Here is a 142,919-nt window from a genome sequence, read left to right as displayed (position 1 = left end):
CTCAGTGAGGGTGAAAGAACACTGGACCAGGCTGCCCAGGGGGGTTGTGGAGTCTCCTTCTCTGCAGACATTCCAACCCGCCTGGACACCTTCCTGTGTAACCTCATCTGGGTGTTCCTGCTCCATGGGGGGATTGCACTGGATGAGCTTTCCAGGTCCCTTCCAACGCCTGACATTCTGGGAGTCTGTGATCTTCACCAGCTCAGGTTGCTCAGAGCCCCGTCCAGCCTGGCCTGGGATAGTTCATCCACTACCTCTCTGGGCAACCTGGGCCAGGCTCTCACCACCCTCAGGGGCAAAAATAGCAGATAACTACTCATCTTCTGAAGGGTTTAGTTGGTTGAAGCAGCTCCATGTGCTGTAAAATGCTCCCTGTATCTCAGGTACCTCCAGCCCCCGGGAACGTGGATTCAGTGCACCTTGGAATCGAGAGAGCTGCTCGCTTTGTGTCTTAAAAAGATCAAAGCTTCGCTGAGCAAGGTAAGTAGCTAATTCTGTTGGTATTTCATAGCATGTCTACTGGTTTTGCATAAAATGAAATCCAGCTAATTCACACAGGGTTCAATCCTTCCAGAGCAGCCATTTGTACTTGTATGAAGCTTATCAGCTGATTTATATTAAACGTAATGACAATTTCATCTCAAATAATTATGCAAGGGTTTTGGAGGGTTCAGTAAGGACAGGCTCTAACAAAAGATTTCCAAGCATACTGAAGAGGCTATCGCAGTGCAGTTCTGTGAGTTAAGGCGTACTGCACTATTCTTATTGTAGTTGAGTGTAATTAACTGAAGAAGTCTAATGTGTTTTTAATGGCCTTTAATTGTACAGTTTCATTTTACACATTTTAAAAATAATTTATACAATACTTGTTCTTACTGATTTATGACGATATGAAATAGAGTTGCAGAGGTCTATATATAGATTAAATGGAAAGTCATGTGTTTCAGGTGAATAAAGTATCTCTTAGGTTCAGAATCTTACCAGAGGAAAAAATCTGAGATAGTGTTTTAAGCAAAAAATTGTCACTTCAATTATCAAGGTTTGAATTAGATTGCTTAACTGAGTTTCTTGCTACTGGGTTAATACTTAAATATCAAAATATCTTTGACTGCAGGAAATTTGCACTTTCTTAGCTTTAGAGATTAAATTGGCCTTTAAGTCCTGAGAAAACCATTATATTGTCCAAATTCATCTTTACATGGCATCCAGAGATGCTGCTGAATAGTTTATTCAGTTGTTCTGGTTTAACGGTCTGTAACAAACAATTGCCAATTATTTTAGGTAAATCAAACTCTGTGTTCTAACTAAGCATTATTAATTGAGTTTAGTATACTGCTAATATTTTTTTAATTCAGGTTATTCACTTCCTCAGTTGAGCAGCAATGAACTATACCTTAAGCTTATGTTTTCTGGCAGTTAGAGCTCTATGTTTTTAACACATTTATAACTAGTACAACCACTGGCAGTAGCTGAGTTCTTGTTGTTTCCCACTGGCAGGTCCGGCTGATCGATGCAGGTTTTATTTGGACCGAACCACATTCGAAGAGGCTGAAGCTCAAGCTGACTGTTCAGAAAGAGGTAACCGGAGTATAATATTCTGCACTTGGTTTTTAAAAAGCTTTAATGGAAACCAGTATGATTTTATTTATTTATTTATTGTTATTATTGCATGTTAGATAAGTGCTTCTCTTTGGTAGAATCCAGCATATGTCTGTGCTGTCTGTCACGTAGCGTTGTATGGAAGTTATTTCAGGATCCTGTGGTAAACAAGTTTCTGTCTTGATGGGACAGATGATGAAACCTTTTAAACTTCTGCTCTGCAGGTGCTAAATGGAGCCGTTCTTCAGCAGGTGTTTGTGGTGGAATACCTGGTTCAGTCTCAAATGTGTGAAGACTGTCATAGGATCGAAGCGAAGGATTTCTGGAAAGCTGTAGTGCAGGTCAGACAGAAGGTAGGAGACAAACTGAATTTCCATTTGTTCGTGGTGGAACAATCAGGAGGACAAATCTTTGGGTGATTTTTTGATTTTTCTCGGAAAAAGATGTGCTCGCACTGCCACAATAATACCTTTTGTGTTCATGGGTGGTTTTCTTGCTGATCTTAGTTTAGAAAACCTTTATTTTTGCTGTCCAGTATTATTAGCATATTCTTTTTAAATTATGGCTGGCAGGAGGATTTTGGGTGAATCACTAAATGTCCTTCTGTGTTTTAAGGCAGTGTTAGAAACAGTGGGACAGATTGTTTATAAATATTTAAATCTTCTTTAGAGCAAAAGGTGTCTTTATCAATCAATTACACAAAAATGAGAAACAGGAGGTTTAAATAATTTGGTATAAATAGAGCACATCTCCAAAATCTTTTTGGTTACTTGGAATAGACTTCGGACAGTCCCTTCTCTAGATGATCTCTCCATATCAATGTTTGTTGTTGAGCGATACTGCATTTGCACTAGACAGTTCTGAAATGACCTTTTATCTGTGTTTGGTTTTTAGACCCTGCACAAGAAGACTTTCTACTACTTGGAGCAGCTGATTTTAAAACACAGGCTCCATCAAAATACACTTCGCATCAAAGAAATCCACGGTACGTGAGGTGGCTTGTTAGTCCTGAGGCAGAATAGACTCACCTGTTTTACTTTGGAAGAGTGCTTGTGCTGGGAGCTGTGTGCACATAAACAGCAGATTACTGAGCATATATATTGTATTTGGAAAAAAAACCCCATAGTACTTGAAATAGAAACGCTCATCAAGCTTTCTTTTCTTTAAGACGGCCTGGATTTCTATTATTCTTCAAAGCAACAGGCCCAGAAGATGGTTGACTTTCTTCAGTGTACAGTTCCATCTAGGTACGGAATTTATTTATATTGCCTTGAATACCAAAAAGCTTTTAGGAAATATCTTTAATCCTTCACTTTTAAACAATTCTATAAATGTAATGAACCTGTATTGTAGTTAAAACAGGCAAAATCCCTTCTACAGAAGTCCCATGTTTTCCGCTTAGCCGTTGTAAAACTAACCCTTGTGCATTTTTCTATTTATTTTTGGATTTGTAGTATGTACCTATACACTTGCATTGCTGATTATCTCCTGTTGCCTGTAATGTCCTTCTTGCTGCCTGAAGGCTCTATTTTAATGTTTTATAGATCAAAATCATCCCAACGTTTGATCTCGCACGATATTCATAGTAATGTCTACAATTACAAAAGCACTTTCTCGGTGGAAATTGTTCCCATCTGCAAGGTAGCATCTCTGTTTCATCTTCAGAGTATTGTGGGAAGTGGGCAGAGTTGGGTTTTGGTGGCAGAGGCCTGATTTCTTGTGTATTTGGGGGATGGAGGGATCTGCTCTCCCACAAAGCATGGAAAGTGAGGAAGTTATTGGGTGGAGAACTGAAAATACCAAGTTCAAAAATCTATTTCAGATCTCTCTGAAGACTTGATTAAAAAATCAAGGAAATATGAGTGTAAACTCTTTTCTTTTTGTTTGCAGGACAACGTTGTGTGTCTGTCGCCAAAACTGGCGCAGAGTCTTGGGAACATGAGCCAGATCTGCGTGTGCATTCGAGTGACGAGCACCGTCCATCTCATTGACCCCAGGACTCTGCAGAGTAAGTTCGGCCTTCTCTTCTGCATCTGACTTTTTTCTGCTGGCACAATTCTTTGTTTTGTTTTATTTTCTTAAAATCTTGTATTTTTAGACCTTTGTGTTGTAAATGTATTTGTACAATCGCTGATGTAGAAATTTAGTAGTGAGCAGAGGTATGGTTTCCAAGCTTGATTTCCATGGTACCATCAGCAAAACGTGGGGGCTCACTGGGAAGTTCATGGATCTTCTAGGTCTCTGCTAAGCACTTAATTTGTCAGGTATATTCTTCAAAAATGAGATGGCATCTGTTTTTTCTCTGGATTGTCATTTTAGCCAGAAGCACTGTGCTTTGATTGGTATTTGCTGGTAAACACTACCAACAAAATACCTCTGATAAGGATCCATCCAGTCAAACGATTCTTGTGAATAACAAGGTCTGTCGCAGATCAGCTGCTCTTGTTGCACGGGTTTGCAATACGCATAATTCCTGAATATTTGTGTTACAATAAGAAATTTGAACAAAATGCATTTGGCAGTTGCCTTAATTTTGGCAAATGCTTCTTTTTCCTTTTAATTTTTTCACAAGAAATTCTCTCCCTTGTGATGGCCAACGCTGTTTTGTTGTTGCTTTTTATTTCCCAGTTGCTGAAATTGATGGCAGTACATACTGGCGCCACCCTTTCAATAGCTTGTTCCACCCAAAACAACTCGAGGAGTTTATCATTATGGATATCAATAGGGTTCAAGAAAAGAAAAAGGTTGCAGGTGCAGGGGCAAGATCCAACAAGGTGAGAGTTCCCCTTGATTGGATTCCGTGGTTTGGACCTTCTCCTCCCTCCCCTGCTCAGCTGAGCTTCTGTTTCCAATCATTCTGCCTTGCAAAGGCAGATTTCTGCTCTTCTGCATGTTGCCCCTGGCAAAGCTCTTCTCGGGAAGCTGTTGGTTTGGAAGTCAGACAGGCATGATCTGGATTCCACTTTCAGAAATGCTTTTCTGTTGAAGAGTTTAAACTACTTGTTACTATCACTATGAAAATTTCGCAGTAGCTGTGCAACTCTTCAGTTATTAAATTGTTTTTGCTGAAGTGTAGAAGCATTTCTTTTTAATCAGAATTCATGAATCAGTACCAGACATTTTCTTCACAGTCAAAAGCCGCATGTGGTTGAAAGTTACGAATTAAAAAAGCCCCACACGCACTTAAAAAGCTCTGTCTACAACAAGTTGTAGAAACAGCCTTGTTGGAATTCTCGTGAAAAGTGGTTGGCATGTCCATTTCCTTACTTTCATAACGACGAGAAGTGAGGAGTAGCCAGCAATATATTGGATGCCTGATGTAGAAATACAAGTTTAATTATGAATGTAATTTAAACCAGCACTGTAGCAGTGCAGGGTAACACAGCGCGGCAGGTTGAGCTGCGTTTGATTGCAAGAGTGTTTTGTTTTCCGTTCCTCCAGCACACGCTGGCTGAAGCCTGGGTGCGGAAAACCTCGGAGCTGGACACGGATCATCAGTATTTCTGCTGCACTCACTTGGGACACATCCTGAATCCTGGCGACCTTGTCTTGGGGTCTGTTCTGTTTCTTGGCTTTTATTCAATGAGCATTTAATGACAGAATTCAAGTCATCCTGTGCAAAGGGCTGTTAGTAACAAGAGAGCTGAAGTATTGGCTGGAATAACAGTTTAGACACAGATGGGAGGAATTTTTAAAATACCAGGCAAGATCCTTTTGTTTGATAGTATCATGTACAACAGTGAAAAATGTAATTTATATTTTTTTTTCAGATTAGGCAAGTTAGGTGATTCTCAAACAGGCTTAAATGTGAACATTAGTGGAGTTGTTGTGAGCCCAGCAGAACCTCGGTGGATGCTCAGCAGGATTTGGGGACAGCAAGTTATTCACAGTTATGACACCTGCATATTGATGTGGATTTTTTATTTGCTCTGTGCTTCATTTGGGAAGGTTTCTCTTTCTTAGGAGCTGTAACTTGTAATACAAACATACAATACCTTGAGTTCAGCTTTATAGATTTACATAAAAGGGTAGGATAATAACACCTGTTTTCATTTTAGATTCGACTTGGCAAACTGCAACTTAAATGACGAGTTTGCCAACAAGATGAATCCACACGAGATTCCTGATGTGGTAAGACCATGTTCTTTCTGTCTACAAAGTTCTCTGCCTTACCCAGGGCTATTAGGGAATATGATTTTATAATGAATACTCATTAGTTTCGTAGTGCCACAGGAAGAGGGGATATTAATGTTGAAATGTGAATAGCATCTAATTCTGAGAATTATTTTCCACAACTTAAATTTGTGTGTGGTCATGAAGGAATATATTTACTTTAACTTACTTATTCTACGTTGGTCTTGTTCAAATTACCATTCACTGAGTGATGAAAACTGCATGATGTGTGTTTGCATATTCAGGACATAACCCAAAGTGTCTGGAAACTGAATGGACAAACACTATACAAATTCTGTATAAAACTTCTGAGTGCCTGACTATTCAGCCCATTTTACAGTTGCCCCAGTCTGGATTTGGGTGTTGTTGTGGATTTTGAAAGAGTGTGATCAGTAGTATTGAATGTGTAAATCCGTGCTGCTTTTCACTGCAGGTATTAATAAAGAAGAGCTACGACCGCACCAAACGCCAGCGGCGCAGAAACTGGAAGCTGAGAGAGCTGGAAAGGGACAGAGAGGGCGCAGACACGGACGATGAAAGGTTCAGTATCTGCCATGAGGCTTTTCCGTCCTTCCTACCTAGGAGACTGTGCCGAGCCTAGAAATAGTCTTGCTTTCTGCTGCTAAACCCAGTGTGGTGCCTAAGCTGCTGTGCTGGCTGTTAAGGCGACACAAGCAAATGCTGCTGGTTCTATTTGAGCATTGTGAAATACAAAAGCTATTTTAATGTTTTTTTTTTCCAAGAAAAGCTTAAACCATGAGACAAGTGACGAATATTAGAAGCATCGTGTCTGTAGGTTACACTTGGTGTCTGTCTGGCTAAAGGGACACTTGTGTGAAAATGTGCTTGTCTCTGGTTTGTTTAGTGACAAAACCAGAAAGAAGTAGAACAAAAATGGGGCAATTAGAGTTAAATGAGGGCAGATACATTAAATATTATTTGGAAACTAATAGGTGATGATAGAAAAGAGTGAGTTGGAAATGTAGGAGTGCTATGAGAAGGATGGGGGGTTGCAGTCCTCCCTTGGGGCTTGGCTTCTTTGGTTTTGTTTTAGAAATTTACATAAAAAACATAGGAAAAGAAATTAAATCCATTAAGCATCTTTTCCAGACAATACCAAGACTTCCTTGAAGATCTGGAGGAAGACGAAGCCATAAGGAAGAACGTCAACATTTACAGAAGTAAGAGCTTTGTTTGTTGGTTGCTCTTGTGGTTTGTTGGTTGTTTTGGGGATTCGTTTTTTCCCCATCATTCCTTGGGGTGGTTCAGGAGGTTTGGGGTTTGTTTTCTTTGCTTAGATGATGATTTCTATTCCTTTTTTAGATGCAGATATTCCAGTGGAGAGCGACACGGATGATGACGGCGCTCCGCGTATCAGCCTGGCTGAGATGCTGGAGGATCTTCATATTTCTGAGGATGCCACTGGTGGGGAGGGAGCAAATATGATGACAGAATAAGAACAGCACGCTCGCCAATGCAATAAATATTCCTTTAGAGAGGAGAAAGTACCCAAAACATAAGTCAACATGACAAGCCATTCACGTGCACGTGAAAAGTAATGTGATGGCTACCACTATATCCCTAAATAATGGTCCTGAATTCATGTGTTATATAAAATCTTCTAGAGAATCGACTAAGTTAAATTTCTGGAGTAATCCTTCTCTTGCACTGAAGGATCTCCAGAAGGAGAGACTTAATTCTAATTTTCCAGATTTGTAGGTAAAGTACCTACCTACTGTTCTTGTTTTCATTTCTTCACGTGGAAAGGATATTTCCTGCCTTTAATCGTTTTGGCACAATGGTTTGAAGCCTTTGATGCTGTTGCTAGATTATTCCATATAACAATATTTTGGGGAAGCTCAAGAATGTGTCTTGTTTTCCTTTGGTAAGGGAACTCTAACTATACATGGACACACAATTGCCTGTAAATGATCAAAGGTGCAGCTCTTGATCAGAAACTTCGGTTAAGTGTAATGAATATTTACTGTACTATCTTCTGTGCCTGTATCAGTGTATTAAAAGCAATATGTATAATGTCTAATTAACACACTGGGTATGAACTATTAAAAAACTATACAGATAGTTTTTGGTCCGTCTTTTTTTAGTTAACTTTAAAGTCAAATTTCACTCTAGTGCAAGCCCAAGGAGGTCAGAGTGGTGTAGGGGGACGTCACCCATATTCATCTGGGTTTAATTCAATTTACTGCACAAAGGTGGTTCCGCAGAAATTTTACTAATAGTTTATGTGAATATACATTTGATTTCATATAAATACAGAAGCACAGTGAGAGTGGTTTTGCCACTGCATTTTTTTTAGCTTAAGGAGAAAAACGTTCCCAAAGAAATGGCGTATGTGGAGGATGGAAATGCTAACAATGTAAAGTTGGCAAAAAATGGAGGTGTGGGATTCATCTAACAGGGTATTAATGATTGATGTGTATAACTGAGATGAGAACGCACGGTGCAGTTTGTCACCGCTTGTATGTTTGTGACAGAAATACACAGGGCTGAAAATTCCCTGTTTCTCTGTAGCGTCAGCTGAGGAGGTGGCGGGAGTGCTTCACTTTTCAAGGCTTCCAAGGAAATAAACGATCAAGGAGTTCTCAGTGTTCAACCCCCGGCCAGGTGAGCAAACTTTTGGCCTTATTGAAGTGGCAGCTTTAGACTGAAGCGTTTACAAGCAGGTGTGGATCTGTTGGGTTTCCTGTGTGAGCCCGGGCACCACGGCACAGAAAGCGGCGGCATTTCTGGTTGTGGAGGCTGCAGCTCGGTTTACTTACCGGTAACTCATACTATTTTTTTTTACTCTGTATGACAATCTTTTAATCATCCATTTGAGGAAAAAAAATGGAAATTTGGGAAGGCAGTTTTGATGTAGCGAAGTTCTAAGCCACCCCTCAGTGCTGTTTATTGTGCGTTTGTCGCGCTGAGCTCTGCTGCTTCCTCTGAGGAGCTTTGTCGTATTTTTTACTATAGTTAGTAAAAAATATTACATTTTTCTTATGTAGGAGCAGATACTATTTATCTCATTGCGGTAACTGAGTTCAGCACAGGGAAGGCGTAAAACCGAGCTTAAAAAGTACTCGTGAGGAACTAAAGGATCGCGGCGCTGAACCCGGAAGGGGCCAAGATGGCGCCGGCGGAGCTGCCGCCGCTGCCCGAGCCGGTGCTGCTGCGGGTCCTGGAGCTGCTGCCGCCGCGGGACCGGCTGCGGGCGGCCAGGTGGGACCCCCGGGGCCCCCCCGCCCCGAGCGGCCCCGGCAGCGGCGCTGATCGCGGCCCCTTCCCCGCAGGGTCTGCCGGCGGTGGCGGCGGCTGGCGCTGGACCGGGCCGTGTGGAGACACGTGGACCTGAGCGCGCAGCGGGTACGGGGGAGACGGGGCGGGAATCACCCCCTGAGCGCGGGGGGATTAGGTGGGGGGCGTGAAATTCTGGGGGCTCACCGCACTGCGGGTGGGGGGATGAGACTGGGGGAATCGCCCCGCTGTAGGTGGGGGGATAAGATGTGGGGGATGAGATTGGGGGGTCACCACACTGCAGGCAGGATTTGAGGTGGGGCGGTCAACTCCACTGCGGGCAAAGGGGATGAGATTGGGGATGGGTCACCCCACTGTAGGTGGGGGGGTAAGATGAGGGGGTCAACCCCACTGCAGGCAAGGGGATGAAATTGGGAGGGTCAGCCCCACTGCAGCTGGGGGGATGAGATATGGGGGGCATCACCCACTGCAGGCTGGGGGTGAGATGGGTCACCCCACTGAGAGCAAGGGGATGAAATTGAGGGGGTCACCCCACTGCAGGCTGGGGATGAGATGAGGAAGGGGGTTCGCCCCTCTGCAGGCGGGGGGATGAGGTTGAGGGTCACCCTACTGTAGGCTGGGGATGAGATGAGGAAGGGGGTTCACCTCACTGCAGGTGGGGGGATGAGGTTGAGGGTCACCTACTGTAGGCTGGGGATGAGACTGGGGGGGGACCACCCCACTGCAGGCAGGGGCTGAAGGAAGGAGCACCACCCCACTGCCTGCAGAGATCTGGGGGTGCCCCCCCTGCTGCCCAACCCCTGGGAACAGTCCCTTTTCCCTTTGCCCGCAGCTCAGCTCCCGTGCCCTGAGGCAGCTGCTGCGGCAGCGGCTCCAGGACTCGCTGCGGTCGCTGGGGCTGCGGGGCGGGCTGGGCTCCGGCGCCCGGCGGCGGCTCCTGTCCCCGGCGCTGCTGGCCGCCCTGGGGACGCGCTGTCCCCAGCTGCACCGCCTGGCCCTGGCCGAGACCGACCTCCGCGCCATCCCCTACGAGAGCATCCCCGCTTCCCTTACGGCGCTGGAGCTGAACCGCTGCGAGATCCCCAGCGCCTGGTTCTGCGGCTCAGCCTCGGGGTCCCTGCCTCAGCTTCAGCGCCTCATTATCTGCAACGTCCCGGCCTTTTCTGATCGCCACCTGCTGAACGTGTCCTCCCAGAGCCGCCTGAAGACGCTGAGCCTTTCCGGCACCTACCGCCTGACGGACGCGGGGATCCAGCGAGCGGCTCCGCAGCTGGAGCAGCTGGAGCGCTTGGTGCTGCGCGGCTGCGGCGTCGGCGACGCCGCCGTGGGCTCCATTGGGTGCCACATGAAAGAGCTGCGGTTCCTGGAGATCAGTGACGCCGAGTTCCTGACGAACGCGGGTCTGGCTCGTTTAACGACTCTGCAGCACCTGGAGACGCTGAGCCTCGACCTCAGCGAGAAAATTTCTCTTGGTGCCATTATTGCTTTGTGCAAAGAGCTGCCCCAGCTGAGGAACCTCAGATTAGGCAGGACTCGCTTTGAAGATGAAGTGACAGATAAAATTCGGGCGAGTTTGCCCCTCTGTAGCATTACACACACTCCCTGACACAGGGCCCAAAGCTGTAAGGCCTTTGCTAATTGTTTGAGTTTTCTTTAGTATGAGGATGGTGAGAGCCTGGCCCAGGTTGGCCAGAGAGGTGGTGGCTGAACCATCCCTGGAGACATCCCAGGCCAGGCTGGACGGGGCTCTGAGCACCCTGAGCTGCTGAAGATGTCCCTGCTCATGGCAGGGGGGGCACTGGCGGAGCTGGGAACGTCCCTTCAACACAAACTATTCTGTGATTTTATTATACAGATTTTACAGAAGCCACACCTGCCAGTAGCGTTGGGGAGATGTAGATAAACTCAGTTCTAGTCACCATTGGGCCAAATCTGCGGAAATTTAAGAATTTTAATTTGTAACCTGTAGCCAATTAATCCATTCCATGCTTGGACGGGATGTGTTCTGGGTTGTGATCTTTCTGACAGAAAAACGATCAAGCTGTACACAGGCTGGTAAGAAGCTTCCCATTGTTGGCAGGTGAAGAGAGAGTCGTAATAAAAGCTCATTTTGAATTCTGCTGGTTTGATGAACCCTTTTCCTTCTTCTTGAGTGTTTTCAGTGATTTCAGCTGTACTGCTGCCCTGTCAGTCACCCTGTTTGTTACTGGCGATGTCCCCGCAGCTCTGTTGCCAGTCTGGATTAGATTTCAAGCATCTTTCAGCAAGAGTCTTGTCAGGAAAGATCTCATGCTACAGGGTCTGGGCAAACAAGTCATAAATCTAAGTATATTGCTTGGCTTTTTGTGCATTTGTTTGCTGGCTGGTAACACTTAGTAACAGCTCTCCAATGAGTGGGTGAGCTGTGTGCACTTGAAACCAAAGTTTGGTCTAATTTTAGCTTCTCGAGTTTAACATTTAAAGAGCTGGGAGCCAAAGGAGGCTCAGCTGGTGTGGCAGCAAATGAAATGTTTGCCAAGGTCTGCTCGGTGCCACCAGATCAGTGAGTTGACAAAAGGTACTTAATTCACAGCATTACCCTGCATCCCCTTCTCAAAATCTCTGCTCCTCTCCTTTCATACATCAGGAATTGCTTCGGGATTTTAAGCCATAGCTGCTTAATGATTAATTTGCACCCAGGTGTTGATGAATTTTGCATCGGAAGAGCTGAAGTGTAACGTCCCCCTAGTTTGCTTGGGGAGGAGGGGAGTTGCTTTTGAGATGCGAATAAATGCACAGTGTGTGCGCTGGATTTAGCATGGGGTATGTGCAATAGCGAGTACCAAGCAGCAGCACTATGTGTAGTAATTTATGAATAGTAACGAGATGTAAAAGGGTTGTCTGACATAGTTACGTGGTGGTTAAATTTAGTGCAGTGGCTCCTGTGAGCACTTGATGCATTAGTGTGACTGTAGATCATTTTATCGAAATTCAAAGTTCTATTTAAAAAAAAAAGTCATTTATAACGGGAGAAGCTGTTCAGAACTTTGTAATAGTGGACTGAAAGATTTTTGCTCAGGGAAAATGGTGAAGGAGGATGTGGTGTTGCTAAGTCAACATGCAAAGTCACAGCACAAAATCTGGATGATTGAGGGAAACAAATACACAGAGAGAGGTGACTGGGGGATGTAAGGACTACTTAGTATTCTTTTTAATAGCAAAAAAAAGGCCTTGTATATTGATGAAAAGCCTAAGGTTGATAATTTCACCTTTAACTGCTTCAAAAATCTGCTAGGAGATTCTCTTATGTAGCTACAGGGCTTCCCAAATACGGTTCAGGTAGAAATTGCTCAGGTGAAATATTTACTGGAAAATAGCATTAAAATGGCACCGGAGAGCTGACCTGCGCTGGACCCAAAGCACTGATTCTGTGCCAGTTTTGGAAATCACTCATTGAGGAACAGAATACGCGCTGGCTGGCGGTGAGATACTGGTCTGGTGGGGAGTTCTAATAGAATCAATATTCTTTAGGTCTCTTTTACTGCTAGAAGTAGCTCGATTTGCCTTAAAGAAGTGAGATTCAGACTGAGAACAGGTTGCTTCTGTAGTTTGTGTTGAGTTTTGCTCGGGACGTGTCCGCAGGGGCAGGAGAAGCTGCCACAGAATGGAGATGTGCCTGTGATTAACCCAATAGCCCACCTGGTGTCACTGTTCCTTCACCGTGGTGGCCCCAAAACCAACCTGTTCAGAAAAGATGACTGTAAACTGAAAAAATTCTTTATGCCGATGTAGTTCTTAATATTTTCATTTAAGTTTGAAATCATGTAACACCAGCCTAAGGAAAAATAAGACAAAAGCTGCTTGAATGTTGATGCTGAAGGGCTTACTCCTGGCAATCTGCTCCTCTGCCGGCAGATTCACTCCACTCACGCTTTGCCAAGGCCTCTTATTTTAGCTGCGTTCTCCCGGAATAGTTAAATATAGGGGTGAGACTCATGTGATGGGTTTCCAAGGGGTTTTGGCAATGTTTGCTACAGCTCGTTCCAGAACATAATAATGTTGAAAAGGAATATTATTGCCTTTGGAATTTACTGACCTTTTCTGTATTTAACCATCATCAGCTCAGGATGGGAACCTGGTTAAGAAAACAGGAAACAGGAGCTGAAGTTTAAAGCTTGTCAGGATCTTCCATGGCGAAAAACAAAGCATAACCCTCAAGAAAGTGATTTTGTGTAATGTGAATATCCAACTTTATGAAATTAAGCAGTCACGTGTGACACAAAGGCACAACTAAGGTACCTTTTCACAGCAACTAAGAAAATGCTTCAGGTGTGCGAAGCACTGAAAGGGCTTGAAAGGCTGTTTAAAAATAATCCACGCTCAGTGATAAGTTTTATAAGATAGGTATTTAAACAGTGAATTGTGTGGCAGGTTGTTTGTGTACCGCTTGGAATGATGAAGTCTTTGTGCTGCGAGGGCTGCAACGATGATGAACTCATAACCTTTGTTATGAGTGCAGGTCTCTGTGAATTTTTACCTTTTGTATGGCAGATCTGAGATATAAAGGGCTGCAATTCTCAACCCATATTTCTGCTGAAAGGAATTTATGCTAATGTATGAAAGCTTGACGTATTTAAGCTGATCAGAATGCAGCAGAAGAGAAGAGCACACTGAGGAAGGGATGGGGTGCCCGTTTCCATCCCGTGTGCTCAGCTCCCGGCTCCAGCAGGTGGCTGGTGTTGCCCCATCCAACGTGATGACGTGTACGCTCCAAGCAGCGTTTAGAAGGAATTCTCATTAGTCCAAATCGTGAGGATGTTGAGACAGCTGCTGTTTAACCTTGGCGGCCTCTGAACTGCAGATACAGATCAGTCGTTTACCGCAGCTTCCTCGTTCCCCGAATTCGCTCGTTCCCAAAGCCTGTGATCTTCAGCCAAGGATTCCTGTTGCTGCGGCTTTCCCGAGGTCAGCACAAGTTACAACGCTTTGGAAAAGTTTGGGTATTCGTAGCTACTCTAAGTTTGATTTGACTTTTTAACATCACTTCCTGTAATACAGACATAAAGCTTCTATAGGTGTCACTGACAGCGGACAGTAAGGAATTTACCGCGCTGTTTTACGTACCCAAATGATGGGTCAGTAAGCAGGTTACAATTAAGCTCTTGTACAAAGTAGTTTCAGCTGAGCAAGAAATTAGGCAGAAAGTTTCAGCCAAGCAGGACTCAGTAATTTAAGTTCGGCTTTGTAAAAGGAAAGAGACCTGCTGTAAACTCAACATTGTCCTAAACAAATACATGCAAGATTAAAAGGAATATGTTCTGCAGGATGCAGAAGCTGTTAAGTGCTGACAGGTTCATCTTAGAAACAGGATTTTCAAGTCAGATAATGAATAGCTAAGATAAGAACTCAAATTACACTCAGATGTAAATAGTAGCATAACAAAATATAGTAGCAAAACAATAAAAGTAACAACAAGGGGCATGAACTTATCTTCGGCCTCTCAGAGCTGTGCGAAGTAATCGGTAGCAGAGGGGGTAAAGTTCCGCATAGCAAAATCATCTTCATTGCCTTTAGGAAGTTTAAACTATTTGGATCGATAAAACTATGGATTATAATTTAATGAGAGATAAACTGTAAAAGTCCTACAATAATGAACCTTCATAATGAGGATGCTGTGAATCTACCATTATGTGTTCTAGCTGTAAAGATCAAACAGTTCCAGGTGAACAGCGTGAGCAGTTTTATTTTAGGAGATGTTTATTATTTTGTTCTTTAGTCTCAACTCTTGCTGAACCAGCGTTGGTAATTTGTGCCATTTAAATATGAAATTTAGTGGAGCAGTGATCTGAATGGTGCCCCACAACACCCTCACCTTCCTTTTTAATGTATAAGTACCACAGGGACATAAACATCCCCTGTATGAACACAGGGACCAGGAGGTCAGCTCTGTTCACAAAAGTGGGGAGTGGAAATGATGTTAGAGCACCAGATTGGCTGCATGTCAGAAATTTTGTCACATCAAGCCTGCATGTTTAAGTCCTCGTTTCCAAACCCTAAAATTAATTCCTTTATTGGCAAAAGTCACTAAGCAGCACATACTGCACGTACAAGTGTCTGCTGTGGTCAACAGGCCTAGGACAGAGCAACAAGCACCTCTTCATCGTGGATCTGATTGCTATTAATCATAAAACCCTGCAAACAGCAACTGCAACCAGCCATCTCTTCTCCCACACACACCCCTGAACTCCCAGCCCACACGGAGATTAATAAATCCACGTTCGCAACACTTATCGCCGGGTTTAAAACACAAACGTCGTGGCCAGACTGCTGAGGCAGGACGAATGGAAAAAGTCTTGAAAAACATGGCAGCAGAGCGGTCCCAGAGTCTCTGCTGCGCGGCAGAGAGCGGCTGCTCGCCCGCGGCTGCGGTGGATTTATCAAGCGCCTGGCGGGCTGACAAACACCCATTGCAGCAGCGCTGCCCCTGACCAGATGTTCGCTGCCAGATGAGCCTGCCCAGGCCTGTCTGAGCTAATCCCGAGCCACAGCCTTATCCTATCGATTCAACACCTCGGGCTGCTGGGCAGAGCAGCCCAGACAGGTTCGCGTTTCGAAACTGAAATTGCAAGCGGGAGTTTGCTTGCCATATTTTAAATGCTGTTCCGTAGATGAGAGCCTTGGGGACAGGCAGGGGAAAATTGTAACGAGTAAAATTAATCAACAAGTCGTTGTTTTGTGGGGTTTTTTTCCCAGCTGCCGCTTGGCCGTTTATTTATTTCTTTGCTTTTGGGTGCTTTCATTGCTCTGGCTGATTCCCGCAGCTGAGCTGAGGTCTCTGTGCTGGGGAACGGCACGAAGCGCTAAACCGGCGTCGCTGTCACCTGCAGACACGGAGGAGCCGCCGGTGCCGCAGGACCTGCCACCTGCGAGCAGGGCAGCTCAGCAGCCACCAGCCTGTTGCACAAGAGACACTTGAGGGTGACCACACCAAACACCAAGTGGGTTTGTGCCCGAGAGACGGGGAACGGGCACCGATAAACAACACGCCCAGGGTACCGGTTCCTGCTTCACCAGCCTGATGGCAGATCCCTTGATGTCAACAAATACTTGGGATGGATGTCTACAGCCTTCTGCTGTCGTTTAGTGTAAACATATTTACATTGGCTTGCTTATCCCTTAGGCTTTCTCCATGGGTGTAGGGCGATGCTGGATGTGTGTCTCTCCGGCACGTATAATGCAAAACACTGCAGTGACTTATCTACATCACAGACTAACAGTTTCAAAACAAAATTGTTGTCTTCATAAAGAGGTTAATAATTGACCTAACTAAAATCCTGTGTTTCCCTCTTCTGTTCCTAATGTTGGTATATGCAATATCCACACTAAGCATGAAAACTGCGAGGAGCAAATGCAAGATATTTACTCCATTAGCTGTCATATTACTTTAATTAAGCATACAACTGGATTCTCATCTGAAAGCATTAAATAGAATAATTTTTTTATGAATTTAGAGGTTACTTGGGTACTGTTGAGAGTTCTAAATTTAAGCTCAGCTGCCCTCATATTCCTGAATAAACTATTTTCATATCCTATTATATTTTCCCCTAATTATAAATAGAGAAAGGGAGTCAATCTCATGTTGAGAGGACGTCATAATTAGTGCCTTCACTTTGTTTTATCGCTGTCTGTGGCCAAATCGCATTTCATAAGTGATTTGATTGCCACTCACTAATCCTAATCTCTTGGAGGGACGTTCTAGGAGCATCTCTATGCTGGAGAGATGTGAGAAAACTCACTTCAGCGTGGGTGGGAGTGAAGTTGTGTTTATGTTATGTTGTGCGCACCCTCCTACTACTCTGTGCTTCTCCTGGGGTGATACAGAAGAAGGATTCTAGTTGCCAACGTTTATTGTTTGGTTATTTCATCCCTGAGCAGCTCCGGCCCACGCCCGCGGTTACAAGTTGGCAGCACAGGCGTCTTGTTTCTAAGGCTTAAGCTTAAAAAATACAGACTTTGAAACAAATTGCAGGGTGTCCAGTGCATTAGTCACAAAGTTCACGTTTCAGACTCAACATGTAGAGTATAAAAGGAGGTAAGAGATGGGGAGTAAGGAGTTTAGGACAAAAGGGGAGATGTATTTTAGGTAAGATTTTTGTTGGTTTTCAACTGAAATGTCCCTAACACAGCTGGATATGTAGTTTCATGTTCTGTCCATGATACGCAAGGTTTACCAGCCTTCTAAAAAAGTAAACCAAAAATGTTATTTTTTAAAAAAATTCCAAGAAAATTATAATTTCATTATCAATTTTCAGGGAAGCAAATCCCCACATTTTTAATCAATCAACTGTATTAGTTGCTTCATGATGGTGAACTAGTTAAGTAATACATTGGATTAAATCACTGAGGCAAACTAAATAAATAATCAAACCATCCTGTAAGTACACACATACCAAGCTTAGAGAAGCAGCCTATATTTGCAAAGTATTGTGCAAAACCTTTCACATACACGTCTCTCCTGTCAGCAAAGCTATGGCAGGCAAGAACAAACGCATGCCCTATAATTTCTCAAGATGAAAACTCTCCATATCCAAGCAGATCTCCCTGGAATAACAAAATATGCAGCATGGTTGATTCTGTACCAAACCCAGCTTGCTCACTCCAGCCAGTCTTTAAAATTGACAGCTCTTTAAGAAGACGGTCAAATGATCAAAAAACAAGGACTGATGGAAATTGTTTTGGCAAAATAAGTTGCTGTCAGAGATTCCCAGGATACAGAAGAGCATGAAGAGATAGTGCAGAATAAAACAGTGTTTGCACACACCCTGAACCTGTTTCTAAACAAAACCAGAGTGTTGAGAAAAACACTTATTGGATCCAAAAGTCAGCGTCAGGTTGGCCGTGTTACTTCACGATAGAAACAGTGTTTTCTTGCTGGTCTCCAAATAAGTGCAAGAAGAACTGAAAAGCCGTGCTAAGGTGGACAGGGACAAAGATGTAGGCGGTGTACAATACCATAACTAACATGGAAATGTTGAAAGTGTAGAAGAGCAGTTTTTCCCAGGGCTCCATGAGATAGCTGCAGGTGATGAGTTCGAACTGGCAGTACAGCCAATACAGATAGCTCTTCGTGCTCTTAAAATCCATCTTCCCAGTGCTGCTCCTGAAAGCCTCCCCTATTACAGGAAAGGATAGTTAGAAGAACTAGAAACCTTACCAAAAGAAAATTGTATATAAAAACATCGTATGGGCAGCAACTCCATGCTACTCGGTTTGCTCCTACTGACCATGATGTTTTAAAGACACAAGAGGTCTAAAATTCCAAGATCACAAGTACATTTCAAAGTATAAAACACAATCAGATAGTAGCAGACTAGCATGAGTCATTATTTTACTCCGTCTTGTAAAAGGCCTCGTTTGTATTCCTTTTGCTTTTCCTACCTCCAGTTCTGAACACAACAGCCCAGTTTAGACCACTCTGGACTGGGCATCATTATTTATCAAGGAGGCTCCACAATATCTCTTTTTTGTCCAGAAACTGGTTACCCAATAATTGTTGCAACCCTGTTCTCCAAGCCAAACTCTGCTTTCCTAACTTTGCCTTGCCTTGGATTATTTAAGGCTTTATTGAAGCGGATTAATTCAAAAAGCACTTTAAGCCCTCTCCCTTTCACCATTCGTGGATTTGGACATAGAACTTGGCCAGAGGTCTGATTGCTGCTGCTGCACTGAATTTTATGTCTTATGCATCAGCTGCTGCTGGAATGCAAACTGGGACTATCCAGGACACCACACACACAGAATTACAATAAAAGGAAACTATATACCAATTATTGGGCTTCTTCTGCAACAGAGATGAATTGAGCTGTTGCCAGAATGAAAATATATACATTTATTTTAAGGCTTTGTGTTGATTAATGCTAATAATTATTGAGTGTCAGGTTATACAGTTACCAGAACGTAGAACTGGAGAGGTAAAGAGAAAACAAGACTGTTTCAGTCACTGGTGCTTCCTGGCATTTGGTAAATAAGAGGAGACCAAATAAAAACTGTGATTGGAAAGTTAAGAACTTCTGGTGGTGTCAAGATCTCTGGACAAAAACTTTTTCCATGGAAATTAAATACAAATTCATAAACTTATATACAATGGGACTTTATAATAACAAAAGACTCTCCTTAAAGTTTTTAGAAAAGTTTTACCTCACCTTTTCTATTTTACTTCCATATCTTCCCTACTTGTTTTCTGCCTGATAGGTGAGATAAACTAGATAATGCTTCTGTAGTTAAGAATTAGTCTTAACTACTTTTGGCAATATTCTTACTGTATCTGTCACATTTCAGTACATTACATAAAGCTTTTACTAAATCTAGGTTATACTAAGCTTCTTACCATCAAATGCATTGCCAAGCTACTTTGAGAAAAGCCTTTTCTTGCAAAAAATGGATTTTGTAAGAAGCAGAACTTACCTGTTTGCTTCTCCCTGATGACCAGACGTGCAGGTGAGAGATGCTTCCTAACAGTTCTGCCTTTTGCAGCCGAGAAGCTCCCGCGCAGATTGAGGAGCAGAAACAATCACCTTTGCTCCTCAATTACAGAGCGTGTCCTCCACACCCCGCCCTCCTTCGCTGCTGCTAAAACCTCCCTGGCCAAAGCTCTTCATTATGCAAATACATCATCTGGCCGGGCACCGCGCTCCCATGACAGCGTTCGCTTGGTAATTCGTACAAAGAGTTGAAGAACAGCAGGTAGGGAGGAAGGTACAAGGCTGAAGCACAAAATCAACTCAAAATGTTTACAATTTGTGCCTTCTCCAACTTCCAATCTCAAAAAACATCTCTGCTTCTGTGGGACTTCATGATGTAGTCTGCCAAAGTTCCTACAAGGTGCAATTTAATGTCTATGGGCTTGGAGTTAAGTGGCCACAAAAATGTGGCTCAATTAATATGTCACAGGAAAGTCTCGGGTGAAACCACCACCTCCTGCAACCCTTGATTAATGGCATTTGAGACAGTTCCCAGTCTGCTCTGCGTCGGTATCTCCTCCTGCTCTGCACACACCTCAGTTACCCTCACCCAGAAAAAACAGAGTGCAGAGAATACACAGACAAGATTTCTGCAAGGAAAAAATGGTGCGTTTTTCTTAAAAATGTGACCAAAATAAAACCAAGCCACAAATCCTTGAAGCATTTTAATGATCTAATTGGACAAGTAAATTAGGGAGAAATCTGCATAATACATTATGTTCCAAACTATCTGCCTGCAGTCAAGGCATTTCAAAATATGAATCAGCTTCATTTTAGGAGGATATGCCACAAGCAATGTCTAGGGCGTCTGACCTCACCTTCTTTCTTCCCTTCCTTACCAAACACACCTGGAGCTGATCTATCAGTAAACACTGACCTACACCCTCAACCTTTTTTTTCCCCCCACAGTTTTCAACAAAGTAAAGTTTTCTGTTTAAAAATGGGCCACTTTTCATGGAAAACTGGAGAAATGGGAAAGCAGTGCCCTTGTCCGCAGTTCAGTCTGCCCCATGCCACAGGGGAGCGTCTCCCCAGCTGGACGAGCTGCTAAGATAGAACTTCGGTTGGGATCTAGAGAATGAACTCATCCAATGTGAAATATAATCACCCTGGAGTGGTGCTGTGGGATTGTTACCTCCAGAGCTTCTCCTTTCAACCAGACTTTTTCAGCTACGCATTTCAATGGAGTCGGGAAGGCAGGGATGAGATGGGGAGGTTTGTTTTGTTCTGTTCTTCTGAGAAAATGTGGGTGAAAAACAATTTATACACAGGAGAAACAACATTTGACTAGCACAGTGGCAGGCCAGCATCCTTGCTTCACATTACTCACCTTTCCTGCAAGGTGGATCAGACTTTTCCGAATCCTTTAGTAAGATCGTGGCATCATAAAATAGGAGATTTCACAGAAATAAAGGTTGGGGTAGCAGAATCCATTCCCAAGGTGACGCTGTCAGCAGATCTTGAGGTTTGCAAAGCCCTCAGGCATCTTCTCCTCTGCCTCTTCTGAGGAGCAGCCGCTCCTGCTGCTTGTCCCAGCTTCTACCCCGAGGAGAAATAAGAACTGATTAATACCTTTCACAATTAATAATCAGATGTGTATAGCTTCATCCCAATACAAAATTTGCCTAAAACGCCTACCTTTTAAGCCAGTTTTAGCCCCTGTGCTCTAAGATACGTTTCCCCACACAGAGAAGAAACATAAATAGTCTTCACGATTAAAAAAACAACTAGCAGACAAAACCATATTGCTACATTGGGTAAGATGCTCTACTGGATGACTGTAGATGCATGGAAAAGCCATTTTTTGCAAAGATCTTAGTGTGAAGAGCTGGAAAGAGACTCTCTGGGGCAGCACTCTGTCCCAGAGGGGCTGGGACCTTGTTTTCGGGTCTCCTGATCATGTTGCCCACACAATTATATTTCTAAACCTCTTTTTACTGCTTCTCACTGTGGTTTCCAACCAAACAAATTCAAACACAGCCATATAAAAGTCATACAGTGACACAGCAATAATTACTCTTAGCATGGGAAACATTAATTCAAAAAGCAAACCAGAAGCATTCAAATTACCACGGCACTAAAGGAAATCACCAGCCTCCCTTTTTTCAGTTCAGTGAGGTTCCCCATATGGAAAAGTGGCAACTTCTGGTCTATACAGAATTAGCTGATTAACTCCATAAGCAGACGTAGGGTTGTTGGGTTTTTTCCCTGTTATTTCTTGTCTTACAATACAATCCTCTGATATCTAATAAGGTGTAAACCCATACGAAGGCGTTTGCTCTGCATTGGGCTTCTCTACTGTCTAGTAAGAACCATGTAATAATGCTGCTTTTACCTTCTTGATCATCTCTTTCGACAAAAGCTGTATCTTTAATTTCAGTACTTCTTTTCCCAATTTAACTGAAACTGCTCATGGGTTAAAAAGTATAGTATGTGGGCGTGCCGAGAGATAGAGGTAATGAAAGAAAATAAACCTCATTTCCACAGAAGACCAAACTAAAAATGCCTGAAATACCTCTGCCTCACACCTATACACTGTGGCAAGTCATTTACCCCTCTACTTAAAATTAAGACGCTGCAAAATTATTGAAGCAGAAAGTCACGATCAGGAGAATGTTCTCTCTAACCTACCCCATCCATCCACACAAAGCAAGGTACAGACAAGTTTGTTTTGTCACGATAGTTCACTTGAGTTTGTTTGATCCCTTTTGGCACCAATTGGCAAGAGTGGAAAGAAGCAACAATGAATTATTGACAGGGAGGTGGTGGGAGGTTGGGCAGGCCGAGGCGGCCCAAGCTAAGATAAGCTCAACCTGCTACGTAAATAGTTGTGCCAGCCTCCTCCTCTGAGCATCTGCAGCCTTTGATAATCATCCTCTGACCTCAAGACACCCAAGCACCAGCTTCACAGCACAGGAAAAGAAACTCAGCAATAAGGAATGGCTCAAATAGAGAGTTTTTAGCTCGGTTTGCCAAGCTGCACCAAAGAACCGACAGAATATACACAGCCGTTCTTGGAAAGGAGAAAAATTGCTCTGTAGTGTAGAAAGGACCAGTTCTTAGAAAGGCTCTGTTCTGCACGGCGTAAAGGATCTGGCATGCGGCTCCACAATCCCGACAGCAGGCGACAGGTTTATCCGGAGCGGTATCACACCTGGAATCACTGTACAGCACCACGTCACATCTAGATGAGGAATGTATCTTGATGAGGAATGCCTCTTGGCTCCAGCTTACAGGGGCTTGACTTACTGCTGTTTGTAATGCAAATAACACGTTTTAATTATTACATTGTTGTCTGCAAGAGTCATACGATTTCCCAGCATGCTTCCCCGCAGCTGGCTAGACCAGTTCAGGAACTTTTAAAAATCTCAATCAAGACAGATAATTAAGTGAAAACAATGGAGGCTGGTGATGTCCAAAAGTTGGCCCAGAAGGATTAGCCACAGATTATTTCAACTTGAAGTTAAATACATCCCGAACTGAGCGTTTGATAAAAGCTGGAGAGTTAAGCATGTGAGTTGTGAAAAGCAGTGAACGTAGATCTTCCCACTTGTGACTGTTTCTTATCTTACTACACAGCTCACTCACATAATTTTTTTATTTAGCTACAGCAACCCAGTCTCAAGAGATGACAAAAAACTGCTGCAAACTTCAGCTGTGCTGCCAGCAAATGCAGTTGTCTCCCACACATGTGGAGCAGAGGGTTTCTATCCATGCGCTCAGGACACCAACAACTGCGGTCCCAATGTGCTCCAGTGGTGCTTCATCCCTTTTTCTGGAAGACACTCAGCTGCCTGACTCCGTCACAGGCATTGAGGGAATCCCAAAGCCTTCGTGACTTACCCCAGTAGCAAAAAGGACTCTTCAGCAGGCAACAATTAATTTTAAATCATTGCAGCATGAAACCATCCCCCATCTACTGGTGAAACCACAGGAAACAGCGCTGGGTTTGGAATATGCAAATGCTTACAGAGCATCAAAAGGATAATAACTGAGTGCTTGGTTCCCTCTCCCAGGTGTCAACACCTACTTAGCAAGGGCTAAGAATCCACCAGAACTGGTGCACGGTACAGAAGATTCCCCTGTAAGACAAATTAGCATCGGGTGAGGTTGAAGGAGGTGGTTTTCAGGATGAAAGACAAGGAACTCAAGGTGTGTTTGTTTAAGAAAGATGGAAGGATGGCCACAGTGATTTTCTGTTGTTATAACTACGGCAGGTAGTTACCAAAATGAATGTCACTTCCTGAGCAAGAATAATGAATTCTCATTCACACCCTCTTTATTTTCAGCCGTGGTACCTAAATCCTACTGGAAGCTTTTACCACCCCCCAAAAAAAGTTAAAAAAAAAGATCTCAAGGCTGAATTTGGTATTTAAGTATAGTACTGCTCCTAGAGTCATAGAACCATAGAATCAGTTCAGTTGGAGTAGACCCTCGGGATCACGGAGTCCAACCGTAACCTAACCTAACTCTAGCACTAAACCTTGTCCCTAAGAACCTCTTCTAAATGCCTTTTAAACCCCTCCAGGGATGGTGACTCCACCACTGCCCTGGGCAGCCTGTTCCAATGCCTGACAACCCTTTCCATGAAGAATTTTTTCCTAATATCCAATCTAAACCTCCCCTGGTGCAACTTGAGGCCATTTCCTCATGTCCTATCACTTGCTGCCTGGGAGAAGAGACCTCATCCAGCCATCGGCAGGAGACAGCCTTGCTCTGAGGAAAAAGCCCTTCCATCCAGGGAAAAAAATACCAACCCAAAAAACCACCTCAGACCTTGGTTGTTTGTTACAAACCAGGGGAGAAGGGCCACAGTGCAAAATCTCCTCAGCATCCACGGGGCTGCTCCCGCAGCTGAGGCCAAACAGCCCACGGAGGTGCCCCGGCCCCCACAGTGATACCATAAAATCGGCAAAGTAACGGACTCTTAAAACCACATTTTAAGGTTTTAAAAGTAGAATTTCCTATTTAGTTCCAGGGCCGGACCAGGGCTGTCCCTCCATAGGTCCACTGCCGACCAGTTAGTCACACATGGCTTACCTTGACAGAAATATTACATATTCATTACAATTCTTGACAACCGTTAACATATTGCACTCCTATTCCAACACAAGCTGTTTAAGCAATGCTAAGTAACATTCGCATGTTTCTCAGTTGCTCCTCGGTTACCCATTTTAAAAGAATATGTCATAAATCTATGTCAATTTTAAGAATAGGGCATGATTACCCAGTACAATGATTCTATGGTTACAAGGTTGATTAATCTTTAAAGGTTGCTACCTTAATATTTTCCTAAACTATGAGTTCTATCATTCCTTAAAATACACTCTAATAATGAGAAGTACAGGTATCAACATCTCCTCAGCCTTCCCGCCGTCCGGTTGTCCTGGGAGGCGCTGGGCGGGAAGGCTGAGGGAACAAGGGGCAGTGCAGGTTGTGCGCGTATCATGAGAGGAAAATTTCATCGTGAGCATAGCCTGAGAGGACAAACAGTGTCTGCGACAATGACGGAGTAAGAACAATCACACAGAGCTCAGAAATTCCCCTTAGTGTTGGTGGTTGTTGCTGCTCCAACCCTTTTCACAACTCTTCCAGCCCAGACCCTCTCAGCTTCCCCAGCAGCAGTGATGCTGCGTGAACGGCCTGAGGGGATTCTTATATTTCACTCCACATTTTCCAAACTAGAAATAGTTTTACTTATACGAGCCTCTTCCCTGAAGGACTGTTTGTGTCTCTTACCTCATGTGGAGCGAGCAGTTCCCTGTCAGGACCAGCGCCCGCCTGCAGAGCAAAGCGCTTCAGGTAACCCCTGTCCGCCATTTCACTGCTTTTCTTTTCAGCATAGCTGTGTATTTGTGAAGTAAGATCCAAATTAGCTATAGCAAGAGAAAAATACTCATTAAAATCTAATAATACATCTTCCACAGACATCAGAAAATTAATTAAGAGTGTTATGAGGAAAAAAGAAGCTTCTGCCTTGTGTGAGTGATCCTTTGAAATGGCAAACATGAGTGTATCCTCTGACTATGACAGAGGGGTCTCCAGAGGAATTACAGTACTAAGTATTAATGTCTTTTCTGTAACTGCTTTAGGAAGTACAGGCTGTTCCAACATGTCTGTTAAGAAACGCTCTCCTTCTGTCCAGGCACAGGTATTTTTGCTGGAGTAAAATGGTTATTAAATGCGTCACTCCCAATTATCTTGGACAGGTTTTAGTTATCTAAATAGCTTTGAGCTATAGGTACTGGAGTACGAGTGGCATGGTCATTTGGATGCTTACTCTCATTTAGTGAAAACCTAGTTGGTAAAATTATGCTTGGATTTGAATACATGGTGTAAAAAGTGAAAATGATACAAGGGGAAAAGAGTAGGAAATTGAATAATCCATCCAAATAATACATCTTTTTTTCTCCAAAAGGACACATCAGTCTGTCTATATGTGTTTTGTATAAAGCTCCTTTCAAAAAGTTCTTCATCCATGTCATCAAATTGAAAGTATTTCTAATTTTATTTAAACAAAATTTTCTTTTATTCCTACACTTTTAAACCCCTGTTTCAATCTCTGATGCTTTATAACTATGAGAACGAAGAATATTCCATGAACCTCTGAAAGGAAAAAGATTACGTATCATAATGGAAAGATTGCTAGAAGTTTATCTTCTGCTAAGAGATTATCCCAGACTGCCTCATGGGTGCTTTTCATGAGGCAGAAGGTGACTTGCAGTGATATTTAATCTACTGCAAGAGAAGCAGAGAAGACAATTAAAGACTCAGGAATTTTCTTAATTGCTGACTCCCAGGAACTAGAGAAGCGAACACCCTCAGAGTGCTGTGGGAGCGGGGATGAGCCAAGGAAAGACTGGAAGAAAACAGCAAACTCTGCAACTCGAGTATCCTGGAGTGTAATTAGAGAGAAAAAAGTGGCCCTTCAGCGACGTTCCACAAATAAGGAACAGGGATTTGCACTTTTCCAGGCTGACATAATTAGTCATTGCTTCCTACAAAAATACAGAAAGCAATAACTAGGCTATTTCAGCCTACCAGATCCTGCCTCTCTGTCAAACCCACACACACGAACATGCTGGAGCTTGGTTTACAGTGCACAGCAGAGACACGGAAGACATTGATGAATCTTGTTGCCCTGTAAGTGCAATGAATGCACCTCAGGACAGGCAGGCGGCTTGAGCAGAAATTTTAGAATTAATCCTGTGTTTTATGAGTGAAACCAGCAGATAAAATGGTTTCTGCTTTAAGACGTTCGTATTGGCTCATTTGAGTAATATGAGCCTTCACCTTCGCCCAGAACTCTTTATCAAATTTAGTTTGTACCGTGGCATGTGAAGAGGAAAAGGCTTGATTTCAGGGCTAAGTAGGATGGACATAAAGTGTTTATTCTTGAACTGAAGAATAATGTCCTATGTGAAAGGGATTTGCAGGTATGAGAGAGTCAGACAGTGGGAAGAGCACAGAATGCAGCAATTTATGTTCAAAATTAATTTCCCTGGCCAGAGGACTAGAAGTTTGTTATTTTAAAAGAAAATATTAACATCTATAAACATCTTAAATTCTCTACAGAGATGCCATATACATAAAAATTATGTCTCTTCTGATGAAAATCCACAGAAGTACATATTTTGCTTAACTATGTGACAGTTCCTTGCTCTCCAGGACACGTGCAAGACAGCTTTTCTGAGTTAGCTCTGGCCATCTATACTTTGCAGTAGCACCTATCGGAAAAGTGGATCCACCTTATATTTTATTCCTCTAATTTCTGAGTTACAAAATCGATTAATCGTGAGGGAGAATTCGAGGCAGATTTTTCTTATCTTTACGTATTTTCTATCAGAAAATAAGTGCATTTCTGCACTGCCAAGATAATCAGTGATGCTGCTTCTTTATTCATATTATTTTGACAGAGGTTCAGACCTTTTCCTCTGTATGAATTCTCTTTATTTAGATTCTTCTTTCACATGTGTCCTAGTTTCTCTAGGACTATAGCATAAGAAACAGGAATTTCTTTTCAGTATAATTCCCGAATAACCACTAACAAAAATAAAATCTGAAGGATAATTAAGAAAAAAATAAGGAAAATAAATGTGTTCATAGCTTATATTTTCAAGCAAGGCGAAAACAGTCTGTGTAACTTAATACACACCATATGCACATGTGGCAGAACAATACATATTGTGCTAGTGGAACAATAATATTAATTGTGTATGTCTTCTGTTATGAAATTTTTACTTGTCAGCTTTACCAGTATTCCTATAAAATACTGTTTTGTGTGGATTTCCTTAGGTTTTATTGCAGTCTTCTGAAAACTATTTCATACTGTTGCAAGAACTCATGTAAGGATCAGCAAAGAGGTTTCTGGTCTGTAGCTTTATTTGCAATATAATCAGGCACTGTCAGAGGGATACTATCTTGTATATACATACCTAAAAGGTGGATGATTCATTAAATATGATACAGTTATTTGCTAAACAAGAACTTAACAAGAACTGGGATCCTTGAGTTTTAATCTTTGATCTGCCTGAGCTCGCTTGGTGCCCCTTCATAGCTGGAAACTGTGAAAGCAGTGGATTTTTGAGCCGGAAGGTCTCATTTTTAACATTTCTCTTTATATCCTTCTCTTATTAATAGCCATTTGTCAATGTAGAATTTTCAGAATTTTAGTATAGATGTAAAAATATCTTCTTTTATACATATCCATCTTCATGATTAATAACAGAAAGGTAGTGAGTGGCCTAAAAAGACTGATTCCTTTCGGAATTATAAAAGGCTTTCATCTCACCTTCTGATGTGATCTTAAATGAGGACATTTGCAGTCCTGGAAGAATGAGGCGTTGCTACTCCATAGAAATCAAAATCTGAGCTCACAGCCTAATTTAATCACAAAAGGGAAGAACAGTTTTTACTGGAAAACGCAGACATAATCATCGTATCAACATAAGGTCAATGGTAAGTCACATCTTAGAAGAAAAATAAACCAGAGATTTGCAGATGTGAGATTGTATTTACTATTAGCCTTTACAGTGTAACTAAATAGAAACATTTCCCTGCAGGAATTAGTACCCAGAGTGTAGCTTTTGCATCTTCGTGGATTTATGAACCCCGTTCAATTACATTTTGAATTCTCTCCTCGTACACAACACTTTTATGACCTTTCCACCTATCAAAGCACCATAAAAATAGGACTCTGCCACTCCAGAGAGACCTATCGTTTCAAGACTTCGCAGGCTTCCTATTAAAGCCTATTTCATGTTTCATAAATTTTTATACCAAACATTCATCCCTGGCTTGCTTTCCTGTCTGAATGATGTACTGGATTTTATTTTAAAGATAAATTAAATCATTTCAGCCATATTTTCCGTATTCCAGACGTAACCTTAGAGAACCTCTGTAAAATATCATTTGAGAGAGGGAAAACAAAGCCCGTTTTGAAAACAAAGGGCAAAATTATCCAGAGTTTCTCTTTGCTATGTATATGTTGAAACCCTCCTCCATGTTGCTAATGTAAATGTAATAGTTGATGATCTCCTATCTCTCTTCACATGCTGAGTTTAACCACTAAATCTGCTTCCAGTGAAAGATATTTAGTAATACACTCTTAGCTTCAAAGGACTAGAGAAAGGGAGAGCTCTCCGTACACAAAACAGTCATTTTAGCTATAATTCTACCACTGATTCTAACAGAAAGCAATGTATAAAGCAAAGATTTAGGTGTGGATAAATGACACCAGCGTGTCTCTGTAAGTCATTAATAAACTTGCATCTCATGGAACAGATTGGATTCAGTTGTCATATCCACATGTGACATTTCACCTCTATAAAATTAATGCAAGACTCTCTGGTGTTCTTTCAAATTCTTTTCATTTAGAAGGTGGCCAGGGAAACAGGTTAGGAAAAAAAAAAAAAAAAGGTGTAGTTTTCAGATGTTTCAATTAAATTAAAACTGGAAAACAAATGTTAGTGATTCCTTAAACAGATGTTTATAGCAACTTTGATATTTTCAATCCCCTTTTAAAATATTTCTAAAGGTTCAATACACACAGTTAGATCATTACCCTCACCACCAGTCTCATGGATTCCAGTAGTACATACATTCCCAAGATAAATTCAGGAAAGCCATATATAGCAGAGCACAGGCAGAAGGTCAGTGAGACTGTTTATGTGCTGAGCTGCCTTTCCAGAGCAGGGTCACAGTTAAAAAGCCTTTAATTTTAGATTTTTCAGCAGAACTCGGCTATTTGGAGAAACTGAGTTTAAGACACAAGACTTCATTAAATGCCTCTTGGTATCATAGAGGAATAAAGACAAAGTGAACTTATTAACCTTAAGGTAGTAATAGAGCAGGTTTAGAAATGGCAGCTGCAGTTTCAAATACTTATTATTTCACCCCGACATAACTCAGCTGAAGATTAAAGTATATGTCTTCATTTAAAAGGAGGGTTTCTCACTTCTTCAGAGAGGTTCTGCCTGACTTGCTTTCTCACATTGCCATTCCTGTCTTGACGTCTGTCGGTGTGAGGCTTCTCAAAAACTTAAGAACCCATTTTATTGGGGTCAAAGGCCTTGATTATGTGCCACTCAATCTACTTGAACTCCTGTACGTCTTCTTTTGAACTAAAACTCACTGTAAGGGAACTTTGTGTGGTGTCTCAAAACTGTATTTTACAGAAGCCAACATCTACTGTCATTGTTTCTACTCCCTGTCTTGCATTTCTCAGACTGCTCCTTATACCCCAGCAGCGCAGATTTTGCTGTTACTGCTATGTTCAGGCAGAAAACTTATGAAGATAAAGAAAAATATCTTAAAAGGCTCACAAGTAATGTGTTTCATGTCATAATCATTACAGGAATTAAGTATATGTGAATTTTAGGGTTTTTTCACTTGCTGAAGGAGACTCTTTAAAAGGCACCAGGCTGAAAATTAGCTTGTTTCACTTCCCAAGAGTTTTGTGATTTGAGACTTTTATGAATTTTTAGATCTAGAAAGACCAGATAAAGCAAAGCAATAAGAGAAAGAGACATGAATATGCACAGAGCCCACAGATTCTGCAAATTATGCTATATTTTGCTTTTCTATCCTCTCATACATGAGTTCAGGAATTAATTCTTACAGTTCCTGGTTGGGAACATAACTAGTAAAACTCACAGTCTGGCTGGTAGCCCAGTTCCTCTCACATAAGTGCATCAGCCATCTCCTGTTCCATTACCAAATCCATAGCATCAGGTATTTTTTACACAGAAAGTACTGTTAATGCTTAGCCAAGATGTGAAATTATTTCTTGAATACTTTACTTTTTCCATTACAGCAGGCAGCAGAAAGGAGAAACTGTTTTATCTGCACATGGTTATCTGGTTTCACTTCTAAAACACAGGATTAATTCGAACATTGAGATGTTTCTACTCACTTGAGCTGCCCATCCTGAGGTACATTCATTATGCTTTAAAGTTAAAGGCGAAATGTTATGAGAGTCTGCAGAGGAGGGGATGCTTTTTCTTTGTGCTGTCACTTCTGGTGACAGAGCGGAGTGTGTTTGGTGCCCTTTCTGTACAAGTCAAGCCGCAGTGGCCCTGGCCTCCCTGAGCCACCCCAGAACCAACTCAGGGGCAACCAGGAGCGCAGGGGCACAAGGGGAAGCCAGGACCTGCAGCAGGAACATGGACTGGGCGTCATGAAAGGAGCAAACCCTTCCCCTCCTCCTGCAGCAAGAGCATGGGAAATATGTCATCCCTCCAGAGAACAGCATCACTTTCCATTTACTGCAAAGGTCTCCTTTGTAACTCCTATGGGCAACAACAAACAAGATTCATCAACGTCTTTCGTGTCTCCACTGTGCGCTTGCAGAGCACAGAGTCTCATTAGCATCGCGAGCCGAAAAGGTGACGGGACCCACTTGGAGTCCTGACGCATCCCGGTTTGAAAACGCTGACAGGCATTGCTGACCGTGAGGAGCCGACTGTGAACCGCACGTCTTCAGTCCCACGGCACGGGGCTTGACAGCAGCGGAAGGTGGATTTGGTGTCTCTTCGGGGCACAGATGACTCTGGCATTTTCTGTACTGCTGAACCTCGTTACGTTTTGCTGTTGGAAGCTACTCGGGGGAGCAGAAATGGCAATCAAAGAAAGGGCACAAGCCTCTCTGGGTGCAAACATCTCAGTTCTGTAAACCGAGTTCAAACATGTTAGCGTGTGTGGGTTTGACAGTCAGAGAGGCAGGATTTGGCCGGTGAAATAGCCTGATTCTTGCTTTCTGTATTTTTGTAGGAAGCAATGGCTAATTACGTCAGCCTGGAAAAGTGCAAATCCCTGTTCCTTATTTGTGGAGCATTATAAACACATTGGGCACTGCACAGGCCACAGAGCCAGCACCTCTGTATAAGGAGCTGACAGTATAAGCAGCTGATCGGATTACTGGCTAAGCGTCCTCAACTCCTGCATTAAATCAAGTTGTGGTTATTCTCTTTTAATGTACCAGATTTACTGGCTGTTTTGGAGAATACTACCTTATTCTCAATGATAATAAGGTAAAAAAGCTCGAGACACAGTAGTTACCAACGGATTCACAATACAGCAAGAAGCCTTTTTTTCCCTTGTATTTTAGTTTAAAATTATTTCATTTACTGAGCAGAGTAGGTCTCCTGACTTTCAATTTAAGCGTAAAGGTCAGCAGAGAACAATGTTTTGGAGAAGTCATTAGCTATAAATAAATCAGTTCATAACATCTGATAAACAGCCTCCCGCAGAGGGATCTGTGTAAATACATTCCATTCTTTCGACGTGCCCTCTCATCCTTTGTTCACTTCTTTATCATCAGCTGAAGGCAGCTGCCAGTCATTCTGCCCTCTCTAAACAGATACGGTGATTGTGGCTGATTTTGTGAGCTGTGGGGATGCTGAAAGCAGTGGAGCTCGCAGGGAAGAAAACTGAATTTAATATCGTCTTGCTATCACCAGCTTTTTTCCGTATGCACGTGCAGATATGAATCCTGGAGAGCTGGAAGCAGCAGTGGGGAAGCCCACAGCTGTTTGCAACCCGTTCCCACATCTGGTGTCAGCTTTGCAGTTTGTTGCCTCAGGAGACCAAGGACTGATGTGGGAACTGGAGAGGAATTAAAAAAAAAAGTAGATATAAAAGAAAATTAAAACAAAGACATAAAATTCTCTTGTAGTCAGACGATTTTCCCCATTAAAATACAGCTCCTATGCAGGAAAATGTGCATTGTGGTGAAGCAGATGGTGCTGCAGTGTGTGTGTGTTTCACAAAGTGGGAAGGAAAGGAAGGAAAGGAAGGAAAGGAAGGGAGGGAGGAAGGAAGGGAGGGAGGGAGGGAGGGAGGGAGGAAGGGAGGAAGGGAGGGAGGAAGGGAGGAAGGGAGGAAGGAAGGGAGGAAGGGAGGAAGGGAGGAAGGGAGGAAGGGAGGAAGGGAGGAAGGGAGGAAGGGAGGAAGGGAGGAAGGGAGGAAGGAAGGAAGGAAGGAAGGAAGGAAGGAAGGAAGGAAGGAAGGAAGGAAGGAAGGAAGGGAGAGATGGTTCTGACAGCTGAAGGTACCAACCTCTGCAGCTATTTCAGTACAAACTGTGCCATTTGGATCTCACCAGACATGTTGCCCATGAGAAGATGGGGAACAAACAAGAAAGAAATGTGTTTGTCGCTGCAGACACACAAGAAGAATAGATGTCACTAAAAGCATCCTTGTGTAGGAGTTGTGTATGGGAATTATCACTTTGCTTATTGCATCCAGCTCTTACGAACCAAACTTTCTCGGATGATTCAGTGGGGCGTAGACATCTAAATATCTCTAAGCAGCTTATCCTATTACCCAACACAGAATGTTTTTAGATTCTTCTTCTGCAAGTGTCCCTAACAGTTAATTTCTGGGGGTTTCAGTATGTGTTTGGTTGGTTTGTTTTGTCTTCAGTTGTTGTCAGTTTGGTTTTTGTTGTTGTTGTGTATGGGTTTTGGTGTTTGTTTGGTCGGTTTTTAATTGCTTTTGTATTTCTTTCTGCGCTTTTGTATTTCTCTTGAAGGAAGGTTATGGCTGTACCCAGTGGACATCAGCAATGCTCCTCCACTTTTCTGTGCCAGCTCTTTAGAGAAAGTCTAAGTCTCCCCCTTTTCCTGCTGCTTATAAAATACATGTCTCATTTCAGACCTAGAGGTACAAATCCTTCATCTTTATCTATCAACAGACCCATTTCAAGCAAATTTCAAGCACTGGACATGAATGCAAACACTGTAATTTTAAAAATGGGGAAAGCCTCACCAAATTCTCCATACCCCAATAAAAAATTCTTCCGCTGTCCTTGTTTGAATATTTCTCTATCTCCATCACCAAGGTTTGGGAAAATAAGTGAACCTTTAGAATTGATTTAAAGGAGCCTTGTCCCTGAGGCTGCATATGAAAATGAAGCAGCCTGTGAGAGTCAATCATATATTCCCAGAGACAAAAGGAACAAGGGCTGCCTGCTTCATGCCAGTCAGGCACCATAAAGCAGTCAGAGAACCAATTTACTTGGCTTGCTCAAGGAAATCTTAAGTAGTCCAGAGCTCAGTTATCTCTATCGTGTCTTTTAGAAGTATTTTCAGGGTATATAGAGTATGGTCAAGGGAATGCGTCAGGGTTGGATCACTCCTGCACCTTTGAAATTCACTGTGGTTGTAATTAACCTCTTGAAGAGTCGTGAAATGAGTGCAACTTGGGATCTGTTTTAAATTGTCCATAGTTCATTTTAGTTTTAGAGCAAGTCACAAGAAATAAAGGCACCTGTAACCTCAGTTCCCCTCTCAGTTTTGGTACAAGCCTAGCTCGGGTGACATAAGGATCTGGTCCAGAATGCAGCCCATAATATTTTGCATACAAATGTATCTGAAAAAAGTAGAAATGCACGGAATTACAATGTATAAATCAAGTTTGCAGTCTGTGGCTTAATGCAAACTAAGTAGTCTACAAAAAAAGGCACGAAACATCTGCTAAACCAAGTAAAAATTAATGAACGTGAAAATTAAGATTGCTTTGCTGTTGATTTTTATCAATTTGTGTTCAAATCTGAGAAAGATTTAATAAGAATGCTGCCAGCTTTTAGCTAATTCAAAGGGATTCTAAATTGCTTAACTTCTGTTTATATTTCCCTTGCATCTTTTGGAGTTCTTCATAAAAGTGCTAAGTTCGTGATGCTTTAATTCACCAGCAAACACTTTACAAACGTTTCCAAATATATCTTCACTCAGCCCTGATGCAAAGTTATGCTGCTATTTAAATGAAAGAATACTTTAGACAGCAGCTTTGGCAGTCGGGATCATCTTCAGCTTTATCTGCCGGGCTTTTTTGGCAATATTTCAGTCATGCTCCAATTCTCAGCGAGTTCATCTCTGAGAACTGACAGGGAAAAATGTGGTTTGAATAATTATGATACAGAGGAACTAACCAGGGAAACCTCAGAATAAATCAGTGAGAATTGCCAAGAGTATGTTCATGCCCTTGAGAGGTGGATTCAGAATCAAAATATCAATCTGATATTAAAAGTAAATAAAAACATGGATAAACAACATCCCTTAGGTTACTTGGGAAATTTTTGTTTTCTTGAAATAATGTTAGTTTGGGGTATAATTTACTCCAAATTATATACTTATAATCAGAAATGATATACCTTAACATTAGCAACCCAGGTCTGGGATTTCCATTCTGATGTTATCTGTCTGCAGATATTTAACCTTCCTAATTCACCCACGATGTTCCTCAGCTCCACAGCTTCACTGTTGGGCTTTGGTGCACACTTCTCCACAGCTGAATCTTACGTTTAAATCAAATTTGTTGCTAAATCATGACTCTCCATTTTCCAGAAACCTCCCTGCACCCTGCGACTCCCATTCTCACTGACATTAAGGTCACTTTATGTTGCCAGGAAATAAATGAAAATCAGACTTTACACGCGGAGATGTACTATAATGAGGAATGGGAATTGAGAATCGTGGAAAATAGAAAAGAGCAAGTTGTGTGGAAAATTGCTATTTTCATTTGACATCTGCAAATGTTCCTCTTCAATGGAGGTGCAAGTTGAGCAAAATTCCCGTAATAATGTTTCTCATGGGTTTACCAGGGAGAAGGCAGAATTTACCTTGAATTATTGGCATTTGCTGCAATATAAAATTCTAGAAACAATATTAGAAAGTGTTTATATCAACTGAGATGGAAAGAAAAAATAAAAACAATTGGCAGAAAAACCTAAAACTTACTTTACCTCTTATCAAAACTGTTGGAGAAAGCTGTTGAGGATATTCTGTCCTGTTATTGCTCTGGAGAGCTGTGTCTGTCATGGCCAAAGAACATCCTGAATAGTCTAAAACTATTTTTCTTTGGAACATCTAAAAAGAAAAGCACAAGAGATTTCACTGCATTGCGGTTTTACTCCTGACATGCAAAAATACACTTTTACAGTTAGCATTGGTACTAGTTTTTCTATTAGGATTTTCTATAGGGACAGAAGAAAAGGGAGATACCTCTGTAGGCTTCTAGGAATATTTTGATGGAGTTTTGGTGCTCTGACCTGCAATGGAAGGACAGACCTGCAGTAACCTGCATTAGTGTGCACTTCTGACTTATGCTAAAAACACTCTTTGAACCTGAAATTCCTGAGAAGACTTTTCAAAGAGTCAGCAGAATATAGTAAATAATAACAGAAGCATGCTCCGCATTTTAGCATCATAGAAAATATTGTCGAACATAAATTTTACAGATTTTGGTAGTATTTTTACAGGGAAATTTCCATCAAGCTAAATGCTTCATATTAGTAAAATTGTGCAGTAAAGCTGATGACCCATCCAGTATTGTATCGTCACTGTTCATGCCCAGGGTAAAATGATAGTAAATTCAGTTTGCATATAGAGTAAATGAAATAACTTTTTATTGTTATTACTATTTATCATTTTAAGTATCTTTACAAAATGAGACTTCTCACAATCAAAACACCATTGGCTTTCTATTATAAGCAAGCAATTATAATGTTAACAGTGTTGGTATTGTGCAGACTAGCAAAAAGCAAGTGCTTTTTCCAATATCTTATTCTGTATTTTAATTCTGGGTAGCATGAAAATTGCCCATGAATGTTGTATGCTGCTTTTTTTCTCCTAGACCTAAAATAATTTCCAGTTTTATCCCATATCAGGCAACATACACCCAATTCCTGAGCATTATAACACTAAACAGACGATCAACACATGTTTATTTTAGCGGATTATTTGCTTCTATAGCCAAGGTATGAGAACAAATTATTCCTTGAAAGCGTCATGTAAACAGTAGGCGGAGCTGTTGAGCAAGAAATGGTTTTCCCCACCAGTTCAGTTTATTACATACTGCGTTAATTATTAAGTTTATTGGTGGAGCTGACTCAGGGGTCGCTTTTCATTCCCTTCACAAATGAACAAAAGTCAGAGGTCTCCCTCCAAAAGAACCCAAAATGAAATCTTTCAATAACAACCGATATCCCAAATGTTTATGAACTTTTTATTATGTTTAAAAGAATGCGTTGGGACTTTGAAGTTCTGTTTCTCCACTGGGGAGACCGACCAGATGAAGCAGGACACGCTTCAGCCTGGGATTGCAGAATGAAACCCGTGAGTGGGGCTTTGGGCTCACTCTGGATCAGACCACTGCGCTGTCGCCACCTTGCTTTGACCTTTGCACTTAATGGTACCTTGCTCTAGAACTTGTACTTAATACCTCGATAATTAACATTTAATTAGTGGACAGTTCCATTGCAAGGGATGAATATTTACATGGATCGCTTTGAGGTGGCCCCCTCATTATGACAATTGCTGCCCCTTTGCATCTGTTTAGCAGAACAAGACTTTGCCTGTATCCTATAGTTTCATTTACCTCCCATTCGGAAAGGAAAACTTGAGACGCCCTGCAGCTCCAGAGTGGTTCAGATCATATTTTCACAGCCAAGATGCTTTCAGAACCAACTTGATTTCTCTTGCGGTATAAAATACGTATAATGCAATGGAAGATAGGCACCAAAAATCATTTTGCTAATGGGCTGCTCCAGGGCAGTAGGGACCATCTTCTGCTCCTGGGGGCATTTAGCACAGGGAGGATCCTGTACATCTTTGGAGAAAGTTGTTGGGCAGTGTACAGATACCAGTTCTTGGTGACTGAAATAACAACGAGGAGATGCACGCTGGGGGCTGGAAGACTGACTTGTGCTCTTTCTGGCTTTAAACAATTTTATTTCACTTTGAAATTCCATAGTCTGAATTCAGCTTGCCACCAGTGGAACACAACTTTCATACAAGTCGCTGTTCCCTGCCGGTACATACGTATTTGTATTTCATTAAAATGAGGATAAAATAACTCATGTTGGTGGTAGTGAGAAGTGTTCTCCATATTTTCACATTTATCTTTCATTAAACATAAAATTAAACAGAATTTAAAGAAGCCGTAATACAGTCATTATTATAAACAAACGCAATCATTCCAGAGCCAGTTTTGCTCAGTGGCTACATGCGGCTTCCAGGCGGTACAAGAAACAACTCAAAGGGGAGTTGCTGCAGCAGATGGAGCAAAAAGACAAATGGACTGTGCTGGGGGCTCTGTGTTGTAATGCAGGTGATAGAACTGAGGCTCTGTTTAAACAGATCAGTTTTGCTAGAAAAGCTCTATGCACAAAACGGGGACTCAGTCTGACCAAAAAGCTTCAGGCTTGATGTAGCTATGAAGTTTGCGGTAGCAAAAATATTATCGCGTAGGTGCAAATTATTGCAGCCTCTGTTTGCCATTATTAGTCTCACGTTTCCTGGAGGTAATAATTAAGTTTGCTGTTCAGGCAGCATCAAAAGATGCTGCAAAGTCTGTTTTGTTACTGTGTTACCAAATTACCGGCACATATTTTGGCCTTTTCAGGTGAAGATCCCGCAGCTCAACTCAAGTGGACGGTGATGATGTGAACACAAAAGTAAGAGTTTCTTCAGGCCTGACAGGTACAACTTTGTATAGTCCTTTGAAATACTAATGAAATGTTACATACCTCTGAGATTTAAAGCGGTATCATCGTTATATAGAACATCTGGCATTAACTTCCCTGCTTCTCGGATGTGAGAATCAGACACAAAAAGGCTTAAATCATTAACTTTGGGTTGACCAGGTTTAGGTTTATGTAGTTTACTCTAAGCTGATCTTTGAAAAATCTAGCAAAACAATAGTTTATGTACATTTACATGCGATTTCTATGTTACCAAAAGTCCTAAGGAGGTGCTGAAGGACTCGGAAGTCAGGTACCTGAACCGTGGTCGAAATGCGGCTTATTACATTTTTCACTCAAAATTTCAGACTGGTTTTGTGGTTTGCTAATTCGTTTTCAACACCACTCTTACGTGTTTGACTATTATATCAGCTGTCATACTTTCTGAGGCTGGCTGATGAATTTTGTCAGTTTTCAGGCCCCCAATCTGCCAGCTGGCTGAAAACCACTCCAGCTCACGTGCAACTCGGGCTGAATTGCTGATATTCCAGCAAACTTCTGCTCATGCTGTCACAGCTTGTAATTTTCATTGCTTATCAGCCAGCATAAAAACAACGGCTTACAGAAACGGGTCAGAGAAAGCAAATACACATTTTGAGCGGGTTTGGGGTTTTTTTCCCCCATTAAAACTGTCAAGGCAAAATCTACCGTCAGTTTAATAATTCAGAAATTCTGCTCCGCTTCACCTGTGAATGTAACTGGAGACTGCTTGATTACATATACTATATAGATGATCTTCTAGCAAAACCACAGCACTGTTTTATTTCTTAGTTTCCCGGGGTTTTTAGCAGAGGCGGAGAGGGGGGTGATAGGGTCACCCCGGCTTTTGCAACACGATGAGCTGCAGCCCAACGTTTCCACCCCGGAGTGTGTGCAGCAGCTCGGCCTGCGCTGCGGTTTCTGCCCCTTCACCGCTCCCCGGGCCCGCTCCGCGGCCCCCGCCGGACTACAACTCCCAGAAGCCTTCGCGCCGCCCCCGCCACCCCGCGCGGGCGCCCCCGCCCCGCGTAGCCCGCCGGGACTTGTAGTCGGGCGGCGGGGGCCGGGCGAGGAGGCGGTGGTGGCGGCGGCTCCGCCCCGGGGGAGGGCCGGCGCAAGGCGTGGGGGACACGGCAGACAGGTACCCGCGGGCGGCCCTGGCAGGCACCACCTCGCTGCGGCCCGCGAGGTGAGCGGCGAGAGCGGCGGAGCGCGGCGGCCTCCCGCGGGGCCCGCAGGCGGAGCAGCGGCCTAGGGACGCCCGCAGCGGGCTCGGGCTCTGAGGGGGGCCCGCGGCCGCGGGGGGTGCGGCAACGGCTGAGCCTTCCGAGCCGCGCCGGGCCCGCTCCGAGCGGCGCGGCTTCCCCCCCGCCCGAGGGACGGGGCGCTGCGGAGCCCGGACGCGCCGGTGGCCGCCGGGCGAGAGCGGGGAGCGGCCCCCCGAGGCCGGCGCCGGGAGGAGGGAGCGGCGGGGAGCGGGACTCGGCGCTGCCCGCCCGCCGCCTGCGCCCCAGCGGAGCATGAACTGACTCGCCGCCTCGGCTCGGAGCCTTCCCAGCCGCCGGGGTGCGCGGTGCATGGTGTGGGGCTGCACGGTCTCGATAATAAATGATAGAGGATACAATGACTTTGCTGTCTCTGCTGGGTCGGATCATGCGTTACTTCTTGCTTAGACCGGAGACCCTGTTCTTGCTGTGCATCAGCCTGGCCCTGTGGAGTTATTTCTTCCACACGGATGAGGTGAAAACCATTGTTAAGTCCAGCAGGGATGCGGTGAAGATGGTGAAGGGCAAGGTGGCCGAGATAATGCAGAATGACAGGCTCGGGGGGCTGGACGTGCTGGACGCCGAGTTCTCCAAGACCTGGGAGTTCAAGAGCCACAACGTGGCCGTCTACTCCATCCAAGGCCGGAGGGATCACATGGAGGACAGGTTCGAAGTGATCACCGACCTGGTGAACAAGACTCACCCTTCCATCTTCGGGATATTTGATGGGCACGGAGGAGAGGCAAGTGCTCAGCTGGAAAATAAAATAAAAGGGCGGTGGTGGGGGAGGCATGGCAAGGAATGGATGTATTCTCACCTACGAGGTTTGTGGGATAATTTTGAGACATTGTTTGGGGGTTTTGTCCTTGCTTTTTTGGGGGGAGCCGTCGGGGGGGGTGATGTGTCCCTAAATAGGAATTCCCTCTGTCTCTTATCACGCCTTTGACGATCAGCACGGTATAAATGTGTTTATACCCCCTCTGCCCTTTACCGTAGTAAAGGTTTAATTGAAGTAAAAGCCGTTGGATGTGGCTCCTAACGTGCGTAGAATAACGATGATGAGCACGAACTCCCTGGAGTCATCTTTTGTTACAGCCAAGCGTGGTGTGAGCTGATTTTGGCACAGGGCTGGTCTCCCCCTCTCTCCCAGCAGTGGGTACAGAGGTGCCCTCCTAAAGCTGGTCTGTGTAAAATGTGTCTTTGCAGTAATTCGCTCACAAGCGAGGAGCAGCAAGTTGCTGAAAATCAGTATTATGTTTGTGAATTGCATGTGTTTTTTCAGTCATTACAACTGTGCTGTCATACTTGTCCTTTTTCCAGGAAAACTGTCATTTTGAAATTTTCTCGTGTTTAACCTCTTAATTTCTTCAGGCAGGGTGATTTTCATTAGGTTGTGCTATGTAATTAGTATTACAGCTTGATGGGATACTTCATTTGTTACAGATGACAAACGTTGAAACCGCAGCTTCCCCTTCCTTCAGGATTGTGGTTCTGCCATGTAGCTTTTATATAGCACAAAGCACATGTTTCATAACCGTAGAAAAGGACACTGAATTTGTCCTTGTGTGACAAATTTGCTCTAGCAACTGTTATGTTTGGTATGAGATAACCTTACAGATTTTGCTGGGATGATGGAAGCTGGAGAGAAATGCTGAAGTTTTTCACGGAGCGCTCCTGCCGAGGAGGGTAAGGGAGCTGGGCTGTTCCTGCAGCTGCTTTCACAGATCAAGGAGTCAAAGTCCTTCCTAGAAAAGCTTTGGCGCTGACCAGATGCTAATGGAGCACAGGGGTGGCAGCTGCGCCCCTCTAAACCTGTAAATGCTGCCTGAAAATTCCAGGCCTTAGGCAGGTAATCAAAAAGCTGCTCCTATGTTGCCTGCAGGGTTGTAAAGGGACTCAGTTATCTGTGCTGCTGTCTCGCAGTGTCTGGTGTTTTGCCCCCTTTAAACTAACACAAACACTTTGGATATTGAAAACTGTTGGCTTCATAAAAAATTGCGGTGGCGACTGAACCCTGTTTTCCTCTTTGTGTCTGATTTCAATTGGGGCACAGTTGTGCCAGCTCTTACTGGCGTGGTTGTGCCAGGTCACTGTTCCTTGGCCTTCGAGGAATGCAGGTAGAAATCTGAATGTACTGCAAACTGGGACGTGTCTTCTGAAGGAATATTCACTCATCAGCGTGTTTGGTACATCTGGGTCTTTTGTTTTCTGAGGCTTTGGACAGAAGGTGCTTGTGCTCCATCTTCTGCCTCCTTCCTCTTTGTTTAAACTGAGTTTTCCTCGTCTGAACCAAATAGCAAAAACAAGTTTGTGGAGATACGCGTATCATGTTTTTAAACAGTATTCCGAGATTGTTACAGGTCGAAGTATGATACACACACACACACAGACGTCGGCATTGTGAAAGGGGGATCTTTCTTTAATTTTGTGTCATATATGTATCTTGCCTTACACTTGATTGCAAACTCAGTGTATGAAAAAAATCCCTAGCTAATACAGAAAACAGCTAAATTGCAGGAACATGCCATATATATATATATATATTTGGTTGGGTTTTTTGTGGATCTTGGAATGACATCCATAAGATACATTAATGATAATGCTGGATCTTTGGGAAGCTCTTTTGTGTCCTGATTTGTCAGAGAACTTGTTCTTATTGATTCAGCAGCAAAGTGTGAGGCTTTTACTTGCGGCCTCTTATTTGCAAAGGTTTAACACATCTCCCTCCAAACCTACCTAAAGTTAATATTTTAAAAGATGTCACTATCTAGTATCTCGTATTTACCTTTCAGTGAAATCCCAAGATGTTCTTAGTGGCCTTTGGTCCTACAGAAATAGGTGCCTAATCACAGGGGACAGAACTAGTTTCTAGGTTCAAATTTTCCGTAAAACTGATCAGAAGAACATGAACCGTGTGCTGTGCACGCAGCAAAAGATAAATTCTGAACAATAGCTTTTAATCTAAGCAGGTTTTCTACTTTTGAGTAGAAAAGAAGGGAGGGAAAAGAAACAGCAAAAATCAGTGCTCTTATTTAATCTGTAGTGGGTAATAGTGAGTTTCAGTTCTCCATTTGAATTGGTGTTCTGGGTGTCTCATTTTATTTTTATTTTTTTTTAAAAGAAGCGGCTGTGTGCGACACTTCAGCGATGTACACAGCTAAACCTTTGTGAAGCTTAATTTTCCATGTGGGCTCCCATTAAATTTCTTTATGCATATTTAAGGAACAAAGAACTGCTAATCTCTGACATCACATGCGAAACAAACTGTTCTATATGGAGAAAAATGGTTTTTCCAAACAGACAATACCACAAATGAGATGCGAGATTCATTCTTTCCAGCTATATACAAGGGAGTGTGTCTCCATTAATTACTTCCTGCCATATCATGTTGAAGTGGAAGGACAGGGAAGTGTGATTCAATATGACTTACTGTGTAATGATAATTTATGAAGATTTCTGAGTTTTGCTTCTATATTGCCAACATTTTGCATAAATTCTACTTTTCTGTTATGTCATTTCCTTTTCCTTCTTACAGTTTTAGCCTGACTAGGTTGGCAGGCGTTTACTTCAATTTTGTGGCTGGCTTGATGAGAAAGCAATAAGCAAAGATAATTATTGATACTCTGTGTTACAGCTAAGAACCTGGTAAGCTGCTGCAGTTACTTGTGAAAGGCAGTAATATTTCAGAGATAAAACTTGATACATGCAGTTTTCTTTTTATAAAAAGCTCATTTGTTTCTTGAAGGATGAGTAATAATAATAATAATGCAAAACAGGTGGAGGGCAAAGTAGAAGACTTGAAAAGTTTCTGCCTGTCGTCTCACCGAATGATCTTGGCCAAGGGATTCTTCAAGGTGATCTAACATAGAATCAAAAAAGAAGAGAAGAAAGTATTTGTCTGTTCTCTCATCAGCTTCTTTATAAGGCTTAAAGATGGTTTGAGTGCTTTTGGGGGAGATTGTTTTCCCTTTTCCTTTTATTTAGAAGTTTGGGACTGTCTAAACTGGAAGATTGAGAAGTGGCAAACAATGTGAATGATACAATAACAAACAATGAGCTTGAAAGCAGAGCAAAGGAAAGGATGGATGCTTAATCAGAATGATCTAATTATTTAACTAGCATTTACTAATAGGTTCTTTCCTCAAATATTTAAGGTTTAAGCACTCAGTTTAATGAGATCTCCGTATTAGACAAGAACAAAGTAGCTCAGCTGCCATCTGCACTTTTATGGTTATGGCCATGTTGCATATTGTTTTTGTCTTAACCCTATGAGGTGAAGACTTTACAAATAATTATAGTAATTTATAGTACCCTATATGCTGCCTGTGCTTGTTTGCTGTCATAAACTGATGTGGATAATGACAGTAGGAAATTAAAGCTCAGTAACTGTCTCATAAAAAATGTCTTTTTTATTTCTCTTGGCCTCCTTAAACAGGAACAGGGCAAGGCTTGTTCCTTATGACCTGTAGGTGTGGAGAAGAGCATTTCGCATTATATAATTGGGTTTTAGAGTTGCTGATCTAGTGTTGCAGTATGTGCAATACACTTTTTATTATTATTCATAGTGTAGGGAAAGATTGGGGAGCTTAAATGTCAAAGGAGGGAATTTGCTGTATAAATGGCTAAGGTTTGTAACCACATCCCCATGACCCATACCCATGTCATACTTCGTGTGCCGCAGGACCTTGAAATCAGTCGCAAGAACTATTGGCAGAAGTCTCTGGTTACTGATTAACTTGCAAAGACAAAAAGGAAAAGTCAGAAGATAATGGTGAAAGTTCTTCCCGGCTTTGTGTGGGACTATGGAAACGTGAATGCTGAGGTAGGGCCTGGAGCGGAGGGCGCTGTGCCAGCTGTGTTTAAACGAGCCTGCTGTGCATTGAAAATCCAGGGACTTGAAAGTGAGATGAATTCCTCCCTCGTTCATTGGGGTGAACTCGCTGTCGTCTCCAGGCCCGCAGCAATGAACAGGTTGCGGTGAGGTTAAGTTGGGAAGGAGCTTGTGAACCGCTGCACACCGCGGTGAGAACTTGTGTGTCTGTTCTCCTCCGTTAATGAATATGAAGTGACGTAGTCCTTGGTGAAGGCGAATGGCTAAACTGCTATAAATTTACCAGACATTTGAGGATGTGGGCAGAGCAGCTGTAAATCAGACTGTACACTTGTGTTCATACCACTTAACAGGATTTTTAATCCCTTCACAAACCGAGGACCTGAACTCACCTGGGTTAGGCTGGGTTATGATGACGAGCTTCTTTTCAGGCATCAATAGAGGGAAATTTATTCCATTTAATTGGAGGTGATAGTTGGCGGTCGGAAGATAACGTTTGCCTTCTATCAAATATGAACTAATGAGCTAATATTTTTATTTTGATTATCTTAGAATTTTTTTCTTTTTCCCTTAGTTTCTGATCCTATTAGCAGAAGGTGTTTATGCCCTGTTGAAATAAAAGCAAGCTAACACTTTTATTTTCTTAATTTAACTGGATCTGCTAATTCTAATTCAAAACCTGTTCATCTGATACTGAATTACTTAAGCAAACATAGTGACGAAAATTTATCTATCACACTTTTGCATAAAGGCCACTAAGGATCAATGGCTTGGGATCTTACAAAACAAAAGAATAAATCAAACACCACCTTTCAGGTTTTGGGATGTTACAGCCTCGGTGGAAGGTGAAGTCTTTGTGGCTTTGCAGTTTTTAAAAAGAAACTGCTGGGATGGTTTTCCTTTTATAGTCATTTCCTTCAGTTTCTAATCTAGAGTCCTCTGCAAAGTGCCTAAATGTTTGGGTAAATATTTACATAGGTGAGGTCATGTTGACATACAGCTCTCAAATCTGCTTATAAATTCCACACCGGTGGCCTAAAATACGAGCCAAAATGATATATAGGAACATTTCTGTCATTTTGTTTAGTTTATCCAAGTTTTGATTCTTGGGTATCAAGTTGCAGGGTTATGATTTTCACCCTACCAAACCACGCTTATTTGATTTTTAGGTCTACACTATATGCTCATTTGCTGTTCAAAACTGGCTTAAAATTGATTAAAACGGTGTAAAAATATGTAATTGGAAGTGGGAACTCTTATCGCTGCCATTCACCGCTGTATCATTGGGTGTAGAATTGAGTCTTTTTCAATTTCTATAAAAATCAAAAAGTCAATTAATTTTAAATGTAGTCTGCCGGCTTAGCTTGCATCGGTGCTTCCACGTTTGGGCGCACAGGCAGCCAACTGATTGCCACTGGTTTAATTAAATCCATTTTGAATTCTTAGATGGTTTCAGATTATGGAAGTCATTTAAGTTTCTCCATGAAGTTGAGTAGCTCAGATGACTCTGTAGGAAGTGTTTGCATACGTGCTCTTGCTCCCCAGTCGATGCTCAGCAGCTTTTCCATCGCCGTGGATGGAGAGGATATTTCGTGGCTCCCGAACCGCAATGTTCAGACTGCAGTTGTTTGAATGCCTGGCGCTTTTTAACTTGATACCCTGCGCTAGTGCTCCTGGGGCCATGTCCTGAGGTACCTCACAACCTCGAGAGATGGATCAAGGCTCGGGAATGAGCAACATCTGAAATGGCTTAAGAATGTGCTGATTTGTGCTTGTGATACTGTTTACTAAAAGCCTGGATGTATAATAAACAAATTTAAATATAGTTTTGGGGCAGTGGGATTTTGATCAATTCCGTTCTGCAAGCAAGGAACTTGGACGTTTTTGTGTTTAATAGTGTGAAAGAAAATTCGGATTCTTCTGTCATGTGAGGTTAGTGAAAGCAGCAGATTGCTCTGGCTTTGTCTTGAGTGTGGTACTTTCAGTAGGTCTGTTGGACCGGAGTAGTGTTTGTCCTTCCTCCCTGTTGTTAGGAATCCGGATGCTTGTGGTGTAACTTGTTCCTTAAAACTGAGTTTTGGCTTCTGACAGTTTCACTTCTTAAACAATCACCTGGCATGCAGACACTTTGTTTTGCCCCATCTGGTTTTTGTTGGTGGCTGCAATTCTCCGCAGCACTCTTGGCCCCATAGGAAGGCCTTTGAACATGCTGATCTCTTTGGAAATCGTCACATGCAAGATCGGTCAAGTTTTGTGACCCAGAAGGACGATCCAAAGGTAACAGGCACTAATGTTCCTTGGGTCTCAAGGTTCAGGACTTGCTCTTTGCTTTAAGCACGACATAGGTACTGATAATCTAAGAAAAGGAACAAAATACTTCCATACTCCTTCTGCAGTGCCCTTTGGTTTGAATCTATGCCCTTGAAAGGAAAGTTTCCAAAACTAATTTAAGGGCAGCAGCTGCTATAATTATGCACAGAAAGGCACACGCCTCTGGCTCCACTTCGTAACTGTCATGTTTGTTAAAAACTTAACGTTCGAGTGAACTCACCCACCTCTTGGGCCTTGCTGCCACCCTCCCTACTCTGTGTCCCTGCAAAGCAAACGTCCTCATGTCCATGTCCTCTGCTGTCCAGGCCATCGTGTGACCGTGCTTTGGTACCCGAGCATCCCGTGAACCTTGTACCTTCATCCGATCAGGGGACGCCTGACTTCAACAACCTGTGCTCCGTTTGCCCGGACTCTTTTTCTTTAAAACAGCTTTTAAAACTCTCAGTTCCCTTTGGTTGCTGACTTTCTCATCAGGTTCACTTATCGTCACCATTCACCACCAGTGACTCTGTTACTGGATACCAATCCAGCTGGACAGACCAGTTTCTCTGCTTCATGGTCAGCCCAAGAGATCTTCCACATAAAAGGTCATGAAGATTTAATGACTCTTTGTCTTTATTAGCTCTGTAGAGTTTCAGTTCACCCTGAAGGTAAGAAGACAACAAAACTGACAGGTAAGACAAGCCCAAAAGGAAGTTTCCCTCCTGACAAAGATGTACATACAGACAACTCGTGCTTTATGGGCTATTAAAAGTTGTATGCAGAATTAATAGTTGCAATAAGTTGGAGAATTTATTTCTTTGGGGCTGTGTGCTTTTATTCCTGTTGTTGAGCAAGTGTTAAACATTTCACCTAATGTTTTTACTAAGTCAGTTTAAAACTTTCTGCCAAGTGTAGAGGTTTCATTTGAAAGCAGCATAGCTTTTAAAAAATGTCAATGTCATTACAGTTTACAAGGAAGTGGTTGGCAGATGCCAGAATACTAAGAAATACTTGAGTTGGGGTAAGCAGGGGAGACTAGTGAGAGTGTGTCAGTTGTACAGGGTGTTTCAAAAAGATGAACCTGATTTGAAATCACTACATTTCTGCAACCACGGAACGCCCATGAATGAAACCCTTACCATTTGAAAGGGCAGGGCGTAGAGTTTCAAATGATTAATGCTCGATGACTCATTTAACTGTTTGTAAGTTTTTGTGTAATTGTAGCGTGTTGCCATTGTGAAATATACCACTTTGAAATCGGTCCATCTTTTTGAAACGCCCTGCAACTTAAATAATTAACCTTATATGCCGTAAGGCCTGATATTTAGATGGCAAAGCTGTTCCTCGTGAGTGAACTGTCTTGATTGCATTTAAGGCATAAAAAGAACAGAAAGTACTTGTTAAGACCAGGCTTACAGATCTAGAGTAATTTGCAGGCCATAGAATAATCTGAATGGAAAAATCTCTCTTTCTTTCTACTCTTGTAGAAAAGTTCCTGTGGGAAAGTGGCTTTTGGGTGGTTACTTGTGGCACGGGGCTGGGCTGGGGCTCAGGGTCCCAGCTGTCGTGTGATAAAAGCGGCCGAGGGGAGAGGAAGAATCACGGTTTCTTCAGGCGGGTGCCATAATGAACTTCTGGGAGCTGCGTGGCAGCACCGAGTACCAGTCCTGCTGCTGATACAAATTGATTATGATGCTGAAACATTGCCGGCTCTCATCATCTCCGACCTTGTCTGATTCACAGCTGTGCGAGCAGCTGACATCTCCAGCCAGACAATCAAAGTACGTGTTTTAACTGCTAAGCCACAATGCAATTATCCATAGCATGTCATGTCGGCAAACCTCAAAGCTCTCCCGAAGAAATGAACATTTATTTGCATTTACTTTCAGTGCTAAAATGTTATCCCTTGCAAATTTTCTCATTGTCATAAATGTTGAAAAGGCTTATTTAGTTTTTTCAAAATCCCCTTCAGGGGTAAACATTTGATTTTATTAAGTCCTGTTATAATAGCCAAAACTGTCATACAGTACTGCTTTCAATCAATACACTTTTTAATGTAATAAATCTCTTTACTTTTCCGTTCTCTACCAGATAGAAAACTGCTGGAGGGCATAAAACATTTCTTGTGATAAGTGAAAATGCGTGGCCCATGCTGTAGTTCTCTGGTCTACCACAGCTCGCTTGCACTTTCTTTAAACTTATATTTTACATGGGCACATGATTTATTTGCAGGTAGTCTATGGACGACCTGTCCCACACTTTCAGTACTTTCGCTGTGTTTCCTCCAAACACACACTGAAACAGCTATTGAAATATCTGGCTGCAATCGGCATTAAATAAAATGTGTCTCCGAGGCTGCGTGGAAACTTAGTGTTGGAGTAGGAGGAAGGGAAGGATGAGAACTGCTTGTCTCCTTAGTTTTTTTAATGTTCATACCCCTGAGCTTTCGTCTGCTTTCCTGCATTTGGGTGTGGATTTCTTTTCTAATTTTTATAGGTTTTTGTGTTTTTTTTTTTTTTAATTGCCCAGGTCTGTTTAGTGATGTGCAGGACACTAAGTAGGATGGTGACGGTGCTTTTAATGTTGTTGGGTTTTGTTGTTTGAGAGGGGATTGTGTGTGTGTGGTTTGGGTTTTGTTTTAATCTGACATCTATGTGGTGCGATTACAGCGGGTTTATTTCTGCTGAGAAGCAGGGAGGTTGGACAAGAGTCTGGATGATCCCATTGAACATGGTATATTCGTTAGATATTTACTCCTGATCATCCTAAGTTGGGCCATTTATTGGTGTGGAAGAAAAGGGAAATGACACAGGAAGGAGCAGGAAAATCACGACAGGATAGATAAAAACAGTGTCTACTTAATGAGGAGGAGAGAAGCAGCAACACTGGTAAGGAGACAACCTCATTAACTGGGAGACACCGAACTGACCGAAGTCATACACAGGATTACAGTGCATGTAATAACTCATGTTCTCCTCTAATTGAGATTAAGCAAGATTTTATTGTGAGAGGCCCATGATAATGATCACCTGGTCCTGGGCCCGTGATGCTCAGACACCTGCTCACAGCTGCTGCCGCGAGGACTCAGCCCCTTGTCTGTGGGCAGGATTCTGCTGGGATTCCTGAACCAGGACAAGGAAAGTACATTTTTATTAACCGCTTGAAGAAAAAAAAGCTGTCACTACCTTTTCTGGCCATGCAATTGGAAGCATCCAGTGTTCTTCCTGGAATAACAAGGCTCAGGGGCTCTGATGCAGGAGGGGGGTGAGGGAGACGAGAAGGAGAGCGTGGGACTTGAAGGCAAGAATGTGAGTAGAGGGGAAAAGGGAGAATTGTGTGTGGTTTTGCATTGTAGCTTGCCTTAATTTTAGATTGCTGGAAGACTGGTTGTGTTTAATAACAATCTGTCCTAGCAAAAATCATCATGCAGCTATAGGAAAACAACTCTGTTTCATTGTACCATTGTTTATATGAGATCCAAAATGCGAGAGATTTGTGCATGAGGGTTATTTCCATGGTTTAGGATGAATGCTGGTTTATCTCTGTGCGTGTTTGAAACAGAGAGCACGAGCGTGCGTTTTGGCAGCGTTTCTTCATAGCTCTGGAAAGAGCACTGACAGTTTTGTAACTCGGGGTGCTCTGAAAACTAAACTTTGCCCCCTTTGTTTCTGCTGCCGGTCCCTGCTTTGCTGGCACATCTCCATAGTCCTTATTGCTCGGCGCTTCGAGGACAAAACGCAGGAGCAGCTGCCTGTCCATAGCGCCAGTTGGCATCGACGTGCCAGAGATGAGCTCCAAGCAGCCCATGTTTCATGATAAATCGTAATGTGAGGTGCTGCATTAATTTACACAGGGGTTGGTATGACAGGCTTCTTCATTCTGCAAAATATTTGATGCTTTCATATAAAATACATCACATAAGTTTGACTTCTTGTTTAAAAGGGACTTTCCTTACAGCTACTATGACAGTAGCAGGTTTGGAAGGCAAAGTAGAGTGCTTGAATTCTCAGTGGATGAATGTTGCATAAAAGATTTGTAATCTTTGGCAATTAGAAGATTGTTGCTGAGGTTAATGGTGGTATTATTTTTAACTCTGAGGGCAGGAGCAATCTCTTGCCTCCGGGATGGAATTATTTCAATCACTGCTTTAAATAAACACTCGCTGTGATGGCTTAAATTAACAAACATTTAAGTCACCAATCTGAATTCTTTTTTTTTGCTTTAGTATTTATTTTAGCAATTATGAATCCTGATATGCCAATTCACAGTATATTTTGCATTGTTTCTGAAAATGAGAATGGTATTTACTATGATTTTTTTTCTTTGGTGGTTTTTTTTTTTGGTCATGTTTCAGTGTGGATATGGGAACTGTAACTAAAAGCAGAACAAAAAACTAAATAAGAGGCCTCCCCATGAAGAACAGAACGAGTCTGTCTGATGGGGTCGTAGAGCAGCTCAAGGCAGTCGCTGCACGCTGGTCCCTGTTGCAGGTCTGTGTATGATGATGAGAAAAACACTCTGAGTAAATCAGAATATCTCTTGGGATGTGTCGGGTTTTGTACTCCGCGCTTTTAAGTGATGCGGGTTGGAGTTGGTGTATTCTAAAGCGTTCATGTAAACTTTGGAGGCTGGCAATGAAGGGAGCTGCTTCTACGAACAACACAGTGATGCCGTGGCAGAAGAGCCAAAAGAAAGTGTATCCAGCTGCATATTGGAATTAGTTGTTTCAAATGTAGGTTCTAAAAGCTTTTTTGGCATGTGGGTTGTGCGTCTCGTTAAGGAAAAACCTGACTGTGAAGGAAGGTGAAAATCATGTTGATGAATAATATGAAAGGCTGTAACCTCAAACCTATTATAGTGAAGAGACATATTTTTACTGGAATGTTTTGTTACTGAATTTCCCAGCATCCCAGTTGATAGGAGGACTAACTATATACAATTTCAGTGACAAGCACCATTTAATTGAGATTTTTGTATATACAGATTGAGAACTTAGAATCTTGTCTGTCACAGTGGCTTTAAGCGGCCCTCACTGTGCTTCTGATTCAAAGTATTTCCAAAGCGTGTCACAAAAACATATTATACCTCTGCAAACAGGTGTTTTCAGATCATTTTACAGGCTTAAATTTCTGCTTATGTCCCTTGGCTGATCTGATACAAGTCAGTAACACAGCTGAAAATAGAACTTTATAGTCCCCTTCTCCTTCTCTCCCAGGTGCAACTGCTCCTTTATTCTCTCTGTCAGACACAGACACCGTTAACCATGTGCCTTCTCTTATTTAATGTGACACCATCACCTACCTGCTGGGTTTTGCAGCCTTCAGTTTCTTTTCTTAATGCGGTTATTAAGAAAGTAACGGCACCTCAGACCCAGCAGCACCAGTGCTTACTTCGCATCAGTACCGTGGATCTTGGTGCTTGCTGCTGTGTCCCTGTCTCTGTGAGAAACCCTGATCTGAACTTGGGGCAAGCGCTGTGCTGCTCTTTGTCATGTTGCGAATTAATTCTTTCAGCATTTTGTTCTGAAATGGAATTTTTGCTTTAAAAAGTGATGTAAGTAGCCAGGCATGAGTGCGAGAAGCTGGCCAGCTGTTAGACACCGACCGGCGCTACTGGGTGTGAGGAGCACAGCTGGTTTCTCGCTGAGCGAACTCCCGGTGCCGGTGGGTGATTTTATTGCTGAAACTCAACTGTGGACATTATGAACTCGTCACACGTGTGACCTGTGAGTCTGATGCTTCATCAGTCATCGCTGGAGGGGGCAGGGGTCCTACCTAACCACGTAACCAATTAAACCCCAGAGCTTCCAGCCCTTTCCCGTGGTGCTCAATAGGGGCAGAAGCTGAACATAATCTCTGTGCTCACCTGCTTCTCTGGAAGGGGAGCCTGGTGTTCCTGTTCTTTGCCAAAAGAGCCTTTCAGCGTAAGGAGCTAATGGCAAGACTTTAAAACTTGGCATAATTTGTCCTCTCTTGAGCAACGTAAAGGAGAGTCGCTGCGAACAATCCATTGCTTGCAATTTAACTGCTGCAGGTGTTGCGGCGCCGGTTCTGAGGCAGAACTCTGTCTTCTTTCTAATTTTCTGGTGTTGAGAGTTAAATAAATGACTTGGAAGATTAAAATCTTCTGGAAGCTTTTGATCCAGGAGACCAACTTCTTCTAAGAGGCTGGAGATGTGAACACAGCAGCCATGTGGAAGGCCACCAAATGAAGGTCAAAGTCCTTGACCTGTTCCTGTTGTGCAACCTTCTTATTACAAATATGATAACTTTCAATATTTGTGACCATTTGAACCACGTGGAATTAGTAAACATGTTAATGATCTCTCATTTGCATGAACTTGAGATATTTAAAATTACAACTAATTTCAATGGGACCAAAGTAAGGATGAGTTTACACCTCACCTACCTGTCAGATACCTGGTGATCCGTGGGCCGTGTTCCTGACCGGGAACGTGTAAGTGCAGGTTTTCTTACCCCTGTTTCCCCCTTTCCTCAGCAGAATTCGTAGCGTGGTGGGACACTTGACAGCATGAAAAGAGCTTGACTTCTTCATTTACGAAAGGATAGAAACTGAAGATCTTGTCGGTCCAAAGTGAGGTTTGAGGGGAAGTTTAAAAAGTACAAGTGCAGCAAGTATTTTCCCTTCCTTTATAGAGAAAACCAAAATCAATTCATTTGTCTGTCTGAGCCTGAAACAAAGGTTGAAACAAGGATCAAGACGGACCCGTATACTGAATTTGCTGCTGGAAGTCGGCTTTGTGTGCACTTGTGTGGAACCATCGCGGACACCGCTGCTCCCGCAGCTCGGTGCCTCTTTCTCCAGGACCCCCTAATGAAATCCACCACCCGCCAGCCAGCAGTAGTGACAACACAAAAAACATTTATGTGTGTGGAAGAAGCTGTGAAGATAAATTTCTGAGTTTTCTTAGGTATTCATCAGCCTCCTTTGTTTCCAGTTGTGTTGTTTCCAAAGCTCTTGATAGAAGAGCTCTATGTGGTTTGGGACAAAAGTGAAAAAGACTGCTATTGTGTGAGCGAGATGCACAGGCTTTTAATATATTTCTGTGTATTTCATAACCTTTGGTATTCCCATATTGACCTGAGAGGTGATATAAGAACAATTCCAAAGCCTTGGGTACCAGTATCTCTCTTCTAATTGCTGTACAGCTTAATAACGTACTTAAGATTTGCACAGAGCCAACTGCTGAGTTCTTTATCAGGAAAAAAAAGAGCATCTTGTACAGAAGCCTGAGGCTACAGTGGATTTAACACTTGTTCTAAGTGTTTCTTAAGAAGAGGAGAAACATTGCAATGGAATGCACAATCGGATCAGGGTGTGGGAGTTTGGACCAACGTCACCGCGGTGCCGGTGGCATGTGCGAGCTTGTCTGAACTAGCCCGAGTGCCAAGGCTCATGCAGCAGTTCCACCGCTCACTGAGACTGAATAAAGATGTGCAAAATTAGCCCGTGTGGGTCTCCATCACACAACAGCCGCATGCGAGCAGTAGGCAAAGAAGCTTTTAAAATTAGCACTTCAGAACACTGGTGTAGATTATCTTCAGTGTAAATATATCTTCTGCTGTCTCCACCAGACCTACTTAATTCCTCTTCATTTTTGCCAGCATCAACATTGAAATGTTTAACTGCGTAAATGAAATATTTGTTAGTTCTTGCGGGAGTTAATACTTGGTATTTGTGCATGAAACCGGATCATTGTTCATTAGGAAGGAATGGGATTTCTAGCAAGTAAGAGAGGAGAAAAGTGCTGTTTCACATTCTACTGTATGAGGGAATTTAGTACTAATTACTCATTCTATGGATATTAAGTTTTGTTATTTTATATACAGCTTTTTAAGTCCAGGCTTTAAACCCTGTCTTGAAAACTGAATTCCAATCTGAATTTGACAGTCTGGATCTCAGTGGGTTTAGAAAATGAATAAGGAATGCTGCAAAGAACAAACCAGCACTGTATCTGGATTTCGTCAGAGTTAGTAATTCCTCTTTATTTCTGGACAAGAAATTTGTGTGCACAGTCATTTAATGAATCAAACGTGGGGAGAAACGTTCTGCGTGTTTGGTTATAGTGTGTATGTCAATAGTAGGAGGTCAGGCTCCAAAACGCTGCTGTTCTTTTAAAGCGGAAAGCAGATAATAACCATGTTTCATACCCTGAAAGTATATTTAATAGAGGTTTATTAACAGCTAAGAGAGATCTTCTTTAAAATGAAATCTGTTTGTATATGTGTATATGTTTAAGATCAATGACATTTTGCTTTTGCTGCTTATAGGTCCACAGCTTGCTTGTGATTTGACTGTAGGAGATGGGTAGGCTGGAATCCTTGTTGTGTCAGTGCAGACTGGATTTATTAGGTCGGTGCAAAAGTAATTGCGGTTTTCAGGCCATGAATTTTAAATCATCATAACTAGGCTCAAACACGTCTTTATTGATCAAAATAGGAACCATTACAATCAACACATTTTTGCCAACGAGAAATAAGGCAAAGGAGGAGATTGGAGAGTTTGTTGGAGTAACTTTTTGCTCCCACTTCATGATAGTTGCTTAGAAGTGAAGTTCATACATTTTTTAAGTTGCCCATACAGTAAAAATTGTAGATTTATGTTGGCTGAATAATTCATCTCTCCCCGGTTGTCATCCCGGTGCACCCGCTGCCTTTCCCACTGCAGATCAAAGTTCTCAAGGCTTCTTTACTTGCAAGGCATTCACCTAGATGAAACAGAAACAGAACTTACAGACCGAAAAATGAAAGACTTAATGTGAGTATGTAAGAAAAGAGATGAGGAAGAGCACGAAGAGGATGAGAAGTGCAGCGGCGTGCAGCTGTGCCCAGTTCATCTCTGCTTTTTCTTAGGATGTCCAGGACTGGCGATCCATCCTCTCATGGTTCTCCCAGATGGTGCTTTTTGTCCTTGGGCTGGCAGAAGATGCCTTAAGAACCCACTTAACAATGATTTCTTCTCTCTTAAAGAAAAGATGGAGATTTCTTTAGCAAAAATATAAGAATACTTGAAGGAAACATTGTGGTATTTCACCAAGTGAAAAAGAGCAAGAGATGATGGTGAAAATTTGCTATTTGAAGGCTACAGTTGCTCGTCGACAAAATTTACCAGAGCCAAGTGTCGGGAATGGAGAAGTCAAAATAGACTGTGTAGCAGATGAAGAAGGATCTGGGAGCTTTATTGTTGTTTAGGTCGCTTAGTCAAGAGGGTCTTGAAGATTTGTTATTTTAAATTGTTCCAAGTGCAAACATAGGCAATGGGTTTTTTTGGTGCCTCTGTGAAGCTGTGTTAACATGTCAGAGTTCGGCATTCACTGTGTTTATTAAATCTGCCATTGAAATGGAGTGGTGGTGTATAAAAACTTGTTTCACTCATTCTTTCATTGTGGAAACCACAATTCGCTTTCACAATATTTTGAGTATCTAGTGTAAACGTGATCCTTTAAAATAGTTTTGTGTTTCCTATTGGATTTATGAGTCCAATCTTAATGCTGTCTTAATAGATGACTTCTCTTTAGAGAAATGAGGCAGTTTTAAAATGTGAATATAGTCACACTCTGTGATTATTTGATCTCCCTGAGGCCTGTAAAGCTTTAGTCTGGTTGTGAGGTAACAACCATCCCATGGTAAATATCGATTCCATTGGTCTCCAGCGCTCAGGGCTCTTTGCTTTTTGAAAAGTTTGAAAAACTGACTTTCAGTTCTTTACATACTGAGGGAAGATAGAAACTTTTGCCGTATTATAAAGGCTCTTAATCTCTAATAACTGCAGCTTTTCAGTCCGAACTTAGTTCTTATTTACTGGGCCAAAACCATGAGTATTATATTTTTACATTTCTGAACAACTTTGCAGAAATCATGCAGCCGTTTACTTCTGTTTCAGAGACTATTTCTTGATTTAACAACTGAGCAGCTGTGTTGCAAGAAAACATCTTCTTCTAAGATAGAGAGACATGGAAATACACTTTTTGGGAATGACCATTGCAGCTGTGGCGCAAACTGAATGACATTTGCTGGCAGAGCGACTCTGTCTGGGAAGAAGAATCCAAGTAGTTTGGATTAATCTTATTTTTTTCATAAAGCAGAAACTGAAACAGAACTCGCCTGTAATTTGACAGTATTTTGACTGGACAGAAGCAGTTTTCTTCAGTATGCAGTTCAATAAAGGAGTAAAAATAATGGTCTTGCTATTCCAATAGACCTCAAAATATTATACATAGCTACAACAGAAAAAGGAACTGATAAGTGTTGTATAATTAACTAAAATGCTCTAATTTGTCCTGTGACAAAAACACCTGTTTGTTTGCAAGATCTGTTTGGTGACTGAGTAGGAAAAAGATGTTTCAAAATCGAAGTCAAATGCTGAAGCTCAAACTGCTCCACAAAGACTTTTGCACATGGGAAATGTGCAGCCGGTGGGCAGCGCTGCGAGGGAGCCGATGAATCTTTGCAGAGTGGTCACAGCGATGGGTTCCCCAGCTGTGAAGTTACTCTGGCCTCCCAGTGCAACACTGACTACAAACCCCTCTAGTTTTTCATGCATAATTTTTCATGTGAATATTTTCCAGTTCGAGATTTTCTCTGGGGCAGGACATCTCTCAGATGCAGCCTGTTGCACGCTGCTCTCACCTGAGTTTATGTGATGTTATTCCCCATCTGCTTCTTGTTTTCTCCTCCATAAACTTTGAAGTGTCCTGTTTGTAATCAGGAGAAAATGTTTTACTATATTTTAGGAACATTTAACCCCATGTAGAGTCTGGAATACGTGAGGACACGTTCAAGCGGTGGTCACAGTAATCACTCCCCTGGAACTGCCTGTGATTTGCTTTGTGATGCATTAAGATCCAGTTGGTACTCTTAGAATACATGAAATTAAATATGTATTTCTTCCAAGGTAGGATTTTATATATATAGATATATAAATGCTTTCCAATAAGTAGTCCTTGCTTTGTCTTATCAGAAAGGTCACAGCTTCTTTTTACCACGAATGGCACAAGTAAATGCAACTTAATTCTTTCTCCGTGACAAAGTCTGTGTGCCCACAATCATCCTCCTCCTGCTGTTCAGTTAGAGAAATGGTGTCTGGAGAGAGGGACCGTCCTGAGCTGTCTAAGCATTACAAGAAATCGATTTGTCAGCTTTCTCAGGTGATGTGTCTTTTCATTTAGCCCTCTAGTCACTAAGACCAGGAGGATGTGTCAGGTACATGTAATATTTATACACAAACAGGCATGCGTGCTTGCTTACAAGTCCTAGTCTTTACATACAGAAATAAAAATTCTCAGTGTGATTTTGGGCAGAAAATGTTTGCCTAAGACTTAACACAGCAAAAATTTCAATACTTATTTAGGCTCCATGCTAAATTCGGATGCCATTTGTGACAAGAATGAAATACAGGGAAGTTCAAAAAGGAACTTGCTATTCCACTGGAGGCAGCAAAAAGTTTCAAGAGGCACAACGGGACATTTGCTTCGGTTTGGCCGCTCTTACCCCATCACCAAGTGACTCGTGAACAGAATCAAACTGTGTGGCTGAAAGCTCCATGAAAATGTTACTTTCACAGGAGCACTTAAAATATTTAACAGGTTCTGATTAGTTCTAGGTGCTAGTAGAAAGAAAATTGTCCTAATAATTCTGAATTTTTATGCCAAAACATTTGTCTGAAAGCTTTAGAAAACCTTTAATATGGTAAATATTAGTGGTGTATGTTGTACCTTCTTTAAAAAGAAGAAGAAAAACAATTATGATAGAACATTTCTGGGCATGGAGTGAAAGCACTAATGTGCAGGGAGTGATACCGGCCGAGGTCAGACCAGGTATCATCAGGAAATTTGCCATATGTAAAACCTGCTTTGGATTTAGAGTCAGAGTAGGTTTCTTTCCAAGCTCATCAAAAATAGCTCTAACCAGCGTTCCACAGCCTGTACTTTCTTAAGGCTGATTTCTATGCAGAAGTTCCGGTAGATTGACATCTAATTTGTTCACACTAAATTACTTTGCATCAAGGTACAGGTCTGAAACATCCTCTAGTGCGGGGTGTTTTAGATTGGATCTGCCCTTTTAACCGGCACAGGCACCTTCTGCATCCCCTGCTTGTTTTCTTCTTTTTCTGGACACTCAAACCATTGGAGTTGAAAGTTTACTGGCTCAATGTTCCCTTAACTCTCCATGGACTTTGCTTCTTCTGCAGCTTCACTGTGCTAAAAAAAAAAAAGGGGGGGGGCACATTCCTAATTCTACAGTCCCCCCTGGGTACTGTCCTAATAAAAACCCAGCACCTTGTTGGCCGACCAGACTGAAATGAGGTTGTTTTATGCAGCGTTACTTCTCCAAGCTGAAAGATGGATGTTTTAGTGGGGTTGGCTTTTGTTTATAACCTGCCATATCATAGCGAACAAGCACGCAAGAAAAATAAAACCCTGCAGAGCTTCTCCGCCACGATGAGAGCACTTTTTCTAATGAGCTGTGTGTTCTTTCCAGTGAAAAAGCTACTAGTTCAAAGCCACCAGCTGGTGCTCACCAAGATCTGAGCCCAGGTGAGCCCAGGCCGGGCAAGGGAGCAACATACTGGGGCTCCACCTGTTCCAGCCTCTCTTCTCAGCTTGTGCTCACAGCTGCTTCACTCTAAAGGAAAAAATACACTAATTTGTTCCAGTGGGACGACTGAGACTACACAGTGGTTTGTCCTTCTGGCCGAGGCGCACGTAGGGCAGCCCATCTGCTGAGCAGCGCGGTGCTTTAGCAGAAGGCACCAGGATGTGAGTCGGGGTGTCGGGCTGATCTGAAAGAGGCCGTTTCCCCTTGTTTCTGCCCCGACCTGCTGCCTTTCCTCCTGCCCTGATGCTTCATGCACTGTCAGGAGCTGCTTCGGGAAGATGAATGGATAAAACCTGTGTTTTTCAGCTGGTATCCACAGGCGTGAGCTCGCCCTGGAGCCGATGGGAAGGACAGAGGGGACGTGGGGCAGGGACGGCGCTTCGCTGGGTTTCACTGCACATTGTCCTTCCAGGCACTTGTTTATCTGTGTAAACATGACATAAAGAGCCTGGCTTTCCACGCGAGGGCTTCAGGTTAGGCTCCTTGGGGCAATCTTCAAGTATTTCTGTGACTCACTCTCTGCTCTTTCCTACCTCCCCAATCTTTCCATGTGGTTTTTACACCTGTGTGTTGTTAGAAATATTGTTCCTATTCCTTTTCAAAGCCTTGGCTGCCTCTGAAGACTGGCTTAGCTCCTCGGGCTTTGGTGTCACAAGTATTCACCGCTGACCCCTTGCTGTGTTCTCTTTTTTTCCTTTGTATGTCTGGTGTTGGATATTAAACAGCTTGTGCTTTTGAGTCAGTCTGGGAAGCCACGAGAGGAGTAATTCATTCTTTAGAAACGTTCCAGAGGTGTGGGAGACTAGCAGGGCTGCTTTGCTCTGTGGTTTTTATAAAGTACAGCAGGACGAGTCAGCCATAGTTCACGTCTTGCGAAAGAATATATTTCATGGGAAGAAGGCAGGGGAGGTAATTAAGGTGGTTTTGAGTACATGGGTTTGTGTTTGCAGCCATTGTTCTGCACCACAATGAATTGCTTTTCTCTGATATGATAAACTGTTATTGGAGATTTCAAAGTGCTTCATAATATGGGAGGCATAGTAGAAACAGAAGAAATCTCCCCAAAGGCTATATTAATATTCATTACGGAGTTCACAGCGTTACAACGCTCCAAAACAGATGTAATATATAGAGAAGAAACTTTGTGGGGGTTGAATCTGAGGACTCTCTGATCTAAAAGTAGCTGCTGCACTTTTGGAGCTGAAGAATCTTGGCAGCAGGAGTAACAGCACTTCTCTCCTTCCAGCCATTAAAAGGCAAGTAAAATATAGCATTGCAAAGCCTTTATATTTGGAGCACCATAAATTCAGTTGGAAAAGATACACAGGTCTCCTGGCACTGACTCCAGGCAACCTGTCACAAAACCCATAGAAACTCAAGTGATGTGCCGTAATCGGGCAGTTCTGGGCTCTCTTAAAACCAACTTGCAGAACGTCTTCTTTATGAAATACCTCCCTCGATGTGTGCGTGTCGCCCATATTAAACTAAATCTTATATCCTGAAACCACCGCTCTGCTTAAAAGAAAGCTGTAGTCTGTTTGTTCATCTTGGAATTTGTGTGGCGTTCTTAATGTGAACATGTGCTTTATCCTTAGTGAAGTAAGCAGTGGCCTTTTACAGACAGAGGGCGGCTAAAATGGAGCAACGTGTTCCTAGAAAAAGTGTCACCAGAAGAGAAAAGGGACTGTGTGCGCACCAGGGCTTGGAACGGGAGTTACTGGGGATAAAGGAGCTGCAGACAGCAGAGGATGCAGGAGCTCAGGTGCTGCTGCTTCTGTGTGGGCCGTGACACATCTGGCTCAGCTCTAAAGCAAGGTGATACCAATAAACTCCCAAATAATCAATAAATAAAATCTACGCCTTATTATATTGTCATTTTTACATTATCTATTTGCAGAATACCTAATATCCCATACCATATGTAGGTATTGCTCATTTTTTGTTTACCTGAATGCGATCTTGCTATAAATTTAGTTAAGAGGAGCTGAAGCCACAGCTCCGGTGCTGCCTTCATTTCAAGCCCATACTTAAAATATCAGTAAATTTCAGTCTTACTAAAATGATATATTATTACATTTGTTAAGTAAACTTTCCTTCTCTTGGCCTCATTGGTTGCATTTCACAGATTCTCAGTATTATGGTTTATTTTCATTTTGTAATTGAAAACGTGATTCCAAATGGGCTTTTGTGACCTGTTTGCCATCGTCTCAGCCATATTTATTAATTTTTAATTCCTTTAATGTAAAAGCAGGCATTCCATTTGATGTTTTCTTTGTGTTGTCTCTTCAGTATCGCAAAAATGAGAGGGAAAAGTCAAAGAGTATCTAATAATAGCTGTAAGTTTTATAAATAAGGACATAGACACTGCATTTTTTTGTAGTAATAAGGTGGGTTAATTGGTTTTACTTCTCTGTGGCAAAGGGAACTGAGTGGTAGGTGGCAATCAGCTCAGACCTGATGAGCTTCAGACCCAAGGGACTAAAGCTATTCCATGGTTGGTTTGGGGGTTGTTGATTTTTAAAGCAATTGTCTAGGCTGGGTCTTTGTGAGGTGTATTTTCGTTGGTTTAAGTGGAATTGGTCCATGGAATTAGTCCAAGTTACGTGATAGTTTAATAACTGATGCTAAAGATTCCTGGTTGCTTCAGAACTCTGACTAAAATCAGGCAGAGCAAACTAAAAGGGAAACATTGCAAATTATTTCAATAATAATAATGTAAAAGACAGACAATGCAGTTCAGATTATTCTATTTATAAATTAGATGGTCCTTCCACAGAGAAAAGATGGGCTGCTCCTCATTTGTGTTTAAATGGAAGTTAAAAACAAGTTCCCAAACTGGCTGAAGGGGAAGCGTGTTTGCAAACCCCTTTGAACATCCTATTAGGTGCAGTGTAAGGCGAGAGTTCATCCCAGTGACGCTGAGGGGTCTGGCACTGCCAGAGCAGAAATTTCCCTCTGTTGTTGGCCCCAAACTGTTGGTGGTGACACTTGCGGCCTCCCAGAGCAACCGCGCTCGGTCCAAGGTTGAAGATTTGTGGCTCCGTACAAGCGCTCGCTTTTTGGCCGCGTCCCTTTGCAGAGTCAGCCAGGAAAAGAAACGCTTCGCATCGAACGAGTTCACTTGAAAATCATCAGGAGTTACATAAATAATATCGTGCTAAATTTTTCCTCCACGTATCTTTAGGCGAAGTGGGGTTGCTGATCCTGCCAAAGGTGGCGAAAAGCTTATAAACAGCTGAGCAGATGGATTTCTTAGCGTGCTCTATTATTCCCACTTCAGAGCACAGGATTTGCTGCGTTTATTTGTCTGCCTCGTCTGTGCTCCAAAAGGTCTCTTCAAACCATTGCTGACAATTAATTTTAAACCAGTGATGACATTGATTCAGCAAGTTTTGGAGGCTGAAGTTTTCTCCTGAAAATAGATTGCACTGTCTGTCTACATTATAAATATTTAGCTCAGGGAGCGTGCGAGGTCCTGTCCAGTTCGCTGCCCAACTAAGTGCTAATGCACCTTTCAAAGGGGAAGAGGTTGCTTATTATGTTTATAAAAATAAAGGTGACTGTCTCTTCTCACTTTGTGTTAAAACAAAAATTGAAGACAATCCTCTGGCAAATCATACATAAGAGTTTCACTTGATCACTGTTTAATTTGCAGAACTGCTCGTGGAAATAGCAGCGAACACGATAAAAAAGACTTTATACTTTTGTTGGTTGAGGACCAGCCACAAAAGAGGTGTCGTTGTGTTAAGTCGTGTTGGATGGCATAAAGCATTAATTCAAGCTGTTAGTCGGGAGAAATAGATCAACAACTTGATAAGAACCCCTGTACGTGCTGAAATGGCTTCAGATGACAAATTCGAGGGGTGAAAATAATAACGGCTTTACGATGATAAAGGCTCAAAGAGAGATTTTAAATTGGAGTTGCTATTTTCTTAGAATGCATTCAACCTGGTAGGAAGCCAGCATTTTGGAAGGGTTAAGACAACAAATAATGAACCTCTAATTCTACAATTGATTCCTTGCAAAATCAATTACACTTCAAAGTAACTATTCTGGAGCAAATAGGTTGGTTTTATTAGTGTTGTTTTATAAATTTTCTTTCCAGACCCTAAAGAAACCATTTTTCCCCACCCCGTATAAGCCTCCTGGGAATATCATCTTGCTTTTAATGGGTTGCTTGTCAATAAGGATTATAATTTGTTGTAAGCATCTTGTTTTATAAAGACTTTGGAGAGTGAGGGATTAGACCATGTTGCTAAAGCACCAGGAATGAAATAGAGACTGCAGGCACAGGAACTCAATTACATTTATGAAAACTGGTTTGGTAGCTCAGAAAAAATGCTGTAAACCTATCTAAAAATATCAGTAGGGAAGAAACGCTTTCTAGTGGTGTATTTAGAGATACGTGTTTGTCATCCATTTCTATCACACCTAAGTCAATGATATTCTATATTCTTTAACCTCTCTGTCTCAACAGAGCACGTCAACCGAGTCATCGAGGTTAAAGAATGTGAAGAACATGGAGTGACCTTTAGATACGGTTCCTGTGGTTTCCAAGAACACTTCCAGGGATCCCATCTCCTGCCTTGTAGTCCCTCCAAAGCTGGTATTGATGGTGGAGCTGCCTGTCTCCTGGTATATAGGGCTATCCCCACAAATGCTCCACACCTTAAATAGAGAGATACTGAAAATAGTTACTGTCTTCAACATGAGAGGAAAAACAAGTGAGATTCATTTTCATGTGCTTTTCTTCACTGTTGTGGCCTGTTCCATGGCCTGGGTTTTCTACAGTTATTTCGATAGCAAAAACTTGTATTCAATTCCTGTTTTACACAAGTTTTGCAAATGATCGCATCCTTGCCAGCATCTTTCTTCCTAAAACTTCAGACTCTCCGATCTCATGACCCCAACTGACTCAGAGTTTCGACCTCCTGGTGCTTTTGTCTCGTCGTTCCCTGGGCTCCAGGTAATCTCCTTCCTGTCTTTCACACTTCTGTTTCAACACTTTTTGTTCTTAATTTTTCTCTCCCCATGTTCTGGGTGAGTCCCTGGAAACCATCCTCTCGGAACTTCTCTTTCTTCTTCTACAGCTAAAGGTAAAATGTGCACATTTCCCCCTTTGTTCTCTCAGAGCTGAGATATCAGTGTCCTGGCCAAGTCCCGATCATCTATCACTGTTACTATTATAATGTCCTTGACAGTTGATATATTTGAGGGCTAAATTTTGCAACGCCTTGACATATGCTCATTCATCTCCTTGGACTAGTTGTGGTTTGTCTTTTTTTGTGGTGCAGTTTCCTAGTGGATTAATAAGTACAACTGCTTCAAACTAAATAGTGAGGCACTTTCTCTGGTCCGTTCGTGGTTGTTAATCTGGTCTTGGCTCCCCTGTTTTTCCGGACATGTTGCTAATCCCGAGTTCTCCTGCTCTCTGGTCGAGCTCCTAAGACTGTTGGTCTTGGATCTGCGCTCAGATCCAGCTCATATGGATCCTCTTGTATCAGGTACTGTCCTGCTTTCCCTTACAGAAGAGCTCATCACAGTTCAGAGAACAGGGTCTGATATAGAAATAGGTACAAACAGTAATATAATGAAATATTTTTTAAAGCCATTGCAAAACGTATTCAAATATTTTGCTTTTTTGTCAGCTTTTCACATTAGCTGTTCACTGTCATAGCAACATCTGTGCTTGTTGCATCCTGATTTACTCCTTTGCTGGGAAAGTCATTATCCATTGCCTGGCTAGATTTACTATACTAGTTTATCACTTAGTAATACAAATATGAAACACAATTTGAGAAGGGGGTAAAAGGTGTAGTTAAATTTTTTGTACATAATGCCAAATGAATCAGTCCCTTGTTTTGTAGCCATTTGTAAAGTTTTCTGCATATAGGTGATCCGCTTGTACTGTGCATCCAGCTGTTTCATGTTCAACAGTTCTCAGATGGGAAGAGAGTGTGGAATTGCCTTACAGAGCTTTGACACTTTGTGGATTCCTAATTAGATCACGCCGATAGACTCATCAGCTCTCAGTAGCGCTCTGCTAATTTGATGAAGTCCTGGGCCCCCAGTTAGCTGAACAACTGTATCCCTTTGCAGAAACCACAGGCATTTCCCCAGCAGTCGTGCTTGGGTGCAGCGACTAAAAGGAGAGAAAGCAAAAAAGAACAATGCATTATGTGTGTGAAACAAGAAAGAGCAAACAGAACCGAAACGCGCCTGCCTGGCGTGTCGTCTTTGTAGAAGGCAATTGTTCTGCAGAGCTTTTCGCCCTCTTCACCTCCTTGTTCTGGTGCTGGAACGTCAGCCCACTCGGAGGCAGACGTGGCTCTTTGGACAAAAGAGCATTTTATTGAATTAGTAGCATTCAGAAAAGGGCTTTGGTTGTTAGATAACTTGTTTAAAAACTGGGTTTTACCTAGGCATTTAGAGAAGATGAGAGTCAATTCGTCTTAACGTCACTTTTTGTTTGCAGAGTCACTCTCTCCAAGGGTCTGTTTTAATTACATCCCCATATAGAAGCTAAATGCCATCTGGTGAGCTTTGTGCAGAGGCAGCATATAGTGACATTCAGTGTTTCAGAACTGGGAGAAAAATAAGTATTTAAATATTCAGCCAGTGCTGGAGAACTGCTGCTCCTTCCATGGGATCTGCACGTCTCCCTCCTCCTGATCTCCGGTACGGGACCAACATCCTCCGGAGCTTCTGCTGATGTTTGATCATTGTAATTCAGAAAGAATCCAACACAAGTCCAATCAATTCACTAGATTAGGCCCTAATCATTTCAAGACAGATGGGCACAAATTAGATATCACAGGGTTGAGGACCATGTAAGTACCCAGCTAAATGTTTGATGATGCAAAATATTAAAAACCAGCTCTCCCTTAGGCAGGAAAATGTGAGGAGTAGAAAACTACCGAGTGCCATTTAATCATGAGTGGCTTCAGGTTGTGAAAAGCAAACACTTTTGGACTTACGTGGTGAAATAAAGCTGCGTAATAAGTACAAGACTTTATTCCCAGTCTGGGAATGAATCCTTTCATGGCTTTCCATTTGGATGTGGGTCCTTTTTATATAGAGTCGATAAAATCCTCTGCCTGTGAGGGCATCAGTGTGAATCAGTGAGGTTGTCTCTGTCCTTGCTGTTTCCTATTGATGAGTGAAAATCTCCATTTCCTCCTGACATTCTTGTTCCTGCTGTGATGTTGCGTTTTTTTTATATTTACATATCAACTCATTTCCTTTTGTGCTATTAAACTGAAGGAATTAAGTGGCTGGGAGTAAACACTCCCAGCCAACATTTTAACCCTAAATACATAGAATTATTTCATTAATTAAACGTTATGTATTATCAAAAGTTTTTTCTTTTTGTAATCTTACAAATGAATAATATAAACACCATTGTTGCCTTAAATTCTTTGGTTTTTTTCTGTTAAACTGTCAAAAAAAGGGCAATTTGGACAAGTCCTTCCCTTAAAGGCAGTTCCTGGGATCCGCAGATCAGGAGTATAACTTTGAGTTGGTAACAAGTTCAAAAAGAAATCAAATATAAAGCACAGCATTAGGATAAAAGCTTGCATATGTGCAGTAAATCTAATATAAGGCTGCGCATGGCATTTCCTAAGTAGATACCTCTTGTAATTAGGTTTCTTCCCACTTTTTTTAAAAGGTTTAGTGTTTCAACTTCTTTGATATGTTTGAAGTTTTAAAATGTTGGAGTGGAGTGTTGTGGCCGTTCGACCTCAGGTGAGCAAACCGAGGCTGAAAGGAAGAGAAATACACAAAGTGATTTTTTAGAAGGAAGAATCTGAGTATTTTATTGTGTTACATGGGGTATTTTCCCCCAAATAAATTCAATTGTATGTTAACTTTACCAGCCTATTCCTGGTGCATTTATTGGATATGCCAGAGAAGCAAAGCGGCACAGTAATGACACTCCATTGCAGAGTTCCTGCGTGACCGTGGGTCATTATTTAACCTTTGGCTGCTTCATTTCCCCAGCTGTGAAGCAGGGGAGAAGCTCTTCCTAGCACTGCAAATGTCTGCATACAAATACACCTGGAGATACCGCAGTCTGGGTTAAAACAAGGGCACTATCGATTCAGAAATTTTAAACTAACAGATTTTTCAGTGAATAATCCAAAATAAGGATTATCTGTCTGTAGTTAACTGCGCAATTGGTCTCATTAGACCTAATGAAGTTCATTTCTTACCAACTTGGAAGTCGGCTTTCCTGTGGGGACAGTTGGTTTTAGGCTGCTGAGCTGAAACTAGATTAATTTTTTCAAGAGAGGAACTGGAGAGATTGTTCTTAATGCCCCTCAAGTGTTCAGTTCTGGAGGGAGCCGGAACTTTGAATCCGGCTTCTCGGCTTCGTACCTTTTCAGGTGTTAATACCTGTGGTTTGTACAGTGGGTTGAGTGTGTTTCCAAAAGTAACTTTAAGTAACTTTAAAAAGCTGAATTGATATTGCTAACTACAGCCAAATCAAGTGATAAATGACTGCCCAATACATTTTCTTTTGCATATTTTTATTGGAAGCTATGTATATTAATGAATACTAAGCAAATATGTTCTGTGGCAGGTATGGTGAACATAAAGCTGTGGAACAGATCAATTAAGGGCAAGTTTACTTTAGTTTACTTTAAATGAAACAGGATTGAGGCACTAAATAACATACCTTTCCACATAGAAATGAAGCTTTTGAGAATGAAACGCCACTTTATCAATGGCCTTGAAATTCTTTTTACAATTGCCATGAGTTTTAACTGCGTTTGTGAAATGCTCTGGCCTTTGTGCCTTCCTGTTCGCTACAGCCAAGTCTGATCGGACTTCACTGCCATGGTGATCCTGGAGGGTCGTTTCTTTTGGATCCCTTTAGTAAACCAGAAATAGCTAAAAGTATTAATATTACATGATAACTGTTCTTCAGCAGGCTGTGCAAAGGCTTAAATGATCAAAAATCAAGCTTTCTATCACTAGGAGTCATTAGAGCCATCTTTAATCACATCATAACTTGTGATTAAAGAAGTTTTTGAGTCACAAAATGAAGGTCTTAGTGTAGGATTTCACTCCATCTTTGTCATTGTCCTGACAACAAATGAAGTGATTTTGACACAGAAATGTCGTGTGAGCAAATTCTTACCCCAAACTCCATCTTGACTTCCCCCACCTGACTGTAATGAAGTTTCACCTTTGAAAAAGGCTTTTGAAACTTGGAGAAGTGTAGAGAGGAGGTGAGGGGGGAGCAGGGCGATGGACCCTCTCCCAGGGAGAGGTTTGCACGGAGGAGCGACTGTCCCTTGTCATCACCATTAGGCCCCCAGTAGCTTAAGAATAATCCTAGAGAATTTATTTTGACTAAGGGAACGGGCAGATCCATGTTGCGAAGCGGCTGGTTTCACAACGACCGGACACACCATTTTTTGCGGGTGAAAGCCCAGTTTCGGGCATTGCTGCTTTCCCCCACCTGCCCCGCGTTCTCATTTCAAAGCCCGTGTGAGCCGCGCGTCTGTCCCCGCTCCGCAGCCCCCGTCGCGTCTATTCTGGGCAGAGCCATCTATGTCACTGTGCGCTTGGGGGGCGGCCCAGCCGAGTTTTGTGTCATTTCCAAAGAGGAAAGTAGGTTGTGCTGCAAATCCCCGGGGTGTAGGTACCAGCAAGGTGTCAGCACAACCTCTGCGGGCTCAAAATCAGGATCTTATGGGGTCAAGAGCTTCTCTCACTCCATTTTGGGTTACAGGCAGCAGGACACTGCCCAAGATTTGATCAGACAGCAGGTTTGGGGATTATATTATGTTTATTGATCCTTTAATATATGCTCCTAAGTGGTTTTCGTGTGCAACAGTAAGAAGAAAAATGGGAGACACACTCTCATGTCTGTTACCTCTTTTCTAGTGGTTTGAGATTTATTGGGCAGATTCGAATGCGAGAGGTTTTTTTAGCCTTCTCATCTTCCACATTCACAACAACAGAACAGGTCTTGCCAAGGTTTGTAGCGAGTGGTACTTGACAATCGCTGCTCTTCTTTCAGAGAATTGGACCAAACTGAAAAATAATAACGGTTTCAGATTTCAAAGAGGAACTTTTGATTTTAATCCTACTGTATCACCTAAAGGATTTTAAATATGCCTATTTTAACTTCTTGTGTGGATTCGTATAAGAGGGGACGAGCCCTATTAGTGCTTTAAATTTTGATTACGGTTTACTTAAGTCCTAAATAGATCTGGGTCAGCAGAAACATGAGCAACTAAACCAACAGATTTTGGGGGTATTACAATGCCATGTTTTAAACACTAAGTCAAAACATCCAGAATGGGTGAGGGAAAGATTTTAATTTTATTAGAAGTAGTGTCTCCTCTGTGGAGCAGGGGCAGCCAAGTGAGGAGAATGAATTAGTCATGGTAGCTGGGTAACATCTCAAACTGTGGCAGGCTATGATCTGTGGACACATATATATGCAAATATGAAAGCCATTAACGAGACAGTTTACAAGAGTCCCACGTGTCTGTTTCAGAGCTACAACCTTATTCTTCCATCCAGAGGATGAAGGAATCCTGTCGTATCCTGGTAGTTACCTGCCAAGGTAGAAAAGAAATGCTGGAGCGAGGCTGGATGTACCTGCTGGAAACGCTCACCTACAGTAATTACTCATATTGTGTTAGGGTTTTATTATATCTGTTTACTTTAGTCAGCAAATGGCTAATTATTTACTACCGAATTCTCTGGCATGAATAACTGAATACCCCACAAGCCCTGCTGATTCAGAACAAACTTCAACCTTTCTCTTTACATATTTGTATAACAAAACCACCGACACGTGCAAGATAAATTTTTCTGATCTGGAATACAAGGCAAGAGATTATGGGTTAATATTGTTTGATCTGTCTGCAATCCGTCTCTTTGAATTCATGTGTGCTTTTATTAGGTACTCAAAAGTGACACTGAGGTGTGTGATTATAGGGCAAGCGAAAAGAAAATGAGCAGCAGAAGGGAATGAAGTTATTTCTCCTTTACTATCACCACCAGGAATTAATTATCAGAGTTCTGTGTTCAAGGAGATACAGGTCCAATTCTAGAGCTGTTTCTATAGAGCCCCAAATCCCAGGTGTCCCCATCCTCGGCATCATGCGCTTTCTCTCACTTCTTTGATTTGTCTGTGCCACATCCCAAGTAGTTGTACATGGTTGATTTTATTATTTGGGGGCCTGAAATGGATAGTGATTGGTTTATTTACTTCGGATCACACTTATCTCAATGAACGTTTTGCAATTTAAGTGCAACATCTTCTAGGAGGAAGGTCAATTGTAAGTTTACGGGCTTTTTTTCTCTTGAGGAGTTTAAATTTTGTTTTAAAAGAATAAGGATAAAAGCTTTAAAAAGTTGTTTGACAGGAGCTGCTATGAATAACTTCCAGAATCAGCTGAAGCTACAGCTTTGGGGCGGCTTTAGTTATGTTCAGTGAGGTAAACATCCAGTTTTTCTTCACTTTGTACAAACAGTGTGATAAATACAGCCTGTTTTAATTTGCCTGTCTTGATGAACAGCGTTTCAGTTTTTCGTTTACAAATTGCTAGGGCATAGCATGTTGAGTTGTTGGAATAATTGTGGCTTTCAGAAGAAAAGAATAAATGAAAAGAGAATGGCTTTTTAAGACTGTGATTATGCAAAGACTGTGGGAAGCACCATTACTGTTATAGTCCTTTTTGGTGCATCTATTATATAAACGCTCACTATTCTTTAATTTGTTGCAAGTTGAATAATCTGCCTTGTTAACGCTCCCCGACAACTTGACAGCTCAGTTGTACATCATGGAAGCGTTTAGGTTGGAAAAGGCCTTTAAGATCGAGTCCAACCGCTAACCCAGCACTTCCAAGTCCAACTCGAACCAGTGTCCTTCAGAACCTCCTCTCCAATGTTCAACCCTCCAGGGATGGTGACTCCAGCACTGCCCTGGGCAGCCTGTTCCAATGCCCAACAGCCCTTTCCACAAAGAAATTTTTCCTAATATCCAATCTAAACTGCTCCAGCACCTCAAGGTCTTCCTTGTAGCGAGGGGACTAAAACTGCCCCCACGATTCGAGGTTTTCCACCCCGGTGCCCAGTCCAGGGACGGTCACTGCCCTGGGCCTGCTGGCACCAGTGCTGGGACAAGCCAAGAGATGTCACCGCTTGTGACCTGGATATTGCTTTCTTTACTAAAAATGCTCACTGAGTTTGGGGTTTTTGGTGTACTCAAAGACATACATTCCTCAGGAACTCCTACAGTATATTTTTCAGCTGCTCGAGTTTGGCATCGCGTGTCTGTCCCGTTGCTCACACCACAAAATCACAGAATCACACAGAATCCCAGAATGTCAGGGGTTGGAAGGGACCTGGAAAGCTCATCCAGTGCAATCCCCCCATGGAGCAGGAACACCCAGCTGAGGTTACACAGGAAGGTGTCCAGGCGGGTTGGAATGTCTGCACAGAAGGAGACTCCACAACCCCCCTGGGCAGCCTGGGCCAGGCTCTGCCACCCTCACCATGAAGAAGTTTCTTCTCAAATTTAAGTGGAACATTTTGTGTTCCAGTTTGAACCCATTACCCCTTGTTCCATCACTGGTTGTCACCGAGAAGAGCCTGGCTCCATCCTCCTGACACTCACCCTTTATATATCTGTAAACATTAATGAGGTCACCCCTCAATCTCCTCTTCTCCAAGGTCCAGAGCCCCAGATCCCTCAGCCTTTCCTCACATGGGAGATGTTTCACTCCATCATCTTTGTTGCCCTGCGCTGGACCCTCTCCAGCAGTTCCCTGTCCTGCTGGAACTGAGGGGCCACAACTGGACACAATATTCCAGGTGTGGTCTCCCCAGGGCAGAGCAGAGGGGCAGGAGAACCTCTCTGACCTACTGACCACCCCCCTTCTAACCCACCCCAGGTACCATTGGCTTCCTGGCCACAAGGGCCCAGTGCACCAAGTCGCGCGCGTTTGCTTTGAGCTTCATTGCATGACGCAGCGCTGCACGACATTTATTCCTACTATTTATAGACTAATATTCTTTGAGCCACAAAGTTCTGTTTCACATGTAAGGAGGCAATTAAGCCTTTGGGCTATTAGCTGTCAATTAAAGCATGACTCTTCTTAAATTGCTTCTAACTAAGGGTGAGTTAAGTTCATCAAGGTGAGAAATTCAGCAAGTAACAAGAGAGTTTCATCTTAAAAAGGCATTTGTTTCCACAGTGGTCAGGCTGTGTGAGATGAAATCAGCGCTATTAGTGCTGCCTGGCATGTGTTTAAACCAGCTCTCCAACTTCATCAGCAGTAATTGCTGAGATCGATACGCAATTATTGCAAGTAAAACAAGTTCCTGATTAACTTGGTGAATCAAATAGGTGTCCAGGTTTATTTCTGTCCCTTTAAAATCAATTTTTCAAGGATATTTTGTCCGTCTTGTACTAAATCAAGTATTTTGTGTTTGTATGTCTACAAAATGATATGGTCTATATCTGGAATACATATTTACCTATTGAAGTCTCTAAGGAAATTTTGTTTGCCTGTGCTGCTTTATAGACAGACTGAAATCCAGGAAAGGGTGGAGGGGACGTGGGGACAACACGGGGTGACCCAGGCTGGTGGAAGCAGCTGCTGCTGGTTTCTCCTCCTCTTGCAGCTCCTCCTGCTCCATTAGCTGCTCTCAGTTGGCCTTGGCAGCTCCATCCCCCCAGCCCTTATGGACAGACTAACGATACGACATGATCCTGCTCGCTCTTGACTTTGGGTGTCGTAATTGGCAGGTATAAAGATATCCGTGAGTTATGAATGAAAAACACCCCCTTGGTATTCTCCATGAATATGGATGTGTAAAGTATTGTATCAACGGAAGCAAATTATCCTGAAAAATGGAGCGCTGGCAACAATGCTATTAAGAGAAAATTATCCAGGCTTACCCTTTCTGAGCAGAAGTGCCCCCAGCAATATCGCTTGTCCAAATTGCAGACTATGCGGTCTAAATTTTAAAAGGCACTTCAGTATTCATAAACTCAGGAATTATTCATAGCATAATGTACACGTGAACTATTTTTAGAATGTGCAGACTAGAGACTATTCATTTTACATGTACTTGGGGATTTAGACTCTATTTTATACCGTGTAGCACGGAATGAGTTCTCTCTTAAAGCGTCTTGTACGCTCAGAGCAGGATAAAATTAGAAAATACTGCGCATTGCTGCTGTTTTCAAACCATACAGGTATTTTGTATGTTATGGGAGAACAGAGATTCTGCTGTAGTCTACTTAATTAATTTTCTCCTTGTTATAGTGAAGAAAGGAATAACCTTGGAAGCCTCAATGAAAGCGTCAAAGCTCCACAGTGACGAGCGGGGGTGAGCACACGGTGTTGCTGCAATTTGAGCGATTGCCTATAGATGTTCAAGGCAGTTATACAGGCATCTGTATTGCCTTCATCCCATATTAAAAGCATAAACATAATACTTGTAAATGGATATTTAACAGCGCCTTGAGCATATTACTTATATTTCCCCTATACAAGCACATAGGACACCCAGTATCCTTTATTCATAGTGTGAGATTGAGTGTGGTGAACAGGCTGTGTCAGCAGACGGCGGTGCCCAGAGGTTGAATGCTCAGAGGTACAATCCACCTTGCAAAACCACCCCTCAGAGGGCATTTTATTTCCAGGAGAGAGGTTTCAGACAAATTGCACTTTATTTCCCCAGAATAAGCTGCTGTCCCCACGCCTGGCAGCTTTGCACAAGCATCAAACCCATTTTTAGATGAGCCTGGAAATGTCACTGAGGAGAAGCCCAAGCAAAACCCTGAAAATATTTGGTGGAAAAATATTTTAAAGCACTTATTTAGTTTGCAGTAGCTGCAGAGGAATCACTGGAGTGTTTACTCCCTACTTTGCCATTAATATTTCTCTTGGAGGAGCTGAGAAGGCAGAAAGGCAAAGTGCTTTGGTATCGCTCCATTAGTCTGGAGGTGAGACGGAAGAACAGGTGAAGCCTTTGCTGACCATGCAAGATGCATCTCTGTCAATAATAGAGATGTACGTCTATTTTTGTGCTCTTGAGGGAAGCATTTCTGTTAATGGCTTTCACTGCGGTTAAAGCTGTGATGTGGCTCAGCCTAATGACCGTTCTTATCCAGGTCTTGAGAGGGCAGGGGCTGGTGAAGAAAATATCTGGCAACCTTCTTCCCAGCACCAAATTCCTGACCAGATCTCAGGCTGGGATCTGCTGTAGGGTTGCAAATTTAACCCTGTGTTGAGTTTGTGGAAGAATTTGACTCTTGAAATAGCTTATAGTTGATTGCCGGACTATCTGTTCTTGACAAACATCACTGTTAATTTGCAGCTAAAGCTGTTTCTTTGAAGACCATTTGTGTGGATATATAGAGAGGAAACTTTTCTTATTGGCACTGACCAGAACTGGCTGCTAGTTTAAAGCAGAAATTCCTCTTCTCTTCGTTAGCTCCAGCATCCTGGCAGCAATATTGAGTAGGGTGCAGTGATTATCTTGAAATGAAGTGTGTATCCTACTTTATGATTTTGGGGGAGAACTATTTCCAGTTCCTATTTTCGGTGGAGGTCTGTCACAAAGCTTCTTGCAGGTCATAAATATAGAATACTCCTTGCATTCACAACTGAGTTGTAAATCTTTGGTGAAGACCAAAATATAGTACATTATTAGAGGCGCTTTCAAGAGGTGTGCACATAAAACAGAGTTTATGAGTAACTGTCCCTTATTTTTCATGCATGTTTTGCAGGAAAATATGTCTTGTCAAGTTGACCGTGATAGATGAGCATTACTGTGCTATACTGAATATACTAATATATAAGAATATGTTGTCATGTTCCTCAAGGGGAGCAGCTGGAAAACCACAGGCAGCAGAGTATTTCCAAAACCTGAAGTTCACAAAAGTCTCTTTAAAACCTCCAGGCTTCACTAAAATTATTGCACCCCCTTATTTTGACCTTTAAATTCTTATTTTAGTTTCCCCAATGATTCTTTATGGGTGGCTGCTGAGAGACCACTATGGTATATACATCTCCATATATTTGATTTTTGACTTTCTATGGTAGAAATACCAAGGTTTGTATCATGGGCTGCCCAGAAACATGGAACCTGGATGTAATGTGTGAATTTGATGTTAGTTTTTACCTTTCCTGGTGCTCTCCTTTCCTTTTCTCCCCCGTGCAAACACATCCCCGCATCCCCTGCCTGCCTCAGCATTTCGGAAGGGGAACATCCCTTTGTTGGTACCATTTATGGCAGTTTCCAGTCTCAAATTCAGTGGAGCAGCTCCGACAGTTGATATTCAGCAAAAATCTGCCCTTGGGTAGTATTAATAGTGTAATTTTACATTCATATTAATCAGTGTGACAGCTTCCTCCTGGAAGGACAGCTTCCCACTGCAATAGGAGCTGCTGTCTACACGCTTCGGATGGGAAGGTAGGAGTAAATTATTGAGGTTTTAAAGTTTATAAAAAGTGGCTTAAAGAAGCGACACATCTTTTTTTGCTCTTGACAAATCATCAGCTCTGTGCTGTCAGCAATTACGACGGTAGTTGTCACTAAAAAATGCATCTTGCTTGTCTCCACCGTAGTGACTAAGTGGTACCAGTTTGAAATGAGTCTCTCTGCTGCCGAAACGCTTTTCGTGAGGCAAAAACAGCTGTAAGGCTACAAATCGGGAGATGAAGGAAGAAGCGGGAGCCTGCTTGAAGCCTGGAGTTCTGCAGGAAAACCTGCTTTGGAGCAAGTGTCATTTCAGCAGTTATTGCTCCAAAACCTGACGTTCTTGGCACCGATTGTCGGTACTCAGAAGATGTTCAGCCTGGGTGCACACGTATTTCATGCCTTGCAGGTTCCTGTACTGCTTGTCCTGGTTGAGGTCTGGCTGGGTTGTGTTAAGGTGCGGAACATGGCTCATTTTTCTTTCTATCGTTTTTCCAGGTGAATTCTTGTTTGTGCAAGGTAATAGTTGCTCTGGTAGGTTTTCCATGTTAAAGGTCTTAATAAATCTTGCTTTTTCTCATAGAAGAGGATGTAGATGAAGGCAAAACATCTTGAGGTTTTGCAATAAATACCCTTCAATTTTGGGGGGGATTTTTGTCGTGAAAGCTGATCAGGGATGATAGGAAGCATGTCTTTGCATGGTTTGTCTTTATCCATCTGGATAGTTTTGCATTTTGCCTAAATAATTGGTAATGTTTTCCATCCTGAGGGTTGAGATGGCGGAGTCATATCAATAATTAGTGTCAAGCTAAGGACTAAGATTATGAAGCTGATTTAATTTATATGCATATATTGAATAGTGAGATAGTAAAGCCCAATACCAGACTTGCACTGATAAAGGATTTATTAAAACATATCATGTTAATGTGGATTTATTGTGGATGTGATTTTGTATACATGAAGTTTGTCATTTTTATATTCCATTTACTGACTTCAGCAACTGTATTTAAGCCCATTATTTTGTTTTTGCAGTCATAATGCTGCACAGTCTCTTGTGTAGATTAAAGCCTATCAGTGCGTAATGTTTCTTTCGGTCCCATCAAAGCCATGGACAGTGCAGACATAAACATTGATAGTGAATACGTCATCACCAACAAATGGACCAAAAAAAATGGCCTTATCCAAGCGATACTGGTAACAGTTAAGAACGAATGTTGTTCTTGAGATAACAAATCGTGTCTTCTGGGCTGAGATTCGCATCAGCCCGCGGCAAGGGCGGAAAGCACAACAGCTCCATCCCCCAATTTACCCAAACAAACCGTCTCCTTTTTAGTCCTACTGGGGTGTCAAAACCAACAAAGAACGCTCTTTGGGTTTTTCATCATCAAAAAGAAAGAAGAGCATCTCCTCTGGCTTTTCTGGGAGTAGATGTGCATCGTTATCCATAAACAGTTTCTCTTCTCTCTCATTTGACTTTTTAGTTTAAAGAGACAGCAGCTTTTGAAAGGTAAATTTTGTCACAATGTATATAAAACAAGAACTTGTGTAGCGCTTGCCTAGCAGTATATTTGCTGAATATTCTGCTGAATATACTATTTGTATATATGTTATACTATATATAGAAAGTGCGTGTATACATTATAGCTCATCTAAAATACTCAGTGTTAAGATGTGTTTCTATCAGCAGCATCTTTACCAGGTCACTTCTGAGTGTGTGAGACAGTAACCCCCATGTCACCAAATGCCATCGTGCGTGCTCGTGCGTGGGTGGATGGAGAAATCCCGTATTTTGGGCAGGAAACTCGTGAAGCAAGAGCTTCCCCTGTGCTTTGGCTCTGCAGCACGTGCATCATTTTCGTCTCTTTTGATGTTTCTGCAGCCGCTTTCTGGATGCGGTAGGAAGGGCCATGGGGTTGCTGAATCCAGGGTTGTTTGTGCTTCAGGCTACAGCCCAGACCTTTTCTTCCACCTTTCACTTGCTCCATCTTCAGAGTGATTTTATAGAGGGAAAAATTTCATTTCTGGCTTTTAAACATTGTATTGCAAAAGTAGCATTAGCGAAGTAGCGGGCTGCTGCGGGAGTTGTAGCCATGGCCAGAAGTGCAAGTTGTTCTTGTCTTCCTGAGACGCCTTCACGTTAGGTCTTCTTTAATCTAGGAAATCCATGACTGACATTAACAAAATAAAACCAAAAATAGCCAACAACAAAAAAAAATCTTCTTTTCACTGTCCTGTAATTATTTTGCATTAAACGGAGATGACATATATTAAGGTAGCAACTGCAAAACCTTGGGTAATAACCCAGACACAGCAAACCAGTGGGACTGTTTCAGTGGATTTCGCAGTCTGCATCGATGCTGCTGCAGCGTCATTTCCAGGTGTCATTTTGGAATTGCCCAGGTAATAGCCGTGTAGAACCATTGTTTGATTTCAGTGTGTTCTATGTGATGTACGGGGTTCGTTGTCCTTTGGGAGAACTCGCAGAGCTTGGGCCGGGTCTCTCCGACCACCCTGCCCTGCTGCCTTGATGCCGCCTTTGGGAACAGTCCAGGCGCTCTCCAGACATTTCTTTTTAACTTTCAAAGCAGAACTGTTATCACAGTTTGGGGGGAAAAACATCCAAAGTGGGCTTCAAAAGGCCAGTACACAATTTAACCGGTTACTCTGATGTGGAAATCGGTTTCACCAGAGCTAACAAAGGGTGACAGCATGACCCGGAGGCAACTGGAATTTCTTTAGCATGAAGGATTTCTCAAGTGGAAATAAATCTTGCAGATTTTTTTAAGATTCTGTATGTTAGCAGCAGCTGAAATCGTAGTTATGTGGTTGATTCTTTGCTCTGAATTGGCAACACTTTACAGGAGTATCCGCAGCGCAGCCTTTGGGCTCCGTTTATAGTTTATTCACATTCAGGTATATGAGTTATATGTTCAAAATACTCCATTCTGTATTCATACATGGTTTTGCATTCACATCTGAAGCAAAAATTACATCTGAAATTCAAATCTTAACTCTGTTACAGCATCCTTCAGGTCTGCACTAAGGTTTTCATTTTGCTTCTGAAACTTACTAATTAAATGTTTATGCCATTTTAAATATAGGGAGGAAAACCGGACACGTGAGTCACACATCAGCAGCAATTTGGTCACGTCAGCTTTTGTCAGGAACAAAACCCCCTAGGATTAGCAATTTTTATACATCGTACAGTATATGCTCAATAAACTGAGCAACTGCAAAGAGGTGTATGCGCTCACAAATATAGCAAGCGTAGGAAAATGTCGTTTAATTTCCTATTTTGCTTTAAATGTTCTAGGTTTGTTTATAAAAGCACGCACTCAAGCAGCATTAAAAGATCATTATTAAGGTTATAATCTCCTAAATTCAAAACTACTGGAGTTAAGTTTCCAGTCCTTGTAGCATGTACCGCGCTTCCCCCATACACTCAGCTCCCGAGCGATTCACCCTGTTAGCTGTGGCTTTAGATTTAATTTGGATCTTTCTTTTCTTTTCTGGTGGCAGTTTAAGGTACAATGAGATGCTAATTTCACATTAACAGCAGAAAAAAGTAATAATAATTATATCTGATTAAATTGAAATGCAGGGCTGCGATTTCATCTCCAGCTCCTGAAGGGGAGGTTTAGGGAGGGAGGAGGAGAGGGGACAGCAATGGGACAGGGTTGTGCCCTTGCCCTTGTCACCCCAAGAGCAAATCTTTCAAGTAGTGATATTCTCCACTCTAAATTCACAGTTTATTTCACTATTTTGCCTGGGGTTCAGCCTATAGGTAAACCAGTAAAGAAAACAGTAGCGCCAGTCTTTGCCTATAGTAAGGAATACCTTGTGCCAAGCGATTCGTATTTTAATTTCCATAATTCTAGTGATTTACCTTCTGTTCCCTCTGATCCATAAAACTAGTTGTGGGTTAGATGTAAACAATACTTAAACCACTGTTGTTTCCCTTCTATAATAACCCATACTTAATGAAGCGGAGAAGAAGTAATAAATACCACCTGTTCGCAGATCTGCCTGCTGGAGGCAGGAGAACGTATAATTACTTTTTAATACATTAGTGCCATTGTTGCCGTGATTCGCCAGGAGCTGGTCCAAGGTATCTATAACATGAGCAGAATCGATCCCAGCAGCATTGTCACCAAGATGCATCTCGGCTGATCTGCGGCGTGTCCTTAGGTCCAAACTCGACTTTGCCTCTTTCTCAAGATTTTAATCTTCTAACTCAGAACCCGCTACCCAAGAGCTGAGAATTAAACAGCTATTTCATTTAAGTAAGTCTGGCTTGTAATAAATTCAAAATCCTTTTCCTGCAGTCAGTTCATTAAATTTTAACTCGCACAGTCCTTTTCTAGAAGGGCTTTGGGCAGGATTTTCTCTTCGCCAGGATAAATTACATTTTCCTGTAGATGCTGTAGGTTGTGGTATATTTAAGAATGATGTTACATGGGTTCTAAAACTGGCGAATACCATTATATTTATTGGATTAGCCTCCGAACTTTCTAGTCTTAAAAATACCTCAAACCATCAGACACAAAGCAGACAGCTTTTTTTTGTTTTATAGCCACAGTTTGGGTATAATTTACTTCATTTGTCATCTTCTGTAATTATTTTTCCAACGCTACATCTACTGCAGAGCCAATATGTGAATTTCAATAAGCCGTGGAAAGCTGTTCATGAGGGGAATAACAAATTAGACATGTGGAGGTAGTTACTTGCACTCATTTATTTTTAAATAGAAGTTTCTTTATCCTTCTTATTTTCATCCTTTATTATTAATAATTTGGTGGCTTTTCCCCAAACACCATTGTGGTGGTTGCCAATTGTACTTGGAGGGCTATTTCTTTTGCTTAGCCTGGATTAGCTAAAATGGGTTGAAGTAACAAGGATGTAACTGAAGCTGCTAACCTGAGCTAAAAGCCGGATTCCCCCTCATCACCTGCGCTAGAACCGAAAGGCAGAACAAACCTTTTTTCCAGTGCAGGGAACCATAAGGAAATTTAGAGCCTGCTCAGTAGTAAAATGCCAGTAGGACTAAAGTATTGACCTGGAATGGTAGTTTTCTGATGTGTTATTTGATAATTTCTTACTCAGTTTGCCATCACTACACAGCTTTTTAATACTTTTGAATTCCCTGAAGCTTCTTACTGTAAAACTTGGGAATCAGCTTTTACATGAGATTTTTCAGAACTGCTTTTAATGTGCTTCATTCGGTCCTTTTGGTTGGAGACTTGCTGGCTTCTGCACAGCAATAAGGTCGGTAAGTAAGGTGTTTACATGAGGTATCTTGCTCCAGCACAAGCCTTTGAAAACTCTATGAGGGGCCGCACGTCCCGGTGTTGGAAGGCGGCTGAAATCTCCGCATCTGCCTTTGGCGTCCGGGCTGATGCTCCACCAGATCCGCAAACCCCAGCCCAAGGTTTCGTGGAAGATCATTCCTCTGGGGTTTCAACCTCCCTTTTCTCCTGCTGGTTTTGCAGCCCCCGCCATGCAGAGATGTCCCTGGAGCTCTGCAGCTCTTGGTGTAACCGAGCTGTTCCGGAGCTCTCGCAGCCGCGGGGCTGAGCCGCCTGCTCCTACATCCCCTCCTTTCATTGCCCTTTGCTGGCTGTTCAAGTGCAGCGAGTTAACTGGCTGTGCCTCCATCTCCTCTTGTACGGATTGACCTTTCTAACGGCACCAGGTGACTTTGTCTTCATCTGCTCACAAATCATTTCCTATTCTTTCATCAGAGTTTTTTCTCCTCTGCTTTTTTCCCTAGCGTGGTGCTTTTTTTCACTTCTGTCAGCAGTTATATGAAGTTTATACCAGTGTCACTACCCCTGAAATCCTTCCAGTGAGTGAGATAACTGTTTCTTAACACCCACTGATCTCTTCATATCTCTCTCTATATATATATATTTATATATATCTCCCCCATTGAAGATCTCCGGTCTCTGGTTCTTGATTTAGGAGAAACGCAACAACTCTTGTATTAGCACTGATGTACTGAATGTTTGGTTTATATTTGGTCTTTGATGTTCTTGTCCTTCATGAAGGAGAGGCAGAGGTTGGTAGAGACCAGCTTTGTGAATGTCCTTTAGAAAAGCAGGTATCCATATGTATATTCCATGTTGGAATATATGCTGTCTGAAGCCTATAGCTGGGTACTCTCTCTCCACTCTTCTAGCTCTTTCTCACTAAGATTCGTGAAAGAAATCTGATTTGTTCTTTATGTTCTCGCTCTGTAAGGAATATTTTTCCACTGGGCAAACTTGCTTTTCTGTGTTTCTTCACATTTCCTTCCAAATCCTCGAGGCTGCACTGAAAGGAAAATAAAGAGAATTTGTAGGTACCGTTCACTTAAGTTGATTTTCCTTCATATTGCTTTCATCTCATGCTATAGATTGGACATAAGTGTGTAACATACAATGCAACTAAGCAATAATACACACAGCAAAGCTCTGTATTCTGGGTGGACTCAATAAATTAGCATCTTGAAAAAGTACCCGAGAGCAATCCAGTATTTCAGTCCAGCTAATACTTATTTGGAGGCTTTCTTGGACAAAACTACCACTGGCAATGATGATGAAAAGATTTAAGTGTCATAAATTTGCTTGTGACTTGTTACAGAAATATGAGGGCTCTTCCTAAAAGCTGGCAAGTCCCTTCCTAGAAAATACTGTTATTAGAGAGAGCTCTTCATTGGGGAATATTCGGGTTCAGTGGCAAAGGAAATGAAGCTGAAAATAATATTTCCTGGTGCTCAGAGACGATGTAATATGAGGAGCAATAGGGATAATGTGGGATTTGTTAACACAGAACTTTGAATGGTTCCGTCATGAGGTAATGAAGAACTTATTAATGCAGAATGGAATTAATACAGAATCAATATTTGTAAAGAAAGAAACTGGGAAACACCTTCAGAATTCTTCCAGAGACAAATAAATGAGATGGGAGATTTAAAACGAACTTGCTTATTACCCTGATGGGCAGCCCGAGATGCTCTTAAATCACGAGGAAGGACCAAGGCAAGTAGGAGAAGAGCAAGAGGGAGCAGGTTGAAGTTTGTGAAACTAATGAATGTGTAGCACCTGAAGTTATTTTCCCTTAGTTATGCAGATTTAGAATTCACTATTTGCACACACATTTTTTTCTGCATTTTTTGACCATCACTTGTATAACTATATTGAGGTGTTTCAGCTGGGAGTCACAACCCCATGCCGGATGGGGACACAACCGACGGCCCTGGATGGAGAAACAACCGGGGAAGTGACAATGGGTACCCAGGTCGTCAGGTATTTTGTAGCCTCAGGATTAACCCGTTAACCAGGTCACTGATGTGGCTGAAAATCTCGTGCCAGTTCTTCATTTTTCCGATGAGCTTCCAGTCAGGGCTTTCCTGGGTGTTTTATCGGTGACAGATGGTGGTCGCGCTCCTGTCTCCCCACATCCCTCCTTCTCCAAGCCACCTACAATTTAAGAAGTTCATGAGTTTGTGATCATTTCTAGCTTGTTCTTTTCCAGTCTTATATCAACGTTGGTCCTCATGGGCCGTTCATGTCAGAGGGACTGTGAAAACCTACCAGAGGCTGGATTTTGGACCAGGAGTATTTTTTCCCCCGGTGATGGGTTCAGTGCTGTTCCAACTCTTATTCTGGCAGCTCCCATGAAAAGCATGTGTTTTCAACATCAGCCGCTGCTATTTGTTCCAGGATACAATAATTCCATTTTCAAATACAAAATGTACAAACATCCTGTCCATTTCTGTGATGGATGCTACTTCCAAAAAAAACAAAGTCTATTAAGATAATACTAAAAGGGCTTCATCAAAGAGGAACCTTGTAAAAAATCCTCCCCCATCTAAAATAAACCTGCAAACAAAGCCTTGGATAGGATGTTGATATTAATAATGTTTTTCATGGCTTCCTTGTTGACAGAGGAACACTAAACTTAGGGGGTTTTTATCTATTTATAAAGCATTTTCTGTTCCAGCAGTTTAAAATACAGTGGGTTTTATTGTGATTTAGGAATCAAGGTAAGGTGGGCTGACGAGCTGCTTTCTCTTCAGTTCTACCTCCTGCAGCCTCCATACCTGCAGTTGGAAAAGAATTAATTAAATTATGCTGCCCATAATTATTATACTACACCCAGAATATGATACCTCCAGAATAGGGTCCTCCAAACACCTTATTTAGAAGCTATATATAAATTACCCCCAAAATTCCATTTTTATTTGTTTATTGTGTTCTGTGCAGTACAAAGAGTTTGTTTTCCCCTTTCACTAAGGTTTGGGAACACGGCAGATATTTTGTTCTGCTTGGGCCACTGCTCTGACCATAATTACTGTTCCTTCAAATACATTAAGTTTTTAATACTGACCACTCTATTTCTACCAGGAAATTTTTGTTCAAACAGTGCCTGTGATTTAACTGCACCTCCTTGGGTTTATCTTTCTATGACCTGATTGATTTCCTTATTTCCTCAGAATAAGGCAAACGAGCCATAGAGCTCAAAGCCGGGCTTTACTCTGCAACGTATAACGATGCCACGTAGCCTTCAGACAGGCCAAAATACTCTATTTTTAAATCCAAGATAGTTCTTTTAAGCATTTATTCCCGTCAGAAAAGGCAGTGGGATCAGCACACGATATATTTTATTTATGCCAAAGGTACAAAGTTGAGGTTTTCTTTTGGAGATACACAGACTGTGACCTTTGCAGAGATTTAGCCCTGAAAGTGGGACTTGTTTGATTACTTACCCATTCCTCGGAAAAACCACTTTCTGGTTTCTTTGTTGGTTTGTTTCTTCGCTGCAAAGGAACAGCTCAGTGCTGCAAAGCAGCCGCCGACTTCAGGATCTGAAGCTATTTCCGCGTATTAACACAGAATGGAATTTTACAGGGTTCTGGCTGTCGTCCCGTTTGTGGGGTTCCCACCGGTGGGCTCTGTGGGGACACTGGTGGCTCTGTGGGGACACTGGTGGGTCTGTGGGGATACTGGTGGTTTCCTTATGCCAGGGGGAACCTCTCACATTCTCTCTCTCAGTTCCTCGCGATGCAGAAGCCTGGGATGAAGGACCAGAACAGGGTTTGACTGAGCTGGGTTTCTCCTGGGGCGCCTCTGATGGCTGGAGTTGGTCAAAAAGTACCAAAAAACGATGAGAAGGTTATGGAAATAATCTCCTTTTCTGTATGTTTATAACGTTTGGTATTTTATTAAAAATACAAAATGGCAAATCGGACATATGTTTTTCTGCTAGGTACCTTTAATGAAAAGGAAAACAGTCCCAAGACGGCTGGAGAGCCAAACGTCAAAGATGTGACTGACCCTGAATTCCCGGTCCTATTTATACCTCGAACCATTTTCTAGATGAAGACTCAGATAAAGTTGCATGGAAATTATTAGGTCCCTTTCGAAGTTAAATAAGTGTTAGTCCTTTTAGAAAGAAACAATCTGCCTGTTATTTTGGCAATATTTAGTAAGCGAATAGCAGCACAGATTTTTCTTGTAATTGATTTAATTACAAAATATACATGATGCTAAACCACTAGGAGGCATTTGAATGAATGGGTTTCTAACTTGGTTTTTAAGCAAAAGTCACATTATTTCCTGGGCACATATGTTGAAAAGCAGAGCCCATACATTCTAAATTGTTAAAGGATTTAAGGAGTTTAAGGAGAATAAAACTAGATGCTTTAAGAAAGGATGGAGGAAGGAATAAAAGTGGGAAAGCTGTGCAAAGAGGCCAAGGGCAAAAGCATGGCAATGAGAAATAAAAATAGCAGGATAAACATCACACTGCTACCAAAAAATAGCCTCTAGTTCCTCATGTGGACGTGGAACTTGAATAGTGACCAAAATAACCTTCGTGGAAGAGAAACGCAAGATATTTACTGAGAAGCTCCCCGGATAACCTGTGTGTGGATGTAGGTGATAAAGTATCTTCTTGTGAAATGACTTATTACCCAGTGGAATATAATCAAGCCAAATTAATTTTTGTTTCTTTGTTACTTTAATAAATGGGATTAAAGATTTTTCATTTTCAGGTACTTTAATCTAAGGTTCCTTAACAATATAATCTCTCATAATTGTATCTAATGAAAACACTCAATACATAATTTTGTATTTTAATTCATTCATCCCGTCTGTTTTCTATATTATTTCCAAGCAGTAGAGTTTATTGCAAAACTTTGTAAAACCAGATTTTGTTAAAATATTTTCTCAAGCGTCAATAATATCATTTTATCATGATTTCCGACAGTCATTGCTCTTGCAAATTCAATTTACCAGTTCAGTAAAATGCTCTTTTGGAAAACATTGCGTCAAGGGAAAGGGAGTTGATGGGCTCAGAAATTGAGATAAGAAGTTCAGAAGTAGCCTTGATTAAATTCTTGAGTTTTTTGCTTATATGTTTTGTTCTGACATTTTGTGGAGCATCTTAGGTGGGAAATGCAATGAAATGTCTCCTTAAAGCAGCATTTGTGCCTGCGAAAGCAACACGTGCCTTCCGTTCAGCTCACCAGAGGAATTTCTTCTCAGATTCATGCGTTTTCATTCTAGGATATTTTTGGTTTTCTGTGTAAGTATCTGTAGCTCTTTCAGGTAAGGCTCATTCTCAGGGTTTATTTTGCAGCGGATTTGCTTCTTTCTATAATAGGACGGATTAAAAATAGCCAAGATTCTATCAAAAGGCCAAGCAAGGCAGAGTAATCTGGTTTTGAACTCCTGAGCTGGCGAATACACCAGGAGAGCGATTGGCACCGGGCTTTTTATGTCTCTTTGCAACTGGCAAAGCCGCCCTGAACCGCGGGTTCCTTTTTGAGCACAGTCCAGCTTAGTGCTCTTATCAGCGCTCATCCCAACCAAATAAGCTTTTCTCAGAAAACAGGGAATCAATAGACTCCAAGTTTCTGTAGTGACTTAATACCCGTCAGGGCGCTGAATCGTGCCAGGACCCGGGGATTCGCCCGCGGGAGTTGGTGATGCTCTCAGCAGCGCCGTTAACTTCTAATCCATGATTTTCTTTCTCTCTGGGGAAATGAGGTGACATTTTGTATGTCACCGTAGCCTGTGCATCGATCTGTGGGTACCCCCTTGCTGGAAGGCGTCGTGATGGATGGGTGTTGAGGAGTCAGCTGGGGCTGTGTTCAGGCAATTGATGTTCTCTCATTTACCAAGTGCCTCAAGCCCCTCCATCTTCTTTTAACCTCTTGATCAAAGCTACCTACAATTTATCTTTTCTGTAACAAGCTTTTTGGTGGTTGGGCTTCCCTTTTTATCTATATACTTTCTCTCGAAGTAATCTCATTATTCTTTGGCTGCAGCGTTATACCACTACATCGGCTCCGAAAATTGGTTTCTCAGTCTTCTACACACCATGTGTCTGCCAGGTTTTTTTTCCCCCGACATTTCCTGTTGGTATTTTATTTTTCTCTATTTAGATGAGTTTCTGTCACACCCACAACATTCCCAAATCCTGTTTTATGCTTTTTTTTGCTCGGTGTTGGCACCATTTCTTTCAGCCACACTCAGATGCTGGGATTCTTTCAGATGTTGTTTTCTCATTCTCTGTTTGTGTCCCAACTCCTGTTGCCAAGAAACAGCCCACTTTTTGGTGCACAAAGCCTTGACTCCAGCACTTTCCTGCCCTAAATTATTTTCTCGCATTTTTGTCCCGATCTATTGAGACACTTCAAGTAGCGTATTTTTCCACTTTGCTCTTCTCCTTTGGTTTCGCCGCAGTTCATCCCTTTAGTATGTACTCGTACTCAAAACAGAGCTTACGTGGTGTTGAGAGAGAAGCAACATTGCAGCAGGATTTGGCTGCAAATAAAGTCAGATGGCAGCACGAAGGGTGATCCAGTAGATGAGATCGTGCGATGCCTGGAAGGGACACGTTACCCGGATGGGTTTAAAAGCAACTGCGTTTTTAGAGGATGAGCTGGAAGAATTGGGAAGGTCTAGACATGGTTTAGTTATTAAGTATAATAAAGTCAGATACCTCCTTCTAAGGATGACACTGGGGTTCTGGTGTCTGGGATAAGATGGTGGGAAGGGGACTTGGAGAAGATTTCAAGCTGTGCTACCACTGCTTTACCCTGCACCACTGGGAATATCCCCAAGTAAATGTTACATTTGTCTGACATGGATTTGAGTTGAGAAAGCTCTGGAGAGTCCAGGTAGATTGGCAAGTCATCAGCATCAAGATTGCAGCTGCTTTGGTTTCTGCCATCATCCCTGCCTTGGGCAACCATCATGAAACTCCCGTGGAAAATAACAGGTGGGATGGGAATAATTCTGTGCAAAAGATGCAGATGGAACAATTAGCAGCAGGGGTACATAAAAGAGAGTGGCATTAAAGCAGGCAAAATTTCCATAAAGTGATACTGTCTGGTGGTGAAGTTATTGCCGGGGATGTGGTTGGAGATGTCTGGGAAACGTGTTGGTAGAAACCTCAGCCCATGCGACCTGATGGGAGTCACCCCCGCTATGCCGCTGATCTGCCGTGGTTGTTCTGAGCTCTGTTTTCTTTGATGGCACCTGCGTGGTTTGAAATTTTCCCTTAAAATACATCTGCTTGTTCATGCCTCTCAGCAAACCTATTTCTGCTCTGCAATCTCTACATAGTTTCTTCTGCCTTAAATTGTACAAACTCAAACGTAGGCTCTAAGTACGAGCGATGTGTTGATTTAATACGAGCATTCTGCAGAGAAAAAATAACATGTTTATTTTACAGAGACTTTAGAAGTGTACAGCAGCGAGGAAATGCACTGCAGGAGAGGTGGGATTTGTGAAGCCCGGGGTTCAGTGCACGTTCGGCGCTCAGCGCTGTGTGTGCCTCTGGTACCAGTCTAGACTATTAGTGCAGCCTATTTTGGTTCTTAGGTCCAGCTCAGTGTGCTCGAAGCTGTTCTATCTGCCATCACTTGTGTGGCATGAGAAAAACAACAGGGGATAGAATAGGGCCTGGCAGGTAATGAGATTGGGGAGAGGGAAACCCAGAGTTCATCTGTCCTCAGGGGGGTTAATACTGAAATTAGGGCACGGCACCAGGCTGAGAGACAGAGTAGAGCATCTTACCAGAGAGAACAAGCGCCCAAGAGTTTGGGAAAGTTAATGAATACAGAAAATAATAAATCAAAAACCGAGTGACAGCAAAAGGCAGATTTGCTACCAGCTCTTTTTGCTGAGAAAATAATCTTGATCTCACCAACTTGCAGCTCAGTACCTCGGAGGCTGCCAGCTAACTGAATCAGAAAAACATGAGTAGTTTATTCACAAGAGGCAGGTATTTCAGGGAGTTTTTGAAAGCGAAGGCTGTAAGATAAGCTGCTTGTTAGCCCTGTTAATCTGGTTCGTAGCAAACAGCCGTATTATATTTTGCTGTTGCTTTTGATGAAAATCTGAGCAATATTTTTCTTCTTACAAGACACGGTGCGCGCTGAAGAGCCGAAAAGTGACGATCCAAAAGATGAGGCACGTTCCCTGGAGTAAAGGGTATGCGACTATTTCTGAGCCAGTGACTGCAGGGGTAGCATAACCCGCTTTGTAACAATAACTCCACTGCAAATACTCCTGGAAGGAACTTTTCCATCAGCCGTGACCCTGCACTCACCAAAGAGCCGCAGGGCGATCGTTATGAGTTGGGGCTCTGGTTTCTTAGCTGTGCAACCTCCATCAAACACTGATTTTCCCCATGTCTGAGATGCCCTTTCTGTGGATACGCCACCCAAGGGTGGCGATGGCTCGTTTGTCTTCAGTCTGGGCAGATTTCAACACATTTATTATGCTGGGCATGTTGAAAGCAGTTCCCCAGCTGTAGCAGGTGGTTCAGGTTCCTGTGCCTGAGGTCGATGGGTTCGAGCAGCGGTTGGGTCCTGGGGCTCCGCCAGCACTCGCTGTTCCGCAGAACAGCCACTTCCCCACCAAACGAAAGCACAGCCAGCCTTGATGATTTATTGGGCTTCTCTGAATTGCAAATCTGTTTTTCTTTCAAAACGTTGGCTGAGGTTTGCTTCAATTTCTGTTTAAACTCCTGGAAGTTAAACGTTGATTATTTTTGGGGAGCTTTCCAAAATATTAAGCTCTGTTGCGTAAGTGGCTTCGCGACGTACTCCTGATAAAAAGGTATGTGCTTTTTGTCATCTCGAGGCTTGCCATGAAATCTGAAAACTTCAGGCTGTGTTCCTTTAATATACAAACACACTGAGCAATACAAAAGGCTTAAAATCAAAGCTGTGCTGTTATCTCTTCAGACCAGGAGCGTTTTCAAGGAGGTTCTAATACAGAAGCAGAATAACTTGCAGTTGCGTCTTTGAAGTTCTTCTAGTGTGATATCATGGACATTTAATCCGTGCTGTGGCTGCTCTTAAAAATAGTGAGAAATTGCAAAGTGAAGCAGTAAGGAAAAGAAGCTGTTTGAACATTTAATCAGTCTCACTTTATAGAGTCTGCTGGCTCTGTCTCCGTGTGGAGTAAACCCGGTCACGGCTCTAACTTTAAGTCCGATACCGCTGAAATGTCCCAGTTTAGGTGTAGTACAGTGTGATGATGTATAGAGATATAAAAACTACTAAAGTGATGACTATAACATGTACTTTAATGTTATCCCAAGGCTCAGAATGTGCATTTTTGGGTAGAGTCGATGAAGAAGGCAGCAAGTTGCTGGCAGATGTCTTGTAAATCAGAGTAACATGAAGTCACTTTCCTCCCCTTAGCTGAACACATTCAAAGTTGTACTGGAATGATTTGGCTCCTGTTTGAGGGGGTTTGCCTGTGTTTGGTTGTCTGGTTTGTTCTGCAGTGGCATTAAACTCCGGCAGCTGACGCAGGGACAGGCGTGTTCGCTGGAACACTGGATCCCACTCCCAGCCACAGGGTTTCGGCAACAAGTCATTTGCTTGGATGATTTCCTTGCTTAGCCCCCATTTCTCCACCTAGTTCAGTGATGAAAATAGCCTGAAATCTACTGGACCTTCTGCCTTGTAGATAAATGCGATTAACAACCCCGTGTCCTAATGAGCTAGAGAAACAAAATTACTGTGGACTATCATATTTGAACTGTGTTTCAGGAAACTCTTATTTAAGCAGTAACTTATATTTCCCTGGCATTGGTTTTCTCTTTTTCTAACTTCATTCCCCTTTCCTTACTCTTCTCCCTTTAATCGGTATCCCTTTGCTCTTTTTTCTTACATCTTATCTCTTCTTATTTTCCCTTCTTTTAAAATCGGGTGTGATTTGGCTGGTGAGGCACTAAAGTGATGTGAGCGATGCAGAAACACCCCCCGAATGCAGACGCAATTCTGAACGTGTGTGGGCAAAGCATCGGAGCACGATGGAGATCCGGGGTGAAAATGGGAATTCAGGGCTGTGCAGGAGGGGCAGCCACTTCTCATCAAAACCCGAGCGAGCAACTTGGCTCTGCGATGAGGAGTGAGATCACACAGGCAAGAGGAATTACTTCTTTTCTTCTTTAACCACATACATTTTAGAGGGAAGAAATAACTGGCAACCTGATTGATGCCTCTCCTCTCAAGGGTGCTGCTCGCCGTGTTTATGTAGTGAAATGGCCCTCGAAAATGAACACACGTTGGAAACTATTTATGGATTCGAATTGGCTGCTTTTCTATTTAATGAAGTCCCTGTCTTTGAGTCTGTGCCATTTAATTAAGTGGTTTATATAATTACTCTCTGTCATCAATTCTGTCCACTCTGGAAGGTTTGTTTTCTGACTGAAGAAGGTGTTTGATTTAATGCTGGTTTTTAAGTCCAACTTGGGAGATGAAACAGCTCACTGAGATGCAGCAGCCCAGGTAAAGACACTTAGTGGAGCGGGATGGACTGAGCTGAGCGGGCTGAGATGCTGCTGAGCTGGTTCTTTTCCTCCTCGGTAGGGATTTCAGAGGAACCTGGTTCTTCTCGAGACTTTACGGGTGACACCTTCCTTCTGACTAAACAAACACCCCTATGTGGAACACACATCTCTGTTTTTTCCGCCTGACCTTTGCTTTGGGAAAATGAGACAGGTCCTCGCTGCTTCTGCTGGAACCTTTCGGCAGCTTTAAAATTGCGTTTCCTTTTTTGTTTTCTTAAATCCCCAGCTGTTCTCTTCATTCTCAAATCCCAACTAGACACAGTTTTCCATTAACAATTCCATAATAACTTGGCTACAATCAATCATTATTATTTATACACTCGAGGATTCCAGTAGCCTTTTTAAACACTGTGTCATACCATAATCTCATGTTCCAGCTGCTTATCACCCACATGATCACAAAGTCTGACGGGGGCATGAAAAATCTGTTTTCCTGGCAGGCTGGTGTTGCAGTAGCACCCATGGAGAGGAGACAAAAGTTCGCTTTATTCTTGAGTGCCACTGGATTAGTTTTACATAAAAGGTGAATGCGGCGCTTTCCTCGGTAGCTCCCAGCTCATTATTTGCAACGTGGGTCAATACAGCGGCCTTTGCAAAGCCGAAGCAAGGAAAGGACTGAAGCAAAAGAACCATTTAAACAGGGTCCATTGAATCTCAAAGTCATTACCTTCACAAATTTCAATTTCCATATACATCGCTAAAGGAAAATGTCATCAGGCCCCGGCAGTAAATTGTTTAAAGGGCTCCAGGGCCACATTTTCTTCATTAACCGTTTGTGTGCAGGGTTTGCTCCAGCTTTTGAAGAGGCAGCAGGGAACCCCGGTAAATGCGGCCGGAACAAATCGCGGTTGTGTCATCTATTCATTGATCCCTGCGGATCCCTGGAGCGGGGGCACAGCAGAGCCGCTCGGATTAACCCTCAGGCTCCGCAGCCTCATGTTTCTTTCTCACGCCCAAGCGGTTTCTGTTGATTCTTATCTCCTCCTCATCACAGCGCTGGGTGGAACATGAGGCTAATTATTACTGTGATTTCTTAATACGGAACTTTTCTGAGGTCATTCATAAGAGAAACAGGGACCTAAATGGAAGTTTAAGAATTGTTTCCAGCATTCAACTTATCCCGTTTAGTAGAAGCCTTATCAGGACAGGACTTTGCTGTTGGGCTCCAAGGGACAACATCTGGTCAAAGCTTCTGCTCCAGAACAGAACAGGTGACGTGCAGGGGATTTGTGACTATGGAAGGCGAAATAATAGTACTTGATATGTTGACCTCCACAGTTTTTTGAAAATCGTTGTCCATTTTCCACTCGTTAAGATTTCTGAAGTTTTGTAGTTGTGCTGGAATCATTTACATAAATATTCTGTTCAGGAGTGTTGGACTCAGTATTGGTACCTGGTTCTTGGGGAAAATGAGCCTGGAGCAGCCCCTGTGTGGCTGCTGCTGTGCTTCCCATATTAAATCTACCAAAAAAACCCGAAACCCCTTCTACATCTGCTTTTTAGAACACACGATACCTATCTTCAACACACAGGTTTGCCAAACCTGTGACTATTACACTGGGAAAAGCAACATCTTGCTCCTTAACTTTGTTCTCTAGATAAATTAAATTATTTGAACTGTTCTTTATTTGTGTTTGCGTAAGAAGAATCTAAAATAGAACACAGATTTCTGGCCAGATGGTTGAATTTCGGTGAAATTCTAAGCAGGTGAGAATGGAGTCGTCATGGTCTCCAGTGTAACAAACTAATTCTTGGAGTGTTTCGGCCCAGACTGAATCTTTCTAGTTCTTGTGATGATTTCTGCTTGGCAGAAAGTGATGTCTCTAAATCAGGAGAGACCATTTAGACTAAAATATTCCACTCTACTCACTTTTTCTTTGCTTGGGGGGAGAGAACAGTGGTAAAGCAAGAAGAATGCTTCTTGCTATTTAATTGAGTTTAATAGGCTATAAATACATTTTTCCCTCAGCTAAAGCAGCAGAGTGAAAGGCTCCTGGTAAAACTGGTTCTTCATAAACCCTCTTACTGTTTGGAGAAGCATCTGCACAGAAGCACCTGTAGAAATCCCCTGGAGTGGTTTGAAGGCGCTTTAATTGCTGCTGAAGGCTTTCACTGCGAGATGCGCATTGACGCAAGGTTACGGTCGCAAAGGTTTCAACCTCATTTTCTCGGAGGTTGCAAAGACTTGCAGTCATTTTACAAAACTGATTTTTCACCTTCATGTTGAACTCGATGAGCTCAGGAAACTACAGAACGCGGTATTCTTCTATATCGGAAAATGCTTTGTGTCCAGCCTGCAAAACAAGCGGTTCAATACTCTTGTAAAGTTAGTTGTTTTAATGACATTTTGACCATTATCTTCAGTGTTCTGCTTCTCTCACTTCTTATTTATGCCAATAGAAAAATAAAGATCCTCCATAGCTTAGGTTTGATTCCAGTAATGTAAGAAAATGTTTCTGTTCATCCTTGGGTGAAGTTTTTCGGCCCTGCTGGTGTGGCTGTATAGGGATTTATATTTAGTAATCACTTGCGACCATAAATTGTAATTTGCGACCTAGATTTTTCCGCACTGTTAACTGGTAATGGACAAGTATTTTCATGCATTTTTAAACCGTTTTTAACATGTCCTAATTTAATATTCAGCTCATCTATGTTAATAGTTACAGCCAATTAGCATAAAAATTGGGTTAAAACTTGACATACCTATTTTTTTTTTAGCAATTCATTCAAACGTATTTTGCTTTGTTCCATTAGCTAAATCGTGCCTTTTGGCAAGCAGAGATATTAGTCTCATATGCCAAATATAAATGTCCTTTGCGTATGGCCGTGTGGATATGGTATTCATAATTATGGCTTGTCTCTTGTGTCGTCCAGGATTTAGGAAATACATCGCCTTTACAATAAGCTTCAGCTTCCTATTTGTTGAAACTGACGGGAGTGTTATAAAATAAGCGCTTTGTCTGTGGCTAATTTTCAGTTTAATTTGCTCACTAATCTTGATTCTTCTCCTAAAAAGGGCATGAATAATAATTGGCTTCGTAGCACAATTAAGATGCAGAGTTTGTGTCTGTGCATATGCAATTTAATTGCTGACACATTGCCTTTTACTGGGGTAATAAATCCTCATGTTCTCATTATTCTTAATATATTTACTAAACATTTTTGGGGTGCGTATATCAACCAGAACAAATATTCTGGGTGGAGTAGCCGTCCCGTTGAATTTTCTGGTTATATTTTTACAGAGTCATGGAGGGGCTGTGGCTGGAGGTGCCTCTGTTGACTGTCCAGTCCAAGCTCTGCTGGAGGAGGTTCCTCAACACCGTCTGCAAGGATGGAGACTCCTCTCTGGGCAACCTGCTTCAGTGTTTGACCACCCTCACCATAAGAAAAGTTATTTCTGAGGTTTAAATGGAATTTCTTGTATGTTGGTTTGTGCCCGTTGCCTCTTGGCCATTCCCTGGGTGCCACTGAGAGGAACCCAGCTCCATCAGTTGTTTTTGTCCACATGGACAGGATCCCCCTGAGCCTTCTCTTCACTGGGCTGACAGTCCCAGCTCTCTCAGCCTCTCCTCGTGTGACAGATGCTTCAGTCCCTTCATCATCTTCATGCCCCTGTCTCTGCGCTTGGGAGGCCAGCATCAGTGCGTACTGGTGACTGGGGTTGTTCCTCCCCAGGGGCAGGACTTTGCGCTTCCCTTGGTTGAACTTCATGAAGTTCATGTTGGCCCATTTCTCCAGCATGTCCAGGTCCCTCTAAGAGGCAACACATCCATCTGGTGGATCAAGTGCTCCTCCTAGTTTTGTATCATGTAGCTGAGGGTGCACCCTGCCCCATCGTCCGGTTCATTACTGACAATATTCTGGATTTCCTCATGAGTAGGATTCCACTGTATGAAGCGAAGCATTTGATTGTTTTCATCAATAATAATAGTTTTCATAGCGGTTAGCCAAAACTTACAAGGAGAACATGTGTTTTGCCGTGATGTATGTGCCGTTTTGAATACTTTAAAAGCAATAAGGTATGTATGAAAGGGATTAAACTTGGGTTGGGTGATAGACTTCAGGTGGGTGTATTCACAAGGAGAACCATCGTGGCTCTTAGAATCAGAGAATCATTTAGGTTGGAAAAGACCTTTAAGGTCATGGAGTTCAACCATTAACCCACCCCTGGCCCTGCCCCATGTCCCTGAGAACCTCATGTCCGTCTGTCCAGCCCTCCAGGGCTGGTGACTCCAGCACTGCCCTGGGCAGCCTGTTCCAATGCCCCACAGCCCTTTGGGGGAGAAATTGTTCCCCAGATCCAACCTCAGCCTCCCCTGGTGCAACTTGAAGCTGTTTCCTCTTGCCCTTGTAGCGATTTAACTTAATAATTTCATCAAAGACTGGAGAAACGATAAATAATGACATTCAATTAACCACCCAGAGAAATGTGACTGATTTGTTGGGTGAATGCGTGCATTTCAGTGAAATCTGTGTATCTAGTACTGCACAGTGTGGGTCATAAAAGAAGATTAAGGGGCTACATGAGCCGTACCTGAGATCTGAAGGTAACGGTGAGCGTAATGCAAATGGTTAATAAAGGAAGTGGGTTTGGTGTTAGTATTTTAAGTTCTCCACCTTGCTGTGATGATTACCCCTAAAGAAGAAAGCTGGAAAATCTGAGTGTTCAAAGGAGAATGCTTGAAAAGATTAGAAAGGGTTCAGGATAATGTGACTTGTAATAATGTGCCATTCAATGAGCTCCATCTATTGAGTTTATCAATGAGAAGATAATGGGGTGATATGATCAATTTGCATGTGTTTCCATGAGAAAGAAGAATGTAGGTGAGCAGGCATTTTACTTGATTCAGTGGCTGAAAGTCACGGATAATAGCGGATATCAGTTGGAAAGAATGTGAACATTTTCTGTGGTATGTGAATTTATCCTCGAACAGTAGAGATAATTAACTGCCAAGCGCTATGGATGAGCCGCTGTCTCTGAAACAGTCGCCTATTTTTCAAAATGACTTATTCATTCAAACAATGAGCCCCGGAAGTCCTATGGTCCTGATTCAGGATGCCAGACAAGATAATCAAAATGCTCCCCCTTATTAATCTCTTAATTAGGCGCCCAGATTCCAGAGCGCTCCCTGTCGCTGTGAAATCTTGGAGAAACCCGTCTCTGCGCTTCATTTCTTTCCTTATCTGTAAAATGAGTGACTGCTTGGCTCTATCACATGGAGCATATTTTTGTTCATTTTACTTCATTAATTAAAACTAGTTATTAAGAAAATGACTCGTACAAGTATTTCACTAACCGCTCCCTCATTGGGGGACGGAAAAGAGTTGGTTTGCATGGATTCTCACCTCTCGTGGTCCATGCCCTGGGTTAACGAGTATGGTCCTGACGTTCACGTATATATTTGCTGCAATGTCACACGTTTCTATATGACTAATGTCAGGAGAAGTGGGAGGGAGAACAGAACATGTAATTTTTCCATTACAAATTTCGTTGACTTCCTCGCTTCTCATTCAAGGACATTTAAATAAGTCTATTTAAGAAGTGAGTGACAAGTGCTGTCTCAGGGAAGAAAGTAAAGTGCGTAGTTTAAAGCCATAAACCATCATCATTTTATATTTTTATCCGTTCTGTTTGGTTATTTGGATTGCTCATAGCCATAAACCCACATATAGACTGTGTCAAAGCCCATCAAGCTCTCGGTGCTCAGAGCACGAAGTGAGAGCAAAGCTGCACAACAGATGGTCTTTTCTTTCCGTTTCATGGACACCAGTTCTCACTGGGCCATTCATTATTTTCTCCAGTTGAAGCAGCTGTGGATTACTGTAATTATGGATTTAATCTATCTCTGACAAGCCAGCGTGAATACTAATTTGAACTTTATACATCTCCTTGGAATCAGGTTAATTTCCTCATAATTATAGAGCTTCTGATTAACGAAAGATGTTTGTGAGGCTAATATTATTCCTGCTATTGAAATAAATTGCGCAGGGCTTGCAAAAGAATCGTGGTGCTTTCGGTGTTGGGTCTTGTTGAAAGTCCTAGGAGAGAATTTCTGAGTTCCCCAAACGTTTTCAGATCTAACCCTTTTGCTGGTAACCTTGTTTTAAACAGTGCGTTTGGCTTTCCTAGGGTACATATTGATCAATAGTAAATTATTTACTTGAATTTTTATTTTGGAGGAAAAAACCCATACTTTTAGTGCATATAGCCTATTATTTCTATGTAAAAGTTTGCCTTACAGGAAAACTCTACTAATGGGTTTCTGTTGGCGTGTTTGTTCCCGAAATAGTTCCTTGCTTTAGAGGGCAAAATGTTGGTCTTGGTGCTGTTTGTAGATCTTGTATTATCCTCTGGAGAGCAGAAGATGTTTTGCTATCAGATGTTTTCCTTTCAACCAACTATTCATAGCTTCATGTCCTTATTCCAGGAGGTTTGCCTCAGCAAAATCCCACTGACTGCAGCGCAGTTATTCGCGGTTCGTGCTGATGAAGGAGAAGCATCTGATCCTAAATACCGAGAGGCGAGAGCCGGGGCTGATGTACGGGTTGTTTCTCTGGAATCAGCTGAAGTGGCACATGTGGGCCTGGAGGCAGAATGTTGATATCCACTCGAATCAGCACCAGCCGTGCCCGCGTCGCAGCGGCAATGGGCTGAGGAGGTGGTTTGTCTGCACTCAGTTGAGCTCTCAGGAAGGCAGAAACCCAAAGAATGTTCTTTAACTATTTCCTTGCTGTAGTCAGCACCCAATTGAGCATCAGGATGCCAAGAAATTCCTCTTGAAACGACAATAAAATGGGGACAGATAGTCCCATTGCTGCACTGGGCAGGGGGAGTGTGCCCATGAAGTTGTCCTGGTGGCCCCCAGCAGCAGGAACGTCTCGACCAGAATGATGTGGGGAGATTGACTTTCAGGTCTTTTATTTATCCTGAGATGTGATTTCTTTAACCTGGCAATCTCATTTTATATATATATATATATGTATTTTGAAACATACCTTTTTGAAATAAAGAGGAAAGCCTCATAGCTTTGCTACAAAATTCACTAACAGACTCTCTGGAACACATTTCTTGTCCACAACCTCGTTATGCCCCAGTTTTTACCATCTTGTCGGGAGATACCTACTGAGTAAGTGCACCATTCCTAGAATAATGAATCATGTGGGTGGTTTTGCTTTTCTTTTTCAAGATGTGAGTCCAGAAACCTGTATATAAAAGTGGTTTTGCTAAGGAGGGCGAGTCTAAAATGTGGAATGTGGAATTCCCAAGGGGATCATTATCTATTTCAAATAGCAAATCCAGTGGAAATGTTTTCTATGAGTGTCAAAATGATTGAGCCATGATGGAAGGTGGGTTGGTGGCAGTGAGGGGCTCCCACCCCCCAAGAGCACCCACACACACGCTGGGTCCGGGGGGACTCTGGAGTCACATCTGAATCCTGGAAGGTTCCTTTAAAACGCTTGATCTGCATGAGGTTCAGCGTCCTAGTTTACACAGGAGGCGATTTCTCTGGGATCCCCTAAGGCTTGAGAGAAGAGCCTGAAAGATTTGGGGGTGCTGATGATGTGATCAGTGCTGCTACGACTTTGAAGCACAGTCACATTTGCTGGGATGAGCAAGGGAGCGTTTGCTCCCTGGGTGGTGCTTGGTGAGAACCGAATTAGCAGGTCTCCTTCCACCCCCAGAGAACAAACCACTTTGCTCCCCGTGCCTTAAAATCTTGGTGCTTTTCTGTGCGTAGAAATCATTTCATCTTTTATCCCAATTTTAGGCATCAAAGTTAAACTGACTAGTCTGTAATTCTGTGTCTCTATCCCTTTATACTGTTTTAAAAGTAGCCCCGACATTTGCTCTTTCCAAATAGCGTCTCTGTGAATTTTCAAAGGCAGAGGTCGTTAAAGAGATTGTTTCAGCCCATTACCTGTGTATACCTGAATGAATTTCTTCTGGCCCAGCCAGCTGGAAAATATCTAATCTTTATAAGCACTTTCCAACATGTTCTTGCCCTATTCTGTCTTGAGATTTTGGTTATTCGCCTCTGATATTAGCTTCCCATTGAATGCAGCAAGGTAAAGATAGTGAGTACTGTAGCAAAAAAAAGACATTAAATACTTCAGCTTTTATGGCATCATCTGTCAATAGCTTTTCCACTCTGCTGAGCAGTAGAGCAACATTTTGCCAGGGTTTTTCTTGTTACAAATGGACTTGTCCTTTTCTTGCTACCTTTACTAGCTCCGAGTCATTTTTTACTTTAGTCTCCATTTGTTTCTCAGTGTTTGTTTTTCTTTGATACTGACATGGAATTCTGAGATGACTGAGCAGCTGATGACTTCACCAGGGTAATTCCTAGGGTGGCTTTTTTTGCATTGGGATAGTTTTCACTCCCATCATTTCCCAAATGAAAAGTTTGCTGTTCTTCTTTTCTCCTTGGACTTGCAGCTCTAGGCCCTTTTGTACTGTCAAGTCTCAGAGGTCTTGAAGTGTCCTTCCTTTAAAGTCCTTTGTCTTTATGTTGTTTTCTCTCCGACGGATTAACCGTCACCTTCACACAAGTTGTCTGTTGCCTTCCTTATCTTAGGAGGCTTCTCAGTGCTGGAACATCCCGCACCCACACTGTGGTCCTGGCTACTGCTACCAACAGACTCCGAGGTCGCTGGACAACCTGCGCTCTCCAATATATTTCCTGAGTAGTGACAGCACTTCATTACATCTGGCACTTTGGTTAATTGTTCCAGTTCCTGGTTACAAAGCCCCAGCCTCTCTGGTTTTGGTTCAGTGTCTGACGGGCCTGTGCTGTGGTGCTGCCATTTGCTTCTCTTTTTATGGGATGACTTTGGGCAGGTCTGTCTCCCTTTTACAAACTGGACCCAGAAGAGTAAATGACTCTTCTGATGTGCAGGGCACTTCTTATTTCCACAGCCTCCTTTCTTAGTAAGTTACATCATCTGTATTAGCAATCTAGTTTTATGAGTTATTTACTGAGCCTTTCTTATTGCCAAATTATATTATCGTTTTGAACTCTACTGATTTCCTTCCAGCTCCTTTTGTGTATCCTCCACGATTCTTACGGCGATATCTAACAGGGTCCCCAGGTCAATCCCACTTTACACCATCTTCCCCGGGGTTTCCACCCATGTTCATTTGTTGTACCCACCTCAGACTTTTATTTGTCGAGCTCACTTGATCCTGCTTGAAAAAGCATTTCCTTTGAGATGACTCAAGTTGAAATTGTTCTTTTTCATAAGGTGAGCTCAGCCCTTGCCCAGCAATTCATCATCTCTGAAGGAAGAAACTTCTTCTCGTGACCCACGTGTCATTGAAGGGAAACACGGGAAAAGGGGAGGCAGCCAGATGCGATAGAGGAATCGGGATGATTTTTCAAGTCCTTCAGTGGGGTGTGTGCTACGCCAGCAACACCACACTCTGCAGTGGATCCTGTTTTTTCCCATCGTCTCTGGATGTTCGCAGGCAGAACGAATTGTCTCGAGAATATCAAGATCATAAACTTGTGCTTTCCCTCCTCTCCCTGTAAATCGCAGCAATTGGTGCAGAGTGCGGGTCTGAGGCCATGAAGGGTTTTTAAAATTGGAAATCTGTGTTTATCAATAATGACTGTTCCAGCTAATTAGATCCTTCGGCTGGCTGATGTGCCAGAGTCCTGATCTTGTTGTGGCTCTTGTTTGCATCCTCGTTTTTCACGGGGTGGCGGAGCTGCTTAACACTTGCTGTCTTCATTAACACGTTTTGTCACAGCGTATTGGGCTCACTTCTCTGGTTACACGTGTGCCCACGGAGGTGTTTGCTGTGCTGAAAACCTCGATTTCGAAGGCTGAGCAGGTTGGTGTAGCCACACTATGGGATGCATTGAGCTGTAGCAACCCGCAAAACATGATTAAATGAGCAGGGATGCAACTATCCCCTATGGATGTGGTGGTTTTCCACCCAAAAATACTCCATTCTGTGTTGAAAACCTTTCCGAAATCACCCGATATAACTCTGTAAGGAGACTCGTCATCAAGCCACCGCTTGAATTCTGATGTAGCGTCATAAAGAAGCCTTTAATTAACCATTTTAGACCTTTACTTCCCCGCTTACAATGACGCTCCCATAAGGATACACTTCAGAAACATGGGGTAAATTTTAGCAGGCAGTGAGCATGATTTATGAAAAGGAAAAATGACTTTAGATATATGTTTCTCATCAATTAAAAGATGTGGGCAGATTTGGTAGTTATGGAAGGATGCTGGTGGCTTTTGAGGTTCAGGTTGCTGCACAGTGAGGGATTTCACATTTCCTGATGTGATTTTTATATATAGGGGTTTTTTTTAGTGAATAGAGAAAAATGTGATTGTTTCAGAATAAACTCTCCAAGTATATTTCATTGTATGTAGATATTTTAAAATTCATCCTATATATATGAAATATTAGTTTTCCATGGTAGGGTGAAATACCCTGAAGCCAATTAAGGTATTAAAGTCAATCCTTTATTGAATTTGGAGAAGGGTGCTTCACCCTGAAAACGGATTAACGGAGGATGCCGCAGTTTCAACTTCATAAAATAAATTGATACTTTCGTGCCAGAAAATAGGAGGGTTTTGTGGCTCTTGGTCTTTGCTTGGGCTGCAAGATCTTTGGGATGGGATGGGATGGGATGGGATGGGATGGGATGGGATGGGATGGGATGGGATGGGATGGGATGGGATGGGATAGGATGGGTATTTTTCCTTACATATTTACAGCCAGTACTATACAAATACTTGACTAGCACAGGCATATTTCCAAAATTGAATATATATAGATTCTTCTTTTGTTTTCTGCTCTTTCAAATTGCAACCTTAGGGGAGGACAAAAAGACCTCCCTTCCCCCAGAGTAAAACCTCTTCTCAACGGAAACATTAAACACAAACTCCTGAACTTGGACTAAAATCATTAGAATACAGTGTATCTTTTGGCTTTCCCTTGGACGTCAGCCACTATTAAAATGTAACATTAAACGTGCTGCACTGATGTGGAGCCTTAGCTTAGTTTTCCTGGAGTAATTTGATTTGTCTCACATGGCTCAGCTTGCAGAAGGATGGAACACAACTTTAGTGAGATTTTAAGGTTGAGATTTAATCACAAATTGACTTTGGAAAACTAGATATAAACCTAGAAGGAGCCTGTTGCTCTGTAGAGGTAACTTAGGCTCAGTGTTTGGCCTGAAATAATATAACCTTATTATCATTTATTTTTCTCTTTTGTCCCGAGGTTGGCAGGAAAGCTGGAGCAGCGGCCTTTGCTATTATCCATCTTCCTTTTCCACGCCAAAACCAGAGGCTTTCTATTCAAGTGGGAGTGTAATATTCCCAAGACAGGGATGCTGGTGCTTAAAAACCAGAGGCTGCTTTGTGTCTGGCTCTCTGGCCAGGATCAGGGACGACACCTCTCCAGAGACACACGCTCTTCATATTTCCTACCATGCACATTTCTGCACAAGGCTCCATAAGATCAGCACAACTATGCCACCTTGTGTTAATTTCTGTTCCCTTGTGGCCTTCAGCAGTCAGAGAAAAGAATTAAAAAGAATTCTCTGGGTGTGGATGTGCGTATATATATATGTAATTTTTAATGTTCTTAAAGTTTCACTTCTCTCCCTGTCCGAGCCCAGTTACGTATCAACAGCAAGTGAAGGGATTCCACTCTGTCACTTCCTACTTTAAAATTTAGAATAAAGGCATTATATTTCATAGTTATATTTTCCCAGTTGTTAACGATGAAGAAGCACCAAGGAGTTAGTAGCATGAAGAGTGGTTTTTGTGAAGAGTTACATTTGAGAATGCTTTAGATTAAACAAAATGTCATGGATATGCATCAAGCTTTTCAAAAGAAAATGTATTAATGAAACCTTTCCCTCTTTTCTGCACAGTCGGCAGCAGAATACGTGAAGTCCCGCCTGCCCGAAGTCCTCAAACAACATCTGCAAGACTACGAGAAGGACAAAGAGAACAGTGTGCTGTCCTACCAGACCATCCTGGAACAGCAGATTTTATCCATCGATCGAGAAATGCTGGAGAAATTGACCGTATCCTATGATGAAGCAGGTACATGTGTGTTTCTTTGAAAGTTACATTTTACTAAGCAAAAAATGCTCACTTGATTTCTCTCAAATACTAGAGCTTGTGCTGGCAAATTGCATTTTGTCCTCAGAGGTAAGAGGGGGCTCAGTGAAATGTTTCTTTCTCCTAAAATCAAGTTGAGACAGAAGATTTTCCACTTCAGTGATTGAACACTAACTGAAAGGACGGTTGTTTTTCTAACAGTGCTTTGGCCTTTGTAATGCACCGATGTTGATTGATCTGGCCCTACCTCTTTATTGTCTCTGCAAGTGCCGCAGCCTGGTTTCTGCTGCTTTCTCCATCACTGATAACTTGGTTTTGAGCTCACTGAGCTAAGAGTGTGGTGCATCCTCACAGAATCTGATTTTTAAAGGTGACACGATGCCTGCGGATAGCCAGAACCAGGTAACGTGTGGAGCGCTGGAGGGATTTTAGCGGTGCAGTGACAGGGGGTTTCAGTTTTGATATTTAGGTTTTAATAATGTGGAGGTTTTCTTAGCTGTAGCTGATACTTTTAACTGCTCAGGGCTGAGAGCTGCAACACACCATCTCCTTTCATCCTCAGCCCTACCAACCAGCCTCGGGCAGCCTTGTACAACAGAAACAGTTTATACTTAGTATGTCCCCATTTCTGGGTTTTTCTTAGTCCCTGGCGGCACTTTGTTGTCCCATCGTTCCCCTGACTGTATCTGGCACCGTGGTGCCCTTGGGGAACTGAGCTGAACTCAGCTCCAGCTTTTCCTCCCAGCTGTTTTAGGCAGAAGCCTCGAACCCAGACCTGGGTTTTTCACGCTGTTGAGGTTGTGTTTGCCGGACACCAGCCCAAATGGATCCCTCTCCTATTTGCTTAGGTGGCACCCTGCTAAAATTACCGTCATCTGAGTTTCTCAACCCAGCTCTGGAAAGCCAGGCATTGACCAGCTGGTGTTATTTTGTCCTCTTTGTACTTCGCTGCAGTCCCCTGAAGTAGTTAAAATGCTCAAACTACTTATCAACTTTGTTCAGACTCCTACTCAGACTCCCACTCACTAGCGAGACGATTCTCTTAAGCTACTTTGATCTCAAAGGCGCCCGAGCAACTTAAAATACCATTTGCAGACTGTGTGCTCTGGGTACTCACAGTGCTGGGAGCTTTAGGAACTCCAAGTAATTACAATGCTCTGTTACTTTATCTATTATATTCATGCACCCACCCAATAAATAAGCCTGATTCTCTTAAACTGCTTTGATCTTTAATGCTCTCGACCCCCGTACGGTGCCGTTTGCAGATACACGTGTCACGTACTGAAGGAGCTCGGAGTCTTGTGAGTTCTCGAAGGACAGCAAGATTAAAACTGCTTGAAACCCATATTTGTGCATTTATATAATGCACTGAAACAATCATGTAGAAATGAGAGGCTACATAAATAGCTAGTTTAGAAAAGTCCCAGCGTATACACACGTTCAGAACAGAGACAGAGCACAGCTTGCTGTAAATAAAAAGCTGGAATTTCAGCTTCACAATTGGGTAGAGACACCTCCGGAGATTAAAACACCGCGAAGGAGCCCACTCGTCATTCTAATCATGTCACTTGTTTACTACAAAAGCAGAAATGGTGCTACCTGCTCTTGAAGTAAGATCTGATTGTGAGCAAAGCTCAGAAAACGGGCAGTTAAATACAATTGCAGCAGCTGTTCGTGATCCCGACCGCTCCAGCTATTCAGAGCAGTTGTGTTGGTGACGTTTTTCTTTTATTAGTGTTTTTCTGTACCGAAGTCAATTTAATGAGAAGATGGAGCTGCTGGTGGTACGTACAGAACGAAGAAAGCAATCTGGAAAAATCAGAATGGTGAAAATAAAAGTGATTGTGATGTAAGGGGAAAATACAACTTTGTCTGGCAGGAGACTACGTGAGACGTCGACAAAACCCATCCCAGAGAGCATGGCCAAGGGTTTCATTTCTGTAATCGTCAGCAGTTGGAATCCTACGTGTCTGCAGGGAAACCAGAAATGTAGATGTTTAAGGTGCGTGATACAAGGGGTCAGTAGATCCATGTGGGGAGGCACTTCCACAGCAAGGGAGCAGAACTTTTCCATCCCCAAAACCTTTCCCATCCCTCCTGGAAAGGCCTTTTCCAAGGATTTGCGGAGTGCTGACCCCCAGGTAACTCCTCTCACCCCGGGGATGTCTCCCAAAATTGGGCAGAACTCAGCTGCATCCGTTTGTCAGAATAAACCAGAACTGCACCAGAATGGCTTGGGCTTCCAGGACACTTTTGAGTGTTCATTTGGCCTTTCTAGCAGCATGCAGTATTAACAACGTGCAGCTTCCATGGACTCGACATCCTACTGTCTTCTTCTTGTAAATCTTTCCCGTTAGTGTATCAGCGCTACCAAATAAAATGAGTTCATCTAAAAATAGTCAAATGTTGACAAGATCTTTAGTGAAGTTTGACTAAGGAAGCTTTAGAAAATGAAAGCAGGCCAAAAGTGACAGATGGGTACAAATCCCCTCATAATCTTTAAATCCCTTAGTTTAAAAAGTGGCATTCTTGACTAGCTAAGGCTGGGTTAATTTTGTGCAAGAGTATTTTTTTCCCTGCTGAAGCTTTATTGGATATTAATCCTATTCCTTCGATTCGTAGCGTCTCCAAACATCAGGGGTAGTCAGTGACTACTCTGTGCAAATACAAGTTTTGGATATTTAAAGGCACTTTGCGTTTAACTCTGATGTGCCAGGTAGCTGCAGCCTGATAGGGGTTCTGGTGGGTTTTGTACTGCAGTTGATAGGTTTTTCTTTAGTGAATTGTCCTTCTCATTTTTATTATTGTGCAACAAAACAGATGAATTTCATTTTTCCCCACAGTCATGAGAGATATTGATATTTAGGCACTGCATCCAGAGCCAGGTGTCAGCTCCAAATGTGTTTTCTTAGGGAATATTTGCCAGGGTGCCCTGTGTTTCCTGGAGCCACCTGCAAGGACAAGGGGTGGCTGGTCCTCTATGTGTCCCCCCACCGGGGGTGACCAAAAGCTCATGGCTGGACGCTGCACCCTCTCCCTATGGGTGTAATTTGCTTTAGATTTCATTTGAAAACCTTTAGATTCCTCGAGACACTCGCTCTCAGCACCGCGGTGTTTCTTACAGCAAGTTTTTCTGCTGGCGGTCCACATCCCAAATTGCCTGAATACACTGATTCTAGCAACAAAATATGGGGTCTGTTGAGATAACAGGCTGGACGTGAGGAGGGAATTTTTTATGCTGAGGGTGGTGAGGGTGCTTGGCCAGAGAGGTGGTGGCTGAACCATCCCTGGAGACATCCCAGGCCAGGCTGGACGGGGCTCTGAGCACCCTGGGCTGGTGCAGATGTCCCTGCTCATGGCAGGGGGGGCACTGGGGGAGCTGGGAACGTCCCTTCAACACAAACCATTCTGTGATTCTATGATAAAATGTGGCTGTTAGCCCCACGGCACACTGTCCTCTGTCTCTGGATGAGATGGGGTTTGTGCTTTTTAGTAGGTAATGAATGGATAAGCAATGAAACCGAGTGTATTTCTCTGCTTTGCAGAAGCCCAGCTCTGAGCGTGAATCCAAGGCTCAGACCCTCATTCCAGCTGCAGGACCGCGACCTCGTGTAGATCCAGTCCCGTGAGCATTTGCTGTTTCTGACAAAAGTACAGAAAAGCAAAAATATCCAAGGTTAAACTTCAGTCCAAGAGGTTGGCAAATCCATCGGCTTCACACAAATGCCCATGGTAGTGTGGTCGCACTGGGAAAACATTAAATTAATCATCGAGGGGCCGATGCTGCTCCTCTTTCAATTACCATGCTCCCTTTCAGGCAGTGCAGGCAGGTGTTTCCCCCCAGAGAAAGCAGAGAGAAAATTAAAGCAGTAAGATTGCATTGGAAATATATCCTGTAATTTGGGATAACAAATACTTTGCTGGGGAACATCCTTTTTTCCCCACTGCAAAGAGCTTTACCAGGTAAAGTCATCATTATGTTGCATCGCGGTGAAGATAAAATAAGAGAACGTTGCTGTGATGTTCATCTCAAGGTGGCTCATGCTCAGCAGTAAACTTGCTGCCAAATGTGAAATGACTTGAGCCTATAAAATGGTTGGAAAGCTTTACACAAGTTTTTAGGAGGGATGTAAAGAGCAGGGAGGAAAGCCATGCACTAAATGTGATTAAAACAAGAGTTGCAAAGCCGTGGGTTGCATAGAATATGTGAGGACAGAACCAGGAGAGCCGTAAAGCTGCCAGGAAGAGCCAGAAATGATGTATTTTTCTGAGGAAAAAGCACATACAGGTGAGGGATGTTCATAGTAAATGATGTGTTTCTAGGCTGGCTTTTTGTGTGCCATGCTGAGCTCCCCTTGGCAGGCTGGAGCAATCCATACATGTATTTTCTGGTTTGTCACAATCACGTTGACACAGCCGGAGGGTTCATTCCGCAGAATAGGAAGAACCAGAGCGCTCTGCGGGCTTTCTGTCCCGCTCACGTTCCATTTTTAAAGGATTTTTTAGGTATTTGATCTCAAGAACGTGATTCGAAACAACTCCCTTCTCTGCTCCTTGGTTGCTGCAGTGAGAACTCGGCATCGCGCTTTTTCCAGAGAATACAGTAGGGAGTTTTTATAGCCAGATAATTACCTCTGAATTTGTCTAATCTCTGCCTTATGCCCAGTGTCTCTTTGGAATATTTAATTTATTGTACACATTACAGCTACATGTTAAACTTGGTCACTCTTTTTCTGCAGAGAACCAGCACCTGGAGCAGAAATCCCCGGCAGTCACCAGGGCAGAGTTTGTCTCTTTTACTTTTCAGTATCTGCATTATCAACATCAAATTCTGGCCAACTTTTCTAGAGCTCCTCGATGGTCAGTGGAAAGAACCCAACATTTCTGCTGTGATTCGGGGGTTTATTTTCAGCATTTCCTTTAGTGTGTGAAGAGCAATATCCTAAAGGCGCCGCTCTTTTCTGTTGCCTGTGAATTAGCTTTTCCTCACTGATAAAACACCACTCGGCAGCTTAGTTAGGAGCTGAGTACCAGCCTAAGGGTCTCTGTATGTGTACACATAAAACCATTTAAATTACATTTAGGATGTAGCTTCAATGCAAACCATACAACACTCTAATTCCCCACATTGTGGTCTTCCAGCCTCCTAGAATATTGGCAGTGTTTGTAAACAGCAGACATGGATTCCAGCCAGCCCAAGCGCGTTGTATTCTTTTCCTCCGTTAAAATACATTTTTATTATTCACATAATTATAACCTTTCAGCAGAAGCTCAGAGCAGAAGTAGCGCTGCGACAGGTGCCTGCTTGCCTGTGAAATATTCTTCACTTCCCCATCAATTTTTGAAGTGGGTATTTAGCTATTTAAATTCATCAGCTTTTCGGAACCATTGTAAATGCCAGCAGCACTTGATTCAGGGTATTTGGTAAATGCATTTGGTAAACCCACATATGTATATATATATTTTTCTATACCTGGCAAAACCTCCGTAGGTGTGGTGGTGACTCTGCAGGGCTGTGTCAGTACATTAGGGATTTCTTTTTTATCAATCACATGAAGCATTTTGTTCCTACTCAAGCATTTGTAACTATTTTCAGTCTTACTGTATACATGCCGTGTACTCTTCCCTTTCATATTTATACCTTCGTAGGAATTTACAAAACTAATTTAAAGTTCCAGCCTTACCAAAGTCACACAGAAAGAGAAGAAACCAATGCATCCCTGCAGAGTGCTGAGGTTCAGAAGTGTAAAAGAAAATGTTCTTTAAACATTTTAACGGTTTTGATACTAATTATGACTAACTGACCACTTCCTTTCTGGGTACTTGTCCATTCTGTTGGTAAAGCATCTTAAATGCAAACTTATTTTTAGATGCTGACTTAATTCAGTCAGAAATTGCGATGGAGTTGGGTCAGGTTTGTGCCCAGGGCAGGAGTTGTTTGGTGTCTCCTGCATTTGGGAAAAGTTGCTTTTTAAAGGGTTTTAAAGGGTTTTTTTTCCTGCGACACTGCCCACCTGATTGCCGCTTTCCATTTGTATCTTTGGGCTAATGGAAGACTTTAATATTATGTAAGCTCTGGAGAGTTAAAAGCACTATTTGAGGTTTATTTTGCCTGAGTTTTTGTTAGATTTCATTTGAAAACCTTTAGATTCAGTTGACGTGCACCATCACTGGAGATGGCCCGTCAGTACCGTACTGTTCTTCCTCAATCAGGTGCGTGTGTTGCGTGAGCATGAATTTATCTCTTTATGATTATTATTATTATTATCTATTTAAAATATAGTAGACAGAGATAGCACTTGAAGACACAGCTTGCTGGAAATCCAGTGTAGGCGGATCACTTCCAGAGCATCACTTCCAGAAATCCATCCATCCTGGCGAAGGTTTGGCACTCGCTAATGGACGCAGAGATAAATACCTGAGGGATCTGCCGCAAAGGCAGCGAAGTTTGTTCTGCCAACAAACCTGACAGACCCTTTGGAGATCCTGATTCAATTTCCCCGCATCATTACCCAGACAAGCATCAACAGCATTGATGCGGGGTGACGGAGCGGCACGAAACCATCACCACGTACACCTTTGCAAAACCCTTCGTTACACCCGCAATTGCTAAATTTCAGTCTTGAAATGAATATCTTCAGTCTCGCTGCTCCTACTTTTGCTGTACCTCATGTAAAAGCTAATATTTGAGATCTTTTGAAGACATTTTGGTAGAAGAATCGTTGAGAAGAAGATATATCACAATAACAAGAACATGCACAGGATTTATGATCTAAGGCTGCTGCTGCCCTTGTGCTCTCCCCATTTGCAGCAGCGTTCAGCTTGTGCTAAGCCCGGCTTTGCATGCACAACAGCTTTGCACACACAACGCCTTGCACACCACAATCCATCACTGTTCGCCTTTCCCGTTCTTTCCTGGGCTTTGAATTATACATGGGGAGATGTGGGAGGAAAAAAGCAGCAAGAACAAAAGGAAGCTTTCTGTTCTCTTTCTTAAAAACACGATCCATAATCTGTAACAACCCATTAAGGTAAAGAAGCTGGTCATAAACAAGCAAAAACTGGCTCTTCCTCATGCTATAATGCATTTCTAACCGTGGGGTTTGGGATATCGGTCCTTTTTGCTCCCTCCCTGGTGACTTCTCCTTCTGTTGATAAAGCAGTTTTGTGATGGAAATTAAACTAAGGATTTCAAGTGATGTCAGTGCGTTTCTAAGAATGTCATGTTTCTTTTAATGAAACATGATCGTCTGCTGCTCCGTTTTGTCGTTGCTTATCTCGTAGATAAGCAGCGGGCAATTAGATTTATTTTTATGGCTTTGGATAAGAATTAGCGGGTCGCTTGGAGGGCGCGCGGAGGCAGCGTTTCATGATCTTGATGGTCTCACACCACTTGTTACCCATATTTCTGCTGACCGGGAAGCAAAAGACGCCTTTACCCTCCCTCACATACTTACTTACGGTGTTTTTCGCAGTCTTGCCTATTCCACGGATATAATCAAAGTTTTATTTGCATTGTCTGAGGGGTATGTGCAGAGCATGTAAAATAGAAATTCAGGAGACACGTGGCTGGTCTCAACAGGAGAAGCTGAGGCAGGTGGGCACAGGGGACAGCTGTATTAATGATAAAAACCTCACATATCTGCCCCCCAAACTACTGGAGTCTTATTATTTAGGATTTAAAGTCCCTGTAAGGCAAGTGGAAATGAATGAAATTTGAAAGAAGCTGCATGCAGTGTGAGTCACTGGTGGAGAGTAAATATAAATCTATGGGGTTTTTTATGCCACTTTTTGCACTATTCTGAGTAATCCTGTTTCCTTCCGGAGATTACCGAAGCTCAAAAATACTAGTTCTTAATTATTGTGTGAATTCAAGCGTGAGCACTGTGGAAAAAAAGATGAAAAGGGGATTTTTGAGTTGGTTTTTGTTCGTTTTTTCGTCAGTCCAGCCAAGTAAGGACCAAGTTCCTTGACCTGCAGTCGTTCCAGAGGTGAGATTAGACTAATTATGTATTGCATAGACTTTTGTTTAATACAGAGGTGCTGTCACAAGCCCTACCTGTGCGGGAATTAATTGTAACTTTTAGCCCTGTGGGGTTTAATGCTTTTACGCCAGACGCCAAGAGGACACTGTTGGTCTCTCTGAAGATAAGCATGATGGTCTCTGTTCCTGAGGTCATCCCATCCAAAACGGGAGATGGTCAGTGAAAGCGTTGAGATAAATATCTGCAAAATAGAGAGGCTGACCCTTTAGTGGAGAGAAGAGACCTGCCTGGGATGGAGAGGCAGGTGGGGAGCACAGGAGACGTTTGGCTTTGCAGATGGAGATACTGGAGTCAGAAGACATGAGTGAAGCCACCAGAGCGGGTCAATGGCAGAAGGAACACCCGGCACATGTTGTGCAAATGGGAAAGCAATGGTTGAAACGTAGGAGGGGGGAGTTTCGCTTCTCAGTTTTGTCTGAGAGACTCTGAAGAGCCACAGAGAACGTGGGGGAGGACTCGAAAAAGCAGTGAGAAGGCACCTGTGGTGGCTGCGTTTGTTCAGGAGGAAAAGCCTTGGCCGGGGACTTCATAATTTAAAAGCCTGAGATAAGGGCAGGGGGACGTGGGAGTTCTCATGCAGGAGGGATAGGTAGAAGTTCAGGGTTGATGGAAGGGAAGGGGAAGGGAACAGGTTACGTGTGTTGATGGCGTGAAACCTGTGCAGCACGAGGGACTTGGAACACAGAAGGAAAACTCAGCAAACGACAGGGAACTGCTGGAGAGAGTCCAGCGCAGCCACCAAGATGCTGGAGGGAGTGGAGCATCTCCCGTGTGAGGAAAGGCTGAGGGAGCTGGGGCTCTGGAGCTGGACAAGAGGAGACTGAGGGGGGACTCATTAATGTTCACAGATATCTGAAGGGTGAGTGTCAGGAGGATGGAGCCAGGCTCTTCTCGGTGACAACCAGTGATAGGACAAGTGGGAATGGGTTCAAACTGGAACACAGGAGGTTCCACTTAAATTTGAGAAGAAACTTCTTCTTAGGAAGGGTATCAGAACACTGGCCCAGGCTGCCCAGGGGGGTTGTGGAGTCTCCTTCTGTGCAGACATTCCAACCCACCTGGACACCTTCCTGTGTAACCTCAGCTGGGTGTTCCTGCTCCATGGGGGGATTGCACTGGATGAGCTTTCCAGGTCCCTTCCAATCCCTGACATTCTGGGATTCTGTGTGATTCTGTGAAAGAGGGAACAAAGGCCTTTTAGCAGGGCCTGTTGTAGTAGGACAAGGGGTGATGGTTTTAAACTAAAAGATTCAGGCTGGACATGAGGAAGGAATTGTTGCCCTGAGGGTGGTGAGAGCCTGGCCCAGGTTGGCCAGAGAGGTGATGGCTGAACCATCCCTGGAGACATCCCAGGCCAGGCTGGACGGGGCTCTGAGCACCCTGAGCTGGTGCAGATGTCCCTGCTCATGGCAGGGGGGGCACTGGGGGAGCTGGGAACGTCCCTCCAACCCAAACCACCCTGTGATGCTGTGAACTGAGGGCTTTGGGGAGTACCTGCTGAGATTTACTGCACATGTTAAATGGAGTGGGTGAAACGAGGGCAGGGGGGGAATTTCACCCAGTTTTGTCCATGCGGAGCCCAGGAGCTCTGGTCTCAGCCCCAGCTGCCCAGCGGGTGTTTGCCGCCGGGCGTCCGTGGGGTTTTAGACACCGCACACAAAGCACAAGATCTCCAGCAGCCACAGGCTGAGCTGGATCATTCCTGGGCTCTCCTAACGCCTTTTAATGTATTAATCAGGTCTCCTTTGCACTCTGGTGACTTCTCCTTCTGTTGATAAAGCGGTTATCTAAAAACCGATAGAGCCGGTGCAGCCTTGACTTTTACAAGGTGCCTTGTCTGATAGTAAAATACAACACCAATAATCTCACCTGACTGGGGAAAAAAAAAGGCAAATAAATGAAAAAAAAAAAAAACAATCTCTGCAGCCTATATAGCACAGGTTTTAAATTTTCTGGTGATTTCCTTTGTAAACTGCTCAGCAGGGGATTATTCAGGCAGCTGCATCGAGGGACTAATATAACATGTGTTCTCAATTTTGGACCCTTTATGTTGGGAATTTTTCCATTGTGCAATTGCATTAAATCTGAGGCGGCTGACAAGAGCTCCATGTTTTCTAACTGCACACAAGGTTAAATGACTGAAATAAAAATAGATGGAAAAGAAAACAAAGTAAACTAAGTTTGCTCTCTCCCGTAATGGCAGGCAGTAGGGAGGTCAGGGACTTACCGACAGCCCAGCGCCCATCAGGGACCGTCAAACCATCCGTCCTTCCCACATCGCTTTGGAAATCACCTTCTTTTTCAGCCCCTCATTCTCTTGCGTTCACACAGATCGTAGAACCAAGAAGACTGTGTTCAAAGTTATTATTTCTATATAAATCGTGGTAATAATGACTATATTTGTGAAGCATTTTACTTCCTGAATGCCGGGGCTCTAGGATGTTATTCGCAGTATTTTCCTTACTAGGAAATGTATGATTTTTACTCCTGCCTGTAGGAAAAATACCCGCTGGGCTGGGGTCAGGGAGGGGGCAGCAATCTGGGGGGGTCCCTGAATTCACAAACCGTCTATCGGGACCGGATGGCAGCCGGAGGTGAAGCCGGAGCTCAGGTCTTCACAACGATTTATCCACCACTTGGCTGGTGGATCCCGGAGGTTTGTTTTGCAGCCTCGTGGGTCTCGCTCCCTCCGGAGCCGGTTTTGGTTCTATATTCTATATTCTTTGGCCTCTGCCCCTGTTTCACCTCTCACGGGTTTTGTTTTCAACCCGCGTTGCAAAGCGGCTGCTGTTTTTCTCTCCGAAGTTTGGACCGAATGTCAGAGCAGCATCAGCACGTACCAGCCCTCTGGTCTCCTGCACGTTGTCCTGCTGGAATGTTCCTTAAGGAAAGTTTCCTGAATACCAACAAGGGAGGGTGCTGTTTGTTGCTATAATGTTCTTATGGAAGAAGCAGAGCTTTCTGCATTGCACAGTTACCGACTTCTGTTCAGGTAGAGAACGAGGTGACCCTGAATGCTAAATCTCATTTTGTTGTGCTGAAATGACCAGCTGCACCCCATTACGGTGCTTTGTACCCTCTTTATTTTGCTGTCTTTGTGGTCTGGATACTGGTATTTTAACAACAAAGTCCTCTGGGGTTCCATCCATTTACATCTGCAATGTGTCAGTCAATTGCAAAAAATAATACATATATATATATATAAAAAATACATATATATGCCTGTCTTGCGAAAAAATAGCCCTAGTTTAGAGCTGGGAAAGACAGACCATTAAGTTAAAAATATATCTCCAGAACACGGTGCATCTAAACACAACTTGTTTATTACTGGCTATTTTATTTATACCAGTCATGGGATGTTCAACTACTGACATGGGAACAGCAAAGCGTAGTTTTCAACTCTGGAGTCAGACAAGCGGCAGCCTGGAATATTTAACTTTCAGACCACAGAATGGTGATTTATACCCTAATACAGCTGCCCAGGAGCAAATCCAGGGGGGAGGATGCTGGAATGCCCCATTGCCAGTAATATTCATTAAAACTGTGTCTGATTAAAACACCCGAGCAGCGACGTGTTGCTTTGTCTACTTAAAAGGAAAAGAAAGCCATGCAGTTAATTGTATGGAGTGGCAAAGGGGACTGGAGTGCCTTTTGTCACCATTCTAAGAGCGCTGTGCAATCTCAGCTGAGCGCCAGGCACGTTCCCTTTGCATGTTAATGTTGGTGTAGATCTGCAAACTTGCCGTCCTCCCGTCCTAAAATATAAATGGAATTGTGACATGTGGCCCAAAGGCCGTGCAAGGAAGAGTAGGAGGTTTGATGAACACAGTTTGCACGAGCTGGAAGGGGAAAATACAGAAAGGGCGCAGTGTTAGTGGGGTCTGCTTTGCTCAAATTCGTTCCACTCCGCATCAGTTAAACGACGAACATTTCTGTGTATTTAAAGATTAATTTAAAATGTCAAATCTTTTCCTCTTTTCAACACAAAAACCTAAAAAATGGGATCTCAGTTCTTGAGGGGAACAAGCTCTGATTTGCTCCCGCAGGGTCCCCTGCAGTTTCGGTTCATGGGAGCAGCGACCCGGCTCTGGGGCTGTTTGTACCTTTTTATGACTGTCCTTGGCCATTAGGAAAAGGAGCCTGGGAACCGCTCCTCCCACCTCAGCCCCTCTCTGTCCTTATTAATAAAATGAACATTTTCCTGCTAATAATTTTTTCCCCACCTGCACAGAAGACCAAAAAGTTTGGGGTCTGAAGCTTCGCTGTCACTTATTGTGCTGGTCTGTGTGGCAGCAACCGGAGAAAACTTGCAGTATAATTGCAAATACATACGTATGTATAAATATATACCCTGCCATATATTAATATGTGTCTTGCCTCCCATTCCCTTCTATTTTTTCCAGGAACAACATGTCTGATCGCGCTGTTGTCGGACAAGGAACTGACGGTGGCCAACGTTGGCGATTCGCGAGGAGTCCTGTGTGACAAGGACGGCAACGCCATCCCCCTGTCCCACGACCACAAGCCCTACCAGCTGAAAGAGAGGAAGAGGATTAAAAGAGCCGGTGAGTCGTTAACATTTTGCCTTCGGATTGAAGGTTCATCTTTTTTCTCTGTCAATAATATAGACTTTTCCCCCGGGGGAGGCTGAAAGAACCAGGCTGAGGCATCGGCAGATCAAACCTTCCATTATTCATACAGCACTTTTCAGTGGTGCAGACAGAGAAATGGGAGCAGATTGACCTGTCCCTTAATGAGGCGGTGTGGGAGGAAGAAGAGCGGCCTTCATCATCACCGGCCGGTGACCGTCCCCACCAGCTCCCTTGTGATCTCTGCAGGGAGAGGATTAATGAGCAGGAGCCGCAGCGTTAGAGGCTTCGTCACACCCAAGCGTATCAGCGGCCTTTATGTGAGAGGCTGGGTCTGAATTCAGTTCCTAAAATAAGCAGAGTGTGACTCTTAATTCCTCCAAGCTGGTTTTTGTTCCCATATAGTGGCTGCTAACGAGCACAAACATGTAAACTGTAGCAAGAGCTTAGGGAAAGAATATAAGAAGCAGAAACCTTTCTGCAGTAAATCCTTCTCGCTTTCATCACTTGTCAGTTTAGCGACCTCCTGGGCTACGAGTTACATTTGGATCATCAATTTTAATAGCCAGTTCTCCGTGAATTTGTCAAATTCTCTTTTGAACCCATTCCTGGTTTGGCTCCCCGCGGCAGCACATTATTTGATGAAGAAAAAAAGGTTCCCGTTGTTTGCGTTAAACCCACCGATGCGCGTTGCCCCCAGAGACAGCGCCGCCTCCAACTCTTTGGCTGCAAAGTGGAAAGAACAAGTTTTTCCCTGAATGTAAAACAACTTTTAAACCTGCGGTTTATCAATACGCTCCCAGCAGCGTAAACGCCCGGACGCACAACGTGCCCGTTCGTCTCCGTTCGCTTTCGGCGTCGGAGCAGCGGGGATCCCTGCGGGGCCACACACAGCACGGACCTTCCCCAAAGGGAAAGAGAAAATATTGATATACAGACCCTGAGCAAAAGGAACAGGAAAATCTTAGTCTCACTTCGCTTCAACTCTGTACTTGGGAGATGTATTAATAAAATATGGAGATGAGCTACAAGACTGAGGAAGGGACTTGAACACAAGCCCTATGGGGAGAGGCTGAGGGAGCTGGGCTTGTTTAGTCTGGAGAAGAGGAGGCTTAGAGCTGAGCTCAGCACTCTCTAGAACTACCTGAAGGGCAGTTCTAGCCAGGGGGGGATTGGGCTCTTCTCCCAGGCATCAGCAATAGGACAAGGGGGCATGGGCTTCAACTCTGCTGGGGGACATTTAGACTGGAGATTAGAAAGCAATTCTGTGCAGAGAGAGTGGTCAGGATTGGAATGGCTGCCCAGGGAGGTGCTGGACTCACCGGCCCTGGAGGTTTTTAAACTGAGATTGGCCATGGCACTTAGTGCCATGATCTAGTCAATGGGCTGGAGTTGGACCAAGGGTTGGACTCGATGATCTCTGAGGGCTTTTCCAACCCAGTCCATTCTGTGATTCTGCGATTCTGTAAAATCACTTCCCTCGTAGCCACGTCCAGGGCCGCTGTGCGGTTGTTCATTAAAGGCAGCCTGCACGTAGGAGAAAACAAAGAAAACATTGAGGTATTTCTTTTTGTGTAGAAATGAGTCTTTATAACAGCAACGTGAAAAAGGAACCTGGACTTTTTGCAGGGATTTTCAACTTTATTTTAATAAGTTAAAATGATAACTATCTGCAGCTAAACAAGAAATATTCTGTCTAGTGTAGAGACTTAATGAATTCCCTTCTCCGTTACCCGTTGCCCCACTGGATTATCATGATTGATGTGGCCTCATAGCCCCATTGAAAACAACCCAGTTTATAGGACTGCCGGATAATTTTACATATCGGAACATCCTTCTTTACACACAGTAAGTGTAAAATGGAAGCAAAATGCTCAAACTGAACTACCAACCCTACATTGCTTCCGTGATGAAAGCACCTTTTTTCCACCATCTAGATACTGTCTTGTCATGTAGAAGTGAAGAAAATGACAATAACCACATCGTTACATTTCAGTTTTCCAGCTGTGCATCACACCATCAAGCCGGTGCCCTGTAGATAAAGTGACGGCACATTTGTGTTCGTAGGATTTTATTTCATTTAAAAGTGAAATCCGTATAGCCACGGTTGAGAAAATACCCTTCAAACCTCGGTGTGATATAAATCAATTTGAGGCAGCTTGAAACGGCGGCTCAAAGCAAAGCAGGACTTGGCTTTTGCGTTTCAGCGGGGCGTTCACATCCAGGTGACAGGTCTAAACTAATCCATCATTTTGCTGCCGGGGTGGACGTTAAGGAGGTTTGCTGTGTCAGCCAACGGTGGATGGGGAATAAATTCAGCCCCTCTCTTCTTCCCCATTCCCAGCAACTGTGTGCAAAGTCTTAGTCAACCCACAACCTGAAAAAAAATGTCCATTTATCATGTGACATGATATCATTTATCATTTATCAGTGTGACATGACGGGAGCAGCTCAAGGCCCAGGAGCCAACACTCACGTTTCTCATGGGAGTCCCTGCAGCGCAGCAACTCACGGGTCCCCAAACCTGCAGCAAATTGAATCAGAGTCCCAGAATCCCCAGTCAAAAGGGACCACAAGGATCATCTGGTCCAACCTTTCTTTTCTGCTCCAGCTGAATCTTACAAGTGCCCAATGCTGGGGAATCCACCACTTCCCTGGGGAGATTATCCCAATGGCTGATTGTTCTTGTTGTGAAATGTTTCCCTCTTGTGTCCCATCGGAATGTCCCCAGGAGTGACTTGGACCCGTTGCCCCGCGTCTTTTCGACGTGACCCGTTGTAACAAGAGAGAAAGGGACCTGGGGGTCCTGGGGACAGCAGGGTGACCATGAGCCAGCACTGGGCCCTTGTGGCCAGGAAGCCAATGGTACCTGGGGTGGGTTAGAAGGGGGTGGTCAGTAGGTCAGAGAGGTTCTCCTGCCCCTCTGCTCTGCCCTGGGGAGACCACACCTGGAATATTGTGTCCAGTTGTGGCCCCTCAGTTCCAGCAGGACAGGGAACTGCTGGAGAGAGTCCAGCGCAGGGCAACAAAGATGATTAAGGGAGTGGAGCATCTCCCGTGTGAGGAAAGGCTGAGGGAGCTGGGGCTCTGGAGCTGGACAAGAGGAGACTGAGGGGTGACCTCATTCTTGGGGATCAATATGGAAAGGGGGAGTGTCAGGAGGATGGAGCCAGGTTCTTCTCAGTGACAACCAATGGTAAGAGAAGGGATAATGAGTTCAAACTGGAACACAAGATGTTCCACTTAAATTTGAGAAGAAACTTCTTCTTAGGAAGGGTATCAGAACACTGGCCCAGGCTGCCCAGGGGGTTGTGGAGTCTCCTTCTGTGCAGACATTCCAACCCGCCTGGACACCTTCCTGTGTAACCTCAGCTGGGTGTTCCTGCTCCATGGGGGGATTGCACTGGATGAGCTTTCCAGGTCCCTTCCCATCCCTCACATTCTGGGATTCTGTCTCCATCTTCTCCATCACCATCCTTTACACACATGGTGCTGAGGTCTCCCCTCAGCCTCTTTTCTCGAGGCTGAACCAGCCCAGTTCTCTCAGCTCACACAGCAGCTTCCCAGTCCTTGGACCATCTTGCTGGCCCTTCTCCGGGCCCTCTCCAGCCTGTCCACATCTTTTTTGTGTGGCGGGGACCAAAGCCAAACACCATATTCCAGGTGTCATCCCACCACTCTGACCCGCTCCTGCGGGACGTGGCCTGCACGTCCTGCCACACGAGGATGCTGGTTTCCCAGGAAACACAAGGAATCTCCTTCTGATCGGCAGCTTGAGCGATGTAGAAATTATAGTATCAGGGTAAGACAATGGCCTTGAAACAACTGTGGTTTGGGCTTGCGAAGAATCACTTGGTTGCAGAGCTGCAAGGTGATTGTCACTGTCAGGAATTTAAGTCACTCACCTTGAACATAATCCTCTGAGCTCCGCTCTCGCTAACGTGCAAAATGTTTGTGCGGTTGCTAAAAAGCTTCTGTTTCTTTAATGCCTTTTCTTCTCCGGTGACAGCCAGTGCTGCAGGATGTTTGCTTTCCCATCAGCTCTTTTATGTATTCTTTGTGATCAGCTTTATAAAACTATGCGAAGCGCCAGCAGGCACATCAGCAAACCGCAGGAATTCAACTCGTGCCGTTGGCATTTCCAAAAAGTCACTCTGTGTGTAAGCGCAGCCCGTGCAGACGGGAGCGAGCGCGTCGCAGCCGCCTCCTCGGCAGGAGCAGTGACGGGTCGGGCGTCGCTGGCCTCTAATTGCCTGTAAAATATCCACTTAAAACTGCCTCTTTTTAATTGCATTTTGCTTCCCCTGTCATTCCAATACGTACACATGGTTACGCTGCACTAACCATGGGCCTCAGCGCTGTGTAACCTCCAGCCCAGGCGCCCTCAGAACCTTCGGCAGCAGCTGAATGAGGTTTCCTGAAAAATCACCCAGCTAAAAGGTTTTGTTTCTGCTGGTCTTACGGCAAATCAAGTCTCGAGCTTTAAACAACAAGGAATCGTTAAATGAAATGGATTTCACCTGAAAGCAGAAGGAATGTGCAGATTAGATCAGCCAACCAGGAATGGAAACGCTGTCCTGAGGTTTAGGTGACTGACAAATAGCGCAGCTAAAACATCCTGATAACTGTTAATACAGAGAACAAAGACATCTATAAGAACACCAAAGCAGACACCCTGCAGATATCATTTTGTTATACATTGTAATGTTCCACGTTTGCAAATTATTTGTCCCGAAGTGAGTTTTCGCTCAGGTTCAGATGACAGCAGCAGTGCGGCCGGTGGCAGCAGCTGCGCGGGACCTGAAGGTGCCTCAGTTTTACTCTTTACCCTTGAACACCATCCAGTTCCCTCCCTGGTACGACCAGACCTGTGTCGGTCATCGATGTCAGTGCAAAACCTCACTGTAAGCAACCCCTAAATAATATATTTGCAGCTAGAAGTAGCCTTTCTGCTGCTGCTAAAATCAGTCGCATTTTTCTGACTTGAAGTAAAATTTCACGATGAGTTTGTTCCCAGCGGTTTTTTGGCCCGTTGTGCCCCAGCTCATTCACACCTGGAGTATTGTGTTCAGTTCTGGGCCCCTCAGCTCAGGAAAGAGATTGAAGTGCTGGAGCGGGTCCAGAGAAGAGCAACAAGACTGGGGAAGGGACTTGAACACAAGCCCTATGGGGAGAGGCTGAGGGAGCTGGGCTTGTTTAGTCTGGAGAAGAGGAGGCTTAGAGCTGAGCTCAGCACTCTCTAGAACTACCTGAAGGGCAGTTCTAGCCAGGTGGGGATTGGGCTCTTCTCCCAGGCATCAGCAATAGGACAAGGGGCCATGGGCTTCAACTCTGCCAGGGGACATTTAGGCTGGAGATTAGAAAGCAATTCTGTGCAGAGAGAGTGGTCAGGATTGGAATGGCTGCCCAGGGAGGTGCTGGACTCACCGGCCCTGGAGGTTTTTAAACTGAGCTTGGCCATGGCACTTAGTGCCATGATCTAGTCAATGGGCTGGAGTTGGACCAAGGGTTGGACTCGATGATCTCTGAGGGCTTTTCCAACCCAGTCCATTCTGTGATTCTGTGATTCTGTGATTCAAGGCAGTTTGACAGAAGAGCCTGTGAATGTTTGTGCACTTGCTTCTTTTTATGCCTTGAGGTGAGATGTGAGTCCTCCCGCAGGGTGTTTTCAGGGTTTCCTTCTGAAACAGGCAAAATGTGAACTACACAGAAAAAGGAGGCGTTTACTAACACAAGCATATAAATATTGGCTCTCAGTATTTTTATCTGTAGGTTCCCTTCCTGCACAGGGGTTTGTGCAGCACAGGAGTTCCTGTGTGCGGTTGGTGCTGGGAGGACGGGCAGCACCGAGCTGCTCCGATTGAACGCGGAGCCGTTCCCGACTTTGCCACCCAGCTCACCCCGCAGCGCCCGACCCGCCGCGCCTCCCGCAGTCTGAGATCCGTAACTCACGTGCAGCACAGCGGGGATTTGCGGGTGGGTCCGGCAGGAAGCCGGAGAAACGCTTGAACTTCCGAAAGAACCGCTCTAAACGTTGCTGTTTCTCTCCAGGTGGCTTTATCAGCTTCAACGGCTCGTGGCGCGTGCAGGGGATCCTGGCCATGTCCCGCTCCCTGGGGGATTACCCCCTGAAGAACCTGAACGTTGTCATTCCCGACCCCGACATTCTTACCTTTGACCTGGACAAACTGCAGCCGGAGTTCATGATCCTGGCGTCGGACGGGCTGTGGGACGCGTTCAGCAACGAGGAGGCCGTGCGGTTCATCAAGGAGCGCTTGGATGAGCCGCACTTCGGTGCCAAGAGCATAGTGCTACAGTCCTTTTACAGAGGGTGTCCTGATAATATCACCGTGATGGTGGTGAAGTTCAGGAATAGCAGCAAAACAGAAGAACAGTAATTGCCGCTGGGGCTCTGCCGCACTCTGAACTTACAACAAACTCGTACATTTTAAACGTAGTACAAAGCTCTAGTAAATGCCGTTAAGATTCTACACAGAAGGAACAGATCCCTCTGGTCTTTGTTCCCTGCTTAGCAAAAGGAGCAATACAATAAATACTTTCTGAGTGATGCTAAGGATTCAGTTCGTTCACATGTACCTGCCCCCTGTGACCTTGCTGCTCCTTAGAAACTAACTGTAACCTCCCATTTCAGAGTTTTCTTTACAAATCCCGTGTAGACTTTTCGTTTGACTCCTTGCTTCTCATTTCTGGCAGTGGAAGGTTTGCGGAGGCCCGAGCGACGGGGACGCTGCTGCCGGCGCTCGCAGGCGCCGCTCCACAGCGATGCTCTCGCGTCTCTCATCGCTTTCCTTTGTCAATCTGCAGTGCTCAGGTTGTACAGGAAAAGGTTTGTGATTATTGGCCTGTTATTGATACGAAAGAGGAAGAGGAGCCAACTCTTAACCTGCTACCACACAACTGGCTCTCGCTTTGTTTAACCTCCCACCCCTTAAGTATTAATAAATCCCCGCCAAGCATGTGATGAGGTAGAGTTACCGAGTTACCTGAAGCCACATGTTTATTCAGTCTGTGCATTACTCGAATTTAAACATCTCTTCTATGCCATATTGTATTCCAACCAACTAATGTTAAACTCCAGCAAAATATCCTGATCCTGACACTTCCTGTATCAAAACCTCGGTCTGCTGGGATCGAGGAACGTGTCATTCACCGAGATTCAGCCCTTTATCAGGTTTTTGGCAAGGACTTTTCACAGGCCTGTACAGAAAGTGATGCGAGATAAAGTTCATTTCATTAATGATTGTCTGGAAAGCAAAAGAGCGCGTTCCTTAGAGCCACCAAGATGGAAGTGAAGCCCATCGAGAGACTTCCTTGTGCTCCTGCAGATTGATTTCTGGTGTTAATGAGGGGAAGACCACTTAAAAATGTTTTTCAGTATAACATGTAAATGCCAGACATAAATGCTTCTGTTAAGTCTAGATAAAAAAGTGTTTAGATCTAACTTCCAGTATTTAATTGGATTTTGGAATCTGTGGCTACTGTAGGTTTACATGACGACAGCCTGTTGTTGGAGGTTGGGATTTTGGGTGGCTCGCTGGCCCGTATCGTGTCGTACAACAATCCTTGGGGTTCCCTCCCTCAAAACATGGTCCCGGACAATCCGCTGGAGTCTCGTGTTTTCAAGGTGATGGGGTTGTCAGTATTTGGGTCCCGAGGTGAATCAGGGATAGGATGCGTTAACTGCCCTTGTCTGTTTTTTGGGTAAAGACACAATATTCCTTAGTTTAACCGTTCCCTGGCTCTCATCACCCCCCTGCAGTGGTTTTGGGCAAGTGGCTGCTCCCTAAAATACCGGCACGTGTTTGGTTGTGCTGAGCGGGCACACGTCCCTCCAGACAAAACCGGACGAGCACGAATTTCTGCTCGAGCAGGAATCCCCATCTTAGTCACTTTTGTTCTCTCTCCCCCAACAAACTCCCCTCCTTTAGTTTGTTTGGAGATAATCACGACTCTTAATTGGATGTGTTGCTGTTACCAGCGCTGTTCAAACCGTGTTTGGATCCTTGGGCACCTCTTCTCGTCCCAGACGCTGGTAGAGCCCCTTGGCTCTGAGTGATGAGCAGAGGGATCCCAGTGTGCGGCGTCCCCTGCTCTGGCCCTTCAGAGGACGGCAGGTTGTGGACTTTTAAAATCTCTCCAACAGTGCGTTCGGTGAATTTTAAATGCAACTTTGCAGTTAAATTGAGCAGCTAACAGAAAACGTTAATAACTGCAGGTTACCTTATTTTGAAAAGGTAGTTGAGGTCAGAGCGCTGTGAAATGAAAACCTTGTGTGGTATTTCCATGGGAGCGCTTAACCACGTCCTCAGAGCGCTACGGCAGCGGGATGGCAACTGCAGGCGGAGTTCAACGGGACGTGCGGCGTTTGCCTTTCCCTTCTGCTCCACAGGTGATGTTTCTGTCCTGCTGGCTTCGCTTTGTGGGACGGTGTCTGGGTGTTTGTAAAACAGCTGCGCAGGAACAGGAGGATTTGCCCCAGCAGCCTCCAGAGCCCTAAAGCAGAGGACACGTACAGAGCAGAGGACACGTACAGAGCAGAGAACACGTACAGAGCAGAGAACACGTACAGAGCAGGGTCACCAGCACTAACCCAGCACGGGATTTAGGAAAACACACCGTGCAGAGCGATGTGGAACCGTCTGGCAGGCTTGGCAGGATATTGATTCCAGGATTCATTTACTCCGCCACTCACAGGCCCATCCAGTCGCCGCATCAGCCCCATTTCAACCTTGCGCTGTCTGCACCTGCAACAGTTGTTGGTTTAGCACCTTCAGTTTTCTTGGCAACACCCCCACCTCGGCAGCAGCTCCCCCCTGGCCAAAGGCATCGTGAGCTCTGGTAAGGCCTTTTGGTTATATTAATATTACTTTAAAACACTAGTTGCAGCCACATTAGGTGTAAAGGTGGGCTGCTGGAGGGGTGCAGTGCCGACCTGTCCCCTGCTAGATGGCTCCAAGAAGTTTTGAATCCAGTTCTAGACACCTGTAGCTTCCCAGTCATGCTGATCTGAGCCAAATTCCGTCATGGCACACAGAGCTGTTGGATGACGAGATGAAGCAGTGTACGTATTGGTTACACAACTTGAATGATCTGGGGTCTGGTCCTCCACTGCTGGAATGTGGATCCTGCTCCGGGAGGAGCTGCCGGAGCCTGTAGCAGGAGCATCCCCGGGCGCTCGAGCACAAGGTGCTGCAGCCCCGACTCCATCCTGGTCCTGCTGCCCGGCCTGGCCACCTCCCAAAAAATGGGGAGATGCCTTTTGGTTGAAGTGGCTCATACACATCTGAGAGCTCCCGAATTCCTGCCCTGTGTATTTGTGGGAGTTTTTTGTTGAAGCCAGAATAGCTCCATCGGCGACAGTTCATCCAGCAATGATGGTTTATAATGGCAGAAAACTGATAGATTAAGTTGCTGCCAAAGAGCATCTTTCGTATGGTCTAATAGGAAAAAACATACCTTGTAATTAGTCACCTTGGAAGTACTTGAAAGAACTTGGGCTGCTCCCAGTGGTGTTGTAAACTAACAGTTTAACTCACCTGTAGTGCACATGAAAGGTTTTCCATTCTGCTCATGGACTAGCAGGTGGTTTATCACTGATAACGTACCAGCGGGTTGGACAAGGCGGTTTGTTCACTCCTGCGACAAAAGGGCTTTGACCTTCACCGCCGGCAGCTCCTGACGGGACCCGGCTCTGGATCCCGGCCTGGTTAGGCGGGATCGCAGCTCCGTCTAGTGGCTGGCCTAAGCACCATAACCAGCAGGATTGGCAAAGTTAATAGTGAAAAATCTGTGATTTAAAGTCCCCCTTGCCCAGTTCACAATTTTAAATGAATGAGCCCGTTTTATTGACTGTTTCGATAAAGTAAATACCATTTGACATCATGTATTGTCTGCTGACGTGTGGACACAAGGTCAGTACCAAAACTGCTGCTGATGTGTTTACATTATTTTACCATTGAGACGTGGTAAACTTAAAAAAATAATAGTGAAGTTTTTAGAATACAGAAATTAGTACTAAAGCCTGAACAACAGTGTTTGCTACACGAACACTAGATCTTGAAAATAAGGGAGTTTTGTTCCCTCTCAGAATACATGCTTTAAATAATCATAATATATTGCTAATGCAGCTGATACTTATTTTACAGAGAAACATTTAGTAAGTAATTATACTAAAAAAACCCCTCAGCAGCCTTTCGTTTCCTAAAGGAGGTTTTGAGGGCTCCATCCCGCAGTATGGAATAGCAGGGTTAACATGGAGAACGTTCTGCTGGGGTTCGCAGCCGCGCGGCCCAGAGCTGCTGCCCCTCGGCGCTGTCCGCGTGTTTGTAACGCACCCTCTGCACCTGAGGACTCGTATCTATAAACACAGCTACAATTAACTTAAAACGTATTTGAATTTTAAACCACTGATTGATATAGTGCTGACTATATACGGCTCAGGCAAGCAGCTGGTTTACAAATAGTTTTCCCTTAGGTAACGAAGTTCAAGGCATCACTTGTCTCTTGTTCTATACAATAGGCCAGATGCTCCTTTAAGCCAAATGTGCAGCTGAAGTCCGTCTAAAGCCAGCAGTAAAGAGGCTCAAATCGAGAGCAATTCTGGACTAAAGAGCTGAAACGCAGTTTTGTGAGTAGGTCAGCTCAGTGTTACAGAACAACTCTGACTGAGTTGAGCAATAAGGAAATAAAGCACTTTTTTCTGCGTTTATATGGCCAGCCCTGTGCTCCTTTGAGCCTGTGGAGGCACATCGGTTCTTTGAGGGAGGCAGATACTATTCAATATAATCATCAATGGTTTGGATGAGGGAATAGAAGATAAACCTTAGGAAAATATTGCAAACCGTCTATGTCTTGTTAGTACTGAACCGATCATAAGGGATAAATAAAGCCCCTAAGTTTGCAGCACGTACTATTTCATGGCTTATGGTGAACCTGTTTGTTCAACGCACAAAACATTTAAACCCTTTAACTCTTCTGAAATACCATCCAGGTATTGACAGTCTTGACATCCTGCCCTGTAAACCCCTTTTGCTGCCCCCCAGCTGTGGTTTCCAGACATCGCTGACCAAGAGATTATTATTATAATTATTATTATTATTAGGCTTTTCAAGGTAGAAAGCCCCACACTTTTCACATCCAAATCACAAGCGCTTGGAGTCCTGATTGAATTTGTCTTTCTGAACCACTTGCCTGCACAAGAACCGTTGGATTTAGGAACATCTCAGCCTGTGGTTGAAGCTTCATCCTCAGTACAATATTGTAGGCAGACGCACTAAAATTAGGGCCAACTGCCGACTTTAATGCTGCCGTACATGAGTCCACAGTCTTTGCACGGCTGCTCACACAAGAAACTTCCCTGATATTTGCTTTAAGCAGAAACATTCGCTCAGTTATGAATTTTTATGGTCTTTTAAGCAATAATAAGGTCAGACTCAAATATGAACGAAAAAACCTTGAAAACCGTGATCAGTGTTATCGTTCTGGGGCACAAACATTAAAAACACCTTGTTTGGTGGTGGGTGCATTTTCTTGCAGCCCTTTTGCTGTAATAGCCGGTTCTTATTCCCTCGCCAGGAGCACCAGCTGCTTTAGCTGCCCGGGTTCTTTCATCAATACATTTATTTGACGAAGCAATACAAGCCATGCTGGACTATCAGTGTTCTTGCGAAAATAATGTATTTCTAAACACTTAACACGGCAGGTGTATAAAAAAGGAAGAGGTGGCGGGTTTTTTAAGGTTAAACAGAGCGCTCAGGACCTGACAACAGCACAGCAACCGAATCACAGACCCCAAAAGCACAGGAACAGCCGGAGTTTCACCCGTTTCTAGAACCGCAGCAGCATTCTGCCCTCAGTTATGCAATACTGTACCTTTAGCTATTGAGTTTAACAAAATAAATCTATTTTTTAAAAACTTTGATCTTCTTAACATACATTCTTAGACCGCTGACATCTGAAATACTTGTCTAGAGAGAATTCTCCCCAAGACCGCATTTTTAGATCTAAAACCAAATAACACACCCCATAATTCCATCACAAAACCAGGTGCACTTGTTGCAAAGAGCAAAATTCAATACTGACCATAATCACAACGTAAAAAACACGGTGAAACCTCCAAGTTGGTCCTGGAGGTTTCTGCACCTGGTGTAATTTGTCTCTAAGAGACGAGGTGAAGAGCAGCCCCGTGTGAGTACGTCAGCGGCCCCGCTGGAGCAGGAGGCGGCAGCTCCGCAGGTACCTGTAGCATCTGCGCTGTGTAGTGGACGTGTCAAGAATAATCATGTTAATGCAATTGCCAATTCTGTATTGTTGTCTATTAGAAGTGTAAACTACTGAAAACTCGGCCTTGCAGATATGAATAAAGTGATTAAAATACCCATCTTTACAGATATAATGATGTTTGTCCTCTTTAAGAAACACAAATCTTGGCATTTCTTTCTTTTTTCGTTTTAAAATTTGAAGAGAACTATTGTAAAAACAGATATAAAGTCACAATATAAATGCATCTGTTCTGACCTTCCCTGCGTGGTTGCAGCACTCGCAGGGTCTGTGCACAGACGTGTATCTGTGCGTTTCCATCATCCCGATGTACGAGACGTCTGATAACTCCACTGCGCACAAACTCACCCCGCGAACATTATCAGACACCCAAGCCATTTTATTTTCTACATTCCTAGATACACACCCACAAAGTGCATCCCATGTGCAGAATTTCCCATTGGCTTCTGCAGACCCCACAGGGTCCCCAGGTTTGTAACACTCTGCGAACATTCCAGAGGTGTTTGTGTTTAAATTCGGTGCCGTAAAACCCTCGGGAGGATCAGAGGGGATATTTTGAACAAAGGAGATTGTTGGGCAGAGAACAAACACCTAAAGGTGGCAAAGGACGATTCGGTTGCAAAAACAATAAGAAAAAAATCCAGTTAGTAATTTGGGAATTATCTTCAAGGCTACTTTCTTGGCATAAACATTCTCGCTTGATGACATTTCACGTCAGGGCAGGTACATGAGAAAGCGCATTGTGAATGCTCAGTATTTTTATTTAGGAACATCCCAGGGCAATTCTGCCGTTGGGTCCCATGGGCAGCTCTGGGTTTGGGTTGCGTTGCCCTGGACTTTAAACATTTTTACACCAAATAGGTTGAAGTTTATAGATAAATACAGAATCAAAGGCAAGTAACTGAAGTGTCTGCTGATAAATCCTGCCAAAACCTGATCATTTCACTTGGTGTAAGGCCATGTACTGCAATCAAATGTTGATACTTACAGATATCAAAATCAATTTTATAAAGAAAGAATTTATTATCTTCTGGAATAGTGATGTTCACTTTAAGCATATTTAAGCAAATTCCAACATAAACATCCTCAAATTTAATGGGTTTGACATGACTCATCAGTTCATAAATCCTCAGAGCCAGTTTTCCATCCAGTATATAACCCATCCCGCTGCAATAGGGAGGATACGTCTTGAACGGATATTCATCATAAGAGATGTACGTCTTTTTGGAAAAGCCTCTGTAGGGGAAGCTATCTACAAAAGGATAACCAATAAAAACATTTTTTGAGGAATTCAGCTTCAGAAGAGATTTGACCAGGTTCGGGGTGTTGATGAAGACATCGCTATCGGTTTTCATGACGAATCTCGCGTTTGAGCAGAACTCGCTGACCCACCTGAAGCCCATGATCGTTTTCAAGGTGAGATTGTCGTAGGTGTCCAGAAAATCCTGGCGAATTATGTCACCGTAGAGGATGTTTTCATCTTCCACTGACAACACAGCAGGGTCGTCTTCTCTTCGAGTCTCCTGCCCCAGTAAGAACAGCGTTAGAACTCGATGTCCCCACCACGCGTCCCGAGATCCCCACGTTATCCTGATGGCCTGTCTTGATTTCACGTCCTCAGGACGCGAAGTCACCAAGATGACCAGGAACGGATCGATGTCTTCGCATTTCAGGTGCTCCCGCAACGTGAAGAGGTAGCGTTGCTTGTAAACTGGCTCGTATTCATAGAAATACATCAGGTTTGTCTGCTTAATCCCAGCGTTGGGGGAAAAACTTACATACCAAATTGTTACAGCAGAAAATACAAGGAGAAACAAAAAAATCCATTTTAGTGCTCGCATATACATGACACTGACTAGAACTTTGCAGAAGTGCGTCAGCGACCTCCAAAATCTCTACCACAAGTCCTGCAGCATGTCTCCTGCTGAAAAAGAAATGAAAAAGTAGCATTCAGAATGCTGTTGTTCAAATATTATATTTTTCTTACCTTGTCCAAGATCCAAGACTCGCTGGTGCAACCGTTACAGCATCGTGTACCCCACGTGTCTCTGTGCGTCACAGAATGAGCACAACGCTGAGCTGATGATACTGATTGAAACCGTAGAGGTTTCGCCTCAGAATTTCCCCTGCACAAACCCCGTCGAGCACCGTGACCCCAGAGATCTCCACAAGTCATCTCCGACTCCGTTCAGTCTCGAGGAAGGAACATTGTGCACAACATCTAACGGCTACAAAAGTGCTCAGCAAACTGATGTTCAGAAGTTTCGATTTAAAGAAGGGAAGTCCTAAAAACTGGTAGTTCTTATAAGCTGGAGCAGATCAGCCAAGAAAACAGGCAGAAAGAGAAGTACAAGGCAATATTTCGTCCCTCATGTAAGGGTGGAGCGGCTCTGTGTCCTCAGTTTTGACTGAGCACAAGCAAACCACATCCTGACGAGCAGCGTCAGAGCCGCAAACACAAACGTGTCGTGACAGACTCGGCTCTTGCGCTGCCCAGAGAAATGGCTCCGGCAACACACAGCGTGATACGGCAATCGCTTAATAGGCACACATTAGAAAATAGATCATGTGATTGAATAAAGGGGCATCGCAACTGACTTTGGCACAGCAGCTTTACAGCTGACAGAGCGGGAGCAGCAGGGAATCCGCTGCAGCGGATGAGCTTCGAATCTTCAAAAGTTTTGTAAATTTTTCTAATATTTTCCATTTTAAGGCAACAAAACGCTACAGAATCCTCCTGCTACTTGCCACCTGTTTAGGTTTTAAAGAAGAAGGGATCCCACCCGCAGGATTTTCATGAAAACCCAGCTCCATTGTTCACTCAGCTCCATCAGCAGAGCCACACAAACCGAAAGCAGCCGCGGGCGCCAGCGATGGGGACGGGGCAGAGCTGCTTTTTGGCCTGGGACACGTGCCTTGGTCTGAGCCCAACCCCGTGGTGTCAGGACTAGATATTCAAATCTATACATCATTCCAAAACTAGATTTAAAAAGAGAATCGCAGTCCTCTACCTCCCATTGAGCAGCACTTGCCTTTGCTGTATTTCTTTAAAACTACATGGGCTGTGAACATAATGTACATTTAAGCCAAAATAATTACAAAATAATTAAGCTGTCACTGTGGGAGCTCCCAACAATTTCTAACATTTGCAGTATTTACCCCGCACTGTAAGGTATCCACAAAGATACAGGTAAGGATGATGGAAGGTCCCATTTCAAAACACAATTAATTACTATTGAACTTATATTTTAAATGACCACTGCAAGGCTTGTAAATGTTTTACATTTTTGTAAATAAATCCAAACCCAAACATCTCATGCTAGAAATCAGGAGAATTTAAATTGCCAGAGCCCACTTGCCTTGTATTACTATGTACAATCTGACTTTAAATTAATGATGCGTTACGGGAAGCATTTGGAGCACCCTTCACGCATCACTTAAAATGCATTTAAAGCACTTTTACACAAACAGCTACTGAAATAGAAGAACTGATCCCTTTCAAAGCTGCGTGGCTCCAAAAATGCTCCATGGCAACACGATTCAGTCCTAACACTTCCTAACATGACCAACGTCCCATCTTATAGACACGTAAAACCTCCGAAATTTTGCGTTGATCCACTTCTTTTTCTTCACAAGAATCAAACACAGTTAGAAGAGAAGATAAATTTGGCGGGTGCAGAGGAAACTCATTGGGTGTGCTCAGATTACATTTAGGGAACTTGACTATAACCACAAAAAATCAGATTTGCAGTCTGGTACTTACTTCTCAGCTTTATGGGAGGGAAAAAATTAAAATGCTCCATTTTTCTCTTTATATACCAGCCTGGCTTTCAGTGAACAATATGAAAAATATACACTGGAAGAAAATAACCTGATATATATATCAGTGCTTATATATTTGACGTTATATAAGTAGCATTTCTTAGGGTTCGATGACCAATTTAAAGCATGCCAAAGTTTGATCAGTTCTTGACTACCTAACGGAAGAATAATCCGATTAGAAGGACCTTGATTCTTTATGGACAGAAAAGCCATTTTGAAGACCAGAACTGGAGATCAATGCCTGATCTGCTACATAATGAAAAATCTGAGAATATTCAAAATACAGGCAGCAATCCTCCACCGTCACTAGGCACAGAACTTCAAACACACAGAGGATAACGGGAAAATTAAAGGGGAAACCCTCACCACAGCCCTTATGGGAAAATCCTCTTTTCTTCCTCTTTCAAATGGTTAAAGTGACGAGGCTGAAGGAGTGAGGTCGGAAAGTCGAGCAGGCACTTTAGCTTGGAGATGCTGCAGCTGCGGAACTCCAGCGATGCCCAGGACAGGTCCTCACGGCTTCCAGGCTTTATTTCCCAGCAGTTTTTGGCTTCCAGTTGCTCCTTCCAGGGAAATGCTGTGATTTTCCTGCAAGCTGGCGCCTTGCTGGAACCACACGTAAAGTCTGAGATTGTGCTGACAGATAAAACTGCTGGACTTCAAACTGTAAGAAGGCGTGTACTGAGCATGCTCTAGCACGTCAGATCCATTGCTCACTCTGCTAGAGCCTGGGAATTCCTTGACAGGAAAAAGGTGGCAAATTCTCATTATCATTAAAATCTAATAATTACGATAGCTAATGAATAGTCTAATTTAAAGATTACTACCATATCTATAATGTTAAATCATAGAAAAAAAAAAAAAGCTACCATCAGAAACAACTTGGAAATCTATTGCTGTTGCTGTTTCCTCATGTTCTTTGCCTGCGTTACTGCCAACGAGAACCAGAGGAATTTTTGCAAGATCCTGGGCTGTGATGGCCGAGTACAACAATCCTATTCAGGTTATTTTAAATAGCCTTTAACAGTGACTTTCTCTCTCTTCAAATTGCCCAAACAATCTTAACTCTCTGCTGCAGGAAACCTTGCACAACGTAGAGATTAATTAAGAGGGCACAGCCCAAGAGGTCGAATTCCTCAAGAGGAAATCTGCCCGCTGCAGAACACATACACAAAAATAAAAGCCGTGTAACTGCTGTTTGAAAAGGGAAAAGCGCTGACACAGTTGTGTCCACACGAGGCGCCCCCAGGCCGCTCCGTCCCCGCAGCCCCGGCGGCGGCCGGGCCCGTTCCCTCCGCACCCCCCGCCACGAGCAGCCGCGCTGACCCCTCGCCGGTACCGTCGCTGTTGTCCCCGTTGTCCCCGCGGCTTCCGCTGCCACCGCCTCCCTCTGTCAGCCCGGCGGGGCGGGGCGGGGCGGCGCCTCCCGGCCCCTCCGAGCAGCGGCGCCTCCGCCCGCCGGGCCCGGCCGCCCGGGGGCCTGGGGCGGGAAGCGGCGCTGGCCCCGCAGGGCTCCAGCGAGTTCCCTTCGTTACACATCCCGGTATTTGGGTTCCAGGGAAGAACACACCGGCGTTTTCAAATTCAACTTGCCCTCTTGCTGCAGGTTCCAGGCTTGATCGTGCTGAGGGTTCACCCCCAAGCCTCCATAAATTATGACATTAATTATAATTTGTAACGTTACAAACTGGATACAAACTGAAACACAGGAGGTTCCACTTAAATATTCATCGATGACTTGGATGAGGGAATAGAGTGCACTATCAGCAAGTTTGCTGAGACGCCAAGCTGGGAGGAGTGGGGACACAGCAGAGGCTGTGCTGCCATCAGAGACCTGGACAGGCTGAGAGTTGAAATAGAACAAGGGCAAGTGTAGAGTCCTGCATCTGGGCAGGAACAACCCCAGGTTCCAGTATCAGTTGGGGGATGACCTATTAGAGAGCAGTGTAGGGGAAAGGGACCTGGAATATTGTGTCCAGTTGTGGCCCCTCAGTTCCAGCAGGACAGGGAACTGCTGGAGAGAGTCCAGCGCAGCGCAACAAAGATGATGGAGTGGAGCATCTCCCGTGTGAGGAAAGGCTGAGGGAGCTGGGGCTCTGGAGCTGGACAAGAGGAGACTGAGGGGTGACTCATTCATGGTTATCAATATGTAAAGGGTGAGTGTCAGGAGGATGGAGCCAGGCTCTTCTCAGTGACAACCAATGGTAGGACAAGGGGTAATGGGTTCAAACTGGAACACAAGACATTCCACTTAAATTTGAGAAGAAACTTCTTCATGGTGAGGGTGGCAGAGCCTGGCCCAGGCTGCCCAGGGGGGTTGTGGAGTCTCCTTCTGTGCAGACATTCCAACCCGCCTGGACACCTTCCTGTGTAACCTCAGCTGGGTGTTCCTGCTCCATGGGGGGATTGCACTGGATGAGCTTTCAGGGGCCCTTCCAACCCCTGACATTCTGTGTTACAAAAGCACACAGCATGGTGGCATATCCTGCCCGGACAACTTGGGAATCTACATAGTTTATGTAAATCTATGCAGTTTACGAAAGGGTTGTTGTGCAAAGTTTGAGTTCAGATTAGTTGATGGAAAATCATCTGAGTTCTGGTTTATTGCTGTGTGTTTTTTAAACCAAATGTATAGGCAAACCCTGCACAAGCAAGATAGCCTCACCCAGCAGAGCAAACACACCTTTGGACACATCAAAGGAAGAATTCTCGCTCTTTAAATATTCACCTCTTGCTCCAAATGGAGATATAGAACCGGTGTGAGGAAGGCCGTGTCCTGCTGTATCCTGTGCAGATGCAGACAGCTCTGTTTCCATCTCATGCTGGTAGATAAACACCGAAGTAATGCGGGAAATTGCTGCTGGAAGCGGCTCTGCATCACGAAATCGTGCTCTGAACCAAACTCATGTTTCACGTGGGTAGTTAAAAACTGCAAAACCATGGAGTCCTCAGAAGGGAGCTGTTCTGTCCTGGAAGTAGATGTAATTAGCTCATAAAAAGTCAAGCATCGCTTAATCATTTCTTTAAAGTTGAGCCCATGAATATCGAATACAGTTGGAGCAAACGGCTAGAGCAGAGAACTGTGAGTAATGGTTAAATGGCGGCGCTACATTATTTGTAAAGAAATGCAAATGCTTTCTTCCCTAATTTAATATATCATGACCTGCTCCTGAAACAAATCCTACTTGTAATCTATACACGTTATTAAACATGAAAAAACGCACAAGAGTGAGTGTGTCACTGCCCTCTTCCATTGCCCCCAATTAGTTCTGGTCTAACCCTTTAAGCTTCAAGAGAAACCAGATGATAACTCGTCTGTCAAGACTGACGTTCATTTTACGCAAGATGTGTAATATCTGAGCAACCAATGTTGCAATTATCAAAATGATTACCCTATCAGTCAGCGGCTCACTCAGCCAGAAGATCTTTACGTCTTTTTTGCTGATTATGTGCTTTCTGAAGCAAAGACAAATGGCAATAACTAATACTAGTGCTTCTGGGTATAAGGGCAAATAATTATTGCAATATTTGGTATGCGTTGGACCAACCCCACGTAGATCTACTAACTGTCCAAAAAATTGAGATTTGACACAAATTAAATAATATTAGACTAAATTTTCTACATCCTCTGTTTTTATTCTACTGTTTAGAATAGAAAAAAATGATCTTTTGATTGAGACTCAGTTATTTCCCCCCTTCTTGTTCCTCTCCTGAAGGAAATCTTCATCCTAAATCAGTGGGTAACAACAGAATAGAGCATAATGAAGCTAATTTTTAATTTCAAGTGGCTGAATCACAGTAATGGCCACATCATAAGACCTACATTTAGTCTCCACCATGCAGAGTTACTCACCGAGTTTACAACTTCGCGTAATCAAAGCAGACAACTTCATGCATGGGTGAGGAGGAAGAGCAGCTGATGGAGGCCGAGGCAGTCAGAGCAGAGCACGTTTTTCAATGGCGTTCGCTCATGGTTTTATTGAGTGTTTGTTCCCATGTAGACTCACATTAGAAACATCCTGAGATTAATTTGTTGCTGGGAGATGAGATGCACCAATATTTCAGGTACCTCATCATTTTGTGGATTGGCTAAGTAGGGACAAACCATAAGATTTCTCCTGCATTTATATTTCATTTCTTTTCCAAAGCAGATGCAGTAATAAAAGGATCTTTTCTCTCTGGGCACACACTGAAACAGGGGACACAACAGTTCCTGGACCACAGCATTAGGGACCATAACCAGGTACACACGATTTTACAATGTAAAGAACTCTTAAACGGTCACGTAAGTGTGGATCGATGTTCAAACATGTTCAAAGACTGTAACCTTTGCGCTTGTGACCACTTGGTACGTTACTCATCGTTGTTCCGCCCACAGGCTTGGCACTGAACGTTTATAAATACTGTTTGCCTATTATCACGTTGATAAAAGCCAGCATGTGTTTGTACAGAGCTTTTACTTACTTTTCATAGCACAAAGCTGCTGCTTCTTCTTCCTGGCTCTTTGTGCTACATCTCACGGGGGAAGAACGACGTTTTTCTGGCAAAAACTGGCATGCCGGAAGGTGGTGAATTCCAATTTGAAGGTTTACCAGAGAGCACCACGGCACAAATGGGCCTCCAGAACACCAAACACCCCAAAGTGAAGCAAGCTAACATACCGATGTTGGGACTCGATTCTGCGGGGAAATCCACGCTGTTGTACAAGTTCAAGTATAATGATGCTTTTCTAACAATTCCAACAATCGGCTTTAATGTTGATATGATTGAAATGGGGAAACATTTCACCTTGACGTTTTGGGATGTTGGAGGACAGCAGAAAATGAGGCAGGTTTGGTGCGATTTCCTGGAAAACGCAGACGGACTGCTCTACGTTGTGGACAGCTCTGATAAGCAACGTCTGGAAGAATCAAAGAAAGAATTTGAACTCATTTTAAAGAATGAATTTATAAAGAACGTACCAGTCATCGTGCTAGCAAACAAGCAGGATTTGCCTGGAGCTTTGAACGCTGAGGAAATAACCAGGAAATTCAAGGTGAAGAAGAACTGCAGTGACAGAAACTGGTACGTCCAACCCTGTTGTGCTATCACAGGAGAAGGTTTGGCAGAAGCTCTCCACAGACTCATCACATTCACAAAACACTCCAGCAGATCAAAGGAGACTAGCACAGTCTTTAAGGAAATCAAAACACCCTAAGAATTCCTGTCATCCAATTCTGGTGAACTTCAATCAGCGTATTTTGTTGGACAGACTAAATCTGAAAATACTGGTAAACTCTTATGAGTAAATAAAGAACTTGGACAATATTTAATTATATTGTTATACCTGCAGATGCTTCTGAGATACTACTCTGCAGCATTTTATTAGTGACAGTATACTCGGGGAGATTCAGCTCAGAAGCATCACTGTTGAAAGATGCAAAAGGTGGACGTGAGCTTCTGAATTTTAGCAAGGGCTAAAATAGGTGAGCAGTGCTTAAAATACTTAAATCGAGTATTTTGTCAAGACGTAAAACAGCCAAGTCATTCATTCAGCAAGGAAAGCAAGAGATAAAATGTTTTTTCCGTAATAAATACTCTATGTATGGTTTTCTCATGCGAAAGTATAGTCGTTTTAGAGATTAACCTCTTAGTTATGTACAAGAGAACGTATGAATCTGAAATAGTTGTTGGATATTATCACATTCTAGAAACAATTACTTCAAATAGATTTCAACAGACAGGATCTGCTCTGCCACAGCCGAAGCTGAGAGCCAGTGCTGTGTGTAAGGTGTAGGTCTGATGTCCCTTTGTCACATATTTCTTTGTGTCTGTGCTGCTGGATTCGATCCTCAGCCAAGAGCAGAGGGATGGGATCAGTCCAGCCAAGCGCTGATCCCCGTTGGTTTTGGGGTGGGGGATAAATAGGGGAAGGAATGGAGGGGATCGGCTCCTTGGTCATTTTTCGTTATCGATTTTGATGGATCCTGTTCTGCCCGTACTGAAGCCACCTGAAATTTTGTTCCTGATAAATTTAAGTGTGATTAAATTTGACATGTGGCACAAAACTGCTAATCGTATTACTACAGTGTGTAGAAAAACAAATTCCAAATGGAATTTCTGTTCAGATTTCCTGATTCATGAAGGAATGAACTAGCATTCTGAATTACCTTAAAGCAACGAGGGTTTGATAAGTAGAAGACTAATTGAACTGTATTAACCATGAAAACTGTTTCAACGCTAAGGCTGAAAAGTTAATAAGGCCTCTTATTTTAAAAGCAAGAGAAAAGAGACCATCTAATTATTGGATATATACAGTCCCAGAAAATGCAGCCCAGTTATTTCTGCCTTCCTGAGCAATGTCTGCAGAGGTAGGATGCTCCAGCGGTTAAGGTGCTTGCTTAGATAGCTGCATTTTTATTTCTCCCAACATCTATGACCATCTTTGACCCCAGACCACTCATTTAATGACTTTGTGCCTCAACAGTCCCTTGGCAAAACGAACTTCCCAGCTATGCCCTCTGAAAAAGTTGTGACAAGGGGCAGCTTGTGAGCCCTTCTCCCGTGACAAAATGGTCATGCCAAGTAATTCACATAAAACATTTACATTTAGTTCTTACTAATAAACAGGCAGGAATTTCAAGTTATCGACGGATGAAGCAGCACAAGAAGCACCCAGACGTACCCTGTTGCCTCATGCATATATTATTCAGAGACAAAAAAATCATCGGGTGAATTTGCTGAAATAGTAAACAAAGGAAGGTTTCTCAAGAGAAGCTGGTTTTAATACTGACAGTCATTACCATGGGCTAAATCCTGAGTCATGTTGAGACTACATTTCCAAAAGGAGAGCAAATATTTAGACTTGTCCTTGCCTCGTCTGATGATTTAGGCTCAATATAAAATATTATCTTCTGTCCCCAAAAAAAAAGTTTTAAAAAGTCTGCAAAAATGAACACATTATTTTTCTAAACCAAGCAATTCAGTGTTGAAAGATGCAATATTTCAGATCAATACACTTATCAACATTTGCATGTGTATGTTACATATTCTCCCACTAGTTTAATCTAATCATGTGTCTGTTATACATCTGAATCTAGTTCACTGGCCTCAGGACTTCCTCAGGGAATAATACTCCTTGAGAGATTTAATGAGAGTGCACTGGGGTCTCTAATTAGACAAGAAGCAAGTTCTGAAGGGAGAAACAAAGTAGTATAATAGACCAGCTCATATAGCTGAAAAAGACAATAAGCTTTCAGGCACACAGCCCCTTCCCCAGGTTATCAAAGTAGATTAAATGATACTTATATTGACTTGAAAAAAATCTTTTACATTATGCTTCAAAGGAAATAAATAAACTCTATTCCATTCAATTTACAGAATATCAAGTATTTAAAAATTGATTTTTCTAAGAGCTTCATTTCCTAAAGAAATGTCCAGGGAGACCCCTACCGTTTTTAAGCCTTAAAACAAATATCAATCAGGTTGGATAGAGGAGCAGGTTCTCAAAGGAATTATATGCCTGAAGTTTAATTAAAAAAAATCAGTGAGACAGAGCAAAGTGACCATACTGGTGCCCCCCGCGAAGGCAAGGCTGGTCAGGTACAGAAGACTAATCCCCGAGGAGACAAATGTTTCATTTTAACTGCAGGAGAGCCTACAAGAGGACATAAATCCACGGAGCCCGGATTTAATTAGTTTCTCTGCTCCTGGAGCTAGTTGGTCGTTTTCTATAGGCACGAGTATATAGGGGAGACGTTTTTAGGATGAGGAGTTAGAGGATTTGGAATCAGCTGCTTAAAATTTCTTTCCTACACCTGGAGTAAAGAATCTCCGTGTCTGTTCCACGTGTTTTGAGAAGGATCCCCGAAAAAGTGTATTCCGTGGGCAGGAAAGTGTGGAGGAAGTGGAACTTTTGGCTCAGTTCTGCAAGAACTGAAATCAATAGCAAGAGAGCAATAAACACGTTTTACAGCTTCATCCTGCTATGGAGGGTTTTAGATCTTTTGACTGCTTGGCTGAACAATATAATGAGCAGAATTGCCTTAATGTTTCAGAGCACAACTAAGTGGAATTCTACTTGAGCTAAAAGTACGGTCCACAGTTGTAAGGATAATTTATTCCTGGATACATTTTGGTTTATTTTATTATATTTATATAGGTTGCTCACTAAATGAAATTTTAGGATTGTTGAAGCATTTGGGGTGCTTTGAGAAGGTGAGAAATCAGAATATTAAGAGTGCTGCCCCCCTTGGCAGTGGAACCAAAGTCTATGAGTTACAGAGTTTGCACGGGATAAAAGACCTTGAAGACTTTGGCACCCCCCTCAGCTGTTTATATTGCTTCAGGTTTTGGAAGTCTTTTCACTAGCTTTCCTAATAAATCACACCCTGATCACCCTGGTGTTTCTTGCACTTTTTATTGATGCATACTGGCAGTCTTGTGCAACTGCAATGAAGTGGTAGACGCACGACAATTATATCGTAGCTGAAGTGTGGAAGTCCTCCAGTGTCTGCTGCTATTTCTTACACAAAGTTTGCTGTTGCTGATTTATTTCAGACTGCTCACGACAGAACAGTCATCCATGAAGAAATAAATGTTACATATCTGAGATTGTGAAACACAAAGGGCAGGATCTGGGAAACCTGAGGCATGCTGCATCCTGTGCCCTATCAAGGAGATTATCGACTGGGATGTGTTTGGATGTGACAATTTACAAGTTGACAAATGCAGAGTATGCGGAACTGTCCTTTTGACCTTCATTGATAAGACCACAATGAGCTTCCTAAGTTTTGAAATGGCTGTCACGGAGCTCACAGAACATAGTTCCTGATGAAATGCTATTTTAAGGGAAGGTGTGGAGCAGCATAAGAAACCATTGCAACTTGGGGTAGTCCTTTGCCTGGGAGACAGCTCTTCCAATAACTGAATACTCTGCAGAATCAAAGGCAAGTGTAGTGTATGAGGAATGCAGGACAAGGCTTTTTCAAAATCAGCTAATGTAGAGCTGGGAGAGTTACTCAAAATGTCTCTGTTGCCGTCTCCTCCTCACTTCTAACACGCTAACTGAAACAATCAAAGACTTGCATATATCAAACAAGCTCTAAGTCTACTGTCAAGGAAGACAATTCTTTGAAGCACTGTCTGCATATTAAGCTGCACAAAGCAGGCTTTCCTCCCAAAGTAAATGACCCATGCTGAGTTCTGTGCTGCTGCAATTAGACTTTTTCCACTCATAATTAGATCAAGTATTCCTGTTCAGCACAAGCATAAGGATTCTGGACATACACCTCAGATCACACAGGCTAGATTAAACAAGTCTCTGTAATTTAGGATGTAAACTCTGGAGGGTGGAGGCCCTCCTTACAAAGCACACCCCAAATTTGCAAATACGAATTCATAAAACAGTTAACAAGCCCAAACACACCTTATTTTGAACGCATGTAATTTTAACAAATTGTGCATTAGCTTGTATTTCATTTTTTACAATATTCTGGTTTTTAGCTGTGACAAATGTTCTTGCACTGCTCGTGTTTGCAGTGTGCCTGTAGCACATCTAGTGCTAAGCTGGGCTGCAATTGAGAGACACCTCCCTTACCCTGTGTGGTCTCTGTGTCCCCCTGCCCAGCAATATATTTACACCAGCAGCTCTCTGCACAGCAGAGCTTTCTCGCTTTCCTCGTCCTTCACCAGTTATCAAAAGGGTGATGCCAGTTTTCCCAGTCTTTTTATTAGATTTTCACTGAGTGTTTTCATGTTTGCTCTCACGCTGCCCCTTATACTTGGAACTACCCAAGGATGTTTGCAAAACCATGTCATTGTTTTCTTTCAGGTCCTTCCTTAAAGCGCTCCTTTCGTGTGATGTATGCAGAAATCCTGACAATAGCTGTTAGTTTTATGATGAGGCTCCGGCTCATATCTTTTATTATTTCCTTGTTCTCCCTATATTTATTCATCTGTTCCATTTTAGCCTTAGAATGTGCTTTCCTTGGTGCAAAGATCATATTTGTGTTCTGCATTTCATATACCACCCGACTGATGAGAAGAGTTTCTAGACCTCATACTTCCCCAAATCTCATGGAATATCTGGTAAAATAAGTAATTTTGTGAGCTGAAATAAACCATTTATCTCTGAAACCTGAGCCACGCATATTCTTTCTTTTTAGCAAATATAGCTGGGAACCACAGCAGCAATTTCATTGATC

The 142,919-nt window shown here is 43.1% G+C and overlaps 5 protein-coding genes across 19 annotated transcripts in view; 4 read left to right on the top strand and 1 right to left on the bottom strand.

Annotated features, from left to right (window-relative positions):
• Window positions 1-7,854, top strand: part of NMD3 (NMD3 ribosome export adaptor) — a 9,140-nt gene extending 1,286 nt beyond the window's left edge. The window contains exons 3-15 of the mRNA XM_082055518.1: window positions 384-480; window positions 1,498-1,578; window positions 1,824-1,952; window positions 2,494-2,584; window positions 2,768-2,846; window positions 3,144-3,240; window positions 3,490-3,607; window positions 4,228-4,373; window positions 5,041-5,153; window positions 5,658-5,730; window positions 6,206-6,312; window positions 6,883-6,953; window positions 7,096-7,854. Of these exons, the coding sequence (XP_081911644.1) occupies window positions 384-480; window positions 1,498-1,578; window positions 1,824-1,952; window positions 2,494-2,584; window positions 2,768-2,846; window positions 3,144-3,240; window positions 3,490-3,607; window positions 4,228-4,373; window positions 5,041-5,153; window positions 5,658-5,730; window positions 6,206-6,312; window positions 6,883-6,953; window positions 7,096-7,229 (1,336 nt within the window). The 3' untranslated portion in view covers window positions 7,230-7,854. The remainder of the gene's footprint in view (window positions 1-383; window positions 481-1,497; window positions 1,579-1,823; window positions 1,953-2,493; window positions 2,585-2,767; window positions 2,847-3,143; window positions 3,241-3,489; window positions 3,608-4,227; window positions 4,374-5,040; window positions 5,154-5,657; window positions 5,731-6,205; window positions 6,313-6,882; window positions 6,954-7,095) is intronic.
• Window positions 7,855-8,356: 502 nt separating this feature from the next.
• Window positions 8,357-11,149, top strand: LOC309441781 (F-box/LRR-repeat protein 12-like). Its single transcript, XM_082056824.1, has 4 exons — window positions 8,357-8,397; window positions 8,781-8,994; window positions 9,066-9,138; window positions 9,863-11,149. The coding sequence occupies exons 2-4, from the start codon at window positions 8,903-8,905 to the stop codon at window positions 10,634-10,636; spliced, it is 939 nt and encodes a 312-aa protein (XP_081912950.1). The 5' UTR covers window positions 8,357-8,397; window positions 8,781-8,902; the 3' UTR covers window positions 10,637-11,149.
• Window positions 11,150-39,638: 28,489 nt separating this feature from the next.
• PPM1L (protein phosphatase, Mg2+/Mn2+ dependent 1L) lies at window positions 39,639-123,190 on the top strand. Of its 3 annotated transcripts, none has more exons than XM_082055785.1 (4): window positions 39,639-40,536; window positions 103,787-103,961; window positions 116,428-116,589; window positions 122,665-123,190. In XM_082055785.1, exons 1-4 carry the CDS (start codon window positions 40,138-40,140, stop codon window positions 123,009-123,011), a joined length of 1,083 nt encoding a protein of 360 aa, XP_081911911.1. In that variant the 5' UTR covers window positions 39,639-40,137; the 3' UTR covers window positions 123,012-123,190. The 3 variants fall into 3 exon arrangements, with proteins under 3 accessions (XP_081911911.1, XP_081911912.1, XP_081911913.1); XM_082055786.1 differs by lacking the exon at window positions 39,639-40,536 and adding an exon at window positions 64,447-64,521; XM_082055787.1 differs by lacking the exon at window positions 39,639-40,536 and adding an exon at window positions 89,999-90,136.
• A 152-nt stretch (window positions 123,191-123,342) lies between these two features.
• On the bottom strand, window positions 123,343-137,246 carry B3GALNT1 (beta-1,3-N-acetylgalactosaminyltransferase 1 (Globoside blood group)). Of its 13 annotated transcripts, none has more exons than XM_082055789.1 (3): window positions 136,589-137,246; window positions 135,464-135,704; window positions 123,343-130,436 (listed from the first exon to the last, which is right to left on the bottom strand). In XM_082055789.1, exons 2-3 carry the CDS (start codon window positions 135,674-135,676, stop codon window positions 129,801-129,803), a joined length of 849 nt encoding a protein of 282 aa, XP_081911915.1. In that variant the 5' UTR covers window positions 135,677-135,704; window positions 136,589-137,246; the 3' UTR covers window positions 123,343-129,800. The 13 variants fall into 13 exon arrangements, with proteins under 13 accessions (XP_081911915.1, XP_081911926.1, XP_081911916.1 ...); XM_082055800.1 differs by having other exon boundaries at window positions 135,464-135,699; XM_082055790.1 differs by having other exon boundaries at window positions 135,464-135,694.
• Window positions 137,247-137,283: 37 nt separating this feature from the next.
• Window positions 137,284-137,932, top strand: ARL14 (ARF like GTPase 14; the record flags this gene model as incomplete). Its single annotated transcript, XM_082055278.1, has 1 exon — window positions 137,284-137,932. Exon 1 carries the CDS (start codon window positions 137,291-137,293, stop codon window positions 137,930-137,932), a length of 642 nt encoding a protein of 213 aa, XP_081911404.1. The 5' UTR covers window positions 137,284-137,290.
• Between the last annotated feature and the right edge of the window lie 4,987 nt (window positions 137,933-142,919).

Source organism: Streptopelia decaocto, assembly GCF_964273445.1.
Source record: "Streptopelia decaocto genome assembly, chromosome: 6".
NCBI classification, from domain to species: domain Eukaryota; kingdom Metazoa; phylum Chordata; class Aves; order Columbiformes; family Columbidae; genus Streptopelia; species Streptopelia decaocto.
Note: the sequence above shows the minus strand (reverse complement) of the source record. Positions and strands in the feature narration are given on the sequence as shown.

Coding starts and splice junctions, on each gene's coding strand:
- B3GALNT1 (XM_082055799.1), bottom strand. CDS start 130,760: ATGTATATGCGAGCACTAAAATGGATTTTTTTGTTTCTCCTTGTATTT.
- LOC309441781 (XM_082056824.1), top strand. CDS start 8,903: ATGGCGCCGGCGGAGCTGCCGCCGCTGCCCGAGCCGGTGCTGCTGCGG. Junction 8,995..9,065: donor GACCGGCTGCGGGCGGCCAG/GTGGGACCCCCG, acceptor CCTTCCCCGCAG/GGTCTGCCGGCGGTGGCGGC. Junction 9,139..9,862: donor TGGACCTGAGCGCGCAGCGG/GTACGGGGGAGA, acceptor CTTTGCCCGCAG/CTCAGCTCCCGTGCCCTGAG.
- PPM1L (XM_082055785.1), top strand. CDS start 40,138: ATGATAGAGGATACAATGACTTTGCTGTCTCTGCTGGGTCGGATCATG. Junction 103,962..116,427: donor CGTATCCTATGATGAAGCAG/GTACATGTGTGT, acceptor TATTTTTTCCAG/GAACAACATGTCTGATCGCG. Junction 116,590..122,664: donor GAAGAGGATTAAAAGAGCCG/GTGAGTCGTTAA, acceptor GTTTCTCTCCAG/GTGGCTTTATCAGCTTCAAC.